General features: G+C 43.9%; 4 protein-coding genes across 5 annotated transcripts in view; 2 read left to right on the top strand and 2 right to left on the bottom strand.

Moving 5' to 3' along the window:
• Positions 1-58,362: 58,362 nt before the first annotated feature.
• adcyap1b (adenylate cyclase activating polypeptide 1b) lies at positions 58,363-61,426 on the bottom strand (the record flags this gene model as incomplete). Its single annotated transcript, XM_083782457.1, has 3 exons — positions 58,363-58,564; positions 60,108-60,251; positions 61,323-61,426. The coding sequence occupies 3 exons, from the start codon at positions 61,424-61,426 to the stop codon at positions 58,363-58,365; spliced, it is 450 nt and encodes a 149-aa protein (XP_083638583.1).
• A 7,451-nt stretch (positions 61,427-68,877) lies between these two features.
• Positions 68,878-105,393, top strand: yes1 (YES proto-oncogene 1, Src family tyrosine kinase). Of its 2 annotated transcripts, XM_083782469.1 has the most exons (13): positions 68,878-69,391; positions 82,291-82,581; positions 85,882-85,981; positions 87,018-87,116; positions 87,620-87,673; positions 89,596-89,699; positions 90,174-90,323; positions 91,680-91,835; positions 96,265-96,444; positions 97,534-97,610; positions 101,206-101,359; positions 102,634-102,765; positions 104,930-105,393. In XM_083782469.1, exons 2-13 carry the CDS (start codon positions 82,299-82,301, stop codon positions 105,136-105,138), a joined length of 1,698 nt encoding a protein of 565 aa, XP_083638595.1. In that variant the 5' UTR covers positions 68,878-69,391; positions 82,291-82,298; the 3' UTR covers positions 105,139-105,393. The 2 variants fall into 2 exon arrangements, with proteins under 2 accessions (XP_083638595.1, XP_083638596.1); XM_083782470.1 differs by lacking the exon at positions 87,620-87,673.
• A 3,394-nt stretch (positions 105,394-108,787) lies between these two features.
• Positions 108,788-115,032, bottom strand: clul1 (clusterin-like 1 (retinal); the record flags this gene model as incomplete). Its single annotated transcript, XM_083781983.1, has 7 exons — positions 108,788-108,979; positions 110,162-110,385; positions 110,527-110,652; positions 111,583-112,000; positions 112,579-112,749; positions 113,991-114,139; positions 114,927-115,032. 7 exons carry the CDS (start codon positions 115,030-115,032, stop codon positions 108,788-108,790), a joined length of 1,386 nt encoding a protein of 461 aa, XP_083638109.1.
• Positions 115,033-126,424: 11,392 nt separating this feature from the next.
• The window catches only part of LOC310871004 (collectin-12-like), a 42,384-nt gene continuing 24,629 nt past the window's right edge, over positions 126,425-144,179 (top strand). The window contains exons 1-2 of the mRNA XM_083782432.1: positions 126,425-126,729; positions 130,126-130,176. Coding sequence (XP_083638558.1) covers positions 126,660-126,729; positions 130,126-130,176 — 121 coding nt within the window. The 5' untranslated portion in view covers positions 126,425-126,659. The remainder of the gene's footprint in view (positions 126,730-130,125; positions 130,177-144,179) is intronic.

Raw genomic sequence — 144,179 nt, 5'->3', positions numbered from 1 at the left:
TAGAATCCTGCATGCCCATTCAGGTACATTGTAGGTATTGAGGTGGGGGGAGGGGGATCCGGCCCCTAGAATCCTGCATGCCCATTCAGGTACATTGTAGGTATTGAGGTGGGGGGAGGGGGATCCGGCCCCTAGAATCCTGCATGCCCATTCAGGTACATTGTAGGTATTGAGGTGGGGGGAGGGGGATCCGGCCCCTAGAATCCTGCATGCCCATTCAGGTACATTGTAGGTATTGAGGTGGGGGGAGGGGGATCCGGCCCCTAGAATCCTGCATGCCCATTCAGGTACATTGTAGGTATTGAGGTGGGGGGAGGGGGATCCGGCCCCTAGAATCCTGCATGCCCATTCAGGTACATTGTAGGTATTGAGGTGGGGGGAGGGGGATCCGGCCCCTAGAATCCTGCATGCCCATTCAGGTACATTGTAGGTATTGAGGTGGGGGGAGGGGGATCCGGCCCCTAGAATCCTGCATGCCCATTCAGGTACATTGTAGGTATTGAGGTGGGGGGAGGGGGATCCGGCCCCTAGAATCCTGCATGCCCATTCAGGTACATTGTAGGTATTGAGGTGGGGGGAGGGGGATCCGGCCCCTAGAATCCTGCATGCCCATTCAGGTACATTGTAGGTATTGAGGTGGGGGGAGGGGGATCCGGCCCCTAGAATCCTGCATGCCCATTCAGGTACATTGTAGGTATTGAGGTGGGGGGAGGGGGATCCGGCCCCTAGAATCCTGCATGCCCATTCAGGTACATTGTAGGTATTGAGGTGGGGGGAGGGGGATCCGGCCCCTAGAATCCTGCATGCCCATTCAGGTACATTGTAGGTATTGAGGTGGGGGGAGGGGGATCCGGCCCCTAGAATCCTGCATGCCCATTCAGGTACATTGTAGGTATTGAGGTGGGGGGAGGGGGATCCGGCCCCTAGAATCCTGCATGCCCATTCAGGTACATTGTAGGTATTGAGGTGGGGGGAGGGGGATCCGGCCCCTAGAATCCTGCATGCCCATTCAGGTACATTGTAGGTATTGAGGTGGGGGGAGGGGGATCCGGCCCCTAGAATCCTGCATGCCCATTCAGGTACATTGTAGGTATTGAGGTGGGGGGAGGGGGATCCGGCCCCTAGAATCCTGCATGCCCATTCAGGTACATTGTAGGTATTGAGGTGGGGGGAGGGGGATCCGGCCCCTAGAATCCTGCATGCCCATTCAGGTACATTGTAGGTATTGAGGTGGGGGGAGGGGGATCCGGCCCCTAGAATCCTGCATGCCCATTCAGGTACATTGTAGGTATTGAGGTGGGGGGAGGGGGATCCGGCCCCTAGAATCCTGCATGCCCATTCAGGTACATTGTAGGTATTGAGGTGGGGGGAGGGGGATCCGGCCCCTAGAATCCTGCATGCCCATTCAGGTACATTGTAGGTATTGAGGTGGGGGGAGGGGGATCCGGCCCCTAGAATCCTGCATGCCCATTCAGGTACATTGTAGGTATTGAGGTGGGGGGAGGGGGATCCGGCCCCTAGAATCCTGCATGCCCATTCAGGTACATTGTAGGTATTGAGGTGGGGGGAGGGGGATCCGGCCCCTAGAATCCTGCATGCCCATTCAGGTACATTGTAGGTATTGAGGTGGGGGGAGGGGGATCCGGCCCCTAGAATCCTGCATGCCCATTCAGGTACATTGTAGGTATTGAGGTGGGGGGAGGGGGGTCCGGCCCCTAGAATCCTGCATGCCCATTCAGGTACATTGTAGGTATTGAGGTGGGGGGAGGGGGGTCCGGCCCCTAGAATCCTGCATGCCCATTCAGGTACATTGTAGGTATTGAGGTGGGGGGAGGGGGATCCGGCCCCTAGAATCCTGCATGCCCATTCAGGTACATTGTAGGTATTGAGGTGGGGGGAGGGGGATCCGGCCCCTAGAATCCTGCATGCCCATTCAGGTACATTGTAGGTATTGAGGTGGGGGGAGGGGGATCCGGCCCCTAGAATCCTGCATGCCCATTCAGGTACATTGTAGGTATTGAGGTGGGGGGAGGGGGATCCGGCCCCTAGAATCCTGCATGCCCATTCAGGTACATTGTAGGTATTGAGGTGGGGGGAGGGGGATCCGGCCCCTAGAATCCTGCATGCCCATTCAGGTACATTGTAGGTATTGAGGTGGGGGGAGGGGGGATCCGGCCCCTAGAATCCTGCATGCCCATTCAGGTACATTGTAGGTATTGAGGTGGGGGGGAGGGGGATCCGGCCCCTAGAATCCTGCATGCCCATTCAGGTACATTGTAGGTATTGAGGTGGGGGGAGGGGGATCCGGCCCCTAGAATCCTGCATGCCCATTCAGGTACATTGTAGGTATTGAGGTGGGGGGAGGGGGATCCGGCCCCTAGAATCCTGCATGCCCATTCAGGTACATTGTAGGTATTGAGGTGGGGGGAGGGGGATCCGGCCCCTAGAATCCTGCATGCCCATTCAGGTACATTGTAGGTATTGAGGTGGGGGGGAGGGGGATCCGGCCCCTAGAATCCTGCATGCCCATTCAGGTACATTGTAGGTATTGAGGTGGGGGGAGGGGGATCCGGCCCCTAGAATCCTGCATGCCCATTCAGGTACATTGTAGGTATTGAGGTGGGGGGAGGGGGATCCGGCCCCTAGAATCCTGCATGCCCATTCAGGTACATTGTAGGTATTGAGGTGGGGGGAGGGGGATCCGGCCCCTAGAATCCTGCATGCCCATTCAGGTACATTGTAGGTATTGAGGTGGGGGGAGGGGGATCCGGCCCCTAGAATCCTGCATGCCCATTCAGGTACATTGTAGGTATTGAGGTGGGGGGAGGGGGATCCGGCCCCTAGAATCCTGCATGCCCATTCAGGTACATTGTAGGTATTGAGGTGGGGGGAGGGGGATCCGGCCCCTAGAATCCTGCATGCCCATTCAGGTACATTGTAGGTATTGAGGTGGGGGGAGGGGGATCCGGCCCCTAGAATCCTGCATGCCCATTCAGGTACATTGTAGGTATTGAGGTGGGGGGAGGGGGGTCCGGTGGGTGCCCAGCAAAATGAGCTAATAGCGTCACGATCAGTTTAACGGTTAAACTGATCGTGACGCTATTAGCTCACACCAAAATGGGTGCCCGGTCAGAATGGGTTAAACTTTAACCCATTCTGACCGGGCACCCATTTTGGTGTCGGCATCATGTTATGCTTTAGCTATTTAAAAATAGCAGATCTACAAGCTCATATCGCGCCACCGAGTGGCGCGATACGAGCTTGTAGGTCTGCTATTTTTTTTTTTATCGAAGAACGACTGACATTTTTTAGAATCTGATCTCAGGTCAGAATGGGTTCATCAGACCAGTGTGTGTCCAGTTGATATCAATGTGGGGATCCTTTACCATGAAAAGGTTTCAGGATGCAATAGTTTTAGCATTTTTGATCCGTGGACTTTTTTCCCTTTTGTGTGATTTAAAATCCAGGATTACGTGGATTACAGATTTCAGGTTCAAATTCCGATGCACACAGACATGTGTAGATTGCATATGACGAGTACTCAAATCAAATCTTATTTGATCTACAGGCTCACAATGTGTCACGTTGTGGCGTGTTGTGAGCTTGTAGGCTATTTTTGGCTAATGTTCCCTAATGTGTGGAAGGAATATGGAAAGATCATGGTTTCAAATCAATAAACCTCTGTCTAGACTAGAGCAACACAATAACCAAACCCCTCAACTCTTCATGGTCGTTCTTGGCAACACTCCTGACTCGTCCTGAGTGAATGTTGGGTAGCTAATGGCTAACAATTATTGTTAGACTGAACAGTCTCAAGGGTGCTGCTATAGCTAGCACGCAGGGTGGTTTATTATTTTTCTAAAGGAGGGAGAAATATAATTTATTGGCCTCCGTAGAACTCGAGAGAGAGAGATTAAGTAGAAAGTGCAAAACACAACCCTGAAGTCTTTTCGGGGTCCATGCAAGTTCATTTCTAGGCTGCTTTGGCTGCTGAAATTGCCATTAAGTGCACACATGAGAGCTGTTTGGAGACAGGGATGGTAACAAGACTTGACAAGGTGCTAAGACAATGTAGGTCTGCTGCTATCCCTTAACAGAACCCTGCATTAACTATAACTCCAACTCTTCGTACCATACCCTTTCACACAGCCCACTTTAAAGGTGTCTTTCTGAACCAGTGAACCTCAGTAAACAGTGAAATATTGCATGTAAATTTAACTCAGAGAGTGTTAAATGTGTGTCAAATCTGACCTGGAAAGTTATCCTTCCGTGGCTCAGAGAGGGTTCACCGTGTGAATTAAAACTTTTTAGAATGGTCTCCGTGACATAGCGTCATAGTTCCATTACCACATATGGGGACTCAGGCAATTGATGTAGGGGTATATGGGCCAGGCAGCAGTCTTGTAGAGGCAGCGGTGGCCGAACGGTTTGCGGAGCCGTCTTGATATCGGAAGGTCGCTCGCTAGTTCGTATCCCCGGACCGGCATGTCCATGAAATGTTCTATGAGCAGGGCCTGGCTGTAAACAAGTTCTTGAGCTTAGTCCAGTTACCCTGGGTAAACATAGTACCTTTCCTTTCCTTAGTCCAGTTACCCTGGGTAAACATAGTACCTTTCCTTTCCTTAGTCCAGTTACCCTGGGTAAACATAGTACCTTTCCTTTCCTTAGTCCAGTTACCCTGGGTAAACATAGTACCTTTCCTTTCCTTTTTGTCTTATCCTAATTGTTTTCGTCGCAGCCGTTGTGAACTACTCCTGGATGACGGTGCCGCCACTCAAAGCAGACGTAAGGAGACATCAAATCATTTAGACACATCATGCATATTTGAAGGCAGAACATTTTCTTCCATGAATAGCATTGTGTGGCTGAATAATTAATAATAACGAAGTGTTTGCCAAAAATACCGGTATATGAATATGGTTTTGTGCAACAGCCTAGTGTGTGGGGAGAGTTGTCTTGTGTGGGGAGACTATGGACGGGATAGAGGTAAATAACAAAATTTAAATTTTAAGTTTTATGAAATAAAAAAAGGAATAAAGCCCACTTGCTGACCTGCTTAGTGCTTACGTTCGTTCTTTCTTTCTTGGCGCCAAATGTTTTGTTCTCTGCTCTCTGACACAGCAGTCTGAGCCGGTGAGCCCAAGACAGAACATATCCTCCCCTGTATGTTTGTTTACAGATTAGCTGCCGTCATAGATGAGCCTTTGATATTTCAGCAGCAGATCTTCAGGTTAGGATGGATCACAACACAGCTGTCAAGAGAGGGATGAATCAGACTGCTCTCTCGCTCTGTGTGTGTGTGTGTGTGTGTGTGTGTGTGTGTGTGTGTGTGTGTGTGTGTGTGTGTGTGTGTGTGTGTGTGTGTGTGTGTGTGTGTGTGTGTGTGTGTGTGTGTGTGTGTGTGTGTGTGTGTGTGTGTGTGTGTGTGTGTGTGTGTAACCTCAGTTGCGGACAGATTCAGCTACGGAGCTCTGAATCTGTCTTGAGAGATTAGTAAACATGTGCCGTATCCCCCCCCCCCCCCCCCCCCCCCCCCTTCAGTCAACCGACACTGAGACGTTCCAAGACTTCTTGGGATGTCTCAGAGAATGCATACAAGCAGAGAAATGTTGGTGCATGAGGCATGACTGTGCAACAACAGTATTACAATCACAATATAATATTGTATTGTAATGAAAATATGAGAACAAAATAAACAAAATAGAATTCATGATAAAAAGGACGGGCAAGACCCACCCGGTCAGCGGTCGTGTGTTTAGTTTATGTTGCCTCCAACGTGCATGACCGTGAATATGACTTCCCTCGGGAGGTAAACAGTTAATCGAACACAAACACGTGATAACCATTCATTTCCTTTGGTTTCTGCCAGCTATATTTCATCTTAAAGAAAACCCTACTCTGCTGGATGTGTTGGTTTATTTCTCCACCATCCTGACAGACATAAAACAGAGGGATCTGTTCTGCTTGGGTGATTTCCAGTTCCATGTTGGGAGAAGATGTCTCAGAAAAGATTATCGCCCTCAATCATCGCCCCCTCAACTAGTCCATTTTGATCTTGATCAATTGTGCATTTGCAAGCTTAATGCTCGAAGTGAGGCTCATGAATGTGGTTTTGACATAAGCCAGTGTCATTGTCGAAAGATGATGATGAAGATTATAATAGAATTAATACACGAACCGGTTGAATTGGCGCCCTTTGGCTGATATTGACGTCAGACTGTGGTGCTCTATAAGCAGGCTGGGACCTTGCATGGTTGCCTTCGCAATGGATGCGTTAATTATGTATTGCATATTGTAAAGCGTGTTGGATAAAGGTGCTGCATCATTTACTGTACCATTCCCAAATCGTAAGTGTACTGTACATACAGCTGCTTATTTCAGTGGTTCAAGTTGTGTGATTTGTTGCAAGCTTTGCCATGATGGCCTGAAGCAAAGGGCCTGTCAAGGGCAAATGTATAAGTGAATGTATCGGTGCTAGTTAAAATTAATGATGCTGTAACACCTAGAGGCATGTATGTCGAAACATTTTAATTAGGGGCTTAGATCGATTTAGTCTTCAGGAAATGCTATGATGTTTTTAATGATATGCAAAAGTGAGACTGACTGTCAGGCCAGAGGTTCTCAAACATTTTAACTTTAACCCATTCTGAACGGGAACCCATTTTGGTGTTAGCATCATGTTATGCTTTAGCTATATTGAAAAATAGCAGATCTACAAGCTCATAGCACGCCACCGAGTGGCGCGCTACGAGCTTGTAGGTCTGCTATTTTTGAAAAATCGAGGAACGACTGACATTTTTAGAATCTGATCTCAGGTCAGAATGGGTTAATAATGAAACTGTCAGGATGTAATAGACATTTTTAGAATCTGATCTCACGTCAGAATGGGTTAAGGACCTCCGTGACTTTGAGAGAGATATTAAAAAAATATAGATGCCTCATTGGTCGCTGCACTTTCGTTGGAGAGACCTGTTGTCTCCAACGGGAGGAGGAAGTCAAGCGGAATCTTGAAGGCAAAGGCAAAGTGCTGCTGGTAAAGAGGGGGTCCCGCCTCAGATTGGCCTACCGAATGTCCCCTTCCGTTCTTCCGTTTTGTATTCCGCTATGCTTCGCAAGAAACCTCGGGAAAGCCTGCCAAGAATGCAATCGCGCATCGCCATCGCCTCCCGTTGCCTCCATGTTGAGATACAGACGCCCCAGAGCCGGAAGAGGTGTCTACCTAGAAACACACCTCTGGCAGTTTACCAAAAACAAACTGTCCACGGTGCTGAAATATCTCCCCATACTGCTGCTCCAGTTGGTGCAGGCGTGTCTGTCACACCAGTGGGAGGTTTTTACCATTTTGTTCATTTCTTTTTGAGTGGTGCAACCGCTATATAGACAGCTATGTGTGTCCCTGGCTGGAAGGCTGGCTGTGTCTGAGCACGGAAATAGCATTTGGTTGGTTTTCACCACCAAGTGTCACTGTTGCGCGCACACACATTATATGATTTCGGGTGTGACAGTACAGTACAGTGACAGTACAGTAGAGGGACCCCCTGGGGACAATAGTCAACTTAAATGTCTAATCGTGACAGCCCTAGGAGATACTGTATGCACAAACAAACATCACCCACTTCTTAACACCTTGCTTATAGCCAGTGATGTGACAATAAAATCGATTCTCATTTCAGTCAAATCAGTGAAGCTTACATTTTATGACAATGACAAAGACAAGACAAGAAAAACAAAACAAACAAACAAAAACAGACAGCTCAGCTCAGGCACGTTGTGGAACAAAGGACACAGTTATACACATATACCAAAAAAGAATTAATACAAAAATAATATACAAATATGGACACATTCAGTTTGGTGCTTGAAAGTCTATTTGGGTTAACAACTCCAGAGAAAATTAAAGAAAAGTGCTTCATTCTTATATAAGAATTATATATAAATAAGGCAATGAGTGTTGTATCCATCAATTATCATCCGGCATTCGCTGGTGCACCAGTGTGTGTGTGTGTGTGTGTGTGCGTGCGTGCATGCATGCGTGTGCATCTGCAGTCTAGCACGCAGTGCCAGTGGGTTGCCATGCAGTGCTACTGACAGGCACCCTTGATATTCACTATATATTATTTATTGAATATCAAGGGTGTGCCTGCCTAGCAGAGGTAACCCCTCTGCAGTGCACGCACACAATCATGCACGCACGCAAGCACGCACCGAGATATATATTGTACTCCAATGCATGCAAGTGCACATCCAATAATCTTTCATGCTTCTATGTATCCCTATTCCCTACTCCATCTCTCTTTCTCTATACCTCCGGGGACCACCAGTGGGCCTTGAGGGGGTTCCAGGTGGTCCCCAGCTAAATGATGGAGTTGGTAATTGGGCCCTTATATAGATCTTTAACTCTAGAGAGCGTAAAATGATTCATTTCACGCTCTCTAGAGTTACATTATTGTTAAACATTTGCATTACTTAATTTAAGTAAGACGTCTACACAATTCAACATTTGCCTGTTATCTCTCCTTTTATGGTACCTACCAACATCAATACAGCATGGAATTGTGGACAACAACATATTCTACGTTTTTGGTCTGAGAACCTAAATCTCATCAAATGGTGGTACAGTACGTGGCTCAAATACCCAACAATAAATAATGGCCCTTGATATGAAAAGGGTTGAAAACCACTGTGCTGTCTGTCTGTCTGTTGGTGGTTGGGAATTCAGTCTAGCTCTCTCTCTGTCTGTCTGTCTGTTGGTGGTTGGGAATTCAGTCTAGCTCTCTCTCTGTCTGTCTGTCTGTTGGTGGTTGGGAATTCAGTCTAGCTCTCTCTCTGTCTGTCTTCTGGGTTGGGAATTCAGTCCAGCTCTCTCTCTGTCTGTCTGTTGGTGGTTGGGAACTCAGTCTAGCTCTCTCTCTGTCTGTCTGTTTTCTGGGCTGGCAGTTCAGTCTTCTGCAGTGGAATATATAAGTACTCTGTTGTTATTGTTAGTTTTACTTAAGTATAAGCAATACCACAACTATGTTGCGACTGTATGTCGCAGATTACTATGAAAACCTGCAAAGCCTTTCAGTCAGTCCATTATTCAGTCAGTCTTTCACGCCACCACCATGTATGGACGTCAGTCTGTCACGCCTCGCGACATGCTCTATATATGGCCATCTATACGGAACCGATTAATCTAAAAACAACTAGAATCAGCCGATACCGATGCGTTTGCCGATTAATAGTGTTAACTAGTGTCAATTATTGAAAATCTGAAATCTGAGAAAGTATACCTCAACATTTTACTCGAGTACGGCGCTGTACTTGGGCAAAGACATTGTTATACTTCCCAGCAGCACACCATGGTCTCCTGTGGTCTCTCCCAGCTGCTTTTCAGCCAGTCAGCCTGTCAGGGAGGAAACCCCGCACTGCTGCATTATTCACACCCAGCCATGAGGACAGACACACGCGGAAGTCCCCCCAACACCACACGCTATGGGGGGGGGGGGGGGGGGGGTGCCTGCTTCTCTCCAGTTCTCTCACAGCCCTCCATGGTAGTGATGAAACATGGGAACCACAAAGGTGTGTGTGTGTGGGGTGATGCGGGGGCGATGAGGTATAGGGTGTGCGTGGGTGTATGAAGAATCCGCCTATAGGCGGCTGCATATTTACATTTGCATATCCTTGTGCATTTGTGTGTGCGTGCGACTGTGTGCGTGCGTGTGTGTGTCTCTCTCTCTCTCTCTCTACTCTCTCGCTCTCCTGGTCACATGTGCGGATAACACAGAATATTGTTTAATGTTATTTTCATCCCGTCTCCCCGGAGGTTTTGCACATTCATTACCACCATTCATCAAAATCACAGCTGCGGGTTTCCCCTAGTGCAGCAAGGCCGTGGAAAATGCAACATGCTTTGATGCTGTAAATATATTTCCTGGTGGGAAAAACCAAAACCAAAACAACACCTCCTCCGTGTTCTTGGCGGAGACAAGTGACAAATTTAACCATCAACTTGCATTGAATGACCCCCCCCCCCCCCCCATGTATGTGAGAGAGCTATTCCATATAATCTGACTTCTGGAAAGGCTCTGTGATTGAAAAATGACAAATGCGAGCCTGTCATTATTTTGAGGTTCTGTTTGATAGAGATTGTGGAGGTGAGAACGCAAAGGGGGAACTATAATATGATAGCATCACATGATTTTTATTTCAGTTTAATGACTAAATTAAATAGAAAAGCGATTTTACAACCACATATTCACATGTACAGTCATGTGCATGCACACACACACACACACACATGCGCACGCGCGCAAACGCACACACACACACGCGCGCGCACACACACATGCGCGCACACACACACACACACACACACACCTGTATTAAGTTAATGGAAGGAAGGGTTTTATTCGTAATAACCCTGATGCCTGTGTGTGTGTGTGTGTGTGTGTGTGTGTGTGTGTGTGTGTGTGTGTGTGTGTGTGTGTGTGTGTGTGTGTGTGTGTGTGTGTGTGTGTGTGTGTGTGTGTGTGTGTGTGTGTGTGTGTGTGTGTGTGTGTGTGTGTGTGTGTGTGTGTGTGTGTGTGTGTGTGTGTGTGTGTGTGTGTGTGTGCGCGTGCGTGCAATGTTGACTCTGTGTGATTGAGTTGGTGCCGGCCAAGCCTCAGGCTCCAGCAGTGTTCCTGCTCTCTCCATCCGTCAGCGCGTTGATCCGGGGAGACGGGCCGCCTGTCGGACCCGGAGGAGAGCCCCAGACTCTCCCTCTCTCTCTCTCTCCGTAATCCCACTCTTTGCATGTACCGGCACGCTCTCAGCCCCCGAGAACGCGCCTCCCATAGAAACTAATCCATTGATCCTACGTCCATGCGTCAGTGCACAAAACCGGTTAGGAGGAATAAGGAGCCAGCGGAGTGACGCCATGTCAAGTGTGGCCCTCGAAGCCGAGGTAATCGATGAACACGGCGTCATTTGGGATGCAAATGGTCAAATGATCGGGCTGTTAGTTATGCATAGCGGAATAAGGGTGAGAGGAGACCATATGCCGTTGGAAGAGATGGCTTTGTTATTAGGATTGGGCCGTGACTCCCATGTTGGTACCTTGCAAGTGAGAACCTTATGGCACTGTTTGATTTACAAAACGTTTGTCTGCAGGATACCAGCCGATTTGTTCTAAAACCTGAACATATATGTCCTCGTGAAAATCCATAATATAAGATGATAAAAACATCTTATATTATATGCATACTATAGTGTATGAAATAAGCATATTGTTATTGGAGGCTATACGGTTATGAAAATGCCATCCCCTTGAAAACCTAATAAAGCCCCACTATGCAAATCAGGTTCTGGCGTGTGTGTATGGGAACACATCCATGGGGTGATCATGTATTAAACAGACTTCCCCTTCTCAAATATTCATAGGAGGCGATTTTACTCATTAATCTTTCATTATCTTCCATCTCAGTTTTGCATACATCAGGAGGTTCGGAGTCATTATTGGTTAAGATCAGATTCTGGTAAATCTTCATTCGCATTCTCCTGAAGTACAGCACAATGTTTATTAGTTTAGATACTCCTCCATCCCATAAATCCTTCCAGCTCTTCTCCTCTCTCTCCTTTCTCCTCTCTCCTCTCTCTCTCCTATCAGCTTGTCCTGTAGGATTACAGCTTGCTGTCAAGGTCTGAGTCATCATAAAGAGTTGGTAAGGTCTCTGTATATCTAGGGAAGGGAACGGAGCGAGTGGGATGTGTGCTGCACGCACATCACTGTGCCCCCCAAAGCGTTACGGGATGGCAGCAGCTGCACGGATCCTTGGCTGACAGTATATAGCCCATACGTGTGCAGGACACCGCGTTGCTCGCATGGCGGTGCATGTCGCTCCAGCACGCACAACAAATCGATTCCCATGCAAGCATGTGAACACGCGTGGCACACATAGCAAACAGCCACAACACCATGCAGTGCACCCATCATTAAAAAACAACTGGAAGGCTGAGTCTTACAAGCAATTGCCTTAATTGCCTTAAGCGAATGCATAAGATAGCGTGGGTTGTTCAGTTGTGCTAATGTTATTGACCCGGAGCAAACTCCTCAAATATAGGCCCTACTCCAGCTTGCATCATCATCTGTCACTTTCATGTTGACACATGCCAGTCAAACACCATATATTTGCATTATATCCATTACAAACAAGGTGGAAGGTGGATCCTATATAGGCCTACATTGGCTGATGGCCAAAGGAGAGCCTTTACATTGCGTGATGTGTTGGTGTGTTTGTTACAGTATGGTGGTGGTGCCGGGGGCGGTGGGTCTGAGATGAAAAGAAGAAGCACTGGGTGGGGAGAGAGAGATCGGTTCATGCAATCTCCCGGCTCTGTGCTTTCCCAGCGTTCCCAGAGCCACCCCCGTTGTGATTAAGGTTGAACTTGTGATGTGATCCCACTGATTAGCATAGCCGGCCACAGAGGAAAGTAAGGCTGGGAGACAGTGTGTGGGATGTCAGGGGGAACACGGGTAGGTGGGGACTTTATCGACTTGCCGCCCCGGTTCCCATTAATAATATACAGGGACTTAACACGCCCACACCCTGCACTGCCAGCGCGTACAGACAGAAATCTGCAGACAAGAGCACACGCACGCACGCACGCGCACACACTCGCACGTGTAGTGATGTAGTACACAGCACAAGTTGCAACAGAATAATGGATAGATCTATGTTGTGATAAAGTATATTATCATGATGTGTTCACACATACACACCCAGATAGTGTCATGGAAAGGACAAATGTTTTGAAAACAGGTGAAATCCTCATGCTGCTGTCCTGTGGATAATGAGTTTTCTCACAGGGGTCACAGGGGTCATCATGGCAGTTTTTGTTGTGACCTGCTATAGTTAACAAAAAGATATGATATGATATGATATAGTACTTTATTGTCAGTTCACACTGAAATTTGTCTTGCGACACAGCAGCCAAGTATGCAGAAACACATATACAAAACACAAATAACAAGACAATTTACATACATAAAGAGCAATATCCACCGCTTGGATTATCCTGTGGCTACTACATCTCCTGATTAAGCCTCAAGGTCGACTGGTAGACAAAGGACCTCTTTAGATGAGCATATAAGTGTGTGTGTGTGTGTGTGTGTGTGTGTGTGTGTGTGTGTGTGTGTGTGTGTGTGTGTGTGTGTGTGTGTGTGTGTGTGTGTGTGTGTGTGTGTGTGAGAGAGTCAGTCAGTCAGTCAGTCAGTCAGTCACCGACCGACCGGGTCCTAAACAAGATATGTAGACTAACTACTGGCTGGATTGCCAAGGAATTGCTGCACCTTCCTTCACGTTAACCTGAGACTGAACTGCATGTCTACTGAATTTGTGACCCGATGATCTTTAGTCTTTACGCCCCCCTAATGTAAAAGTTTGGACTTGCACCCTAACAAGCTATATCTCACACCACCTCAGAGTTAAGTGATTCATTCTTCATGTTTTTCCTTAAGGATCGCTCTTCATTCCAGCAGCCTGCCCAAACTATTCACCAGTATAAGAATAACTAATACTTTCTTAGTCTGACATATTAAACGGCAGGAAGGTGCAGTACAGCAGAGGTTCCCAAACACTGGTCCGTGTACCACTGGTGGTACTTGAGCCCCTCCCTGGTGGTACACAGAGGAGTCGCCCCAAAAAGGAGAAAAAAGACAGTGGAATGAAATATTTACATTAGCCTATACTACAGGTAGTTCTTCTGACCAAGCAACTGGTTGAAATAGGCTCTCCAGCCGTGCTGAAATGGGCATGACGGCACACCTAGTCGTTAATAGAAGATTTGAGAACGGATGTATCCTGTTAGAAATATCATCAGTTGTGCTTATGAGTTTTGTCAGAGCAGCAGCATTATTGGCTTAGGAATGGAACAAAAAGGGCAGGTATACTATATGCACCAAGCCACTTGCAATTACCCGGTGGAGAGACAGAGGAAGATGGCGGAGGTGGTCGGGAGGAGAGTGGTGGGTGTGCACCAGGCTAGACGAGCTAGGTTTGGAAATTCCCACAGGAAAGAAACGTACTTTCCGCAGGGTGACCTAGTCTGGGTCGCATGCAGAGCTAGTGCCTTTTAGTGGGAATTAAGGGCCAGCAAGGGAGGTGACGGTGACATTTCTATTTTAGTTTTAGTCATAGTCTCTTGAATTGTTTTAGTTGTAGTCACATTTTAGTCACCTGGGATGTTTTAGTGTTAGTGTTAGTCTAGTCTCTTAAAGATAAGATTTTAGTCGACTAAATCGACAGTTGATTTAGTCGAACAAAATGTATTTTGGTGGGCCTTGTAGATCGTCTATTTTCAGCATGCAACTAATCGTTAACGACTTATATAGTGGATCTCTTGTCCACTAGTCCCTTCCTAACATTTTACTCTAGTTTTTATTTGTTGACGAAATTGTCAGTATATTTATATTTAGTTTTAGTCATCATAGCCTAGTTTTCATTTAGCTAGTTTCCAGTGGCGTGCACACAGACATTTAGAGGGGCAGGTGCTCAAGTGAAAAAGAGGGCACCTTGTGCAGCGCATTTTGGGGCGGGAACCCATTTTGGTGCTTTAGCTATTGAAAAATAGCAGATCTACAAGCTCATAGCGCGCCACCGAGTGGCGCGCTACGAGCTTGTAGGTCTGCTATTTATTTATTTTTATCGAAGAACCACTGACATAGAAACATATAGCTTTAGATTGTGGGGACCTAAATAATATAGTAGAAGCGTTTTTTATCAAGATTTGATCAATGTCACCGCATGGTCCACACACTACAAATTAAGAAAATAAATTAAACTTTTATTTTTAGCACATTGCCAAAAGGGCAGGGCGTGCTCTAGCACCCCCTAGTGTCTGTCTGTGCACGCCAATGCTAGTTTCCATTTAGTTTTCGTCAGTGAAAAAAGGTAGTCGAAAACATTTGTCATCTTGGTTTCAGTCGACAGAAACAACACTGCTGGGCAATTCATCAACAGAGCATATTAATAAGATGGCTTTTTTTTTGTAGTTTTGTAGTTTTTGCTACTTGTTTTGCAGTAGGAGGGCCGCAATATTGAGATGGTATAGGCTATGTGGAGGTCATTGGCATGGAAAGGATTTGGAAGCCCGCCATATAGGGGTTTACGCTAGCATGAGCGTCAGCAGTTAAGTGTACGATAGTCATGCCACAAGTTAAGTAAAGTTCCTCCTGCAGGCATGTTAGATTTGTCTTTGATAACTCTGTAAGGGGGCAGACACGCATACAGCTAAACATCTCCTAGCTATCCGTCATGAGGGTCCCCAGTGGAGTTTACGATCACGTCAGCATATTCTATGTCAGTTGGAATGACGAGTCGCGCCAGGGGGGGTTTCAGAACGGGCCGGCTCAGTGACTCAGTTATGGGTGAGCTACAGCTGTGCGTGAGTGCGTGCGTGCGTGCATGCATGAGCAGGTGTTCCTAATTCACTTGGATCCTTCACACCTGTCTTCAATCAGTTCCTCGCCTCCCTCAGTCAACACGCATTGCTTTTTGCCAGGTGTAAACTTACAGTCACTATAGTTCTTCTAGTAGCGACCTATATGATTGGCTGCCTGAGCCTGCCTCCGAGTCCTAAGCCAATGGGAGTCTGAACCCATACTCTGAAACGCTGCGACGCGGAGCGAGTGGCAACAGCAGCTAATGTTATGAGCTCTGGAGCTAGAGGAAAGCTATATGACAAAACGAACAAAACGAACAAAAATCGGAATCGACGGCCGGGGGGTTGTGACAGAGAAACATACAAGTTAAAAATCACACCCGTGTGAAGTGAGGGGATTTGGTGATGTAAAACAAACGGTGCCAACACAAACATTAAACGCTATTAACAATAAAGAGACAATTATATGACGTAATGAGTTACATTATGACGTACATTTTCCCTTCATTGTCAATGGGGTTTACAAAACAAACATTCAACAAAATAAAACGTTAAACCTGTGTATAGGAGGGGCTAGCGTCCCTCAAAAAAACGGGCGGGGGGGGGGGGTGATGCTTATGCTGAAAGGACAAAATGCAAATTATTCGAATTTTGGCAAATGGTGATTTTTTACTTGGAAAAACACCAGGGTTTTGGGACTGTTGTACTGTATATCGAAGCCTTTGTCTGTCCAGTGCTCTGACGAATGTAACGGTGAATCAGTGCTCTGGAGAGCCTAGTCAGCCCCATGCTGCTCCCCTACTGTTCATCTGCCTTTGAAGAGGTATGACTGGTGCCATCTGCTGTTATTCCACCCCCTGCTAGCACAATGCTTTGTCACGTCTATTTATTCATGTATTAATATGAAGTTCAGTGAAGAAAAGACAACTGATGCACACACGTTGCATTCTACTTGAAATGCGTTCGTGTAGGACATGTCATGGCCCTGGAAGAAGCACATGTTTGGATTCATATTTAAATGCTATTAAAATGAGAGAATATTTATTCAAGGGTATTAAATAAGAGAGCCCTAGTAACATGGAACCCGTAGGGGTTGCCCAAGAGACACCTGGCACAGACACCAGGTAAGTAAGGTTATTAAATTGTTCATGGTTGTGAATTATTTTCTCATTTAATCACGCATTGCATTGTTTACACCTACTCCAGAAGAAAGTGGGAGTAATGAGATCAAGTTACTGAGATTGTTCTGTTTATACTGTTTACAACTTTAACAGGCAATCTAGGTTACACATTTGAAAGTAATCCTATAACCCTTGTATGTTTTGCTGCAGACGGTCCATCAGTCCATCCAACTATTTGGTCCCAAACAAGATATTGATTGCCATTGAATTTGCCGTGCACCTTCGCTCCCCAGAAGATGAAGCCGTTGGCCTTTCCTCTGGGGGCCACACTGAGGTCAAAATTGTAATGTGCACAGAATATATCTCAAAATCGAACGGCCATATTGCCTGAAACTTACTGAGCACATCCATGCTCCTCAATGGAAGAGCCCTAACAAGTTGAGTGACCTGTACTTTGTACTACTTTGTACTACTCAAGACATGTACAATCCAAGAAGCAGATTGCAGGATGAGTGACACTTCGCCGTGGTGACGCCCTTTTGATAACTTTTCATCGCTATAAGGTCTCTTTTGTACGCTGAGCAAGTTTGAGGCGGATCTATTATTCCTAAAAAAATACGTAATGTTTCGCCACGTGTAATGTGTGATGCAAAGTTGCGCAATTTGTTTAGTGCCTCAAAAACGCTTTTCATTTATGCAAAGAATAATCTTTGCATAAATGGGGCTAAATCGGGCTTTGCACTAAATAATACACCCTAATAATAAAAATACCATAGACACCATTAAAAGCATTAATTGCACTGCTGGACTTTAGGGAGGAATTATATGTGGCCTTTTGCACCCATTCAGAAGGGAGAAACTTACAGAACTGAATGGATTCAGGCCTCCTGCTGGCCGATGCCGGGGATCTACCATTCTCATAACTCTACCTTCTGCTTGGTGCTGGAGTCGCTGTGAGTCTCCACTGTGGTGTCATATCGGCCTCCTGACACTCCCCTGTGTGAGGTCATATTTCTCTGTTCAACCAGTCAACATCATCTCCAGCCACTTTGCCTCTGGGCCTAGAGATGCCCGGTAGCAGTATAACCTTTCTGTCTCTGCAAAGTGGCAGTGTGTTTTTTATTTTGTATTTTTTTATTATACTGTATTAGATTGCGTTTTATTATCAGGTCAGGAGAAGAATGACAGACACCCCGTGAGGCTCACAAAAGATCTTTCATCCTCGAAGCCTTGTGGGTGTTCTTTTTTTCTTTTCTCGAGTCCCAAACTTTACTACAGTAGCTTATTGAATCCAGCTATTTATTGGAGTATACCCTGGGCACAAAAAGTCATTTTGGAAAGAGAGGCAGAGATTGTGCCCTCTATTTTGAAAGGCTCTTTCATTTCCCTTTTTTTCTACCTGTGAGACTGTACTTTCCAGTTGTGTCAGTAGAGAACCCTGACATGATGTTCACGGGCTAGTAGCCTGTGTGAATCAGGCTGATGGTTTTAGACCCTGTGGGGCGCGGCAGTGAGTTGGCAACGTCTTGCCTCATCTCTGAGGACCACGATGTTTGACATCTGGCTTTGATGTTGTCAAATGGTTTGCCATGCAAACGTAGTCATGCTGAAACGCAAACATTTTCCCACAATTAACACCCTCAAGCACCGAGACGTGTTCATTCTGACACTTAAAATGTCAGCAGAAAAGGGTGCTCTTCAGCCACCGTATCTATATGCAAATTAACTTGACTATTAATGACAACAGATATACTAGGGGTGTAACGATACATTGACGATACGATAACATAGACGATATTGGTTCATTTTGGCGACACGATACGATTCAATGATTTGAAATCGATACAGTAACTATTTAGCAAATACATTAAATATGTGTGAAACTTGTGGATAGTGCAGGTTTTTTTAAGGGGAAGATTTATCATTAATTATGCATATAAATAAGTAAACAACAGTGATTCTCTGGCAAATAGTATTGTATTATATGGACAAACCCACGCCTTGACATACACACATGCATTTATCGATAGACCAAGTGTAGAGTATGGAATGGAAAAGTAATTAAACCCATCTTTTTCTTTTTTGCATAAATGCATGCATAAATACTTAGTATTGATTATTTACATTGCAAGATGATTTGATACCGATTATTCCCATTGCAAAACAATACGATACAAAGTCAAACGATTAAAAAAAAATGTTGCTGTTTACATATCGATATAAATTAAAATCAATATTTTGATACAGTTACACCCCTAGCAGATACAAGGGAGTCTAGTCTCATCACCTACTTCATACTAGAGTTGGTCTGACTGGCCAATTTGCTCAGATATATTGCTTTTATTACACTCCCACTCCAGCAATATAAAGATGACTCTTAACCATAGTTAGATTAGGTGTTATAATTGAACACATGCAGGGATGATTTGTATGATGTATTACAGCTCTCACAAGTGGATAAATCACATCCCATGCATCTATTATCATATATTAGAAACGTATTATTGGCATGGGCCGTGGCTCAGCTGTCCAGGCACCTTGGCTGGTAATCCAGTCTGGCAGTGTCCCACGAAAAAATATTTCTCATCAAAATATATTGAAGTTTCCATGTAGGGCAGCTATTGGGCAAATTGAGGTACTCTTCTTAATTATTTCATCATGACTTTTCACACAAAAAAATTAAATAATAGGAGGCCAAATCAGTGAAAATGTGGGAAAGGATATTTTCACGATATTTGGAAGACGAGAAAATAAAATTATATATATATTTTTTTGTTACGGCCAGCCATAATTAGTATTTTCTTAGGGGAGCTGGATGCATTTCAGACAGGGCATTAGTCGACATGCGGATGTCTGCTCCCTTGCTTGCGGTTATGGTTAGGTTAGGAGATGAGGTGTGTTGTCATTTGCCGGACCAATTGACTTGTCTGAACTACGTACTGCACCCTTTTTGTAGTTCAGTTTGTATTTGGTATTATCTGTTGTTTCCTGTCTTCTGAGGTGGAGAGTTGATGAGGAGTGGAGGAGACCTGTGCCATCATGAGATAGCCTGGTTAATAAACCAGACTAATATCGCACGGACCGCGGGATATTAGTCTGGGGAGGCTCAGCTTGGATTTCATTTCCAGGGGCGCGGGTTGAAACATTTTCTCTTTGACGCAATTGGTCAGAGCTACTGTCAGTCAAAGGTCTCAAGCATTGAAAGTCACTGTACCAAAGCCCGCCCATATTGCATACCATGTCCCGATTGGCCGCCCCATTTCTCTGGTGTAGGAAATGGGCGTACAATTGAGCCTCTCCAGACCGTAATCCGCTGGCAGGCAATTTATTTTTGCCAACGGCTGATTCGGTCTGGTAACCAGGCTAATCATGAGACTGAATACTGGAGAGCTGCCTGTTGGCTGCTGAAATTGCTCCTCTCCACAGATTGGCCGGCTCTGATGAGCCCTATGACACCAGCAGTGGATTGGGTGGTGGCCACACCCGATCTACTATAAAGCTCAGTTACAAACAACTCTTCTCAGAGGACTGTCAGCTTCAGGGTAGCAGGGGGGTAGAGTGACCAGATGGAAACCGCAATGTTGACAGTTCAAACCCGGGCTCCCCCAGAGTTAGTGTTGAAGTGTCCTTGAGCAAGACACTGAACCCCTAATTGCTCCTGATCGATGTGCTGGTTGGTGCCTTGCATGGTACGTGTCCGCTGCCATCAGTGTGTGAATGGGTGAATGTAATGCACAATCTATGTAAAGTGCCTTGGATAAAGGCGCATTTATATTATGCGCTTCTCGTGCACATCCAGGTGGGGGAGGTGCTGGTAGGCAAGGTGTAAAATGCAGGCCAAAGAGAATTCCCCAGTGAAAGAAATGGACCGCACACTCCAGAGACGCTCAGTCAGGACAAGGTTATGTTTTGCTCATTTTTTTTATTGCACGACGCGTTTCGCCGCGTAGGCTTCGCATATCGATATATTGTCACACCCCTACTTGAGTACATGTACTCAAGTAACAGCACTGCCATGTACTGTACTGTGTGCGCACCACACAGCACAGGCATGCATATACATGTGCAAGTACAGTATACCTCCTCCTACCCTCCAGCTTCCAAAGTGATTCATCCGTCTGCTTTTCGCTATAGCAGGAAATGAGAAAAAGAACGGAGGCAGATCGGAGGAATACTGTTTAATGTCTATTTTTAGATGAAAGAGAAGATTTCACACCCACTCTGCTGTTTTCCGAAACCACCAGCCAAGCTGATGCTATAGCTTTCTTCTTTTAGCTCCTTCTCTCCTCCTCTGTCTTCTGTTGGCGGTCTATTTGTGAGTGTTACCGGTGGGATGGGATGCTCTGACTGTGACTGCATGTCTCACTGACTGAGTAAACAGGAGCAACAGTGCAACATTGTTGTTCCACTGGTGTGTGTGTGTGTGTGTGTGTGTGTGTGTGTGTGTGTGTGTGTGTGTGTGTGTGTGTGGTAACATAAATTAGGCGAATACAAGAATGCTCGGCCCATACACGCTTACCCCGTGTCAAACCTGGCGCAACCTCGGAACGGTCGCCACAAGGTATTCCTGGTTAAGCGTATAACCTCAGTAAAACTATGCTTAAACTTCCAATCCAATCCAACTTTATAAAGCACATTTAAAAACAACAGTTGACCAAAGTGCTGTACAGTAGGCATAACAATAAATGAACACAATGCAACACAGGAAAACATACAATATAAATAAATATTAAATACACAATCAATCAGGGTTTAAAAGCCAAATAATAAAAAGATTTAAGAAAGATCATGAGTCTTAAAAGCGGATAATGTTGGAGCCAGCCAGACATGGTTGGGTAGCTGGTTCCATAGTTTTGGAGCAATAACCGAGAAGGCCTGTTGCCCTCTTTGCTTAAGCCTCGTCTTAGGGACGACAAGCAGAAATTGGCCAGCTGACCTCAGTGATCTAGAAGGGACATATACATTTAGTAGCTCAGAGACATAAATTGGCGCTGACCCATTTAAAGATTTAAAAACAAACATTAAAATCTTTAAATGGATCCTAAAATGTCAAAATGGGGGTGTTGTGTTCGTGTTAAACTTAACGTAACCGTACCTCAGTAAAACTATGCAGCCTAAACCTAACCGTAGTCCTATCCTTACCTCACTAAAACAAATGCAAGAACTGATGTGGGTGACCGAGCGGCCCGCAAAACGAAAATGGGGACGAATGTGTTTTGGGGCGAGTGTTTTGGGGGTTTAAGAAGTTGAAGTTCCACTCCAAATAGCTGAGGTTGTTCATTCAACAGACGATCTAATCTAGTGATTCTCACTTCCCTTTTCATTTCAAATAGTTTTTTTTGCTAACCCAAAAGTAGCCCTAGTTGTTTTTATGATAGTAGAATAGAAAGTAGAACTTTTCAGGATGGTAGAAAGTAGTTATTTGTTGTTTTGTTTGGGCCCTGTGTTTCCTTGTAACCCACCCATTAGATTGAGAGATATCTTGTGTGCAAGTGGAAGTGGCACTGGAGGAGAGGCCATGGAGGAGAGGCCTCTCCTCCAGTGGCACTGGAGGAGAGGCCATGGGGGTTAAAGTGACAGTTTTTGGATGCTGATCATGTGTGTGTGATGCAAGCGGCTCCAGGTATCAAGTCTATGTTTTGGTGTTCTATTTAGAGAGAGAGAGAGAAAAATAAAAGTTTGTTGTTTGCTGTGTGGATGAAAACACCGTCCCCTCCCTCAACAAGATTAAGGGCCCTATTTCCGTCAGTCCTTATCCCTAACTTCTTTGCCTTTTTTACTATATTTTGAAAATAGGGCCCCCCTTTTGCATGGCCAGCAGCAGAAGCATAACTGTCTGGTGTGGTGTATATACTTTCACTGAGTCCCAACAATTACAACATTAGCGCTTAATTGGGCAATAATAGTATACATAGTTCAACTAAATATTTGTGCAAATGAATCTTTCTAACTCTTAATACGTAATAAAACACTAAATCATCAAAATGTCATGGTGGCGGCGCGTTTCACCCGCGAGGCTCGGCATCCCTCCAATGCATCCAAACTAGTAATATACCTATAACCTGATGCTACTCTTCCGCGCTATCATACTCTGCAAGAGCTTTTGGCCATCGGCCAAGGACTAAACACCTCCACCGCCTACGAGAGCTACAAGGCGGAAGAGAGACTGCAAGAGACGGGGAAAGAAGGGTGGGGTCAAATTCAAGAGCAAAACTCTACCCCGACCGGCTTCCACTGCCTAGCCTCTTCCTTGCAAACGTGCGGTCTCTGGAGCCTAAAATGGATAGGCTATATCACATTCACAGCTGTGGATAAACACTTGTAAATGGTTTGGGGACTGCAATGTTATGATCATGACTGAAACGTGATTAGGCCACATTATTGACAACGGTTCTTTCCAGGACGCTGTCTTTTCAGGGCAGATAGAACTGTTGACGGCAGTGATTCCAACTATAAGACCATAAACATCGCTTGGTGCACAGACAATGCCCAAATCGGGAGCCACTGTTCTGCAAACATTGAATACCTCATGGTCTAATCGTAGTTGTGTTTGATTGAGATATCTTGTTTAGGAAGACTAGACCAGGAGGCGCGAGATCATTTTGCGGCCTACATCGCGACATATAGCTTTAGGTCGCGACCTCTGCGTTATAGGTTGTGATGTAAAGCTTTAGGTCGCGACGTATAACACATAGGTCACGACCTAAAGCTTTAGGTCGTGACCTATATGCTTTGTAGGTCGGCAACGTAAAGCGTTAGGTCGCGACGTAGGTCCTAGGTATAGCAAAATGAGCTGGCTGTCTCTCAAATAGACAGTGTGCTAAGCCCCACCCGCTCGTGCAAGTTCAAATGGTTAAACGAGCGTTTACATCATGGGGTTTACATAGCTTGTTTAGTCAGCCGCTTCCATTTTTTTCAAAGAAGTTGAAATGCTTTAGCGCCTCCCCTGGTCAGATTCTCCAACTGAGTCCAGTTCAGTCGACATTCAAACGCACAACTTCCTTTTATTTTACTTTGTCTAATAACAACCTAAAACATGAACCTTGGTTGAAAAAAACTAAAGTTGTCCTTTAAGTCAACTTGCTGCAGCTGCGCTCTCGCTCTCTCTCCCCCTCTCTCTCAGTGCACTGAAGTTTTTTAATTCCCCCCCCTCTCTCTCTCTCTCTCTGTTAATTTGCAACAACAGAGAGCAGATCAACATTTCAATAATGAGACGGAGAGAGCAGTCATCTTGCCTGAATGATAAAACTTAATTTTATTTTTTTAATAAACCACATATTCCCAAATCAATCTGAATTAAAGTATTTGATTACCAGTTTCCTAGCAACCCCAACACCAGGGCCATCTGTTGCTTCTGCAGACAGGCAGAGTGGTTTGTGTCCTTCCACCAGCGGGGAGGAATTCCACGACATGAGCACGCGTCCATAACTATATTTAAATTAAGGGAAATATTGAGACGATTATGCCTAGGCCACCTGTGAATATTTCATATTAAGTGAGCACCCTGGAGTGTAGTGTAAAGAATAATATAATTGGTGAGCCATGCCATCTTCAAGTGCACTTAGGAGGTTGGATTGAACTGTTCTTCTCAAGTTGATTTAATCTCTTTGGCTTGCATGGTGTTCTTGTTGAGAAAATGTGGACCCAGCGAGTTGTGTTTGTGATGCACCTCACAGAGACTGTTTTCCAGAGTGCATCTCGTTCAATAATTTAACAACAAGACAGAGGAGAAAATGTTATATTCATGCAGACAGATCCCTCTGTATCCCATCCAAGGCCATCGGAGGACTTAGAGGAATCCCGCTCATATACAACAGAGTATACTAATGATGAGTCTCCAGAGTGAATGCACAAAGCAACGCATCATGTGAGGGCACAAAGGGCGCTAATGGACATCAATCGACCAGTGAACTGCGTAGGAGGACAAGTGCACGTATTGCACTTATTCTTCTTTATTCTCACTTATTCACTTATTCTCAGTTTAAGCTAGTTATGCCAATGTCCGATTCCCCTATTCCATATTCCAGTCCCTGATCATTAGGCTGCTAACTCAGTTGGTCCTTGGGAAATCACATACAAGCACCACGTGTCTCCTCTGATACACATGACTTGAAGGCGTTTCACCTCAGCTGACAGTGAGGAGTTTCACTGGAACCACGTAAAGAGGTGCACGCTATTCCTCTTAGGACCAGATTCTACAATATGTCTTCTAAATCTAACCCTAAACCTAAATCATTCAGTGGTTCTCAAGATCTGTCAAGGACCCCAGAAATGTAATGTAATTGGCCACCGACCCCCATCTGAAAATATGTTGTTCCATGGACATCCCACCCCCACCACCAAAGCAAAGCAATATGAGTTAAAAATATTTTTTTTGCTATTTTTCTAAAATGGCAGATCTACAAGCTCGTAGCGCGGCACCTAAAGTTTAAAATAATGGTTAAAGTGGTTAAACGCTGAGGTGACACAGACCTGTAGCTATAGTGCACTAACCTCGCGTCACCAGGCTTTACACCTCGGAGGAAAGCCTGGCCTGTGTTTCAAAATCGCGGTGTGAACCGGTCTGGAGCGGATGGTTAAATACGTCATGTTGTAGTCACTGATTTGTAGTCATCAGGCAGGAAGCCACAAGGCCAGGTGACTACAAATCATTGACTACAACATGACGAAAGTTACCTGCATCCGCTCCCGACCGGATCATAAACACAAAATGGAATGCTGCCCAGGCTAATAGTGCACTGAGAGAAAGATCTCCCTCTCCGTCGGCAACTGGATTTGTCTATAGTGGAACACACGGACGTGGATGGATTCTAATCTCTAGGCCCCCTATAGTCTCTGTGGTGTTGGAGGAACACCCCCATTTCTCGCAAGTCTGATCGGACCCTTTAGTATATAAACCCTCCCGCACGCTCAGATCAGCCAACGCAGGGAGGCTGGAAGTGTATAGGCCTACCTTCACTAAAAACACTGACAACGCCCCACACGTCCCAAACGCTTCTCTCTTCTGGCTCCAAAACTATGGAACGCACTAATTTGCACTTCCCATATCAGAACTGCAGACTCACTCCCAATCTTCCGCCGTAGTCTGAAAACCCACCTCTTCAGACTCCATTTTAGCCCATAGCACTTAACGTAGCCCTGATGACCTAAAGGTGTATAGGCTCAACTTAAGTAACTTAAGTAGCATTTTATGTAGACATATAGCATAGTTTCGCATAGTTTCATTATATACATATTCCACTGTTGTGTTCTTAGCTTATGATTCATTCATGACAATTGTTATGTATTTGATGTATTACAATGTTTTTGTGCTTGCTTACTATACTCTGGACTAAGAGCTTCTGCTAAATACCTAAATTTTATTGTACATTTAATTTAGTACTGCACCACTCGACTCGAGTGCCCATCACAAGGATGTGTGTCAACATAATTTCCCCCAAAACTGTAAACTGGATAACTAACGCTAACGAGTCTAAAATAACATCTGGATGAATTGCTGAGCATGTGGCTAATCAAATCTTTCGGATAAATAACTACATTCTACACATACAAATAGATCAAGATTTGATGCACATGCTGGAACAGAAGGTGGCAGTGGTAATGATATTGGCAGTGGTGGAAAGTACATTTACAAGTAGCCTATACTTACTGAAGTACTACAGTTAAGTATACAATGTTGAGATACTTCACTTAGTACACTACATCTCAGAGGCAAATAATTGTACTTTTACTCCACATTTGTTTGAAATGTTTAGTTACTTTCTATATTTTGATTATTATTATTATTATTATTATTATAGGCTACTACACAGTCCTACAGTATATACATTTCGGCTATTTGAAAATAGCCAATCTACAAGCTCACAATGCGTCACGATGCTAACGCATTGTGAGCTTGTAGATCTGCTGTTTTCAAAAAGAGGTTTATACATTTTAAAATATTGAAATTGGACATTCTACATAATTATTAGTATAGCCTACTTTTACTTTCAGTACTTTTTAACTACATTTCGATGACAATCCTTTTTGTTTAACCCATTCTGAACGGGCACCCATTTTAGCTATTGAAAAATAGCAGATCTACAAGCTCATATCGCGCCACCGAGTGGCGCGATACGAGCTTGTAGGTCTGCTATTTTTGAAAAATCGAAGAGCGACTGACATTTTTAGAATCTGATCTCAGGTCAGAATGGGTTCATCAGACCCAGTGTTTGTCCGGCGGAAACCTCGTATGAATCTGATCTCAGGTCAGAATGGGTTAATTCAAGTACATTTTGAATTCCGGACTTTTACTTAAAGTAACAGAGTATTTCTCTATTGCAGGATTGATACTATATTCAAGCAGACAAAGATCCCTCTGTATCCCATCCAAGGCCATCGGAGGACTTAGAGGAATCCAGCTCATATACAGTACAACAGAGTATATACTAACGAGTCTCCAGAGGGAATGCACAAAGCAATCACAAAAACCACCACGTGTCTCCTCCGATACACCGCGTCTGTTCACCTGACAGTGAGGCGTTTCACTGGAACCACGTAAAGAGATGCACGCTTAGGACCAGATTCTACAATAATGTCTTCTAAATCATGACTTTTCTCTATTGCAGTATTGATACTTTTACTTTAAGTAAAACATTTGAGCACTTTTTCCCTGCACCACTGGTCGTTGGGGTCACCAACCGCCTTTAACCCATTCTGACCTGAGATCAGATTCATACGAGGTTTCCACTGGACACACACTGGTCTGATTAACCCATTCTGACCTGAGATCAGATTCTAAAAATGTCAGTCGTTCTTCGATTTTTCAAAAAATAGCAGACCTACAAGCTCGTAGCGCGCCACTCGGTGCTTGTAGATCTGCTATTTTTCAATAGCTAAAGCATAACATGATGCTAACACCAAAAGGGGTGCCCGTTCAGAATGCGTTAAATGACAAAGATAAGAGAAGAACAAGCATTAATGCTTTGTCCAAATATGAAAAACATATTATGCCAGTGTCATGAGGGGAAGAAAGCTGATTCAGAAATTCACCCAAATGATGCAATTTAAGCTTATATAGATCTTTATATAGATTTGTGTGAGCCTGTATTGGGAGTAACTGGGAGTATATTTTTATTTTCATCATATAGGCTGTACTCTGTATTGACTCAAGTTACATGTACATGTCTATTGACGTGATATGCTATTGAGCCTGACTTGCATCATATATTCATTCATATACCTACAGTCGTAACATATATGCTGTGATTTCATATAGCGTTCTTTCTGATCAAAGTTATACGACTTTGACTTTTGAAAGTTGATTTTCAGACAGCTGTTGAAGGTCTGTATAACTTCTTACAATGCCCCTTTGTCACGTCTCTGAGCCGTAGAGGAAGGGTGGGTTTCACATTGGAATTGAAGAGCCAGCCTGCATGCTGTAACTTTAGTTGCCATGGCTGTGTGTCCTTGGACGAGCAGATGTTCTTCAGGATGTTGAAGACTGCTCTGCTCTCCCTTAGCTTACTCTGGCTGTGACGTTTCCGTCTGCGCAGTGCCGTCGCTACCTATACGCGCAATACGCACTGCGAGCAGGGCAACCGAATATCCTGCGAGCAGGGCAACCAAATGGTCAGCTACGTCCCTGGCGCAGCAACCCTGCTTATCCATGCTGCTGCCTAAGGTACATGAAAGGGTTGACTTCCCATCAGTGTTGTTTTTGTCGACTAAAACTAAGACGAAAAATGTTCATCGACTAACTTCAGTGGAGATGAAACGAAATGAAAACTATGCTATGGTGACTAAAACTATGACTAAATATAATGAAAGTTTCGTCAACAAATAACTAAAATGTTAGGAAGGGACTAGTGGACAAGAGATTCACTATAAGTCATTTTACAATAAGTTGCATGCTTACAAGCTCACAACGCGTCGCAGCGCCTTCTGTATAGGCTATAGTGCACATTCTAGTAGCCTACAGTTGTTCCCAAACTTTTTCGTGTCAAGGACCCCCAAATCAACATTTATTAGGCCACGGACGCCCCACTTGAAAATGTATGCCAGTGACCCCGATAATGGTTAGTGACCCCGATAAGGGTTAGTGACCCCGCCCGATAAGGGAGGATTTTTACGGCTCTAGCAGTGATTCCTAAACATAATAATAATGTCATGGACCCCCTGCAGTTAAACACGCAATATGCTTATTATATACAGACCCCCGATTTAATGGCATTCATTTCTCTGGTACCCCAATTTATATTGTAAAACCACTGTTAATTTAACTATTACAAATGTACATTTTGTACACTCTGAGTTACAGACCCATAAGGGTCCATTTGGTTCCTAACTATCTCTAATTGAGCTATATAGGTACCCCCCAGCTGGAACTCCCTAAAGTACCCCTACTTTGGGAACCCATGTTCTATAGTAGTCCATGTGCAAAGGGTGCTAGACTATAGCCAGAGTCGGTAATCCAGAGGATCAGACAGTGTGAGAGTCAGGCGGGAGTATGTACTGTAATCCCAGAGAACAGAACAGACGTGAGCGTGAACATGCACGTGGGGGTCAAGCCATGGTTGTGGAGCCTGACGGCTACACTATGTAAGGGATAATCAGGGCGATTAACCACCTCCACTTGGCGTCGGTGGTTAACCCATTCTGACCTGAGATCAGATTCATACGAGGTTTCCGCCGGACACACACTGGTCCTGATGAACCCATTCTGACCTGAGATCAGATTCTAAAAATGTCAGTCGCTCTTCGATTTTTCAAAAATAGCAGACCTACAAGCTCGTATCGCGCCACTCGGTGGCGCGATATGAGCTTGTAGATCTGCTATTTTTAAATAGCTAAAGCATAACATGATGCTGACACCAAAATGGGTGCCCGTTCAGAATGGCTTAAACCCTCTGTCGGTGAATTATCTCCCGACATTGACCACCTAGGCAGATATTATCCCACTTATTACATGGCTATATAGGCTACTTAATACATAAATTAAATTACATTTACCTAAAACACAACAACATGAGATATTCATCCATTTTCTGGGTACTGCTTAGTCTATTTCTCGTTCAAATGTTTTCAATTTTTGTTTGTGTTTCCATGGCTGTCATGTTGGAAACGGCAGTACATCAAACCCTCGGAGCACCTGTTGTACAACAGGTGCTCCGAGGGTTTGACTAGGCATCGGTCTGTTATAGAGCGGAGCGGTCGTTATCAAGAAATAACACACCAATCAGAATCAACCAAGCCATGTAATAAATAGCTTTATTTCACACGTCACACATAATATCCATCCTCCTGACAATTTAACATCTGAACTTCCCACATCAGCCACGAATGTTTTCTTTGTCGAGGTGCGTTTATTTCCCTTCTGATTCAGTATGAATTAACACAATAAACCGAGCGCTGAATCACCGTGTTAAGAGATCCCCAACAAAACAATTTGTTTGTGTTTAGCCATTGTCTCTTTGTGCTTCGGTCTGCCCCTTTCCCCTTCCATGGCCACCACTTGCATCATTATGCAATTAACCCATTCTGACCTGAGATCAGATTCATACAAGGTTTCCGCCGGACACACACTGGTCTGATGAACCCATTCTGACCTGAGATCAGATTCTAAAAATGTCAGTCGCTCTTCGATTTTTCAAAAATAGCAGACCTACAAGCTCCGAAGCTCGTATGAGCTTGTAGATCTGCTATTTTTAAATAGCTAAAGCATAACATGATGCTGACACCAAAATGGGTGCCCGTTCAGAATGGGTTAATACCCCCCCCCCCCCTCTCCCAATAAGGCACAGCCTTAAGGGGGTAAAGAATCCCCTTTGGAATCCCCTCAATGGTCATTATTACTATGCTGGGAAAAAGAGGGCCCATCTGTGGCCTTGTCCCTTGAGAGAGCCGGGGATTAACCAGTGACACATGGAGCCCACTAATAAGGGGGTTAGGGAGGTCCCGTCCATAGAATCGGTACAAGCACACAGCACGCCCACCAAGTGCACCAGTGCATGCGTGCCATGCACGCACAGAAAGTGGACACATGCACTGTGTGTGTGTGTGTGTGTGTGTGTGTGTGTGTCTCTCTCTCTCCTCTCTCTCTCTCTTATACCACTGTCACTCACTGTAGGCCACGATCACTTTGTCTCCCTCCTCCCCCTCCACACACGCGCGCACACACACACACACACACACACACACCCTCCTCCTCACGCCAGTCACATCTTGATTAAATTTGTAGAGGGGGGGTTGGGGTGTGGGCGGGGGGACACATCTGGTCACACACACACACACACACCACACAGAACAAAGGCGGAGAGGCCTTCAAAAGAGAATCAAATTGTCGGCGATGGAGATCTCATTCCGTGCTGCGGATGCATTAATGTGTGCATGCACGTGCCAAGCATCTGTCACCCGTAATTGGGGGGCGTCAGGTGCGGTGTATAGACGTAGGGCCGCGCGCCAAATCCAGATCCGCCCACAACATGAATCTTTATGCTCGTCTCTCTGACCGCTAGAACCTGTGTGTCAACGTCTACATTTATTGGGGCTTTGACCCAGAGGTTGGAGTGTGGGAACGGCCGTGTGTGTGTGTGTGTGTGTGTGTGTGTGGGAACGGCCGTGTGTGTGTGTGTGTGTGTGTGTGTGTGTGTGTGTGTGTGTGTGTGTGTGTGTGTGTGTGTGTGTGTGTGTGTGAACGGCCGTGTCTGCCGAGGGAAGAACGGCTCTCAGTGCTGACATGAATCACTCTGTGCTCTGCGGCGAGAATCTCATTGGCGGTGGCCCGACAGAGTCGGTCAGAGTGGGTTTAATCATGGCCGGCCCATTGATTGTCCAGGGTGTTTTCTTTCTTTTATTTATTTATTTTTGTCCCTATAAAGCTGGGCTTTAACATTGAGCGCTCTGTTGCACTTCCGCATTTCCATCCATCCATCCATCCATCTTCAACCGCTTAGCTGTAGTCGGGTCGCGGGGGCAACAGCTCCACCAGAGTGCTCCAGACTTCCCTCTCCAGAGCAACATTAGTGACTTCCTCCTGGGGGATCCCGAGACGTTCCAAGGCCAGTGAGTCGATGCGTTTCCTCCAACTGCGCCTTGGTCTGCCCCGGGGTCTCCTCCCAGTGGGACGTGCGTCGAGGACCTTCCTAGGGAGACGCCCGAGAGGCATCCTAACCAGATGCCCGAACCACCTAAGCTGGCTCCTTTCCAGGTGAAGGAGCAGCGGTTCTACTCCGAGTCTCTCTTGTGTGACTGAACTTCTCACCCTATCTCTAAGGGAGATGCCAGCCACCCGTTGAAGAAAACTAATTTTGGTCGCTTGTATTCGCGACCTTATTCTTTCGGTCATGACCCACACTTCATGACCATAGGTGAGAGTAGGAACGAAGATTGTTCGGTAGACAGAGAGCTTTGCCTTCTGGCTCAACTCTGTGCGGTACAGCGACTGCAATACCGCTCCGATTCTCCGGCTGATCTCCTTCTCCGTCCTCCCCTCACTCGTGAACAAGACCCAAGATACTTGAACTCCTTCACCTGGGGTAATGCCTCATTCCCTACCGGGACTGCACAATCCACCAGTTTTCTGCTGAGAACCATGGCCTCAGATTTGGAGACGTTGATCCTCATCCCAGCCGCCGTACACTTGGCTGTGAACCGGTCCAGTGAGAGCTGAAGGTCTTGGACCGATGGTGCCATCAGGACCACATCATCTGCAAAAAGCAGTGATGCAACCCTTAGCTCACCGAGCCGAATACCCTCTCCGCCACGGCAAAGTTTGGTGGTCAAATGCGGAAGTAGACGGTTCTTCCGGGTGCTTCAAAACGCCACTGAGCAACTTCCACTGAAATGAATAGCGGAGGGGCGGGTTATCGCTCCGGTTCGTTCTCTATCCTTTTATTACTCTATGGCCCCACCCAACAAGCACCCTTTAACTGTCACTAAAGGCCATTTCAGACGTGGAGCGAGTGACACAGTGTGAAAAAAGATCACCACAATCCACGCAGGAACTTCACCCCTGCTGGGACTGACCTCCCTTTAGTCCGACCTGTGCTGCGGGTTACAAATCACGCCCTATAGTGTATTTTCTAAAATGATGGCCCGCTGTTTGTTGAATCATGGAAGCATTTCTAGTAAGTAGACGGATAAGCTGGTGTTCTGCACCGCTGTTTAAAGGCTTTGTGCTGTTGGGAGCATTTTCCGTTGTTGGTTTTACACACACTGGAGGTGTCTCTCGTCACACCGGGACAACGTTGGAACCCTCTCCCCTCGTGGGACTCGCTATAATTGTCCAGTCTTCCATCCAGCTTTTTTTTTTTTTACCACCGAGGAGAAACTGCTACCGCATGCAAGCTGCCCCGGAAGAGAAGTGTTGACAAACCACTTGGAAGTGGAGGGTGTGTGTGTGTGTGTGTGTGTGTGTGTGTGTGTGTGTGTGTGTGTGTGTGTGTGGCCGCGTGCGTGCACGAACGCGGCCTAAATTGGCGCTCCATCGTTGGCACCATACAGTAGCTCTGTGTGATGACATGAGATACAGTGTTGCTCATTATCTTCAGGATTCACTCACGCTGTACAGGTAATATGTCACACGGCTAGACGAGCCTGTACCACTAAGGGGAGGGGGGGGTACCCAAGGGGCTAGGCAATTATCTGGCATGCAAAACAACCTCCACCAACAATATGACAATTACTACGTGAAGGGGTGGATGTTTTTCACGCATGCCTGCAAACTGTCTCCCTCCGAGCTAAATTTAACTTAAACGGCAATCTAGTTTAAAGTGCTGGATGGAATGGAAACAGATTGCTGGGATGGGATGGGGAGAGACGGAGAGACGGCGTAATGTAATGTCATTCACCACAAATCAGGTCTCGTTGGCTTCCTGAGATACGACGTATCCAGAAATAGCATTTTGCTGACAGAGGAAGTTGTCGGTCTACCAAAGATCAATAACGCTCTCGCTCGCCCCCCACCCCTTCACCCGCACATTAAACACCACACATTTGTTCTGAGTACTGCATTCTGATCAGATCCACCTCTGATCCTGTTCGGCCGTGCTCTGACTTATGAAATGGGAGTTTGGACACTCGGAAAGTTCATGGACTTCATAGGATTCATTTGAATTTAGTATAGTCACTCAGGCCAACATTGATCTTCACATGATTTTGAAGTTATATTCATTTGTGTGGCTGATTAGTATATGCTATTAAGTTATCACAAGCTGTAACAAGGACTTATACTCGCCCATAACTGCACAGCAATAATTGCGAAACCATGTAGACCAGGGGTTTTCAACTGAGTATGAACCAGGGACCACCACCCTGACTGAGAATCAACCTGGGGACCACCACCCTGACTGAGAATTAACCTGGGGACCACCACCCTGACTGAGAATTAACCTGGGGACCACCACCCTGACTGAGAATCAACCTGGGGACCACCACCCTGACTGAGAATCAACCTGGGGACCACTTGCGATTCATTATGGGCACATTTCCTTATAATGGTGACTCAACCAGGCAATCCGGTACAGTTTCCCTTGAGATTCTAACTCACTTTTCTGTGGAAGTTCTTGACATCCGTCTTCCCAGTAACTGACAACATCGATGCGTCATCATTTGTCACCAGATTATTTACTGCATTGTTTCTCAACTTGTGGTCAATACAATAAATTCAAATACGAATCTTCACTTTCCTACATTACTAAATGCATGGTCAGGGACCACATGCAACACCTTCACGGACCACCAGTGGTCCACGGACCACCTGTTGAAAACCGATGATGTAGACTCAACTCAACTCTGCTGTATTACTAATAAAGCCCCCAGACATAATATTACACAAACTGTGCATGGAGAAGCCAGGTGGAACATCTGCTAAATGTTACATCAGCTGGGGTACCTGGTGGCTCAACCACTTCATGCACAGACCATATGCTCCATTTCCAAAATCCCTCCTGTCTTATCTCTTATCTCACATGTCTTTCCTCTCTCAGCCCTTTTGTTTGCTGTCTCTATATACAGACCAGGCACGCGTCTGTAAAACGCAACTGCCCTTTCCAGACCATGAATGAATGCAGCATTTACTATGTTGAAAGAAATGTAAATGCCACTCCTTTCCATGCCATGCTGGAGGAAGGCAGCATTCAGAAGAATTGTTTTTTTTTCCCCCGAAGTCTCCTGAACTTGAACACAGCATTTTTTGCGTTTAACTAATTTGTTTTTTCGAAATCTATAGCGTATACACCACATCTCCAGTATAGATAAAGAGTGCTGGGTTGCCCCCCGAAAACAGCTGATCTACAAGCTCTCAATGTGTCGTATAGCACGACACGTGAGCTTTTAAATCTGCTGTTTTTGTCCAAACGTGCCTCTCACGGGATTTTGGCCCCTGCCTCTCTAACACTCTCTGCACATCCCTGCTACAGACTGAAGAATAGAGCCTTCAATGCTGAAAAAATAATTGTCACATCAACTGTAGCCTTATAGCCCTATAGCCCTATAGCTTCAAAGACAAGTGGTGATGCTTTGTTATACCTTAAGAATGGAGCTAGTTAAACCTAGAGGCAAAGTTCTCCGTCTTCCTACTCTCACCTATGGTCATGAAGTGTGGGTCAGACCGAAGAAATAAGGTTGCGAATACAACCAGCCGAAATTAGTTTTCTCAGACGGGTGGCTGGCATCTCCTATATAGAGATAGGGTGAGAAGTTCAGTCACACGGGAGAGACTCGGAGTAGAGCCGCTGCTCCTTCGCCTGGAAAGGAGCCAGCTTAGGTGGTTCGGGCATCTGGTTAGGATGCCTCTCGGGCGTCTCCCTATAGGGAGGTCCTCGACGCACGTCCCACTGGGAGGAGACCCCGGGGCAGACCAAGGCGCAGTTGGAGGAAATACATCGACTCACTGGCCTTGGAACGTCTCGGGATCCCCCCAGGAGGAAGTCACTAATGTTGCTCTGGAGAGGGAAGTCTGGAGCTCTCTGGTGGAGCTGTTGCCCCACGACCCGACTACGGATAAGCGGTTGAAGATGGATGGATAGTTAAACCACCATAGTAGGCTATACGTGATTTAAACGGAGTAGTTCTATAATGAAAATCAGCTGTGTTTGGAGGAACGTGTCAGCAATGGGAATCAAACGGGTCAATGAAAACGAGATTAATTTTTATTCATGCGGGCCTCGACACGTCATCACGCAGCATGGTTTTCCTTCAAAGGAAGTATAATTAAAATTGGATTTTATGGACTTTTGATATAAAAAAAATACTTTTGCCATTGTTTTGGCATCTCCCATTATATGATGACCACGGATATGCACTAAAAGTCACTATGTCTTTAAATAACTTGAGCAATCATAGAAGAACACAAAGATGAGTATAGATGACCACTGCACAGCAAGGGGCTTACAGCCATAGGACGTATATATAGCATGCTGCGCACACAGAGTTGAGCACCATGTGCACTGCAGGCCATGGCAGCCATCATTTGAACCTGGCAACCCGCTTCAACTAATGAGCAGTATAGCATGGCAGAATAGAAACATTGGCACAGCGGCATGTCAGGCAGCCTCAGCTCCAGGACTAAATGACTGAGGGGGGCAGTTGGAAAATGGAGAGGGAGAGCATCTCATTTTTATATAGTAAAACAATAGGTGTTTTTAGGCAGGGAAGCTGGAAGTACCCTCACTAAAAACGCCGGGACAACGCTCCACACGTCCCAAACTCTTCTCCCTTCTGGCTCCAAAACTGTGGAATGCACTTCCCATTGCAGTCAGAACTGCAGCATCTCTCCCAATCTTCCGCCGTAGCCTGAAAACCCACCTTTTCAGACTCCATCATGGCCCATAGCACTTACCCTAACCCCTTAGATAGCATTTCTGTTGACTTAGATAGCATTTGACACAGACTTATAGCATGTTATGTAGACAGCACTATAATTGTATTGTATATAGTCATAGCACGCCATAGTACATATGTATAGCATAGTAGTAAATATGTATAGTTTATATGTATAGTGTATGTATAGTTTCATTATATAGATATTCCACTGTATACTTTCTTAGCTTACGCATGTTTCATGATAAATGCTTTTATGTGATGTATTCCCATGCTTTTGTTCTTGCTTAATGTAAGTCGCTCTGGATTAAGAGCGTCTGCTAAATGCCTAAATTGTAAATTGTAAATTGTATAATTTACCTGAGGGTCAGGGGTGGCTATAGGGGGGCTTTATCCCCCTCTGGTGGACACTCATCAACATATGGAATGTCAGAACAGGTCAGCTCCATATATGGAGGTCTAAAGGTTTGAGGTCAGATGTAAAGTTGCTGGCCGGCTCCATATATGCAGATCTATATAGGTGATGATCCAGTCTTCTCCATGTATGGTTATCTAGGGCTAAATGAGGTCAGTGTTCATGATCTTCATATATGGAGATGGCCATATATGGTGTCACGATGGCGTGACCATATATGGTGATGTGACGAGGAGGACTCATTGTGCAGATTCACAAGTTAAAAATGTATAACACGCCTTCCTTTTTTTTAACATATTTTCCTCTGCGATGTAGTGCGGTATAGTATTGAAAATTGTAAATACTGAAGAAAGTAAACAGAAATACCTCGTAATTGTAAGTACAGTACTTGAGTAATGTTACTTCACACATACTTCATAGACTGACAAACAAAATAAAACCCAGCAGCAGATGGATCATCATGGACGCTGCGTCTCCGGAGTGGATTGTGACGAACGCCTGTGAGACTCGGGAGGCTGAGTGACAGCTGTTTCTCACCACGTGTCCATGGTTAACCCATTCTGGACAGGGAACCCCTTTTGGTGTTTTAAAGCATTATTATGTTATACTTTAGCTATTGAGAAATAGCAGATCTACGAGCTTGTAGATCTACTATTTTTGAAAAATCGTGAAAATGGAGCGCAAATCTTTGAATATATATTCTTTCAGAGAGCAAACGTTTTTAACTGTAATCTTTGCTTCCAGGGGGGGGGGGGGTCCCTGGAACAAAATATTGGATCGGCGGCCAATTGCATATAATACAGGGGGTCCTTGACATGAAATTGTTTGAGAACAACTGACATATAGAAACATAGGGTTTTTCAGAAAACTGTCAGTATTTAGAAGGCATTCATATAATCTGATCTCAGGTCAGAATGGGTTAATGTGCAGTCAGCCATGGAGCAGAGCCATGATGAGGCTGGGTGCTGGAGTACATAGCAGCAGGTTTGGCTGGGCTGGGTTTGGCAAAGCTCGCTCTCACACACACCCGTTAGGCGTCGTTATATCGTCGGCATACACCCAGAAGTGTGTCGTCCTAATTATAACCCATTCTGACCTGAGATCAGATTCATACGAGGTTTCCGCCGGACACACACTGGTCTGATGAACCCATTCTGACCTGAGATCAGATACTAAAAATGTCAGTCGTTCTTCGATTTTTACAAAAATAGCAGACCTACAAGCTCGTATCGCGCCACTCGGTGGCGCGATACGAGCTTGTAGATCTGCTATTTTTCAATAGCTAAAGCATAACATGATGCCGACACCAAAATGGGTGCCCGTTCAGAATGGGTTAAAATGATGATCGGTGCATGGGCATCCGCAGGCTACAGATAATCATTTCCGTTCATTTGAGGTCCTCATTTGCTAAATGGTACAATTTTAAAGTTATATGAGGATGGGAAGACATTCAAGTTTCACGTTTTGGTGAGCTTTTGTGTAAATGACATTTACTGTACGACGACCCAGCACAGCAATGTTGCTATTTATTCGCATTCCATTCAGGTTTCACCACAGAAAATTTCGTTTTCACCAACAGAAACCTGAATGGTTTGGCTAACCTAAAGGCCACTGAACTTAACGGACATTCAGTCACTTCTTTCAATGTAATATGTGTTAGAGTACCAATCTAATCAAATATATAAATTGTCATTGTGTTAACTGTACTTTCCTATAGCCTCGGTCCCAGGCTTACTTATCTGCGAAAAGAAAAGCCTGGTCACAACCTAAGGCAGAGAAGCTATCGGCGGTTGTATCCTCCGGAACAGCCGTCAAATGTATTTCCCCCGGATAGGATATTTTCCCGACCAATCACAACACTTGTTTCATTCGCGGAGAATGTAAACTGATTTGTAAAGCATCAACGATTTCACTTCCGCTAAAATCCCGCAACTTCCGCTGATAGTCTTTTCAGCTTAGGTCTTGCCCAGGGTGACTTTCCTATGATTTTTTGTTCTGCAAACTAATGAAGTAATCAATCAATCAATCAATCAATCAAACACCCTCTTGCTGTATTTAGCTACACTCTAGGCCTGTTTGTTGACGACTTCTCACACACGTCACACATCATCAGCACATTATACATTCCATTGATTTCTACCATCAGTCATTGAACTCAGTGAGTCGATGAGCGCTGCCTGAGAGGAAAAAGAGCCCTTGTGTCGTGTCAATCATTCTAACGAGGCATACGTACGTATTCCCTTTGAGGTGGAGCGGCGTAGGAAGAGAGAACACCATCCAACCAAACCCGGCAGAGACTACTTAAGTACTGTACTGAAGTACAGTACTTAAAGGGTAAGACCACTTTTTTTGAGGTTTGGGTTGTGTAGTTACTTTGCCATGATGCAACTCCAAATGTGGACAAGAAATAAAAAAATACTGCTCCAGTGATTAGAAATTGATAATTCAAAATATGCTCCTCATTGACTTACATTGTAGCTAAAACAGCTCTCAAAGTCACTCTTTTGGTACGTAAACAAACACAAACAAAGTTGATTCAGACAATATAGAGCATCACCAAAACTCATGTGGTTTTATTTTTTCATAAAAATGTTAGATTCCTGTTGATTTTACTATTTGAAGATCTGGATCCGGATCCACGGATCCAGTCCGGGTTTTCTTCCCAATAAAATGGACAAATCAACAGGAAGATAACATTTTTATGAAAAAATAAAACCACATGAGTTTTGGTGATGCTCTATATTGTCTGAATCAACATTGTTTGTGTTTGTTTACGTACTAAAAGAGTGACTTTGAGAGCTGTTTTAGCTACAATGTAAGTCAATGAGGAGCATATTTTGAATTATCAATTTCTAATCACTGGAGCAGTTATTTTTTATTTCTTGTCCACATTTGGAGTTGCATCATGGCAAAGTAACTACACAACCCAAACCTCAAAAAAAGTGGTCTTACCCTTTAAGCTTAACCCATTCTGACCTGAGATCAGATTCATACGAGGTTTCCACTGGACACACGCTGGTCTGACGAACCCATTCTGACCTGAGATCGGATTCTAGAAATGTCAGTCGCTCTTCGATTTTTCAAAAATAGCAGACCTACAAGCTCGTATCGCGCCACTCGGTGGCGCGATATGAGCTTGTAGATCTGCTATTTTTAAATAGCTAAAGCATAACATGATGCTGACACCAAAATGGGTGCCCGGTCAGAATGGGTTAAGTACTGTACTGAAGTACAGTACTTAAGCTTAAGTACTGTACTTAAGTACAATGTTGAGGTATTTACGTAGTATTTCCAATACTTTTACTTCTATACTCCACTATACATCTCGGATCCAAATATTGTACTTTTACTCCACTACATTTATTTGAAAACTTTAGTTACTTTGTAGAGATTTGGATTATTCTTACAAGGTATTTCCAGACTTTTACTTGTAACAAAGTAGTTCTATATTGCCGTATATTTACTACTTTGAGTACTTTTTCCACCACTGGAGACTCCGCTCCTCTGCTGTGCTGCCAGGCGGGGGGGGGGCGTTCCTCCGTGGGGATTTACAGGATGTTCTCTCACAGGTGTGAATGAAGTGCCTGGTTGGTTATCTCGCCGCCTCCATCTTCCACTCACGCTCCTTCATCACAGAGTTCCTATTTTTATGGAGTTGCCAAAGATAATTGCCACGACCGACGGTTATGTTTTGTGTGCAGTGGCGTGCCGTAAATTTTCAGTATATTTATATTTAGTTTTAGTCATCATAGCCTAGTTTTCATTTAGCTAGTTTCCAGTGGCGTGCACAGACATTTAGAGGGGCAGGTGCTCAAGTGAAAAAAAAGGGCACCTTGTGCAGCGCATTTTGGGGCGGGAACCCATTTTGGTGCTTTATAACTATTGAAAAATAGCAGATCTACAAGCTTGTAGGTCTGCTATTTTTCTTTAATCGAAGAACCACTGACATAGAAACATAGCTTTAGATTGTGTGGGGGCCTAAATAATATAGTAGAAGCGTTTTTTATCAAGATTTGATCAATGTCACCATGGTCCACACACTACAAATTAAGAAAAAAAAGATTTTTTTTTTCTTTTTTTTTTTTTTAGAGCACATTGCCAAAAGGGCAGGGGGTGCTCTAGCACCCCCTAGTGTCTATCTGTGCACGCCACTGCCAAAGATAATTGCCCGACCGACGGTTATGTTTTGTGTGGCAAACTGACAAACGTGTGTGTGTGTGTGTGTGTGTGTGTGCGCGCGCTCGCACGCACACACGCTCTGAATATGTATGAGATGGGGACACAGGCACGGCAGCTTCTTCTCTCGACCTTGTCAGAGTAAAGGAGTTACAATTCAGGTTGTGTTGAGTAAAATAAAATAAAACATGAGCAGATTAACTTTCCATTTACATCAACACCATCCTGGTGACTCCAGCTGTCCTTCAAGAACACGTTTGCACTTTTCTTACAGCAGTCGCAGAACTAGACCGGTGCCTGGCTGTAGAGCACTAACAAGATCCATTTCCATACCTAACCTCGTCCACCAGGCTTTCCATACCTAACCTCGTCCACCAGGCTTTCCATACCTAACCTCGTCCACCAGGCTTTCCACCACCTCGGAGAAAAGCCTGGTCTCTGTTTCATTTCGGTATAATGATCCGCTCGGGAGCGGATGATATCGTTACGTCATGTTGTAGTATTGTTTTGTAGTCGACAGGCAGGAACAACAAACACGAACTTCCTTTTCCATCAAACCGGAAGAATATAACAATAAAAGCTCTCGTAGCCTGCAGCTTTTATTGAGAAGAATCGGTTTGAGGGAAAACTAAGGAAGTTCGTGTTTGTTGTTCCTGCCTGTCGACTACAAAACAATACTACAACATGATGTAACGATATCATCCGCTCCCGCCCGGATCATATCAATGAAATGGTGCCCAGGCTATGCAATACCTACCCGTGTCATAGTCTGTGTCCCTTTTATGACCATATATGGAGTTTTCTGTATCTGTCTCACTGTGTCCCTTTATTCCTATATATGGAGTTCTTTGTCAGGCATGCCCAAATATGGAGTGAATTTAAGTTTTGCCTCCTAGTGTGCTAAATCATTGGTTCCCAAACGTATTAGCCACTAATTAGCCTGCAGACCCCCATTTAAAGACATGCTCCAACACTGGACTCTTTTAAGGCTGCCTTGACATATTCTCTCCGGCTTATGGCAAATAGTTGTTTGTGTTGTTTGTTTGTTGGTTTGTTGGTTTTTAACCAATTGGTTTACCAACCAATAAACATGACAGGTTTAAATATACAAAAATACAACAGGTACAGAATGTGTACACAATATGCAATATTTAAGCACAATAATACACATTGATTTCAGGATAGGACACAAAAAGATTGTCATGGATGTCATCTTTTTTTATTTTCAACACCAAACAATTAATAAATGAGTTATCTGGAATTTCATTAGATTAGATTAGATTAGATTTTTGTTATCCATGACAATCTTTTTGTGTCCTATATCCTGAAATCAATGTGTATTATTGTGCTTAAATATTGCATATTGTGTACATTGTGTATATTTAAACCTGTCATGTTTATTATTATTATTATTATTGTGACATTGTAAACTGGTTAATTGGTTTGTGTTTAGGTGGCATTGGTCACCACCCATCGTTGTACCCCTTCTTGTATAAAGGTGCACACCCATTCCCTGTCACACTATTCCTGAAGAAGATCCTAGTGATCGAAACGTTGAATCAAATAAACCAGTGGAGCTGAGTTTTTCATACCAGTGTTGCAGACTCTATTGTTCCTCTTGTACTGCCTTTTGTCTAGCACCTGGTCCTCTTGTACTGCCTTTTGTCTAGAACCTGGTCCTCTTGTACTGCCTTTTGTCTAGAACCTGGTCCTCTTGTACTGCCTTTTGTCTAGAACCTGGTCCTCTTGTACTGCCTTTTGTCTAGAACCTGGTCCTCTTGTACTGCCTTTTGTCTAGCACCTGGTCCTCTTGTACTGCCTTTTGTCTAGAACCTGGTCCTCTTGTGCTGCCTTTTGTCTAGCACCTGGTCCTCTTGTACTGCCTTTTGTCTAGAACCTGGTCCTCTTGTACTGCCTTTTGTCTAGAACCTGGTCCTCTTGTACTGCCTTTTGTCTAGAACCTGGTCCTCTTGTACTGCCTTTTGTCTAGCACCTGGTCCTCTTGTACTGCCTTTTGTCTAGAACCTGGTCCTCTTGTACTGCCTTTTGTCTAGAACCTGGTCCTCTTGTACTGCCTTTTGTCTAGCACCTGGTCCTCTTGTACTACCTTTTGTCTAGAACCTGGTCCTCTTGTACTGCCTTTTGTCTAGAACCTGGTCCTCTTGTACTGCCTTTTGTCTAGCACCTGGTCCTCTTGTACTGCCTTTTGTCTAGAACCTGGTCCTCTTGTGCTGCCTTTTGTCTAGCACCTGGTCCTCTTGTGCTGCCTTTTGTCTAGAACCTGGTCCTCTTGTACTGCCTTTTGTCTAGCACCTGGTCCTCTTGTACTGCCTTTTGTCCAGCACCTGGTCCTCTTGTACTGCCTTTTGTCTAGAACCTGGTCCTCTTGTGCTGCCTTTTGTCTAGAACCTGGTCCTCTTGTACTGCCTTTTGTCTAGCACCTGGTCCTCTTGTACTGCCTTTTGTCTAGAACCTGGTCCTCTTGTACTGCCTTTTGTCTAGCACCTGGTCCTCTTGTACTGCCTTTTGTCTAGAACCTGGTCCTCTTGTACTGCCTTTTGTCTAGCACCTGGTCCTCTTGTACTGCCTTTTGTCTAGCACCTGGTCCTCTTGTACTGCCTTTTGTCCAGCACCTGGTCCTCTTGTACTGCCTTTTGTCTAGCACCTGGGCTAGAGTGGAGGTGCAGGCTCTGAGTCTATTTCCTTAGGTAGGCTATGCTGTCCATAAAAATCACACCCCCGTGTGAAGTGAGGGGCGCTAATATATTAAAGTCTAACTCATGTTGATTAGGTGATAATTACAAACCAATAGCATAGAGAAGAAATATTTCCCAGGTGGAACTGGTCTATTTGGCCCTTCATAGAGAAGGATACTCGTTCATATGATGGTGTCCTATAATATGTACAGTAGGTTATGTCATTCTGTGATTATGGTACATGGGCCCATAGTTGGACTAGCAGTCTCCCCTAGACAGCATTATGGCTGCTTGGACCCATTCCACATTATGTGGAGGGGTTATGTCTTTCAAAATGGAGGGATCTCCTAGTATGAATAGTTTTGGTGTCAGCATCATGTTATGCTTTAGCTATTTAAAAATAGCAGACCTACAAGCTCGTATCGCGCCACTCGGTGGCGCGATACGAGCTTGTAGGTCTGCTATTTTTGAAAAATCGAAGAGCGACTGACATTTTTAGAATCTGATCTCAGGTCAGAATGGGTTCATCAGACCAGTGTGTGTCCGGCGGAAACCTCGTATGAATCTGATCTCAGGTCAGAATGGGTTAGTAGTAGTAGTAGTAGTAGTAGTATAGAAAAGATGCACCTCCACAAATATGAGTATCTTGACAGTTGTTCAACACAGGATATCTGTGCTGCCTTGATGTACTTGCAGTTAAACTCCAACCAAAATGTAAAGGCCTCTTTACACACAAGTGCTTTCATTATTGTCACCTAGACGAGCACTCAAAACTCTTCCTCTTGACATCCACCCCCTGGCAACAGAGTGATATTGTGTTCACAGGACTTTCAACTTGACTCCAACGTTGCTGCCATTATTTTTCTGTTTCCTTTGATACCATCGCGTTTTGGGACAAATCTCTCGCTCACCCCCGGCCTTCACACTGAGACATGCATCTCCCAACAACACAAGCCCTTACTGATTGTTTAAAAACGGGAAGAAGATAGCATGACTGTGTCAAGCTGTGCAGAGTGTAAATCTGCCTCCTGGCAGCCACACACCCCTTGCTTCCACATTGTATCATGTCTCTCTCTCTGTCTCTCTGTCTCTCTGTCTCTCTGTCTCTCTCTCTCTCTCTCTCTTTCTCTCTCTCTCTCTCTCTCTCTCTCTCTCTCTCTCGTCGCTAGCCTCTCCATTCATTAACAGAGATCTCATTCAGGAAATTACTCCAGCGTTAGGAGGAGAGGGGAGTGAATGATGGATGAAATGGATGTGGCAGTGGGTATCTATCTGCATGTAGCACGGGTACTGAAGGCGAGAGGGAGCTTGTGAAAGAGAAAGAGAGCCGTGGAGTGGAGATGTTTTCTCCCCACTAATCTCACACTGAGTTTCAACACCTATATCGGCTTCTATAGATTATTCAGTGTTTGCACAACCCAGGCCTGAAAACTGAATTTTGAATTATAGACAAAACCGAGAATGGCATAAAAAATAGCTAGAAGGCACAATGAAAAAGGCTCTGACACAAACACCTCGCATTGAAGGTCAGTGGATGAAAAATAAATGAAACGAGCTCCGAAGATAAGGGGTTTGATCGTCCTGCATAATGCAAGCCAGTGTTTATTTGTGTGTGTGATGTTTTCCACAGTATCTACTTCTCATGCCCTAGCTGTAACTGTATCTTAATTGCTGTGCTGCTTCTGGCAATTGAATTTCCCCCGCGCAAAAGCGTTTTACGAGCCTTTTATTACACAATGCATCCATCCTTCCAGGGCATCCTCCTCTATATGTCTTTTGATGGCTGTCCATGCATGTACGCCTCACTGCTAAGCAGACAAAAGCAGTCCACCAGAGGAGCGCCCAGCTCTCTTCCACATTCACAGACAGGAATTTTGAGAGATACTGATACACCAGCGCTCATCTCTGAAAGGAGTTTGGTTGAGAATTGTGGCTGTACAGAACATCATGTTTTTCCTGTTGAAAACATTTCAAGCACAAAGCAGCACACAGGGGCTTTGCCCCTGTAATACATATGCCACAGCCTGGGACCCATGGGTATGAGGATGTGCTACGGTGTCCCTCCCAACTTACTCCGGGCAATAGAGACCATGCAGGAACAAGGGCCAAGGTGGTGACCCCAGATGGCAACAGTGAGGAGTTTGCCATCTTGGCTGGGGTACTGCTAGGGGACACCCTAGCCCCCTTCCTCTTCGTCATAATCATGGACTATGCGTTAAGGAAGGCCATCAATGGACGAGAGCAGGACCTTGGCCTCACCATAACACCAAGGAGGTCGAGACGACACCCAGCAGACAGACCTGGTCTACGTGGACGATCAGCCTGCTCTCTGACCACGTGGAACAAGCTCAGGAGCTCCTGACCAGAGTGGAATCAGAGTGTGCCAAGGTTGGCCTCTGGCTGAATTCCAAGAAAACTGAAGTTATCACCTATATAACATCCCATCAGAGCATCCACCTCTGACAACAACAGGAGGCACTGCTTTGAAGTACCTGGGCTCATGGGTCAACTCAACCAAACAAGACCTGAAAGTGAGGAAGGCACTTGCATGGAGGGCCCTGAACGGCATGGCCAGTGTATGGAACTCCAACCTCCCCCGTCAAACCAAACTCAGCTTCTTCTATGCAACATTACAGTCCGTTCCTCTATACGGCAGTGAATGCTGGACCCTGAAGCCAACCCTGCAGAAGTCTCTAGATGGGTGCTACACAAGAATGCTGCGAGCATGTTACCAACATAAATCTGTATGATGGCATGCCAAGGGTGAGCCAGAAAATAGCAGCCAGGAGAATGAGACTATAGCAGGACACATGCCAAAGACACCAAGAGCTGCCAGTCAGCAAACTAGTGCTGTGGGAACCAACACACGGGCACCGGTCACGAGGACGTCCCACATTAACATATGTCGATGTACTCAAGAACGACGCAGGAGCACAAAGCACCAATGATCTGGCCAGATGTATGGAGAGAAGAACCGGGATGACTGGATTAAGCAACGTGTCGCTTGTTGGCATGTTGGCGGACATGTCAGAATTATTTTCCCAAAACAGCAGATCTCCTAGCTCACAACATGCTACATTTTGACACTGCTTGAAGATGGGCTATTTTCGCCGCACAATACTGTCAGGTAGTATGAAGTGCTTAATGGCCTTACATTATTCCAGGTAGCATCTCTCCTTTGACAGGGTTGACAGCTAATTAAAAGACTATGGGTTTGGTAGACTCACCCGTAGATGGACATGAAACATTATATTTGACATGATCATTTCATCTCCAGTAATGAATGATGGACAGTGCTGGATATACTCATGGCTACCCATGCATGCAAAAACGGAATACGTTGCCTCCAAACCATAGTTAAATCAGTGGCCTGTCTTCTACTACAAACCAGCCCCAATCCACCCCATATTTCTCTCTCTCTCTCTCTCTCACATGCACACACGCACGCACACATGCACGCAAGCACGCACGCATGCACGTGCGCATACACACACACACCACTATTCCCAGAGGATCTCCTGTTGGCTGCAGAGTGCCCTCTGCTTACTGGTGGATGTGACAGTACACACCGCGAGTAGGGGTCTTAAGGGAATGGGGAGGATTGGAGGCTGCCACGGGCCCAGGCATGACTAGACCGGGCCCATAATCTCACAGTCCCCCCTCCCCCCTCCCCCCTCCCCTCCCCTCCCTGCTTAACCGCCACACCCCGCATCCCTCGCCGCATCCCGCCCCACACACACACACACACACACACACACACACACACACACACAGCCCTAGCCACTGAATGATTTATGAGTTGGACGGGTGGAAGGGGGTTAGCGTCAGTGCCATGTCTGGGCTCCTCTCTCTCTCTCTCTCTCTCTCTCTCTCTCTATCTCTCTCTCTCTTTCCCGTGTTATATTCTTAGTTCCTGACACAGAGGGGAGGGTTTGCAGGGGAAGTGGGAGGGCCGCGGATATTAGTCTGCACGCACGCATGCATGCACGCACGCACACACACACGGACACATCACAGAAGCAACTGACTGAGTGACAGGTACAACCAAGGTCATGGCACCTGTGCGATGGAAATAGAACCCCCCCCCCCCCCCCAAACACACACACACACACACACACATACACTGTCACACACACACTGACACACACACACACACACACACACACACACACACACACACACACACACACACACGTTAATGGTTATGTTGTGAACAACAGGCTGCACAGCAGCCATGGGGGACAAATATTCAATAACACGATCACCAAAAGTCTGAATTCAAGCTGCTGTAATCTGGCTTTAGCTACAATTAACATAACTACTATATCCTCATCAGCTGCAAGATTCTTGAGCACAGAATGTGGAACAGAGAGACTAGCAGAGGGAAGACAAGCCATCTATCCCTGGAGTTTAATAGAGTTTGATATAGGCAGTGGTGAACTAATTAAGTACTGTACTTAATGTACTACTAATGTACTACTACTTAATGTACTTAATGTACTTACTGTAGCTGTAGGCCTACTGTATGACCTGCTATTTTCAACATATTTGTTTTACATTTGAAAACCTTGAAATGAGACATTCTGCACACTTTACATAATTTGAAACCCATACTTTACTCATACTACTTACTCAAGTAGATTTTAAATTCAGGACTCAATTGAGTACTTTGTCCACCACTCGTGATAGGTAGAGTGACACAACTATATTCAGACGTCATCCTCCACACAGAGGTCTTTTTCATTGACCTATACTTAATCAGGGAAAACCATTGAGAGCATGCTCTCTTTTGCAAGGATGCCCTGAGTACACATATAGAAACTATAGAAAAATACGCACATCACTTCAAGGAGGTGCTGGGTTCAAAAAAGTAACACATGAAAAGAGAAGGGAACCCGCACACTCATATGCTCCAAAAGATAACTTTTATTGACGACGTTTCGAGCCAAGGCTCTTCATCTGGTCAAAACTCTGAGTTTTGACTGAGTACACCTATACAATACAAAAAAAGATAACACAATTTTACATAAGGTAAAATACAGTGTGCAATATTAAAAAGAACACCATAATGCTAATATATAATATTGGTATTGGGGCTACACAAAAAACAGGTCATCATGCCAGTCCTGACTCTGAGCCAACCCCATACTTATATATGTGCCCTGCTTGCTATTGATGTATTGATTTGTTGATGCTATACGCTTTCTTGACTTGTACAGCACATTGGTCGATGACAGTCGTCTTTTTAAATGTGATTTGATTTGGACCCTGAAGTCAGCAGACCGTGTCCTGTCCCTCTTGGTAAACCCGGTGGTACCTTTGGAGGCCCAGGAAAGTTGGCATGCTGATGCTGCTGTTTGCATTAGCATATAGTGATCCAAATAGCCTCCCCGTTAACTGTTTACAGAATTACTCAATCTCCATAACATCTACACCACTCGCTGTATGAAAAAAGCCCATAACATCATGGAAGACACCAGCCACCCCGCAAATACCCTGTTCAAACTACTCCCCTCCAAAAAACGCTACCAGAGCATCAAATCTCGTACCACCCGTCTCAGTAACAGTTTTTACCCCCAGGCAGTCAGGCTGCTGAACAGCTGACCATGAACTGTATTGCACTTCACTTCACTTGCACTTTTCTTTTCCTGTTTTTGTCTTTTCTTGCACTATAGATGTTTGTTTATGTCCTGTGTATGTAAGACTGAGAGTGCTCTGAGCAAAATAAATTTCATTGTATGTATACTCTGTATCTATACAAATGACAAATAAACCTGAACCTGATGTAAATCCACTCCACACAAACCCTCCTTCCCAGTGTGAAACCTCGTGCTCACTTCATACCTTGTCCATGACGCATACGCACGCGTTACACAGTAGTCTGTGAACAATTACATTCTGTTCTAAGATGTGACCACACGATTGGGACACAAAACCACACAGCGAGGCACAAAGTCCAAAGTCAATGTTATATTTATTCCCCTATTATATAACAATAAAAGCGGAGCAGTAGAATATTGGGCAGGGGAATTATGGGAATAGGAGGGGGAATAAATCAATTCAATGTATGTCCAATAAAGACGTCATTCAAAGCACTGTAAGAAGCAGAATGCATGCAGAGCCATTAAATGCCACAGGATCCAATGATTAAAATCTAATCGCTGCTCTTGGATTTTAATCATTGGAACTTGTGGCATGCAGATGAAAGTGTTTTTATAACTTCCCTTTCAAATGGGGTCCATTTGGTTCCTGCTCCAGACCATACCAAGTCCTTCCTTCCTCCTTTGTCCTTTGTGGAAGTCTGTCTGTGCGTCCGAGGCCTATAGGGCGAAACAGCCTCACTCTCCGACAGTGGCCCAGGGAGAGCCTTCCAGCCCAGAACCAACAATGCAGTCGTTAGCTCATGCCCTGCACCTGTTCAACTTACCGACCTGCTTCCAAAACACTGCAACTCAAAATGAAATAATAAAGAAAAGCATGCATGCACAGTTGCACACTACTCAACATAAAACCAGCTATAATACACATGAGTCTGTCTGTCAGCATGACACTCTCACACACTATTCCATAACAATCTCAGATAGTCCGTTATACTAGTGTATATCCTTACAGCTGTTATTTGTTTATTTGCTGTTTGTATCATTTTCTAGTGCTGATTGAAAGATGAATAACCGAGGGTACATGTGACAGTTTCCTATTTTCCTTCCAAGAAAAGTGGCAAGGCGGCCAGCCGGGCCACCAGCAGACTTTCTGGCAAAAACAAAGGTGTTTGACGGCTTGATTAATATGTCCTATGGAAGCGATAAGCAGAGGAAGTTCAAGTGATGTGTAAAACAGAGGAGGAATGGTTTAGATGGATGGATGGGGCTATATATTTTATTGATGCATCCTTCCAGGGTATATACCCACTCTTGTCTTTTGTCTTTTGATAAGCTGCCCAATGTACACCTCACGGCTATGCCGACAAATTGTCCATACCATATACCCATATCAATCATTCATAGTAGGCCTACAGCACATTGCTCTCTCTCATTCTTTCTTGACAGCTGAGGGGTTGTGGGGAAGGTGGTAAATAAAAGGAAAGAACAGTACTGTATATACTGTACTGCGTGCGTGCGTGTGTGCGTGACATGCATGCATATCTACCAGAGACATACAGAAACATATATACCGTACTCAATTTCAACGAACTCTACAAGTAAAAAGAACCCAGTGAGTACACTGTAAGAGGAACCTGTTACAACTCAACTAGTTGATGCTGCATGAGATCCAGCTGCTATAGCTATCCAGCCAGATCACCTCTTTTCGGAGGACTAGTCTAGATGTTAACAATGGCGAGGCTTGAATGTAACGATCGAGTATCCTTTGCCATTTTTATCGCGGTTGATTGAATACTTTATTAGTCAGGAATGTAAACGGCACAATGTACAGTCAGACATTTAGGCTTAACACCATTCTGACCGGGCACCCATTTTGGTGTCGGCATCATGTTATGCTTTAGCTATTTAAAAATAGCAGATCTACAAGCTCATATCGCGCCACCGAGTGGCGCGATACGAGCTTGTAGGTCTGCTATTTTTGAAGAGCGACTGACATTTTTAGAATCTGATCTCAGGTCAGAATGGGTTCATCAGACCAGTGTGTGTCCGGCGGAAACCTCGTATGAATCTGATCTCAGGTCAGAATGGGTTCACACCAGTCCTGCAGGGACTTAATGGGCTATATGCACATGCACACGTCATTGTGGAAAGAACTAATTGGGCCCCTGTCCTTCTTCCTTCACAGGTGTCACAACGCTGATCCAAACGAAGGCTCTGTTCCATTCTGGTCAAACACATGCAGTCAGGGTGCTGCTGTTGTGCACGTATACGCTGGCTCACTGGAAACACTCTGCTACACCAGTGGGCCTCAAAGTGTCCTTCAGTTCCAAATGGCCCTGTACAGGTGTGTAACTCTGAGTGTACAAATGGTCCATTTGGTTCCATTTTTTACACTCCCAGGCCAGGCCAGAGCCTTGAAAGACGTCCATTAAAAAGTTTGAGAACCACTGCACACTAAATGGAACTGCTAGAGCCTTAATTGTAGGAAGTAGGAAGCGCTATTCTGTATGCATATAGCCCACTGTTTCCATTATGGTTCTATATCTATTCAATTCATCAACATAGCATTAAAAATGAAACAATAAAGCATATCATCAACAAATATCAAACACTATGGGCAATACCTTGCGCCACCCCTTATCCCTAAACTTATTTGCCACGTTTTACTATTTTAAAAAACCTTTCAAAATTGTTCAAATTGCCGATCTACAAGCTCAACGCGTCGATGTAGATCCGCTAGTTGAACTATTTTCAAATGTTTTTCAAAATAGTAAAAATAAATGGTAAATAAGTTTAGGGATAAGGGATAAGGGTGGCGCAAGATAGGGCCCTATATATGTATATGTACATGTATGAATCTGCTAGGTACAAAGTCTGTGGAGATCGTGATGTGATGTGATGTGTTGTGATCTTATCTTATCTTGTGATGGGAGGTGCACAGCACATTTTCTATAGGCTGTCCAGAAGCGGACTGTGCAGTGTGTGTGTGTGTGTGTGTGTGTGTGTGTGTGTGTGTGTGTGTGTGTGTGTGTGTGTGTGTGTGTGTGTGTGTGTGTGTGTGTGTGTGTGTGTATAGCCTTGAGATCTGTGAGAATCTTGGACACCTGTCCAGTCTCAAGGCCTCTGTAGCTATCTATAAGTGTAGGCTACACACACAAAACACACACACACACACACACACACACACACACACATGCTTGTGTGTGTGTCTGTGTGCGCCTCTCTACTCTATTCCTCTCCCTCTCTCTCCACACACGGACAGACACAAACATAAGCACACTCGACACACACGGATACATAACCGCGTCCCTTTGTGTACTGTTGCCAAGCAACATTTCCCTGATTGGGTTAGTTGAGCTCTGGCACATGAACACACACGCACACACACACACGCGCACACACACACACACACACACGCACACGCACACGCACACGCACACGCACACGCACACGCACACACACACACTGGCTGCTGGGGATCAGATCACACACCCGCACTTCTCTGCCACGCCCATCCAGTTCTCCCGTGGGACCAGACTGTGATTCCATGGCCAAGGATGGAGAGAGGAAATAAGAGAACAGACGTGTTGTTCTAGGAGGAAGGAATCGGCTCTGTGCACGGCACGGCACGGCCGCCGCCGTCATTCCTTCTTGACGTGGTCCAATGTTGACTGTTGTTTGGTGCCAGTGACTGTATAGCTGAATCATGTATATTGCACATGTGAACGGTAAACTGTGATTTGAAACATCTACAAATGTCCACAGATGTTTCGATTCGGTGGTGAGGATCGATCTGTTAAACACAATGAATATATACACTGCACATACAATATACATGCTTTGACGTTTATCAGGGCCTATAGTCATTACCCTATATATCTCTCACTTCCCCAGTGTCCCTCTCACCAGCTTGAAGGTTAGGTTAGGACGCGTGCCCATAAGCTGCTCTCGTGTAATCATCACACATTCTTCAGATTTATCTGTTTAATATCTGCTGAGATCTGGCTTGGGGCTGATGCCACACACATAGATGAGAGCCAATAAACTACACCCATGACACACTAGAGATCTCTGGAAGACTCTATTTGCTGTAATGTGACTTGATGTCTGTCTGTTTGCCAAGTCTCGGGTCTCACTCACCCCTCAGTATGGCTAGCCTTTGGCCAGCGTGTTAATGATGATAATGAATTGCATTTTATAGTGCTGTAACATGTGCTCAAAGCGCTTTCCAATGGTTCATTCATTCATTCATTCATTAATTCATTCATACAGGTGAAGTGGCGAACAGTCAACGCCAGCGTCCTCACTTCCCACATTCACACACCAATGGTGGCAAGCTAACACCGACCAACTCATTGGAGGAGGAGCCGGGATTCGAACCGCCGACCCAGGGATCATTGGACGACCTGCTCCACCTCCTGAGCCACAGCGGCCCTGTTACGGTAATACATCTTGTGAATGTACATTTTGAGATATAATTGAGACAATATTTATGGTAGTTTTCTAAGTAAGACTGAACACAAGTTAATAAACTGCCCCCTCTTCACTGAACACAATCTCACCACATAGTTTATTATGCATAACCATCACCTGAAGAATTGATGTACTGTATTTGAAAGACTAGACATTGATTAGAAAACTGGTATTGTTTACAAAAAGATTTATTCATACAAATCTTACAACACGTTCATAACATTGAGAAATGTAACCCATTGACCATTTTCACATGGTAGCCATTTTCCCTTACATCATATTCGTGGGATGGGACATAAAAGCAAAATGGACAACGTGTGAATATGGTCCATCCTGTGTGTAGAATGATGATACTTTTACTAAGTTCACTTTTTAAAACACATTGTTTTCAGATAGTAAGAGATCAACACATTGAAGTAAGGCGTTTGGCGCTTTCAGAAATATCAACAACAGGCGTTTTGCTTGGATCTGTTTTACAAGTCCATCAGGTTCAGAAATCAGTCCTAGGTGTGGAGATGCACATAACCATTATGGATGGGGGATATCTTCTAATGAATCAATTACTGACCATTATTAAACAATCAACAACACCTCATAATCAACATCAATAAACACTGGTCATTGGTTCAACTTCACAACTCTCACAGATAATGAACACACACACACACACACACACACACACACCACCCGTTTCGACTGATATCAATCGACAAGACACATACATACATAGAGGCCTGCGGAAGGCGGATTTAGCCGCGGTTGCCGCGGATAACCGCAGTTTAAGGTGGATTTGGGTCATTCAAATATATTATAAATTAATATCGGATGAACCGTGGGCGAAATAACGCGGGAAGTAAATCAATGGCATCTATCTATAGGCTTATTATAGCTTTTAAAACGCCCAAGATTTCGGGGAAATCTCGCAATCCGCGGGTGGTTGCAGATTTATAAATTGGAATAATGAATTAATGTGGTCGGATAACGGGCGGATTATAAACATGCACACGATTCGGGTGACAAAGAAAAGCTCATCTGCAGGTCTCTATATACGTGTGTACATAGGTACATACATACATACATACATACATACATACATACATGTTGCCTGCTCCATGGATTCTACTCTTTTTTTTCTCTCAATGAACATTGGCCATGCTTTAAAAACAAACAAACAAAGAAGCCTAGTTCTACTACTCTTGGGGCGGACCAAGCCAAACGTTTTTAACCACTTAAACCCCAGCGTCCTTATTGTGGGGAAGGCGTTTGCGGACAGTAGCAGATCGGCTATTCTCAGCTAAAGCCTTCCCCACAAGCAGAAAACAGAAATGACACTACTAGCCCTGAGGCGAGCGGTTAATCAGAGTAAAAGGAAGTTTCATCGTAAGCTAATGGACTGCAGCATCATAGGGCCACTAAAATTGCCATCTTTCAAATGTGGCAATTTATTTGATTTTTTTTTTACTCATGTCGAAGCAAAAGGCACCAAAGCCAATCCACTTTTACATGCATTCACATTCAGCCGCTCCTTCGCACAGACACAGACGTACGTGTACTGTCTTATACGCACACGCACACACGCTCTCTCTCACACGCACATGCACGCACCCACCCACACACACACACACACACACACACACACACACACATCCACACAGATATCCAGCACACATGCATACACGAAGCCTGCGGGAGAAAGCCAAATTGAGGAAAGATGGTATTGATACTTTGCGTGTGGGGGACACTGGCCATGGATTGAATTGCAGGAGTGCATCAAGCTGCATTTGCATTAATGTTGAATAAATACATGAGATATCTCTGTATAGGCTACAGATATATAAGATAACTCAATATAGTGGCCAAGTCCAGCTGCCTCTATTTTATCACCGTGTGCACATATACTGTACCAGTGCTCTCGTCAGAAAGGCCAAAGTGAAGCGATTTCAAAGTTTAATGTCAGATACGGTTCTGATATCAGACCCATTGTCCCTGATCTCACTCTGTCAAGTGAGGTGAGGTGCTCCCTTACAATTGCATTTGTCTCTCTTTTTGTGTGTGAGGATCTCTCTCTCTCTCTCTCTCTCTTATGTAACAGGCTCATTCATTTCTCTACCGCATGCTTTTTCCTCTTAAACTCAGGCTCTCCCTTTCTCTCTAGCAGGCCCTGTCTTTCACTCTGACATTCATCTTCTCTTTTACGCTCTTCCTCGTTTGCTTTTTTTTCTTCCTGTCTCACATGACACAGTCACTCACTCTCTCTCTCTCTCACACACACACACACACACACACACACACACACACACACACACACACACACACACATGCTTGTGTGGATACATGCGTGCGTGCGTGTGCGCATCTACTCTATTCCTCCCCCTCTCTCTCCACACACGGACAGTTTCTCTAATCTCTCTCTCTCTCTCTCACACACACACACACACACACACACACACACACACACACACACACACACACACACACACAAACACACACATATTCTGTCACATCGTCATTGCACACACTCCATGCATATAACTTAGGTCAGCGTTGTCAAAACGATAAAAGCCACACCACTGTGAAATCATCACACTATAACACAGCGACCTGTACAGCGATTCTAAATCATAAGCGCGACTATACCGGGAGGACAAAGGCAATCTGCAAAGGATGGGCTGGGGGGGGGGGGGGGGGGGGGTGGGTATAGTGTCTCCTTTCCCCATCATATCAACCATTAAAAATGATGGGAGCAGGGAGGTGAAATTCAACAAGTCAGTGCAGTACCAGTTTCCACCACCCGGATAACCCTCCTCAACTCCTCAGTCACATAATTATCCAGCACATCTGAGGGTGGGTCAACGATGTTACAATACAGTTTGAGCACAAGATTCACCACATCATGATCCAAAACGGTACAAGAGCATGCTGTTACTAAGCCCAAAAAAAAGAGTAAATCTCCACATGCACCGGTATAAGTAATGAAATGATATAGTTAAATATTCCAGACACAAGTACAAAAAAAAAAAAACAAGACTGGCAAGATCTTGGTAACTCTCCTCGATAACCTTTAGCCCAAAAACGTCCTTCCCTGTGTCTTAGTCTTGTGGATTCTGAACACTGGTGATACTGCCCAAATATAACCGGATATAACAGTTGAAATGTATTCTGTTTACAGAACACAAAAGAACATTGAGATGGATATGGACACTGTGTGTATATATATATATATATATATATAGATATATATATATATATATATGTTGGGTTTTTTACACTTTACATACACACGCACACATACGAAACATTCTTCATCTAATGTAGCTGCTTGAACTCAAGTAAATGACAAGTAAGCGACTGAGGCAAGTGAGCACGCATGCGTCATTGGGGATTTGGGGCGCAGACTCGCAGAGTAAAATCTACATTGATGATTTTACGTGGCTATACTGCATGAGGTGACCTTTCCAAAGTCTACAACCAAATGTATGCCTATCCCCAAATAACCACCCTGATTCTTTTTGATGTCCATCCAAGTCAATCAGTCACCCATCAGATGAGAGACCCACATTAAGGTCCCATTAAGGCAGTGGTTCTCTAAGTGGGATCCAGGCAGGGACCCCCAGAGGTCCTTGGGTGAGTTCCAAGGGGTCCCCATAGCTAAATGATATTATAGGAACCAAATGGACCCTTTTGGGTCTGTAACTCAGAAGGTGTACAAATGGAACCAAATGGACACTAATGGTTCATTCTCTGAGTTAAAATAATATTGATTTTTCCCCCCTCACTATTTTTTACAATATATATTGGGGTCCCAGAGATAGAAATGCCATTAAATGGGGGTCCGTACATATAGCCTAGAATTCATGTAAAACTGCATGGGGGTCCTTGAAATTACAAAATAGTTGAGGAAATTGAGCAAATCTTCTCTCATGCGGGGGTCCCTGGCATATATTTTCAAATGGGGGTCTGTGGGCTAATAAGTGTCAATTTGGGAGTCTTTTTGAGAAAGTTTGACAACCACTGCATCAAGGGCATGAGGAGAGGGATATCTATCATTTTAGGAGAATCAGTGGATAATGCCTCACATGCGCATGCTCACTGCTTCTTTGGGCCTGTTTCGAAAACAAACAACACTAAAAAAATATAGAACGTTGGTTACAAAAATAAGTATAACATTCAATACTTTGATTGTCTTTTTAAAATCTATTTATTTTCTGCATATAGATGACCTTAAGAGTTTTCAAGCGCATAACGTTGAAGGTGCACACTTATCTTTTTATTGTATTTTTTTTTCTTTTCTAATTTACCTTTTTATCTTTTTGTTTCGTTTTTCCAACATGTTGACACGAAAATAAAATATTGGTCCACAAAGTATATATATAGGCTATAATAACTGTGCAGGTATATCAAGTGCTTTTTTTTTTGTTGTTGTTTGTATACAAAAAGAAAAAAACGAAAAATATTATTAAAATATTCATTTTTAATGGCTTTACTTCATACATAAATACATGTTTAAAAGAAATACACAGGCGCATATCCACTTGGTTTGGTCAAGGTATAATAATCTGTTGAGTTTAACGACTTGATATTATATACACATCATTCAAGGATCGAGGGGGGGGGGGGGCTTTAGGGGGGGGGGGGCGCTCATTGGGCTCACACAGAACGGTTTGGGTTATTATAGGGCGCTACAAATAGGCGAGTCGACGTCCTTTGTTCCTAACCCTCTGTCTGTACCTTCGTCCCAGGACGGCGGCGAGGTATTTCTTCACGGCCATCTGTTTTCGATAGCGACTGTAGCTGTCGGTGAAGATCCCGTCCGAGTGCCTCTTGGACAAGGGCTGCTGCTCCGACTGCGCCTGCGAGTCTTCCTCCACGCTGCTCTCCTCACTGCATGCATGCGTGCACACACACACACACACACACACACAAACACACACACACACGAGGGGAAAAAATGCGCGTCCGCCCCACGTTAAGAAAATGGCTCGTTTATACAAATATAGGCTATACTTTCATTAGTTGCGTCGGTGGCGCTGCATGGCTGGCTGCCTGTCGGGCTCGCTTGCTGCAGTATAGGTACATAGCAGATCTACAAGCTCACAACGCGTCACGTTCGTAACGCGTTGTGAGCTTGTATATCTGCAGTTTACTGCACGCAACACCGCCAGGCATGCAACTAAGTATGCAGGCTTTTATAACCTGTGTTAACTCAACACATAACTGCACTGTAGGTAGAATATATATATATATATATGTGAAGATTATACCAATGCATTTTTAGTCCAGTTGACGCTGCTTTTGGATTCCATCACAAAGTTATGTCTACAAGCGTTACATTTGGTTATTTATGTATAGGCCTACATGTGTGCATGAATTTATTTCGTTCGGCAAAAGGCAAAAAATTAGGCCTTTAATGTCGAACAAAACAGTGGCTTAAGCCTTTAAATCGTCTGTTATAAATGATTAATTCACAGTGCATTATTAAAGCCTATATATAGACTACACATGGTTCTTTGCGTTACATTAATTGAATTGTTTTCATCGTATTTATTATTTGGCTAATATAATTATATATAGCTATCAGAACAATGTATCTCTCTCTCTTGAAAGGACAAGTATAATCTTGAACGCAACAATGCCAACAAAGAAAGTGTATGGAACACAGTATTGTGCATTCTGTGGGTTCTGAGCGGGGGTGGGGGGGGGGGGATCACGAAATTAAAAAATAAAAACACTCACAGAAATGAAACTATAGACAAATGTATGTATTTCGAAGGACACATTAGCGCAGCAGCAAACCTGAACTTAATAAGGGGCGGCGGACAAACTAAAGATGATGCACGTATATACGGACGGAGCGGCAGGTGTAATAATATTATATTAAACGCTTATATTAAGATAAATGCCCTTACCCTACTGTCTGTATTGTCATCAGAGTATGCAGATATTGCCTCGCTGTTAACTGCCCCAGGATCTCCCTCAAGGCTCTATCTAATTCCTCCTCTGCATGCAGCTGCACTGCTCTGAGATGATAAAACGTGCACAAACAACACATGTAGATCGTCAGTGATGGTGATGATGACCATAATAAGAAGCGCAAGACACACAGACAATGATCAAAAAAAGTATAGACTAAAATTATGTGCCCACCCCTCTCTCAAAGTTATACACACGACGAAACAACATCTAGCCTATACTGCTGCACGCATGTATGTATGTATAGGCTATATGTATGTATGGGATAATCACATTATACTCATCGATCGTCTTGGGCTATTTTTGCATCGACATTTTTAGGCTACTGAATATGAAAATATAACACTGAACAAATAAAATTATGGCGATTGGCGACGCACATCAGCAGAAAGTCATCCAAATGGATTTCCCCTGAATATTATGTTAAATCAAATATATATATAGCCGAACTCACCTCTTTTCTGGTGGGTAGTAAAGCGTGTAACCGTCGCCATCTAAGGACGGTGGGCTTCGTATAGAAATCTGATCGCTATCAAAATCCATGTCAGATAACGAGTTCCCAATGTTCCCATCCTCATCGAACGCGTCGTTTTCAAGCCTGCAATGCAACGGGGGCAATATAAATCATTAATGAGAATATAGAATCCTTTCATAAACCATTAAATCATTGCGTTTTAGTCTGCATTGGTATACAGGCGTCTTATACAGCATTTAACTTAAGACCATTGAGACGTAAAATAAAATAAATAAAAAGGCAAAATAAAAAAATAACAAACGTGAATATGATACTATATGTGCATAGTATAGTATAGACTGGGAGAAATTAACGAAAGTTTGTATTATTGTAGGATATTTACTTATAATTACTATATCGAATTATATATCTCAATAATCAATTTGTGTTTATGAATATACTTTCAAATGAGATGCTATTTTTTTTTTATTTATTATACGGACCTCATTCGTTATTTATAGGAATCGGGACAACGGATATTTATAGGCCTTCATGCGCCAACATTTAATAAAAGATGATTTCAGTGAAAATTAGAGTCGGTGAAAAAAAAAAGCCACGCCTATAAATTAAGAGCTTTAACGGGCGGGACGGACGGGGACATGTTAATGCATCTCATATAGAATGGAGCGTTCCTATTGGTTTCGCCTCGCCTCTCCATTGTGACGCCATCCCACCGTCATCCTGTCATGGGGCTACCCGTTGACTCTCATTTCTTTTTAATAAGGGGAGTTCTTCTACCTCTGTGACCGTCCATGCCTGTCCCATCGGACACACAGATATAGCAGGCTATATTTACACCGCTATATGCCAATTTCTCCATTCACTGGCATTTTCCACATTACCCAACCGGTCCAACACATTGCGCAATATATTTTCCATGGACGGTAGGCCTATACTATATATAGGCTAAAGGCTAAATGTTTGTTTAATGCTATATTTAAACGAATGCTATATTTAAACGAATGTGCGCACAAGTTGTTGCATGTAAAAAAAATAGAATAAAATAAAAACTATTACCGATCTTCTCACAACAACAACAATAATAATAATAATACTTGAGAATATTGTTCCAACTACTTGATTTTGAATCAAATCTCCATCATTAAAAAAAAAATCTTGTTTAAAAAAAAATGCAATTCTAAGACATCCACCCACCTAATCTTGGGGTAACTTAGTCCGATAGGTGTGCAGTAGACGCTGAAGTGCATTATGATCCCATAGATGAGCAAGACTAAAGTCGCTCTGCTCGACCTGGCCATGCTGTTAGAAAAATAAAAACACACAAAGCAGTGTTATACAGGAAATTCCACTCCATCCATAACACTCACATGCACGCTTAATAAAAAAATAAATATATATAGGCTATCATCCATATAGCCTACAATATATGCGTTCCGTTTATAATTCAGTTTATATAGGCTAACGTTCATAAAGGCAAATTATAGCTTAACATTTCCATTAGTGCTGAAACCACATTTTGTTTGCCCTGCTCTATTTCAGCCCGATTCCATAAAAAAAGTTTAAAGATCGAATTATGCGACACGAAATCCGTTAATTTCCTTTGGGCACAGACATGTAGTGGTATAGCCTATATAAAAACAGAAGAAGAAAAAAGGAAATTGGGTCCGCGCAAGGAAAAAAGAAGAAGAAGAAGAAAAAGAATTCCACAACTTAATCTTGATTGAGCTCCCTCCATTTCTCCGATTAAAAAAAAAAGCAATTCCTGTTTGTGAAAGAAAGAAGCTGCAGAGAGAAGCACACAACATACCTAGAGGAGGAAGAAGAGAAGAGCAGCTGGTGCTGGACGAGATACGTGCCGCCGGGTGCGGTTGTGTTGTTGGTATAGTGTGTGTGCGTGTGTGTGAGTGCGTGTGTGCGTGTGAGTGTGTATGTATGAGTGTGTGTGTGTGTGTGTGGGTGTGTATGTGTGCGTGTGTGTGTGTGTGTGTGTGTGTGTGGTGTGTGTGTGAGAGTGAGAGAAAGATAGCGATCTTTCTCACGGCACCTCTCCTCCTTTCCTGGGCTGAAGGAAGCGCCTCCGCCGTCGGTTCCTTAGTGGTCCCCTCAGTGCTGCCGGTCCTAGTTTTATAACACAACTATGTGACTAAACCAGTCGATTGCGCAAAAGGAAGAGGTAACGAGAAAAGAGACGCCGCGTGGTTTACGTCTACATAGCTTTGTTCTAAACTTTTTCTTGTGTCCTGCGAACTGATTGCCTTGGATTTTTATCCATGACTCGGTGAGCCTTGCCTTTTTTTTTCTCTCCTCTCCAATAAGTCACATTAGGGATGGTTATAGACGTCATCAAGCCTTCCTCCCGGAATATAATAGCGCGGTTGCTTCCTCATCGATGCATCCGTCGTTACTCGACCCCCCCCCCCCCTCCCTCATACATCCCCTCCCCTCCCACCCCCAGAAGATGGAACTTTTACATAGAAACTTTTTCCCCTCCCCTCCATCAAATTCTTTTGACAGGAGGTGAGTGCACACGTGTGTATGCACTTTAGTTTACACAAGAGGACGTGACGGTCAGCATTAATAATTTCCTCCCTCTCACCACATGCATGCACCGTGCACGACCAGTGCGCGCGCCTCCCACGCGTCATCAATAACTCCTCTAATTAGGCATTTATGATTATGGGGCTAAGCTGGGAAATTCTAATCTTTTGGAGAAATGATGACCGTGGTTCCTTTTATGTGAACCGGCACGAGTGGTGCTGATGGGAAAGGAAACCTATCAGCCTCCTAGATTAGAAGATGATCGGAGTTCAAGGCCCGTGGGGAGCTATCCAGTGCTGAAAACGAGTCGCCTTTGCAAGAGGCTTATTTTATTTATTTTTTTAAACCACGTTGATTTCACGAAGCTTTACTTTATATGCCTATATTGGAAATGGCTTTGAATAATGGCCACCGGCACCGTTTACTGGATAATACCCAACGTAATATAGCTTATAGTCTAAACTGCTGCACAATCTGATCTGAACATTGCTTGCTGTGACTAGTGACGCATGCAGGAGGACAAAGAGAGTTCTAAAAGATGTGCATTTTTCTGGCATAGAATGAATATCTCCTACAGTGTTTTGTGTCAGGAGAACATTAGTGTGTTAGGCTATATATACGGAAAAGGAATTTGGCTATATAACCTATAGGCCTGTGTCAGAACTGATCAATTAATATTAAGAGTGGCCTATTTATAATTAAGCGATTGCAATTGATTGTCTTTTCCCATCAATACGGCTGAATCCTCATGTCAAGACGCCGGGAACTCGGGAAGCCACGGACGCGCCCATGCACCAACCTCAGGTCCAGGTTGTCCAATACCGTGTTCTAGTAGCCTATACCTGCCATGCTATAGGCTACCCATACGCCATACCAAAACGTGTCCGATGACCGATTCATTCACGTCATTATTTTTGTTTATTCTTCTCTGACGCAATATGACGAACGCGCAGAGTCATTGTGGTCGGGGGCCAATCCCCAAGTTGTGCTTGGACGTGATTCCAATGGAGGAAAAAAATCAGCCAAACCCGGCACTGTCTAGTGAGCTAATCTAGTGAGCTAATTTAAGACTTCCGGTGGACGATCTCTTCAAAATAAGAGTACCCTCTAGAGTATTGAAAAAAAGTTTAATTTGCACATTAAAACTACAAATTAAGCATTTAAATGATGCTATAAGACACACATTATGTTTCTGTGTAAAAATAAGTAATTAAATAATAATAATAATAATAAAGTTATCTAAATGGATAAATGCTATTCACTGGAGCTGGAGTGCATGGACTTTATAAAGTGGACACTGGACAAAAGACGGCTCCGCGAGGCAACTATCTGGACATACCCACGCGTTCGGGGAGATGTCCTCTACCACACCCCACTCTCCGCTAAGCGGGAGAGGTGTAAAATTCACAGCAGCAGACCTTCTACTGGGGTCAATGATCAAAAAAGTACAGTTTCCGGACCCAGAATGGACACTGGACAAAAGACGGCTCCGCGAGGCAACTATCTGGACATACCCACGCGTTCGGGGAGATGTCCTCTACCACACCCCACTCTCCGCTAAGCGGAAGAGGTGTAAAATTCACAGCAGCAGATCTTCTACTGGGGTCAATGCTCAAAAAAGTACCGTTTCCGGACCCAGAATGGACACTGGACAAAAGACGGCTCCGCGAGGCAACTATCTGGACATACCCACGCGTTCGGGGAGATGTGAGCGTTGACCCCAGTAGAAGGTCTGCTGCTGTGAATTTTACACCTCTCCCGCTTAGCGGAGAGTGGGGTGTGGTAGAGGACATCTCCCCGAACGCGTGGGTATGTCCAGATAGTTGCCTCGTGGAGCCGTCTTTTGTCCAGTGTCCATTCTGGGTCCGGAAACGGTACTTTTGTGAGCATTGACCCCAGTAGAAGGTCTGCTGCTGTGAATTTTACACCTCTCCCGCTTAGCGGAGAGTGGGGTGTGGTAGACACGTGGGTATGTCCAGATAGTTGCCTCGCGGAGCCGTCTTTTGTCCAGTGTCCACTTTATAAAGTCCATGCACTCCAGTGAATAGCATTTATCCATTTAGATAACTTTTTTATGTTATTTAATTACTTATTTTTACACAGAAACATAATGTGTGTCTTTACAATAACTGTAATGTAATAATAATAATAATACTAATAATGTAATGTAATAATTATTTAATTAACCTTCCTACCTACATGACTGCTTGCCTAAATATGTCCCAAACCGCCCGCTAAGGTCTTCCACTGCTGGCCTGCTCGCTTTGCCTAAAAAAATGGCAACTAAAAAATACGGGGAAGCAGCTTTTTGCTTCTACGGGCCATCGGCATGGAACAAGCTCCCTCTGTACCTTCGTCAGGCAGCCTCTGTAGACATTTTTAAAGCTCAGCTCAAGACCCACTTCTACAACATTGCCTTTAAGTGATCTTATTCATGTCCTCACTGTATTGCATTACTGCTTGTTTTTTAATGTCGTTGCCTTGCTTTTCTTTTATGCTTTGCTTTTATTTTATTCTCCATTGTTCTGTAAAGCACTTTGAGCTGCATTTGATGTCATGAAAGGTGCTATACAAATAAAGTTTTATTATTATTATTATTATTAACGAATTAAATAACCTTATTTTATTCTGAAGGCAACCGGATGTCTTAAATTAGCTTGCTCTCAGACAGGAAGTTCTAAATTAGCTCATTAGACAGAGCCCCTAAACCCCATGTTGTGTTTTAAACTAAGGCTGTTGATATCATGGCCCGATCACGGACTGTGCAAGTCTGATCAAACGGCGCCATCATGTGGAGAAGAGAATACCGTACATTACAAGATCCAGCTTTCTAACCGGCTGCTGTTTTTTCAACGAGCCGAAAAAGTAGGCCCCTGCCTACTCAAATATTTTACTAGTAAAGTAAAAAAATACCAATACGTCATTGTAGAATTACTCCGTTACAAAAGACTAAAGTAACCCCACTGCACAAGAAAGGCAGCAAATTAGACCTTCCTTATAGGCTCCATCTCGAAAGTGATGGAACAAATAAAATAGTCTATCTATGCACAGCTCGAAAAGGTAACAAGAAGACTTTGATTGATTGATTGAAATATTTATTAACAGTTTGCAGAATTTACAGTACATTTCAAGCACAAACTCAATACAAAGACTGTTAACTGTGAGTGGACGACCCAATTAAGCATTACACTTGTTTACAACAGGGTCCACATTGTTCAATTCATCAAAACATTTAGAGACATACAAATAGACATTTCTATGTAGCTAAAGAACAGAACAGGAATTCATCATAAAGGAAGCAAAAAGGGAAAAGATACATATACAGTGAGGGGAGATGGGGGGGGGGGGGGACTCACCCCGGTGCGTGCCTGTTTTTCCTCCCGGAATTTTCCCCAGTGAGGGGGATAACTTTGTAATATGCTATTGGCTGTTTGTATTCTTTTTGGAAAAATATAAAAAGATACTCCTGTGGAAAGGCTATATTATATTACTTATATTGACCCTATATACGAATTCCAATCTGGCTTCAGAACATCCCACTCCAATGACACATGCATGCCTCCTCTATTTGAGCGTCACAAGGTGGATGCTGGCAAATACTGCAGTGGCATGGTGGCTTTTGACACCGTAAACCACTCCATACTGATTAACAAGCTAAAAGCTATTGGTTTTTTGATGCACATCAGTGAGCTGGATGCAATCCTACCTGGAGGGGAGAGAACAGATGGTGGAGGAAACCATTTTTAACCTTTAACCCTGAAAAAAGTAAGTAAAGTGCCTGTAATATATATTTTTGAGTGGTGCAACCACTGTCCCTGGGTCCGCCCCTGGGTCCCTGGGTCTGTCCGAGCACAAAAATAGTTTGGTTGGTTTTCACCATTTCTCAACCGTTCCATATTTGGGGCTGCATTGTGAATGGTTATTAATATTATTATTATTATTATGGTTATGACCAGGCAGAGAGTGTTAGAAGGGCAGGGGCTGAAATCCCTCCATAAGAGGCTCACAAAAAAATAAAAGAATAATCTAATGTATTAAATTAATCAAGCTGCCTCACGCTACAGAAACAGGAGATAGGCTCCTGCCCTATGGGCTTCATGGCTCGGCAAGGCTACTTAAAAGGCCAGGGGCTGAAGCCCCCTTTGATATCTATGTGTGCACGTCCCTGATGGTGCCCGGGCCCTCCCGTAGGGCCCTTGCACTGAGTCATATGATGGTGCCCGGGCCCTCCCGTAGGGCCCTTGCACTGAGTCATATGATGGTGCCCGGGCCCTCCCGTAGGGCCCTTGCACTGAGTCATATGATGGTGCCCGGGCCCTCCCGTAGGGCCCTTGCACTGAGTCATATGATGGTGCCCGGGCCCTCCCGTAGGGCCCTTGCACTGAGTCATATGATGGTGCCCGGGCCCTCCCGTAGGGCCCTTGCACTGAGAGTCATATGATGGTGACCGGGCCCTCCCGTAGGGCCCTTGCACTGAGTCATATGATGGTGCCCGGGCCCTCCCGTAGGGCCCTTGCACTGAGAGTCATATGATGGTGCCCGGGCCCTCCCGTAGGGCCCTTGCACTGAGAGTCATATGATGGTGCCCGGGCCCTCCCGTAGGGCCCTTGCACTGTGTAACATTGTAAATCCTAAACAGGTCTCTGCAGGTGCTCTCTTGACCTATATATAAAATGCCTTACAATCTGAGTAGGCCTATGTGTGGTCATGGTGGCCCGTGGTCGTCAAATCAAATTGATAAATACAACTAAAAATCTTCCCTCATGCTGTTGCACCTTCTTATGCCTTTATAGGCATATATATCCAGAAGAAGTGCCAAACGATCATGGCCATACGGGACTGTGTCCGCAGCTGCAAACTCAATATGTATCACCAAAAGACCTTGATGCGGCAAGTAGGCTATACCCAGGATGTCTGGTCGGATCTGCGTATCGCCTAAAACATAGATGAAACCACGAATGGCCATCTATGGAGCACACTGATATGATCAATATGACATCATAGGCCTCACTCACACATAACATAAGACACACACAGGACACACTTGTGTTCTGTGTGTCATGGCCGCCCGCCTCAATGCTTTTCCAATGGGAGTCACGTGGTTTGAAGAGTGAAGACACAACCTTGTTGTTGCATGGGGGGAGGGCAGAAGACAGCCATGCAACAAGGTTGTGTCATGAAACCATGTGACTCCCATTGGAAATGCATTGAGGCGGCCATAACACACAGAAGATACAGGACACAAGTGTGTCTTGCGTGTGTCTTAGGTGTGAGTGAGGCCACATAGACTGACCTTTTAGGCTCCAAATGAATGTTCCCGACTAAACTGTTCCTCAGCAATATTCCTTACTCCTAAATACAGGTTTAATGTTTGTTTTTAGCTAAACAAACATTAAAAACGCCATTGACAATGGACAGAGTTTAATGTTTTTTAGTCGCTAACACAAACATTAAATGCCATTAACAATAAAGAGAGTTTAATGTTTGTTTTCCCTGTGTTTGTTTTACGTCACCTAATCAGAGCAACATGAGTTAGACTTAATAATATTAGTGTCCCTCACTTCACACAGGTGTGATTTTATTAAACTAAGGCAGCTACATTACTATTAGTGTTTTAGTAATATAGTGTAAGTGTGCTCTTTAGTCAGTAGGGGTCAGCAAATCACTTTGAAATTATTACTATGTTTGTAGAATGACTATATTTTGTTACAATTGATACAATTTAGTCTCTCTCTCTCTCTCTCTCTCTCTCTCTCTCTCTCTCTCTCTCTCTCTCTCTCTCTCTCTCTCCTCTGGTCCTCTCCAAGAAGCTAAATTTACAGTTTCAGGTCAGGATGCCAATTTCATCAGGAGAATGATCGAACTACACTACACTCTCAATAGGTAAAGATCTAAAGGTCTATTTGGTTACCAACTCTCCATCATTTAGTCGGGGACCACCTGGAACCTCCTCATATCAGGGACGGACCACTGGTTGAAAACCACTGGAGTAGACCAGCACGGTGATATCGATGTTACAGTAGCAGAAGGCCTCTAGAGGGCGCCAAATGTCTGCACATTGCACAAGAAATTGGAGAAGGTTCAACGGTTAAGTCACATTCACAATGTGGGCATTTGTCTATATTATATTGTAGGTGTAACCTAGTAATCTTAGTCTCGTTATAAGATTGAATGCTTTAGTTTGCATCATTACTTAACTATTCGAGGGTAATGCTCATACAAATGACCAAATCTCAGTCTGTAATGTAATGTCGGCCATATTGGACTAGTTGGGCATGGGCACAAGGGAAAACCATTCAATAGGGAATGATTCCTCCTTTGGTCTCATCGGCTCCTCGCTGTAGGCTATACTACTAGGCTGACTGAGGTGGCTGGCTATTGTTATGTTGCTCTCAATGCAACCGGCTTCCACACTCGCCGATCTCGGGCCGTGATTTGTTTGATTTGTTTGTTTTTGCGCGGCCTTTATTCCCGTATCATGTGGATATAGCGTTGTCAATTGGAATTGTATGAGGATTTAGTGGATCTCGATAAAATATTCGGTGTATGGAGCTGGGAGTCTGTATGGGACAGACCGAGGAGGACTGATCATTCAACTGCTTGCGTCGGTCGGACGGTCGGTCGGGGTGATTCCTTTCGGATTGCACGATAACAATACGTGGAAGAAAAGACCTCGGGAGGACGCATGTAGCCCAAACACAACACAGAAAAGTTTGTTTTTTAAGGTAAGAGACACTTTAAAACACACATGTGTTATTTATTTTCGTGAGTTACCTTTACAGGGCCTTTCTACTACTGCTACTTGGGGCAAACGAATCGGAGAAAGTTGGGACAAAGATCAGGAGTTCTCACTCTCACAGCATGTTGTTAGCTTACTTTGTAACAATGTAACAATCTTTGTTTTCAAAGCGCGAAGCCTAGGCTACTATGGTGATTCCCTTGGCTTCTGATAGTTGTACGTGTAATAAAAAAGCGTATGCGTATTGCGTAGCCTATCTACGTGTTTCTTCAATTCCACACAAGTTTAAAGTCAACACACAAGGATGTGCTGATGCAGGCCCTAGTTGTGGTATAGGCCACAGCATCAAGATATCATTCATTGCTCCTGGGGCTGGCTGAAATGAATAAGTAAGATCTATTAGGCCATGCAAAATGTCAATAGCCTTCTAGTAAATACACCATTCTAACTAGCAACATACCCATGCCCAAGTAAAACAACTCTTCAACTGAAATTAGCGATTCAGTCCACAGCATTTGAGTGGGGGGTAGAAGGAGTGCAGGACTAGGTCTGTACTCTGTAATGTTTACACGTAGCTTGCAAGACTGTATCTGTGTGTGTGTGTGTGTGCGCGCGCGCGCGCGCTTGGGCTCATGTGCCATAGTAATCCCTCTCCATGGTGGTAATCCTACAGTAGTAGGATACAGTACACACAACCTGAATGGGATAGTCCCTCGTCTGACACACACACACACACACACACACACACACACACACACAGCTGGAGTGGATAGGATGGTGAGTGCTGACTGGAAGGCTTTCTGGCACAGTGAAGTGAGGAGCCCTAACAGGTGGTGTTTGGCTGGGCAACAGGGACTATAAAGCCTCCGAATGGAGTCATGATTCACAGTCGTATTATTCTCGTCAGAACACCACTTTTGGGGGCACCTTGGCACAGTTGGTAGTGCTGCCTGTCGCCTCACAGCTAGAAGGTCCTGGGTTCGATTCCCGCTCAGGGCGCTGGTGGCGTATCCCCTCCTCCGTCATCAGTGCCCATACCCGAGGCGGGGTTGGCGAAATGGCCCTTCTGTGTGGAGTTTGCATGTTCTCCCCGTGTCCCCTAGGGTAGCATGTCACATGCAGTAATCCTGGTCTCTAAACTGCCTCCCCCTGGCCAGCCGGGGTTCCTGATGGAGGGGAAAGGAACTGGTTGGAATAACGAGTTCCTTCCACGCGCTACGTCCAACCAGGAATACTCCCCCCTGTCGGGTGCAAAAGATCGACTTGGACACTCATGCATGAAGGAAGCATGAGTTCAAGTCTGTTGCTCTCCCCAGGTTGGCGGAGGGTGTGTGTGTGTGTGTGTGTGTGTGTGTGTGTGTGTGTGTGTGTGTGTGTGTGTGTAAAACAACAAGCAAGGACAACAATTTACAATTTATATTATAGGTATTTAGCAGACACTCTTAATCCGGAGCGACTAACGGTAAACAAGAACAACACATGTGGTAAATTGTAATACATCAAATACATATAAATAGTATTCAACAGGCCTCTTAAAACAGTGTATCATGATCACAGTGCTCTGCGATTCATTACCGCCAATGGCTATCTGGCTATCTCACCCATCATTCTCATATCTTATATGAAAAAGTGCATGGCTCGCAGTTCGTAGATGGCAATTAGTTTATAAGGCCTTGTGTGGCAAACTTCCTGTGCCTATCCTCGCTTTTAGATCCAAAAGTCACTGGACATTCAACCCTGCTCTAGTTCTAGTAGTCTACAGTACAGTGAGTACACACAATGGAACAAACTTCAGGTCTCTGTGAAACTGGTTCGATTGGTGCTTAACTGCTTATGGAGGACATGACTGCACCCGTTTCATGTAAATACTATATTTATTTGCATTCTGTGACGTTGTGCTGTGGTTCAAATGTTTATGATCAGGGCCTCCTGCTCTCAATGGGCTTCACTGAATAAAGGGAAAAAGAAAGGGACTCATAATGCACATCTGAACTATAATATGTCACACAACCAATATCATGTAAGTCGTTAATAACGTCCGAATGAGAATGTTAAAAAGAATTAATCCTATGCTGTCCAGACTCCAAATTCATATTTGTTTGTATTCATATGTATTGATGTAATTCAATATCTTGTCCCTCTTCTGTGCTGGTTTAAATAAATGAGAGGATAAGGAGGCTTTTTCTTTTTGTATGTTGAAGATGGCTCTGCCTTAGTGCTTAATTTATACACTGTGTCACACTAGCACAAATGAGCAGATCTACAAACTCACAGCACATCGCATCCGCGAAGCTTTGTAACACCGTAGATCTATTTTTGGCACAGGACAAGAACAAATCAGGCTTTCTCTCTCTAGGCTTTGACAGCCACAGCAGGTGGCCCCTGAGTTATGAATGGGATCGGAAGGAAGTCCCCCCCCCCCCCCCACCAGCCCCCTCTACTTACTCAGATAGGCAGAGATGGCAGGGTGCCCTGACGATAAGACCGTACTACTGTGCCATGGAGAGTGTGCCAGTCAGAGGGTGATTACTGAGTTACATTGTGGGGCGGCTGTGGCTCAGGAGGTAGAGTAGGTCGTCCAATGATCCCTGGGTCGGCGGTTCGAATCCCGTCTCCTCCTGTCCATATGTCAAAGTGTCCTTGGGCAAAACACTGAACCCTACATTGCCTCCAATGAGTTGGTCGGTGTGAAGCTCGCCACCATTGGTGTGTGAATGTGGGTGAGGAAGTGAGGACGCTGGTGTCGGCTGTTCGCTGCTTCACCTCCCAATGTATGAATGAATGAACCATTGTAAAGTGCTCTGAGCACTTGGAATAGCGCTATAAAAATGCAATTAATTATTATTACTATTACTACAGTACAGCCCTTATAGTCACTAAAAAGGCTGCTTCGCCAAAATGTATATCTCTAATCTCACTGGCACACTCAGTGGCACTATAGACGATATTCAGACCGCGGCCATCTTGCCAGTAAGATAAGATGCTAACTAGGTGCAACTTCCCATTGACAGCCCATTCATCCAAACGGAAAAGTCCTATCTGATTGTATTAAACAACGTCAAACTCATCTATCTGCAAAGTGATTGTTTCATAAAAATCCACCGTAGACATGTTATGTGCTACTTCCTGTCAAGAAATTCCTTGCCGGTGATTTTTTTTTGGAGTTTGGAAGCACTGAGTCATTTTTAGTAAAGCAACGTCCTGCTGCCTCCTGCATTATGTGAAAATTCAAAACAGGTGGTACGCAGGGCTGTTGAGTGATATCCAACGAGCGCTCCCAAACTCTGTCACTTAACCCATTTTGGGCGGGAAGTGGGGAACCCCTTATGGTGCTAGCATTATGTTATGCTTTAGCTATTGAAAAATAGCAGAACTACAAGCTGAGAACGACTGACATAGAAACATAGCTTGTCAGGATGTAGAAGATTTTTTTTAAATCTGATCTCAGGTCAAAATGGGTTAAAAAGAAATATCATGCACAGAATTTCTTTACAAGGAAGTAGCTCATAATATGTCTACGGTGGACTTTTCTGAAACAAAAACGTAACAGATTTTAAGAGGATAATTCAAGCTTTCCGTACAGCTGCAATGTTGGTGAGTTTGACGATGTTTAATACAATCGCATAGGACTTTTCTTTTTGGATGAATGTCAAAAATGTAATGACCTTTTTATTTTTTTGGTATTCAGACAGCCAGCAATGGGTAGAATGCTCCCAAAAATAATTTAGTCTCTGTGACACATCTAGGGGCCACAATCACAGAGTATATATGAATAGAGAAGACACCAGAGTTCTCCTCCCATCCACTTGCATTAAGTTGCTCAAAAGCGCATGAGGCGATTTCACTCCTCCTTCCTGGTAGGAACAGAGTGCATTCTGGGAAGGATTGCAATGGTGAGTGGCCCCAAACACATGAACGCGCTGCCGTTGAACACGCACGAGCGTCATCCGTCGTGAACGTGTACAATGATAGTCAACGGACAGCGCGTTCATGTGTTTGGGGCCAGGCTGCAATACCTTCATTCGGCCACTATGTCCATTTCGCCTCAGGGTTTCCTCTGGGTGCCTTCTCTATTCATATATACTCTAAGGCCACAATCTGCATTCAAAGATTTTCCTAGAAGCTTTGTCAATGGTCAATTTTCCTGTCTGCTTCCTGATTGGTTAGTCATTGCGACCGGCACATCTCCTTTAAATGTTCACTTATGTTAATCCCTGGAGAAAAAGAAAAAAGTCCTTATGCACAGTTGCACACCTACGGGGACAGGTGTGTCGGATAAATGAAGTAGAAGATTAGGAAAAGACTGGAATCCTTCACTTACATAATTTAATTTGAGCAGCAACGTTTCGGTCGGTCAGACCTTTGTCAGACATAGAGATACATCTCTGGAGAAGACCTATTTGGTCAAAATGTTGGTTTCTTATATAACAAATCGTGCAACTTATTTTTTCCAATTATAATCCTTTGCACCTTGGTCAGCACCAGTGCAGCGTGTTTGTTTGGCACTAAGACTGCTAATAGTTAATGTCATAATGCACAAGTTAAAGGTATATTCAGTGATTTAACTCAAAAAACCTTAGGTTTCGTTTTTGGCTGTGGGACCCAGCCTTTCGTCCAATCAGGATAGAGAGTCAAAAACGAAACCTAAGGTTTTTTGACCCCCAGGGGTTAACTGGGGACAGGGAGGAACTCCTTATATGGCCAGCACACTCTATAGTAGGGAGGATTATCACAACAAAACAAAAAAATAAGTGATATTTGAATTAAGTGAAATCACTGAATATACCTTTTAATTTTCAAAAGGTTTCACGTCAGTATTGGATTCACAAACCAGCCAACAACAGCTGTTGTACAGGACGTCAAAATGGGAGGAGGTATAAGTTCTGTCCTGACTAACTGCAAACATTACACAAGACGTAATTATGCTCAAAGGTTGCACGGCCTCTCCCTGCAGAACACCCAGAGGTTGCAACGTCTGATTTAGTCAGAATGTGGGCTTGAGTCATGCTTGTTCTTGTTGGGAGGCTCGCACAAGCCTGCCAAACTGTATCCCATTAACTAACTCACTGCACCTCCTGTGCTATTAGATCTCAAAACCCTAAATAGCCAACCTTCAAGCTCAGTTGTGAGCTTGTTAGATCCACTATTTCTTTTGAGGGGCGCTCCTATATACAGGTTTAATTTGGTTTTAAAAACGTTTGTTTTGACACCGTTTGTTTTACATCATCATTACATCACCTACTGTATCTATCCTGAAAAAATAATTGTATGACTCGATGACCATTGAATAAAGTAACATTTATAGCTGCTCCAAGATATACCGTATTCCCTCCTGAATGTTGAAGATGATAATAGCGATAGCCCCTCCTATGCCCAGCTTTCCGGATTTGTGTAAACGCCAACATTGAAGACAAAAGTGAAGGAAAAGTGAGGACGCAAATTGTGATTGGCCAGAATGAGATGATGTATGATGATAAGAGTGCCCCTCACTTCACAGTTCACACAGGTGTGATTATTATAAAAAAAAATCCTCTGAATGTTCCCCTGTTTTTGGCACTCTTTGCTGAATGTTTGCCTATTATGACATGCCCTGAATAGGAATGCTAGTGTTCAAGTTCTGTGTAGAACTGCACAAACCATGTGAAGAGACAGACTAATGTTTTCTGGCTTGTCTCAGCAGAGATCAAGAATGGATTGATGGACTACAGATACATTCTATCACACTAGAACAAAATCTACCACACATGCACTGACGCACATGGGCAACAAAATGTACCTGTGACGTCACTTGACTATCTGAGACAGTATCTAGACTGTTTCTCGTTGTTCATCTCAAGCTGTTCAGGCCAGGGTAGAAATGTTGCCCCATCATTCCACAGAGCCCAATTGGCGGTTAGAGAGAGGGGTGTGACCGTCGTCTACGGTCTTCGCACTGTGCTGCTTTGAAGTTAACCGCCCCCTTCTGATCATGATGTTGCTATTTTTGACAACATGAAGACACAGTATTTTCAATCCAAAAATGTGAAGCTTTTTTTTTGGACTGAAAATCTGGGCCGAGACACACACAAGTCAGTCCTGAGTCCTGACCTTACAATGGCAAAACCGATTTTAATCCAATGACTTTAAAGGAATTTGAGTTTGTATTTTGTTTAGTAATGCATATAGGCAGGGGCGGGCGGCCTTAGCAATCTGGAGGCCAGTTTCAAGACCAAATATGAGGCCTCCATAGGCTACCTATGACATAATTATTCTGTTGATACAGGTGTATTGATACAAATAGTTTTGACTGTTCGTGTGCAGCCATTACTCTCGACAATTACACAGCAACAACACCTCTCCTCATCCTGTCGTCCCGCCGCACAATTTTTACACAGGCTATTAACAGGAAATAAGTGTAACTTAACATTGTGGGAGAGAGTAAGGCAGTGAGTGAGAGAGAGAGAGGGCAGGGGTTGACTGACACCTGACGGTTAGTCGGAGCTTGGAGGCCCCCCTGAGGGTGGAGGCCCGTTTCAATTGAAACTGGTGAAACATAGCAAAGGCCTTCTATGCATATAGGCTATCGTTGTAAAATGTTTCACTATCAAATGTACTGTTGGCTGTCATGTCTAGTTGTGTGTGCCCACATGTGAGAGAGGGAGGGTGAGAGAGAGATTGAGCAAATTGCAGACGGCAGTCTGCTACATCGTCAGACTGTTGTGAAATAAATGTATAGGCAACAACAGTAGTCAAAATGTATAGAATCTAGTGACGACAGCTGTCGCTAAATGCTGACACATGTCATGCCTGATGCGTCTGATTATTATGGAACGCTGGAATGTCACATCGATGTATAAGAACGCGCAAATGTGGCTTCGTTTCTGTGTAGGCCTGCAACCATCGTTTATCTTCTTGGCGATTATCCAATGGATTACTTTTTTATATTGATAGAATAACTGAAAAAAGGGGCGTTAATTTTTCAACCACTTGAAACTCTGCATACATATTCTGGAGAACATCCGTTTGTTTTTATGGGCCCAAAACAAATACAGCCCCAAACAAAACATCCCAGTCTAGTCTACCAAAGAAAAGAAAAGAAGATCTGCAGATAAACAACACCACCACTAGTCCAGTGGCTGATAACTACTGGTATTTAGAGGGAATTGATTTGTAAAACAAAATTATGTATTCTTTTGTTGTGCAAACATGGGGAAAGTTTACATAATATGCACTTAAGCCCTATTTTTACCTAGTCGCACAACGGTGTGATTTTACTTGCACATCCTTGTATTTATTCTATTTATTGTAGTGTAGGGTTTTATGGGGGTGGGGTGTTGCCGTGTTGAGACGGGACATTTGCATATACCCCAGAAAATCTCCCCTTTTCGGTTTTCACAGCCTAATGTTGGAAAGCATGAGCTACTGGTTTCTGAATGACTAACTGCTGTCTGTGGAGACATCTTGGTAATAAGAGTACTTGTGATTGATCAAAGGACTGCTCATTTACATGACCCATTTGTTTGCCTCTGGCAATGGGCGGACTCAATTAACATTTCAGATGTAGCATTAGCATGTGCATAGATGCAACAGTCCAGGCCAGGAAGGGGGAGAGCTGTTGGGAGTGCCCTCTGCTACATACAGGGAATACCCAATGTCACTGTGTTAAATCCTTATCTTTTGTTGAGATGAATGGCTTTTACCAAAAGCCTGCTTCTGTAGTGAAAATGCGTGTATTTTATTTCTCAGATGGAAACGTTCTTATTCTTTATTCAAAGTACTCGCCATGTTAAGAAAAGTGGGATTGATTAATGACTAGCAACACTTGAGAAGACTGTGGTGACAGAAAATGTAAATCAATGCAGTGCTTATTATGGGAAAGAGCCAGAGGGGCGCTTGGGGGTCAGCATACCATACGAGACACTGACAAAATGTCAACCTCCGCTTCAGAGGAATCTCCTTTTGTTCACTCGATGGTTCTCTGTGAAGACTATGTTGTTCACTCGCCATGTTTGCAGCATATCATTTGAGAGGAAGTATTTCAAAAAGCCTGGTTGGTAGCCATTTTCATCAATGGCAGTCTTGTTGTCTTATGAATGAATCATCCTAATGCCTCAAGATAATGCCCATTTCACACCCGGCCAGCCCTTGGACTGTGCCAAAGTAGTTCGCTAATGCCTGCCAAGATGATCATAACAGATCGACAACTTTAGCAGCTAATAATATTAAAGTAACCAAATGTTTTATATGCAGAAAAGTAGAGTAGTGCATTTTGCAACCATATGCTTCAATCATGATTATCCTACAGTGCATGCAAATAAATCCTTTTATTGATTCAGCAAAATGGTTTCATGCACTAATGTAGTGGATGGAGTTTACGTGATGATTAATAGTCCTAGAAAAGGAAAATGCTTCATCTGTTTGTTGTAGTTGCTCAATTGACTTCCGGACCGGTTGTCCTTAAACTGCAGATTACTGCCACCTCCTGGCATGGAGTTATTTCCTCTCTCAACAGCGCCATCAGCGTCAGTCTGTCTGTGCGATGTGTAAACAGCGAAAACGACACAAACTTACACCTTGCCATCTGATCCGACCGATATCCCAACATTAGTCTGTAGTAGTCAGGAGTCAGTACAGTACTGTGTAGAGCAGTGTAGTTCAGCCACAGTGACATGCCCTAATCAATGAATAGCATAGCATGGAAAGGTTGACATGCAGGTCAAGACGGGGTCAACGGTGCTGTTCAGGTTAGTACTAGTTTATTCCCTAAAGTCAGTAGCTTCTGTTCTGGCTTAATTTGTTACCATGTGAGTGTGACCTTAGTTTGCAGAAGTAATATAAAGGCCAGCACTGATAACGCATTGTGTCAAGCATTCCATGCTCATAAGTCCTCAGTCCTGGGGCAACATTTTCAGATAGCCTAGATGTTTATGCTTTCTCTCATCCTACTCGACTCAGAGTCTAATTTAGTCTTATTTGTGGCACGATGGTGTTTGCTGAAAAAGACAGATTTTCAGGCTAGCATGAAAAACGGAAGCATAGGGCTTTAGCGGTTAAGATGTAGTTGACAGATGGGCACGGTTCTGTAGTAAGCAATGTTATGTTACTATTCCCAGAAGTTTTATTTTCTGAATAATTTTTTATAATTTTTTTTTTTAACAATAATCTTGTTTTAGTGAAAGCCACGCGCCCACCATTCTGGGCGGGAACCCCTTTTGGTGTTTATAGCTTTATGTTATACTTTAGCTATTGAAAAATAGCAGATCTACAAGCTCATAGCGCGGCAGCTTGTAGTTCTGCTATTTTCGAAAAATCGTGAAAATGTGGCCCAAATGTTTGAATATATTCTTTCAGAATGTTCGTTTTTAGCTCAAATCTTTGCTTCTGTGGGGTCCCTGGAACATATTTTCAGATGGGGGTCGGCGGCTAAATTCATATAATTCTAGGGGTCCTTGACATTAAATAGTTTGAGAACCACTGACATAGAAACAGGGTTTTTCAGAAAACTGTCAGGTCTAAATTGCAATAATTAAAAACGTATTATCACATGCTGTCAAAACAACGTAACCTTGACTGGAATGCCAGTCCAAAGACAACCCCGTGTGTAGTCGTGTACTGTACATATTATTGTTAATTCGCCTGTACCACTGGGACAATGTACTGTACACATTGCTAATACTCTATATGTACTACAAAGGGCAGCGCTGCTTTTGCAGTAAAAAACAATCACAACATCCGCAGATGGCTATCGGTCTGTAATCTCACTTTCTCACATTTCAACCCACCGCGTTATCTTTTACCGTTAATCCTCCCCTCCCCCAATCTCTCTCGCTCTCGCTCTCTCTCTCTCTCTCTCTCTCTCTCTCTCATTATTCCCACGCCTTGACTCACCCTGTCCCTTTTTAACCCACATCCTCTCCTCCAGTCCTTCATACCATTGGGCGGTGGTGGCTCAGGGGTAGAGTGCCTGGATGGTAACCGTAAGTAACCGTAAGTAACCCGGGCTCCCCCAGAGTTACTATCGAAGTGTCCTTGAGCAAGACACTGAACCCCTAATTGCTCCCAATGTGCTAGTTGGTGCCTTGCATGGTTTCCGCTGCCATCGGTGTATGAATGTGTGTGTGAATGGGTGAATGTAATGCACAATCTCTGTAAAGCGCCTTGGATAAAGGCGCTATATAAATGCACCATTTACCATTTATTTACCATTTCTCCCCCTCTTCATCTCACTCCATTTCTGCCGACTCAGCAATTGCTTTTCGGGTCAATATTGTGCAGAGCTGAAGGTTCATCAATAAACCATCCATCTCAAAGCACTGGATTTATAGATTGACGGCTCAGTGCATATGGTCGTATTAAGAGTGGTGTTCTTCATAAGCCAAGTTGTTGTTCCGGTAGTGACCCTGACGCACAAACGTTTATTCATTCATTTATTTTGCCTGTGTGCTGCATATTAAAACGTCCATATTTTTCATTTGTTCAGCTTAGGCACTGTGCACAAATGGGTGCTATACGCTGCGTCCTAAGTATTATAGTGTTAGGGAAAACCCAGATGGTGGGTATCGGTCCATTATTTCTCCCTGCCTTAATATCATGCCATCTGTTTTACTGTTTGCATTCTAAAGTATGAATGAATTCAACCTCTCACCCCCTCACCAGTCAGTCAACCTTATCGTAGTGGAACTGTTGTAACGTGAGTCATCAGAAATGGGGCTTGCCGGAAGGCTTTAGCTCATCTGTCACGAGCTGGCAGGCAGGCGTGTTCTCTAAGGTTATCAATAGACACACAGGTGCGTGGGCTGAAGTCGTGCTCTGAAGTCGTGTTCACCAGGGTCATGTCTGAAAGCTGAGTCACCGCATTGCTTTGATCACTGTGACACACACACATAAAAAATAGCAGATCTACAAGCTCATAGCGCGGCACCGAGTGAAAATGTGGCGCAAACCTTTGAATATATATATATATATATGTTCAGAGTGAACGTTTTTAACTCAAATCTTTGCTTCTGGGAGGTCCCTGGAACTACATATTTTCAGATGGGTGTCTGAGGCCAATTACATATAATCTTGGGGGTCCTTGACATGAATTTTGAGCACCACTGATACAGAAACATGGGTATTTCAGAAAACTGTCAGAATTTAGAAGACATTTTTATTTATTTCGACGTCCGGCCGAAATGGGCCAACAAAATGTAGGAGAGTGTTTTCCTCCTCAACTTCCTTGCTCCTGCCCTTGTGAAATCAATGTGTAATTGTTGTGAAAATAGGCAATTATGGACAATCTTTTACAAAATTAATTGACCATTCCGTATTTCAGTTGCTGAGCTCTCTAGAGTGATTTCTGAGGCTCCTGGAACACGGTGGGGCTTGTCTGTGACGCTGCTCTGATCGCTGTTAGTGGATGGATAGCTAGCTTGATCTGAGGGACAGTTGAACTTGCCACGAGGCTGTAGTATGATGATATAATTTCAGTTTGGCTGACTAAGCATTTGATGCATGTGACAGGGCTTCAGCCAGACCAGTTCAGTCTAGACTGAATTGGTCGGCAACAAGACTAAACGTCAGAAGAATATAGCCTAACACAATGGCATGAAGCTCGCCAATAACAAACATCCCTTCACGGAGTTCACGCTGCCTTTGGGTGTTTCATAGTTTGTTTAATTTTCAGCTCATATAAGCCCACTTTCCCGGTGTGTTACATAGGAAAAAACAACAACTTTACTTTAAGACGATTTATGTTATTGCGTGGGTGAAATCGTCTCTCTCCCTCCCTCTTTCTTCCCTCCCTCCTCTCTCCTTTCTCTCTCTAGCTGTGTTTCCACTGGAATGCCTTCTAATAGATAACATATTATTTGAATGTTGTCATACATGACTCATGTAGGCTTACCAGACCAATCCTGTTTCAGTAGCGTCAAAAACACAGCTCGTATTGACAGCCTGCTCAAGCATGGAGGAAAGTTGTACATGTTGTCAGAATCAGAATACCCGCTCTCTAGTTGGAGAACAATCTATGATGTCATTAATATGTAATATTGATTCCGTCAGGAATCTCCATACATGGCATAGAAGGGAGTCAAAGACAGACCGATGCAGGGATCGCTCCATGTATTGGCAAAGGCACAGACTTATAGAGCTCTGGGAATGTATAGATGGATTTCTGAACAAGCCGCCAATCCGACCGACTCTACTCTAGTGCTGCACAATTAATCGAAAAAAGATTGGCATCTAGATTCAGACACCTAATATGTGATCTCATTTGAACGAGAATCGTGCAGCACTAGTTGGCTGTGCAATTCATTTTAGTCTTGCTAGAAGAGGGAGACTTTAAGAGAGGTTTACGTCATGCACTTTGATGTTGTCTGTTTAAAGTTGTCTGTTTAAAGTTATAGTATAGTTCAGCAACTAAACTGAAGATGTTCATGGATTCAAATTGTGTACAGAATCGTGATCTCATTACTTGTGGAGGAAAAACAAATCGAGATTCACTTTTGAGCAAGAATCATGCAGCACTACTCTACTCCCTCGGGTCCTTCGTGATACACTTGCCAAGTGTGAAGTCGATTGGTTGGACAGTTCTTGAGATACGCTGGGGAAACGCGGATAGAGAGGAACGACAGACACAGATTTTGCACATTTAATACATTATCACCAGCCTGCCCTTTGCTGCCAGGGTTGCATTCATTGACAACATGATGCTATGGGCATTCTGTGTGTGCCCGCAACAGACGCACAGTGAAACTTTGACTTCATATAGCAGAGTAACACTGCATAGTAGAATGTATTGGGGGGGTGTGTGTGTAATAATTCCACTTGTGTGTGTGTGTGTGTGTGTGTGTATATATATATATATATATATATATATGACTAATCTGGTGAAGCTAATGTTCCCCATCCGTCCTCTCTCCCAAGGCTTGAGGATGGGCTGCGTCAGGAGCAAAGAGGACAAGGGCCCGACGCTCAAGTACCGCCCAGACAACTCGACGGCCACACCGCTCAGCGCTCACATGGGCCACTATGGGCCGGACCCCACCCTCATGGGGCACTCCCCAGCCATGAAGGGCCAAAACAACAGCTACAATAGCCACGCTGCCGCTCTGACGCCTTTCGGAGGGGCTTCGTCGGTCATGACGCCGTTTGGTGGTGCCTCCTCTTCCTTCACCTCTGTGTCAGTGAGCAGCCCCTTCCCTGCTGTTGTCGCAAGTGAGTTTTATGTGTTTGTGTGTGTGTGTGTGTCAGTCACACACAGTGGTGGCTCTTTTCTTATTGTGTTTGATTAGAAGTGGGAACTTGGCATTCCCAAGACACAGATTGGAGTGTTTTAAACCAAAGTTTACGATGTCACATCAACATTGCTGTGCTCACCATCATAGTAGACGGCATGCTTTTGAGTTTGTGCATGGTATGAGAGCAGGTAGCTTAAACATACAATAAACTTGCATATACTTGCATTACGAGCACTAAACAGTGTATTGTGTTCCACAGCCTGTGGAGGGAATATACTGGATGTGTGCTATCTGTTCTGACACCTAATGTTACTCGACTAATGTATTGATTGGGATTTATCTGATGAAATGGCGCAAGTACCTACCTACTAACATGGTGCCGAAACCGATTCTAGTATGGTACCGGTTCTCAGTACTCAACCCCCCTCAGAGAACATGCTACTTGGAGTTGCAAGGACCCAAGTTAAATCGAACTACTCCCATCATGTAATGTCTCACATGTCTGACCTCTCACTGCCTTATTAACCTCACCTCACCAGGCTTTCCACCTCGGAGGAAAGCCTGGTCTCTGTTCCAAAAGTGCTGTGTGAACCGGTCTGGAACGGATGATATCGTTGTTGTCATCGTCGTAGTATTGTTTTGTAGTCATCAGGCAGGAACAATCAAACGGTACTAACTTTTCCCTCAAACCGGAAGAATAACAATAAAAGCTCTCGTAGCCTGTAGCTTTGATTGAGAAACATCGGTTTGAGGGAAAAGGGAGTTCCGGAAGATTGATGACTACAAAACAATACTGCCTTATAGGTTTTCTGTCTTTTAGAAAAATAATAAGAAATGCTTTATGAGCAACAGCTGTTGTGCAAATTAGACCTTTTGAAACAGGACAACAATACATACATAAAGTCTGTGAGGTCTCTCAACAGTTCTACCATCAGAACACCTGGCATAGTGTTTGGCAAAAAAGCTAATTGACGTGCATTGACTGATTAATCGGTGACGGTAATAAAGTGGTGCAGTGCCGAGTGTATATAATAATAATAAAACTTTATTTGTATAGCACGTTTCATGACATGAAATGCAGCTCAAAGTGTTTTACAGAATCAGATATGATGTGGTCCATGTCCTGAAATGAAGAACAAATGCAATTGCTGCAACCATGTCCAGACAAACAAAACAAACGTCTGTGTTTGTCTCTGTCCATCTGATCCTGGGGGCTGTTTAGATCCAATTTCCTCCTTAAGACAAGCATCAGACTTGGGTTGTCATTCTGCATTCTGTCACTCCATAGACACGTCACACGTTGATGAAGTATTATCATCTCTAAGCTTCCCTTTTGTCATTACAGCAGTCGTTCCCAAACTGGGGGATGGATGGGACCCAAGTTATTTGTGGGGGTCCCCTGATCATTAGCTTAATGAGGTTAATCGTTTTCTCACTCAACAGTATTAGCAAACCAACATACAGTATAAGTGTATTCAGGGTATCTACTATCTGCACATTTATAAAGTTACAATGTAATGACTTCTATGACCTTTTTCCAAATTAGGCAAATTATCGAAAGATTGCGAAAGAAAGAGGCGTTGTGTACTTGCAGTTCTGCTATTTAGTATTTTCCCAACATTTATCTGTGGAACGGAGTCAAACTAAATGTAATGCCTAATAAGTGTTTGTTGGGACCGGGGTTCAAATATGATTATTTTGGGGGTGTCTCTGCCTGAAAGGTTTGGCAACCCTTGCATTATGCACGAGGTGGCTTGCAGTAGTGAGTGAGCATGTTGTCATTTTAGTTTCCAGGACATTCTTTGTTCTTATATGGACTTTCCAATGAAGTCATTTAAATGTCAACAGGCATTTAACAATGATACACCTTATCTCTTTATTTAAAAACATACTGAAAATGGTAACTTGTTTCTAAACCGATAAAGGATTATCGAGCCAACAACATAAGCAACAGTGAGAAGGAACATCTGGACAAGTACAGTTCTTTGTGCTCTATTTACAATTTACAATTTACAATTTAGGCATTTAGCAGACGCTCTTAATCCAGAGCGACTTACAATAATCAAGAACAAAAGCATGGGATATCATACTATTAAGATGTACAAGCTCTATCAAAGTCATGCATACCTATCGTGCCATCTCTAAAGGGTTATCCACGCCAAGCACTTTAACTTATTTTAAATCACATCTTTATTCTTTTCCTTCATGTATTTGCCAGTTTATTTTTGTTTTGTCTGTTCGGGTACATGCTTTAGCTCCGACACACCAAAGGTCCGACAGTCATTAGACCGCCAACCTATCCCTAACCTAACCCTAACCACAAGCATGACTTAACGCATGTCGGACCAACGCATGTCGGACCAACGCATGTTGGAGTGACGGGTGATTTCCACATGTCGGACCTTTGGTGTGTCGGATAGGCGTGCGCACCCCGTCTGTTCTTGTTGTGTAAATTCAAATTATTTGATGTGATTTTTACATTGCCGTTTATAATTTAATGGCTATCCTGCTGCTCATTTACTTTGTTCTGTAAATCACTTTGTAACCATGTTTGGGAAAAAAAGTGTGTATGTGTGGGGGGTGACATTAATTAGTATTTTCTAAAACGGGTAGTCCCAATACTTCATTCTGATTGGCTGGTTACCGTCACGTGACCGGTGTAAATTTCACCGATAACCCACTCCTTCAATCACTTTTTATCAAACTGCAGCCTTGTAGCTGAACTGGGGAAGGGGAGCGCTTGATTGCTTTACAAACACATGCCGTGCGGGCGTCTAAGCACCGCCCGGCTCATATGACTGTGAATGTGTGGCTCCAGGCAGCCCCGTAAATACATCAAGCGCTATTCTCCCGTCACATAGGCTACTTGCGGAGCAAAACAAGGAAGTGTTTTGGCTCTGGGTCGCTCGCTCTGGTGGCACAAAGCGTAGATACTTTTGTGAATTTAATAGTTTTAATATTGCTATATGTTTGTAACCGTTTTAGAAAAGCAATAAGCCACTCGAGGCCCCAGCTTACCGGGTATTTTACACTGGCTGGGAGGTAGAAGACCCTCGGCTGCGCCTCGGGTCTGCCTACGCTCCCAGGCAGTGTAAAATACCCGGTAACCTGAGACCTCTCGTGGCTTATTGCTTAAATCATTTATGACTTTTCGTCGTTTTAGTTGTGCTGTGGACTCACTGGACTCTGCCGTCCACTCAAAACATTTAAAAATGTATAATCAATATAAATGAGTTAAAGTGCTTGCCTTGCCCTTAAGACATCCTGTGCTTTTCAGGTGGAGTAACATTTTTCGTGGCCCTGTACGATTATGAAGCGAGGACTACAGACGATCTTTCATTCAACAAAGGAGATCGCTTCCAGATTATCAATAATACGTGAGTATTAGCTATTCCTACTTGGATGAATAATATACCAGAACATGTACTGTATATGCACCATAATACAGTGCTTCTCAAAGTAGGGTCTGGGTACCACCAGGTGTTCAAATGGACCCTTACCGGGTCTGTAACTCTCTTTTGTTCCAATTGTACACAAATGGGTTCAGATCTTAGCTTAGAGGAGGAGGAGGGCGGGGGGGGGCTGCCTTTAAGAAACAAACTTTAAAACGGATGATGAGGCCTGATAAAGACCGTTATAGGTCGTAACATGTTGGTTTAATAAAGTATTCTTCCCTTTTTTACTCTTGAGTGCCCGGATCTCCTTTTTTTTATCTGATGTTTTGTCCCGCTTGATCCAGGAGCCCCTTTTTTTTAAATACTATTTTAACCTTATTTATGACTTATACGTCTCCGGTGAGCACCTGGTCGTTTCCTTGTCTCTAAATTGTAAAACAGCTTTATAGAGCACCAAAGTCTGGCGTCAATATCGGTAGAGGGCGCAGTTTCATTTTTTTATTTGCATTGTAATCACCATATTACATCGCCTTATATAAGAACTGTGTTTGAAAAATAAACAAATCATCCAGGCTTCACTCATATGGATATGAAAAGAGAGAAAAAGCTAATGTTACTGCTGCTGAATTTGTTAAATCTTCGCTAGAAACATACTATCAAATATGAGTGACTGAGTGTACTTTTGGACCACAATTCTTATATGAGATGATTTTAAGATGTTATTCTCCATAGAGAAAAACTTCCATGAACCAGTGGATGAGCGAGTGGCGTCAGGACTTTGGCGCTCTATATGTTCTGATTTCTAATCCTGTGAAATATTCTAGTGCCGGAATCAAATCCAACCAAGTAGCAGCATTCTCTTCTTTTAGGTTACAGACGTAATTTCTTTCTTAGTGTTTTTTATAGCATTTTACACTGTGTACTTTTTATTTATTTTCCCAGGAACCAGTTATTTGTTAGATATGTGACTGTGTGCGCCGTGTAGTCCAACCAGTGTTTTCCTCTCCTGTCTCTCCAGGGAAGGTGACTGGTGGGAGGCTCGCTCCATCAACTCAGGACAGAAGGGCTACATCCCCAGTAACTATGTGGCCCCTGCCGACTCCATACAGGCTGAAGAGTAAGACCTCGTTCCCTTTCTCTATGAATTATTATTGTTTTTGAGGGGCGCTAGCTATTGAAGGGCGGCTATGTCCAGCTTTCCGTGGTTTTGTGTAAACCGCCAACATTGAAGACAAAAGTGAGGACGCAACTTGTGATCGGCCGGCGTGATTGGGTGGGAGATGTGCCATTGACACCTGTTGTGTATATACAGGTGGCTGGTAGAGAGATGTCAGACATTGTGAAATACTCAAGAGATAAAACACTTGGACCTATTAACTTTTTTTGTGCCATCTACGTTTATAAACGTAGCTAGGCTAATGGTACCTACTGGTGCTATCTACGCGTATGTTTGTAGACAACCGTATACTCCATATATGAAGGCACCGTCCGTCTGTTTACCTTTTAGCATTGCTCCGGCTAGTATGGAGAGCCCTCGTCCCCATCAGCGATGGGATTTTCAAATCCAGCTCCGTTGAGCCTCCATTATAACAGGATTTTCAATGCGCTGTATCTCCAAAGGTTCGAGAGCTGTCCATATTTGGCCGCCGCACACCCAACGATCGTAAATCATTTGTGAGTTTGTACCGCATCGCTGAGAAAATGTAGCTGGTTGTACTGCTAGCTAAAGGCTGTGAGCTAATGCGAGTGGTGTTGACTCCTTCACAAAGGCCCTCACCTTCCTGTTTAACCCGGAAGGGAAACAAGCTCCGTAGAGTGAGAGCAGACGGGCGGCATTTCGGCAGTGTGCACATGCTAACACTAGATGACGCTAAAGGAGTTAAGCTACGCCCGTGGCTGTTGTATGATAATAAGAGGATTGGCTGATTTTGGCTTTATTGTGAGGACGCAAATTGGGATGGGCCAGAATGAGCTGATGTATGATGATAAGAGCGCCCTTCACTACACACGGGTGTGCTGTCTTTTTTTCTTCCTAATTTCTTGGTTTAACTAGTTGTACCCTTTACTATCCATTCCCTGAGTCTCGGCCCCTTTTGAAGTCACCGTCCCTCACTGTCTCTCTCGCTGTCACACTCACTCTGTGTTTCTCTGGCTGTCTCGCTGCTCGCCCGTATCTCTTCCTCTCGTCTGTCTCTCCCCTCTCTTCATTTTCCTCATACAGTCCTTTATTATTGAGTCACGCAGCTCTATCGGCTCGTGTCTAATTACAGATGGCATGATGGAGGCCTGGACGGTCACGCATTGTGACTTACCCGCCATGCACACACATGAACAGGGTAGAACACGAGACAATGGAGCGCTGTGCTGTTAGCTACGGCTGAGGGCATCCCCATGCCTGCCCAGTGCTGCCCACCCAGTGTGGCAGGGTGGCAGTCGACAGGCATCCTCATGCCTGCCCAGTGCTGCCCACATGCCTGCCCAGTGCTGCCCACCCAGCTTGGCAGGGTGGCAGTGGACTGTGATGGTTTGGGGATTTCTAGCCCTATTTATCATTGACTGGCCCTTTTTCCTCTCTCTCTCTCTCTCTCCACAATGATGCCTGCTATTTGTCCTACAAAATTAATATAATTTTGGTCTTGGCCTGCAGTGTGACCTTGACTATTAACCCTTTGTTTTGATCCAAATTCCTACTGATCCTTAGTTCCCACCAAGACAAATTAAATGCCACCAAGCCGTTCTTGGTTTTGACCTTGACATTGAGTGTGACCTTGACCTTAGACCCTTTTTCTTTTTCTTTTTTTTCCTTTCTTTTTTTTTTTACTCAAAATGTAATCATCTCTCCAGGTCAGCATATTGATCATTCCCACCAACAGTCGTGAATATCTGCTAATTGGTTCTCAAATTTGTTCAGAGAGATGGGGCTGATTATAATTTCTTGACTTATGGCTTGTAAAAGAGCAACATTTCTTACAGTGTACGTTTTGCTGTTTGAGGTCTTATGTAATAGAAATGCACAATTTATGAAGCTCAGTGGTGGAACATTTACTCAAGTAGTAGTACTGTACTTAAGGGGTCGCCCAAGCTGAATGGGTAGAGAGGTTCTCCTCTGTGGGCAGCACTCGCCTGGGTGCAGCTGAAAACCATACATTTTGTTTGACATACATTCATTTTGTCCAATTTAGAAAAAACAAATTGTGAAATAAATAATGCATTTCCTTTGGTATATATATATATATATATATATATATGTATGTATATTTTAATGTGATTACTTTTGAATATAGGACATTTACTTGCAACCAGTCTCTTTGTATATTGTGGTATTGCTACTTTTACTTAAGTAAAACGTCTTGAGTACTTCTTCCACCGCTGACAAAGCTGAGATCTTATGTAGCAAGATCAAAGCTCGCTGCCTCGAGCCATCTGTCTGCCATTTGTTTTGAATAGTAGCTAGCGGCTACATTATGCAGTCTACTTGATTCAAATCTCACTTGAATTAAAAAAATAATCTTTACATTTGCCCTAGTCAAATTACCTCATCTCTTGACTGTGTCTTCTAACTGGTCTCTTGACTGTGTCTTCCCGCCTTTTGACAGATGGTACTTTGGGAAAATGGGCCGCAAAGATGCTGAGCGTCTTCTGTTGGTTCCAGGAAACCAGCGAGGTACTTTCTTGGCACGGGAGAGCGAGACCACAAAAGGTATTCTTCTACACAACCAAGACCACAGCGAAGCACCGTCATACACAATAGGCTTTAGCATTGTTAACGTCGGGGCAGCTCTATTGTAATGCGATTAACGCATGAAAACCACCTCAAGGAAATTAGTGCTACAATAATCTTTAATCATATTATCCACTTTCAACCTGGAATCCTTTTTGTGTTGTGTTACACATTTTAAAACCTTTTTTTAAATCACGCACGTGTGTGTGTGCGCACTCACACAAACACACAGAAAGAACACAGAAAAAAGGGGCAATAGTCGATCTAGATGGAAGCTGTTTCACTATTTCTTTAAACATCATATGACAAACTGTAAAATAGGGCCTAAGTGGTTATGTAGTGTTCGCCATCACCGTGGACTTTCCCTGCCATGACAACCTCTGAGGAAAACCTTATTTTAGAGGAATTACGTACCACCTAATCTGATTTGGTCTTTATTTTGTTTACATGAAGGTGCCTACTCTCTCTCTATCCGGGACTGGGACGAGATGAAGGGAGACAACGTGAAGCATTACAAGATCCGTAAATTGGACAACGGTGGCTATTACATCACCACGCGAGCCCAGTTTGAGCATCTACAGAAGTTGGTGAAACATTACACAGGTATGTACATAATAACCCAGTTACTTGACCTTAACGCTTAGTACAATTGCTGTTTACAACTGGACAGACATTCCGGCTTCCAGTCAACTTGTCAATTATTGTGGCTTATTATTATTTGAGTCCACCGTCCAAACCAAACATGTGTACTGTGAGCTAATGGACTGTTTGATAATGGCAGGTGCCTGGAATGTATCCGCGACAATGTTTAATGTTTTATGACTTGAGTTACCATTTTATGGTTCACTCACTGTTGCTGCATGCTGACTGTGTTTTTCATTTTCACAATTCAGCAGTGTAATGCTCAATGTGAAATAAATAAATGAATGAAAATGCATTATTCAACTGCAAATCTACCACAGCTGAATATTTTTATGCTGGATTTACTTTAATCTTTGTGATGCCCTCCATAAAATAAAAAATAAGCCGCACCATGTGGGATTAAGAAGAAATGTACAGAATATTTTAATATATATTTTAAGCCTGTCGTAATGTCTATGTCAGTTGTGCAAGAAAACAACGCCCACATTGTTACAGAAAAACCACCAAGTCTTATTGCTGTAAACAAACACAATGTCTAATTGGCAGGTCTCTGTGAGAACATAGTTTCTCCCACCAACTACAGTATGGGCTTAATAAACAACTGGCTGTTTGTTAAATTGACTCGTCACATAAACATAATTTGAGGTTTCGAGTTGGCGTGGCTTTGATTTGATTCTTTGCAAATTCATGTTGTCGTTTCCTCTGGCATTAATATGTTTGTAGAGTGTACGTAACTGAAGAGGTCATTATTACAAATATCGCTTTCTGGCGGAAACCATAACCTGTATCTATCTGGTGCATTCATTTTGTTTTGCTGTATTTCCGTTTTTAGAGAAGCACTGTAATGACAACAGAACTATGAGATGTGTTTGAAATGAACGTGACTTTAATTGTGCATCATGTTGTGTTCTTTTAACGCTACAGTACATGTGGCTGGTGTCTTACTCCTACCTTACAGTGATTGTATCAAGCTTGCCTTTGACTGGTGTGGTGTATATTGGACCATGTTAACCCATTCTGAACGGGCACCCATTTTGGTGTTAGCATTATGTTATGCTTTAGCTATTTAAAAATAGCAGATCTACAAGCTCATATCGCGCCACCGAGTGGCGCGATACGAGCTTGTAGGTCTGCTATTTTTTGAAAAATCTAAGAACGACTGACATTTTTTAGAATCTGATCTCAGCTCAGAATGGGTTGATCAGACCAGTGTTGTTTCCAGTGGAAACCTCGTATGAATCTGATCTCAGGTCAGAATGGGTTAAGCCTACAATTGAAAGTCTGATGGTAAACTATGGATGTCCTTGTATGTACTAGAACATGCCGATGGACTGTGCTACCGGCTGACCACCGTCTGCCCGACCGTGAAGCCTCAGACCCAGGGCCTGGCTAAGGACGCCTGGGAGATTCCACGGGACTCGCTTCGCCTGGAGCTCAGACTGGGCCAGGGCTGCTTCGGAGAGGTCTGGATGGGTAAGCTACTACTACAATGCCACATCTCATACATTCCACACACCATGTACTCTGCCCAAAAAGTGACTGGCGTGACTTGCTACAAGAAATTCTGAGCTGTCTTCAACTTCTTTTCAGCGCTCCAGTGGTGCGAAAATGTCTGGTGTGAATGCAAGAGAGCGATACGTTTCCCACATTTAGAGCGGCGGGTTTCTTTTGCACGCACGTGCACACACGCACACACACACACACACACACACACACACACACGCACACACACGTTTACAATAGTTACTGTAATCTAATCTACTAATTTATTTAATCGATTATTTAAAAAAACATAATCATAGTGCATATGATGTGTGATATGGAATTAAATATTCATACCCTGAACCTGAAGAAGACAACCTGTTTGTCGAAACGTTGGTGTTCCCTTATGTTTTGGAGACCACCGCTACCGTGGTCAAGTTTGAAAAAAAGGACGAAGAAAGGCGCAACAGTTTTCTCAGTGCTCGAAACATTGGTAAAATAAAAAGTTTTTTGGCATCGGGATTCGGGACTACGAGTTTTTGCGACCTCTCCTTTCCTTTTTAAAATATATCTCTCGTGGTCAGCACCTCCCTACTCTTGGTGTGCGCTCCTACCTCTTTGATTGCATGGAATGAAATATTAGCATACACAATTATTGTTTAGGTAACAACATTAACCGCCTTCTATACTTCCACATATTCATTATTTATAGTTTTGAGTAATTGTGATATCTCTAGGCCCGTCACAATTATTACATAATTGCCTGATCGCAATTGTTTTACATAAATCACAATTATTTAGCATAATCGTCGTAACACACAAAACACAAACCGCTCAGTAATTACTGGTCAATTACCACATGCTGGTATTCTGATACGGTGAACACGTCGCCTTCTTTCTTCACCAACTCTTTCATTAAGCCTGGTCTTCAGGCAAGCCCCAACCTGCCAGACCCTACTATGAAATCCCAGGAATTCCTTGTTTCCCTCTCTACTTGTTTTCAAAAATTCTCCTTCAACCAACCTCTCTACTGGTATTTGTTGCTATCTATCTATCTATCTATCTATCTATCTATCTATCTATCTATCTATCTATCTATCTATCTATCTATCTATCTATCTATCTATCTATCTATCTATCTAGTCCTAGAACATAAAAAGAGAACCAATGCCAAGTACAAATATGCATTAAGGTTTATAAGTAAGCAAGAGCAGGCCATGAGTGCACATTCTATGGCTGACAATCTGCTTAATAATGATTCTACTAACTTTTGGAAAGAAGTCAAGTCCCTAAACAGGGCTCAAGTAGCACTCCCATGTAATATAGAGGGGGTAACTGATCCTGTGGGCATCGCTGAACTCTGGAGGCAGCATTATGCTTCCCTGTTTAATAGTGTCAAAAGTGAGCCTTTCCATGTGGGAAAAATAGAAGATGAAAATGAAATCACTGTTTTTAACACCCATGAGGTTTTTAATTCAATAGCGCAACTGTCTGAGAGAAAGGCCAGTGGCCTAGATAATATCACTGCTGAGCACCTAAAGCTAGCTGGTCCTAGATTGGCTGTGCTGCTTTCTATTTGTTTCTCTGGTTTGATGACCCATGGTACTTTACCTGACTCCATGTTGTCTGTTGTTCTAGTCCCTGTGATAAAAGACAAGTCAGGGAAAGTTGGTAGTATTGATAACTACCGGCCTATAGCGCTTGCAAGCATTTTGTCCAAAGTATTAGAAAAACTACTTCTGGACAGATTAAGTATGTATATAACCACCACTGACAATCAGTTTGGCTTCAAGCCTAAACATAGTACTGATATGTGTATATATGCTCTCAAAGAAGCAGTAGAGACATATAGAAAGCAGGGTTCTACTATGTTTGTTGGTCTTATTGATGCTTCCCGTGCTTTTGATCTTATTCATCATTATAAGCTTTTTAATAAGCTCAAGCTTAGGGGTGTGCCCAGTAATTTAATACGTATATTGGTCTACTGGTATGCCAACCAGCAAATGCAGGTCAAATGGGGCAACACCCTATCTGCCCCCTTTCGGGTGGGCAATGGCGTCAGACAGGGGGGGATTTTATCCCCAGCCCTCTTTAATTTATATATGGACGGCCTATCAAAGCAGCTAGAAGAGTGCAATACTGGGTGTATGATTGGTGATACTCTAATTAACCACTTTATGTACGCGGACGACCTGAGCTTAATATCCCCTAGTAGCAGCGGATTCCAACATCTGCTCAATATCTGCTCTAATTATGGGCTGGACTTTAATATTAAGTATAATGCTAAGAAGAGCATGGTCCTGATATGTAGAACGAAGGATGACTCGGAGCTCAGGTTCCCACATTTTTACCTGTCTGGTCTGACTGTAAATGTAGCTAAAAGTGCTAAATATCTTGGTCACATCATCACAGATACACTAGATGATGATGAAGATATGTATAGACAGAGGAGAATGCTTTATGTGCAAGCAAACATGCTGGTTCGCAAATTTCACCACTGTACAACTGATGTTAAGGTTAACCTGTTTAGAGCGTACTGCACCCCCCTCTATACTGCCCCATTGTGGGTGAACTTTAAAAAGGAGAGCTTGCGCAAGCTGCAAGTAGCCTACAATGACTGTCTGCGCATTCTACTCAAGAAACCCAGGAGCACTAGAGCTAGTGCACTATTCTGTACACTAGGACTCACCACCTTCATGGCCCTCTTGAGGAACCTTACCTACAAATTCATGTGTAGACTGGACCGCTCCTTGAATGGATTAATACGGCTGATGACAGACCCTCTCTGTAGCTCTGTCAGGTTCACATCCACCATCAGAGGACACTGGCACGAGTGCCTCTTTTGATTTGTTCCCTGAGGGGCTGGATAACTTATTTTTATTTTATTTTATTATTTTACCTTTTTCTATGTATTGTATGTTTTTACCCTGTGGGCCATGAGCCTGTAATAAAGTTTATATATATATATCTATCTATCTATGCTGTGCATAGTGATGAATTGGCCTATTTATGTCTGTGGCTGTGCTCAATGCCCTATCCTGTTTAGTTATTAAATAATTCATAGATGTATTGGTCGATTCGGGCGTGTAATTGCTCCTGAGCTGTGGTCAAATTGATTCCTGCTTTCTCAAAGATTCCTCTGCTTCTTGAAGATACCATTCGCACGACTTCTCTCGCCAAGCCTTAATGTTGGATCGCGTCATCGGTGCCCTACTTTGTCCTTCTGTGTGTGTGTGTGTGTGTGTGTGTGTGTGTGTGTGGCGATTTCTTCAGCATGATTCATTCACGGAGGTCAGCCTCATGACGGAAGCGACAGATCTGCTGCTTCAGCTCTCCATGTGCAAGCGGGGCGTGAATAAGTGGCTCTGAACTAGGAAGTGACTGATTGTTTAGCCAGCATACAGTGTCCTTTCTCTCCTGCACAAACACTAAATGACAGTAACTTTATTTCACATGCTGTCACTCAATGCTGAAACGTCTCAGAAATGTGACAACGGTGTTTATTGTGGCTTTGGACTTTGTACTAACTTGCTTGCTATTGTTTGCTTTTGAGGCTGGCAATCTAGTACATTTACAGGAAGTCTGTTGGTCTGTATGGATAAGAGCCGCTGGCCAATGTGTAAATTGTCAAGATAAGTTGCAGACAGTAAAAGGCAAAAAGCAACTGTTTTTATGTCAAGGCTAGGGTATTGATTATTTTACACAATATACTGTACTATAGCATTTGCATAACTCTTTTGACACAGGAGGTCATATGTATTAGGGCAATTATCTTGAAATCATTAATCGCAAGAAGAAAACAAACATGACAACAGGATATTGTTGCCTCCCTGTTGCATTCCAATGCAACAGAAATGTGGTAAATGGACGTCCTAATGAGTTAAGAATCAACTCTTGTTGTCCCAACAACCTTTTTTTCAGGGTTTTTTTGTGCACGCTCCATCACATCGTGTGGTTCTAGACAGTGACCATGGAAATCCACAACACATTCCAGCAACACACTCATGCATTATCAACTGAAAACAAAAAGCAGAACTGCCCTGGCTGGCGTCGTTTTCTCCCACAAACTAACAAATGTACAAGTTATGATAATGAACCTTTGTTTACGTACATAGTCAGGGCCATGAGAGCTCTGTCATGAACTATGGATAGGCCAAATGACACCCCACCACCACCACCCTTTTCCCAACCTCACTCCAGAACCCCACCCAACCACAACACTGACAATGCATACTTATTGATATTATCATTATTGAAGGCAATGCACCAACCTCATTTCCCCACAAATTCCTGTGCAAATGTACCACGTACTAGGCAGTCAAATAATTGCTAAACTAACCTTTTCCCTAATTCTGTCGGTTTGTCAATCTACCCATACAGTATTTTTGTTGTAATATAATATTGTGTTTATTTCATCCAGGCACATGGAATGGAACCACCAAGGTAGCGATTAAGACCCTGAAGCCAGGCACCATGTCCCCAGAGGCCTTCCTCCAGGAGGCTCAGATCATGAAGAAACTCCGACACGACAAACTGGTGCCTCTTTATGCTGTGGTGTCTGAGGAACCCATCTATATAGTCACTGAGTATATGGGGAAAGGTAAGGACAGCTATTGGTCACAACCACCAAGCGGCCATCTAAAAAAACATATTATGCTTTGTTGTTGTATTGAACCACCTAGCAACTGAACACCCCTCCATTGTCTTTTCTTTTCTTTTTTTCCCCTTTTGTTTGAGTTTGATGAAGCGCCATCGCAACTGTTAACAAATTTAATCAAACTGATTGTGATATCATCTTTCACCATCTTGTGCATGTGAAGTTTACTGAGCTCAAAATGGCCCCTGCATCAGCCAGAATCAAATCGAATTAACTCTTGCTATGAATTATTTATTTTTTAAATAGGTGAATATATAAGTGAAAGCAAAGTGATCATGTGACTGGCAAGACCAACATATTATGTTACTCCAGTCTTGCACATGTAAATGAACCTGAACATTGAACAACACACTGATTCTTATCCCGACTGACATCCCCGGCCTAAACTAAGGGAAACCTAAATGTACTTAATAGCCGTTGTGAGAGTACTCGCTTGTACCTGCTCTAGGAGTACCGTGTGTGGTACACATTACCACAGTACTAATTCCATTTGATATTACAAACAATGGGTGATTTATAATCATGCTTGCTCCACCTGCTTATGCTATTCTCTTCCACCCGCTTCGATTGGTTCAACCTATAATCGCCAGTATGTTCTTCTCAAGGCCATTCAATGCAGCCAGTATTGACATTTCCTACATACTGCCTTGTCTGCCTACCACGAGTAGGTGACTAGGAAATGCAGAAGTGAAATGACTGCCGCCGCAGCTTACATGGCTGGTTAAGACTGATATGGGGGAATTAGGGAATGTTAATGCTAAGGCTAAGGTTAGAGTTGGGCTCAGATTTTGCCGTTACGTTGGTAATAGTCAGACAATGCGACCAACACCATGCCGGACAATGGCTGGCAACCACATCAGTATGTGAAAATGTCCATACTGACTTAATTGAATGATGACCGTCATTAAATACGGAGATAACATCCAAAACCGCTCGATTCTCCTTGTCAAGTTGGACTACAAAACTAGTTTAATTCACAGCCATGCTTGGTGGTAAACTGACAACATGGATCTTTAATTCCTGTGTTCACAGGAAGTTTACTGGACTTCCTGAAGGAGGGAGATGGAAAATACCTGAAGCTGCCCCAGCTGGTGGACATGGCAGCACAGGTAGGATAACTTGGCACCGCCTCAGAGACTCAATACTTCTCAGTGGAATCAATGAATGCTAAACTAGAGCTGGCACAGACCTCTGCCTCTGCACCCGACACAGCTGCTCTGACGGCCTGCGCGCGCTGGAGTGAGAAACATGCAGAGCAGGAAAGAAGCAGAGCAGAAAAGGGAGACCTAATGATGGAGGGCATGAAGGGGAATATGAGGGAAAGTGAAATGGATATATGGACAAAATGAATGACGGGGTAGAGAGAGGAGGGCAGAGGGAGAGAACATGATCATGCAAAAGAGGCTGCACCAGTAGAGGCCGTGTGTGCGGGCTATTTGTTTAACCCATTCTGACCTGAGATCAGATTCATACGAGGTTTTCACTGGACACACACTGGTCTGATTAACCCATTCTGACCTGAGATCAGATTCTAAAAAAAAAAAAAGTCGCTCTTCGATTTTTCAAAAATAGCAGACCTACAAGCTCGTAGCGCGCCACTCGGTGGCGCGCTATGAGCTTGTAGATCTGCTATTTTTCAATAGCTAAAGCATAACATGATGCCAACACCAAAATGGGTGCCCGTTCAGAATGGGTTAATTATTTCCCAGTTGTGTGTGTGAGAGCGTGTGTGTGTGTGCATGTCTGTTTGTTTGTATATGCGCAATGTGCACACATTTGCATAGGTGTGTATGCCGGGATTTACTCAACCGTGCCAGGTCCCAGTGTGTTGAGGATTCCGTTTTGTTCTCCATCTGGCTGCCATGTTAGTTTAATATCCTGGTCTTGCATAATCTGTACCTAACGCGTCCCGCCCAGGCGCCCACCGACACACTCTCGCCCCTCCTTTTGGCTGTGGGTCCTCTCACGCTCCACCACTCATCTGCCTGAAGCACTTCAAGCACTGCTCCTCGGGGGCCACTTAGGCTCGGCGGGGCCGACCGCGAAACTCTGTGATCTGCGCCTAATACTACGCCCCTCCATAGAAGTGTCAGGGAATTAGAAGACAGAAGACTCGGAGTGCCTTTCAGGGAGTTTGTAGACGGGTCGTGATGCAGCGAATATGAGATTAGTGTGCATTTGCTGTCGCTGTCTACTCCCTTCACCTGAATTATATCCCTGTATTTTGGTCAGTCAGTGATTATGTTTAGCATTTGCCGGGCCATTATTGTAAATACTTTTTTCCCCCCTTAATTATTTGGTTTAATAAAGGTTACAAGTAGGTTTGACATGTGGGATAATTTGGATGATGTGTGGTATTTATTTAGTTGAAGGAGATTTTTACCATGACAAAGTCAACCTAGGTTTCTTTTGTAAGTGGTTCTCAACTTGTGACACTGATACACATCTGAATTGCCCTGATGTACAGTATAGTCTGTAGTGGAACCCTCCCAATCTCTGCTTAATCCCTGCTCAACCACTTCAGAAGTATTTGCTATTAAGCAGTATTACACAAGCTTTACCCTGAGTTTTGGCACAACAGTAATGCGGTCAGGAACGGTGTACTTTACCCTGATTTATGGCACGACAGTGATGTGGTCAGGAACTCGAAGCATCAACTGTGACTGAAGTGCCAATAATCACGGTAAAGCACACCCTCGAGTGTAATATTGCGATTATACAGTTACCAACGAAACACTGCGATTATACAGTTACCAACGAAACACATCTAAATGTATTCATATTGTGGGGCAATTCACTTTCAAAATAATCTCACTAATCAACACAGCTGAGCTGAAAATGTTTGTTGTTCTCAGGTGCTTGCAAGCTGTTGTTGTTTTTGGTTTATCCTCCAGTAGGCTAGGACATTGCGGCGCAGCTGTGCCATATATGGTTTGATCAGGTGCGGACTGTGGAGTGATTTTATGCATGTGATTAGGCCCAGGGCTAGGGCATCATGCTGGTTTAACCCATTCTGACCTGAGATCAGATTCATACGAGGTTTCCACTGGACACACACTGGGTCTGATTAACCCATTCTGACCTGAGATCAGATTCTAAAAATGTCAGTCGTTCTTCGATTTTTCAAAAATAGCAGACCTACAAGCTCGTATCGCGCCACTCGGTGGCGCGATATGAGCTTGTAGATCTGCTATTTTTCAATAGCTAAAGCATAACATGATGCCAACACCAAAATTGGTGCCCGGTCAGAATGGGTTAAACCAATCAGATTGCTTGGTCAGAACTACCTGTTGTATATTTGCTAATAGTATTGGCAGACAACTATTTGTGGTTGGTATGATCTATCCCAGCTGTTCTCAGCCTTTGGTGGATCAGGGGCCACTTGAAAAGTGTTTGTGGCGGCTGTTCACAGTTACTAAGTGGTCAAATGGGTTGCATTTGACCAGTCAATGGACTGTGTTCCTGGCTTGGATCAATGGAACTAACGTAGTGCACTTTACATTCCTAGTTAAAGATGGAGTGCCGGCCCAGGCCGTAGCGTAACGGTCTGGGCACCGGACTGGTAATCCAGTCGCAGTGTGCCGCGGGTTCGACTCCCGGACCCGACACGGCCTTTACTGCATGTCATCCCCCATCTCTCTCCCGTTTCCTGTCAGCCTACTGTCTGTCCCTTCAAAAATCAATAAAAGGCGTAAGCCGCAAAAAAATATCTTAAAAAAGAAAAAAAAAAAAAGATGGAGTGCCACTATTTTTGTATTTTTCCAGTTTTTCATGTGTATGAGGTGACTGTACTTCATTAAGACACCCTGGAGTCGTTTTTATGTGCAATGGTGTATTAACTTTGTATTTAGCGTTTCTTCCTGGAGGCTGAACCCTTGACAGTCAAACGGGCCAATGAAATAAACAGTAATATAGTGACATCACACTATCAGCCCCTCCCCTAACCCCTCCCCTTTTATCATACAACTACAGCTGTGGGTGCGGCTTCAGTTCAGGTGGATCACCACCCATCACCACCCACCAGACAAACCAGGCATACTTAATGAACCTGGAACAACATCTTTTCAGATGGGGGTCAGGGGCTAATTGCTTATCATTTTGGGGGTCCTTGACATGAAATAGTTAGAGAAGCACTGATATTAACCGTGCCTCCGTGTCTGTCCCAGATTGGTTTGTTTTAACCCATTCTGACCGGGCACCCATTTTGGTGTCGGCATCATGTTATGCTTTAGCTATTTAAAAATAGCAGATCTACAAGCTCATATCGCGCCACCGAGTGGCGCGATACGAGCTTGTAGGTCTGCTATTTTAGAAAAATCGAAGAGCGACTGACATTTTTAGAATCTGATCTCAGGTCAGAATGGGTTCATCAGACCAGTGTGTGTCCGGCGGAAACCTCGTATGAATCTGATCTCAGGTCAGAATGGGTTAAGTACTGTGCCTCCATGTCTGTCCCAGATTGGTTTGTTTTAAGTACCGTGCCTCCGTGTCTGTCCCAGATTGGTTTGTTTTAAGTACCGTGCCTCCATGTCTGTCTCAGATTGGTTTGTTTTAAGTACCGTGCCTCCATGTCTGTCTCAGATTGGTTTGTTTTAAGTACTGTGCCTCCGTGTCTGTCCCAGATTGGTTTGTTTTAAGTACCGTGCCTCCATGTCTGTCTCAGATTGGTTTGTTTTAAGTACTGTGCCTCCGTGTCTGTCTCAGATTGCAGATGGCATGGCCTTCATAGAGAGGATGAATTACATCCACAGGGATCTGAGAGCTGCCAACATCCTGGTCGCCGACAACCTGGTGTGTAAGATCGCCGACTTTGGCCTGGCCCGACTGATCGAGGATAACGAGTACACCGCCAGACAAGGTCAGTGCACACACACACACACACGCACACACACACCAGTGTTGTTTTTGTCGACTAAAACTAAGACGAAATATGTTCGAAAACTAGATAGGAAACTAAATGAAAACTAAGCTAGGATGATTAAAACTAAGACAAATAAAAACTAGACTAAAACTGTTAGGAAGGGACTAGTGGACAAGAGATGCAGTATAAGTCATTTTACACTTGGTTGCATGATGAAAATAGCAGATCTACAAGCTTACAACGCGCGTCGCCTTGTGAGCTTGTAGATCTGCTATTTTCAGCAAGTGTAAAGTCATTACAATGGCATCAAGGCCCACCAAAATACATTTTAGTCGACTAAATCAACTGTAGATTTAGTTGACAATCTTATATTTAGTCGACTAAAACTAGACTAACACTAAGACATTCCATGTGACTAAAATGTGACTAAAACTAAATAAACTATGACTAAAACTAAAATTTGCTGCCAAAAACAAAAACAACACTGACACAAACACACACACACACACACACACACACACACACACACACACACACACACACACACACACACTGTTTTGCTTGTATTACTACTAGTGCTGTGAGGATGTCTGTTGACATCTATTAACATGTGATGTTTTCCAGTATACGCCTAACTGTCAACGTTAATATAATCCTAATATCTTAACACAAACTAAAACTATTATTACTTGTATGGAGAGACATTTAAGTGCACACACCACATACATACACACACCCACTCAAGCGAGTGAGCACCACACACACACACACACACACACACACACACACACACACACACACACACACACACACACACACACACACACACACACACACACACCTCTCTATTGGCATTTAGCATTTAATGGTGATTTTCTGAAATTAATCCATGACCTTTAATTCTTCTTTTTTTTGCATTTCCATATACATTTATTAACCCATTCTGACCGGGCACCCATTTTGGTGTTGGCATCATGTCGTGCTTTAGCTATTGAAAAATAGCAGATCTACAAGCTCATATCGCGCCACCGAGTGGCACGATACGAGCTTGTAGGTCTGCTATTTTTGAAAAAAATCGAAGAAAGACTGACATTTTTAGAATCTGATCTCAGGTCAGAATGGGTTCGTCAGACCGGCGTGTGTCCGGCGGAAACCTCGTATGAATCTGATCTCAGGTCAGAATGGGTTAACACATCACGACTGTATGAATGATTCATAGAGCTGGGACTCCCTCCTCCTCCTCCTCAATGACATTTGCGTTGCTTCTCCAGGTGCCAAGTTCCCCATTAAATGGACGGCCCCCGAGGCTGCTCTATACGGACGCTTCACCATCAAGTCAGATGTCTGGTCATTTGGAATACTACTGACTGAGCTGGTGACGAAGGGCAGAGTGCCCTACCCCGGTAAGACAGAAGAACACAATGGGGAAATACTATTCAGAATATGCAGCAAACTTCATTGGGCTTGTGAGTTTCCATGGATGTCTCTGGCTTCTTATAGCAGTTCCTGGTCAAATGTGTCTCAATCTTGAGCACCCGATGTCTTCATGCGGAAAATAAGTTGTTGTACAGACATTTCCCCCTGTATCATTTTAGCCTTAATATGCTATTCTGAGCCAGAGTGAAGATGTAAAATGATAACTTTTATCACACTTGAGAATAGAACCCTGCAAGGCACATGCGAAAGCATGTGAAAGCACCACTGTCCCTCCCAGTATGTGATTTGGTCATGGCAAGTCCAGGTCACTCGTGGCCATTACGACTATACAGTATGTCTGTCACCTCACCACTGGCACCTGCTGCCCAAGAATGTCAATGCAGCGAGTCTGCGACCAAGGTTCCATATCAAGTGACTAGCACTGATTACAGGGTGTGCCATATGGCAGTCCTAACAGTTAGCACTTGTACTGTACCATCTGGCTCTCTGTGGCCTGCTTGGCTCTCAGCATGCAGCCTTCAGTCTAATTAATGCACCCTGAAGCTGACTGATTGAACCTCCTCTCTGAGTGTGGGTTGGGCATGGCACATTGAGCATGTGCAGGCTCCTGCCGTCATGCCATCTAGCCTTTTTGGGAGTTGATTTAGCATCATAGGAACCTTTTTATAGCGCAAGAAAAAAGGGAAACGACATGAACATCCCCAACCCAAACTTGGGCAGGTGCTGAGCGACGAACATTAAGAGGGAAATAAACACTCGCACACTGAGGGCTCCAACGCAACAGATGCTTTACTGCACCACCAAAAAAGCTGTGATGTCTCGAGCTCAAAGCTCTTCCTCAGACCTTTTATAGCGCAGAATAAATGGGAAGGGAGACGGGCGTGCACTCGAGTGCATTGCAAGGCATCCTAATAGGAACTCTGCCTAGTGTCCATCTGTGTGCTATTTTGGCCCATTTGGATGGAAGAACCGATATGTTATGGGAAGCCAGACATTCACTACTCGTTGGACATGAAGCCCATGCCAAGTTGCCAACACCTCGGCATCCGACATACCGATACCCCTGTCTCAGACTTGGCCGCTGAGCAGTTGCTCCAGTGTCCAGACCCCTCTCCTCTTTCAGAGGTTGTGAGCCAGGGAACATAATCCTGTGTGTGTGTGTGTGTGTGTGTGTGTGTGTGTGTGTGTGTGTCTCACTGACTGACTAACTGACTGACTGACTGAGGGGCTGAAGGGGTTTATAGGGGAAAGGATGTGGCTGTGTCAGAACCTCTTTTAGCTACAGCCCAGCTCCCCCGGGGACCATTCTGTGTCATTGGGGTCCCCAGGGGACCATGCTGTGTGTCATTGGGTTCTTCCTGTTCTGGAGGCGTGCGTACGTACGTACGTACACTGTGCTTCGTACAGGTCTGAAGAGCATCCATTAGGGTAGCCGGTGAGGTCATAATGGGGTTTGATGTGTGATGTGTACGGTAACTTGAAAAGGATATCTTATTACGGCGCTCTAGGGGACAAGCCTTCTAGGAAAGGGTCTGTGTCGACTCCATCAGTGCCGGATGTCTTGTGCACGCCAAGGAAGTAACTCCACGTTTTATATATTTTAAATATTTAGCTAATGGAATTCGGTGGTGGGCATATCCGGCTGAAACCATGAGATCACTGATGTCTGCATTATGATGTTATAATGTCAGATATCTAGCACAGTAGACTCAACGACTGAAGTCATATAGACTGGCTGCATGACGTCCAACATCCACATTGAAGCCACTTTTAGTTATTAAATGGTAAATGGTGCATTTATATAGCACTTTACATAGATTGTGCATTACATTCACCCATTCACACACACGTTCACACACCGATGGCGGCGGAAACCATGCAAGGCACCAACCAGCACATCAGGAGCAATTAGGGGTTCGGTGTCTTGCTCAAGGACACTTCGACACTAACTCTGGGGGAGCCCGGGTTCTAACTGGCAACCATGCGGTTAGTGGTTACCATCCAGCCACTCTACACCTGAGCATGCTTGTTTCTAAATGTGTTTTAGTATCCAGCGCCTGGTCAGGATGTTGAGCGTACACTGATGGCCCATCGTTCAATCTTCTCTTCCCGCTGTCTTCCTTTGTCCAGGCATGGTGAACCGGGAGGTGCTGGAGCAGGTGGAGCGAGGCTATCGAATGCCGTGTCCCCAAGGCTGCCCCGAGTCCCTCCACGAGATGATGAGGGTGTGCTGGAAGAAGGAGGCGGACGAAAGGCCCACCTTCGAGTACCTCCAGTCCTTCCTGGAAGATTACTTCACCGCGACGGAGCCGCAGTATCAGCCGGGCGACAACCTGTAGCGCCGGTGTGATGGGATACGTTGCAGTAAACTCTTAACCTAACCGTACGCTACCGTACACTACCGTACACTACACAGGCATGTCAGCAGAGGACCAGGTTTGGGACAATAAGTTAATAACCACCACCAGGCCACTCTAATGACCAAACCCCCCCCCCTCCAGGCTGAACTGTGGATCAAGCCATTTTTGTGCTAGAAAACTACAAAGTTAGTCGCCAAATCACTACAACACACACAAACGCACACTCGCGCACGCACACACGCACTCACACACACACACACACACACACACACACACACACGCACACGCACACGCACACGCACACGCACACACGCACACACACACACACACACACACACACACACACACACACACACACACACACACACAAACACTCACAGAGAGAAATCTTCCTGTTTTGTGTCCCAGTCAGCATTCAAGGACACAGAGTGGTACCAGTAGTAGAGTACGTTCTTTGGAACCCTGCGTAAGTTTATAGACTTAACCTGAACACTGTGATTAATTCAAGGAGGAGGAGATTGAATCCCGAGTCTGTGGTTCATTTGCCACTGCACAGATTTTGTTTCTTTTTCCCCCCCACATTTTCCTCCTTGAGGTGCAGTCACACAGAACCTCTGCCAATGCTTTTCAATGGGGATGGACCGTTTATTTCGCATAATGGCAACAAACCATTCCCATTGAAAAGCATTGACAGTAACTGCCCTCATAGGCAGAATTAAAGTTCTACGAGACCGCACGTCCGCACCCTTTAACCTTATGTTTATTATTTTGTCTTTTAATTTTTTTAACATCCCACTTCTAAAATAATTTGAAAACTATTTTGAACAAAACATTTCGTTATTGTACAGGATTTGGTTTGGTTTGTGGTATTTAGAATAATAGTGGGTTTTATTTTTAATTTTTTTTATTGACCAATAACTGTGTCTGAAAAGTATGTGCCACGACTGTAAAGCTTGATGGAGAGTGCTCTGGTAGAGAAAGAGTAATTGAACAGGATGTATACTATAGTATGTATTTGAGAATGTACCAAGTGAGAGATAAAGTAGCAAAGCATATACGGTATGTAAGAGGACATTTATTTTTGAGCATGTATGGTCGGTCTGACAAAAGTGAGTAACGTAAGTGATTTGTGCGTATCTTTTAATGAGGTGACTTGAATGGCAAATCATGTGCTTTTATTGTGCTTTTTTTATTGTTAATTTTACCTGTGGGATTTTAAGTTGTGAACTTGAAATCAGAAGAGGCATTGTTGATTTATTTTTTAGGGCAAAGAAAATTCTGTAACATTTTATAAATGTTTTTAAACAGAGACATTGGAGCTGTGAAAATTTCAAGTGACGAAATTACATTCATCAATGTCTGAAATTTGCATTTTGTCTTTTGTTCAGTCTAGAGCTTTTTTGTGGAATATAGCTTCTCCTTTGTTGCATACATCTGCTTAATTTAACTTTGCACCAACCAGAGATAAGATATAGTTTGTCATTGTTTTGTAGTCATAATGCATGAGTGTCCAAGTCACTCCTTTACACCTGACAGGGGGGAGTTTCCCTGGTTGGACATAGCGCGTGGAAGGAAGACCAGTTCCTTTCCCCTCCATCAGGCACTCCGGCTGGCCAGGGGGGGGAGGCTGCGAGTCACGCTTTTATTGTGGAAGGTTTTATCAAATCTTCCGGTTTGAGTGAAAGGAAGTTCTGGTTTAGAGGGTTGAGTACAACATGACTTAAGCCATTCTGACCGGGCACCCATTTTGGTGTCAGCATCATGTTATGCTTTATCTATTTGAAAATAGCAGATCTACAAGCTCATATCGCGCCACCGAGTGGCGCGATACGAGCTTGTAGGTCTGCTATTTTTTGAAAAATCGAAGAACGACTGACATTTTTAGAATCTGATCTCAGGTCAGAATGGGTTGATCAGACCAGTGTGTGTCCGGCGGAAACCTCGTATGAATCTGATCTCAGGTCAGAATGGGTTAAACGATATCATCCACTCCCGACCGGGTAATAAACCCGAAAAGGAATGCTGCCCAGGCTAGCACAGAGCAGACATTGAATTGAAAGATTCTACCAGGTAATGACGAGAGGTTTAACTTTGTACTCATATATGTATGCAAGTGGGGCCTAGTGCCGGTGGCCTAGTGGTCAACCACATATCGGCTCTAATGCAGCCTGACAGTGAGTCGTGGGTTCGATTTCCGAGCACGATGATCTTTGCTGCGTGTCACTCCGTCTCTCTCCCTGTTTCCTGTCCGTCTACTGTGTAGATGTGTCTTAGAGTATATATATTTATAGAGAAGGCACCAGGTATTGCAGCCTGGCCCCAAACACATGAACGCGCTGTCCGTTGACTATCATTGTACACGTTCACGACGGGTGTCTTCTCTATAGATATATATACTCTATGATGTGTGTAGCAGAGTGGCTCAGAGCCTCAGCCGGATGGCCTCAAAAGTTAACTCATTGGGCGCCATAATCACCTTTTTGATGCCTTGTTTGGGACGATTAAATGACAATCGCAGGACATTTTTTTCCTTTGTCAGCCTTCTGATTGGTCCCTGATCGACTAACCAGCAGGCTCTTTCTGCCTTGTTCCACCCTGGTTCTGCCTTGTTTGTTGAATTTGCAAAAAATTCTCCAAATTCTCCAATTAAACTTTATGCAAATCTAGTGGGGATCGAGATAATGAATGTATTACTTAGAATATAAACGAATGTGATTTTGTACAATTCAAATACAAACAATAATACATGTTTTACAGTACTTTTCTAGCAATCACAAACTGATTTATCGCTAATGAGTAATGACGAACCACACAGAAATCAGGAATGTACAAAAACTTATTTTAAAGACCAATTTATTTTGGATCATGTTGGTGTCATCACTTTGATCTATGACTTTCATGTGAATTGAAGGAATCATTCATGCATGCATGAACACAATTTGACAACATCTGATAAAATACAGAATCACATTTCATTGATAAAATACTATACAGTAGGTCGTAATAAAATACGATGACATTTGATTACATTTGATGGAGACTGCACTGATGGAAGGATGTTTCCCACAGACCTAATTATCTTCATGCCTGTAAAGCAAAACAAAAAGTGTTGTCAGAAGTGTTGACCTGAACAAAATGGTGTCAGATGTAGGTCTCTGTGCGAATCAATATCACATCAATGTTAGACGTGTGCCTCGACCACAACTTGGTGTGAGCTTATGGATTAGACGTTTTTATTTCCACTTATGGATTGGCTAATTTCACACTCATGACTCATGAGTAGGCTACTTTTTAAAGTACATTTAACCCATTCTGACCTGAGATCAGATTCTAAAATATGTCAGTCGTTCTTCGATTTTTCAAAAATAGCAGACCTACAAGCTCGTAGCGCGCCACTCGGTGGCGCGCTATGAGCTTGTAGATCTGCTATTTTTCAATAGCTAAAGCATAACATGATGCCAACACCAAAATGGGTGCCCGGTCAGAATGGGTTAATTCAATACTTTTGTACTTTTGCTCAAGTCACTTTTGAATTCTGGTCTTTTTACTTTGTAGCAAAGTATATTTCTACATTGCTAAATGCTTTTCATACTTAGGTAAAGAAATGCAGTACCACTGCTCATCATTATTACCTGACCATCTCCTTGTACATGGCCAGGGCCTCCAGGGTGACGTACTGGATGAAGGCGGGGTCATCAAGCTCCAGATCCCCCGGGACGGAGAGGACCAGGGGGGGAGAGTTGAGGATGTTCACCTCTACCTTGGTCTCGGCTACCGCATTCACCACATCCTCATCATCATCACTGTTCTTTGGCGCCACCTGGTGGAGGTGAACGGTCATAATAATTTATGTTTGGTTGGTTTGTTTCTCAGTCATTCTCATCATCTAACATTACTTATAATAAAAGGTCAAACCGTTCCCATGTCTGACTACGGATGGTGGCATTGTGGCACATCAGCATGGGAATAGTATGTCAGTGTCAGTGAGGTGAGTGCACCTTTTTATCTGTGTTATTTGAGTTGAACAGTATTATTTTTGTGATATAATAGGCCTACTTTTTCATTTCATTGTGTTCATTTTCTTATGAGATTATTTAGCTGACCTGCACTATTAAGACAAGTAAGACGCGGGAAGCGAACGCAGATCGTAAATTGCAATAACAATTAGAAGTTACAGACCTAGTACAGCAAGTTACAGACAGTGTCGTTGTTAAGCAGCGGCGGGTGGTGTAACAGCGAGCAAGTTACAGACAGTGTCGTTAAGCAGCGGTGGGTGGTGTAACAGCGGGACACACAGACATTCAGCCCTTGCTGTCTAGCTGCGCCCTCTGGTGGCGGGCGGGTGGTGTAACAGCGTGACACACAGACATTCAGCCCTTGCTGTCATACTAAGTGGCTCACTGCGTTCGCAACAATAATTAACTAGCACATTTCCATCTTCTGCAGTACAATAATAAAACCACAGTGTATATACAAATCAAATCCACAATAACAATTTGCCCATCTGTAAATGGTGCATTTATATAAAGTATACATCAGGAGCAATTCAGGGTTCAGAGTCTTGCTCAAGGGCACTTCAACACTAACCCTGGGGGAGCCCGGGATCGAACCGGTTCCCTTCCGGCTGCTCTAGCGGCCACTCTACCCGCTGGGCCACTCCCATCTGTGCTACAGTTAGTCAGTTACTCTGTGAACGTGCATTCTGTCCTCTCTCCTACAACACACCACCACGCTGGGCACAATATGCGCTGAAGAGTTTGGCGGAAGTAGCAGGATTTTGGCGTTGGCGCTTTTTGGCGTTGATGCTTTTCAAATCTGTAATCTGTATTCTCCGTGTATGAAACAAGTGTTGCGATTGGTAAATCTGACGGATGTCTCCGGCCCGACATTTCCGGCTATGCACTCTATGCCTTATAATGTGACCAGGATTTTCTCTTCGGAGATGAGTAGGCCTTGTATAAGGACCGAACTCACCCCACTACTACTACTAACTTCCACTTACCGCGGCGATGTGGAAGAAGTTTTCGTGGGAGGCGAGGGTGACGTTGCTGCTCGCCAGCTCGGCCACCCAGCTGAACTCGGTGGCCATGTTGCTGAGCCAGTCGACGGTCTGGTCGGTGTGGCGCTGCACGATGGACAGGATCTCCTCGTACTGCTCCTTGGCCACGTCCTGCAGCTGGGACACCTCGTCAAGCTCCACGTGCAGCTCGCGCACGCTGGGGCACTCTGGGAACAGGAGGCGTAGCGTTAAGTATATATGTGTGTGTGTGTGGTATACCAACCTGCTCGAGCTGTTAAGGGTTCAGTCAGTGTCTTGCTCAAGGACACAGCTGGGGATCGAACGGTGTGTGAGAGAGAGAGCCTCACCTGAGAGCAGCGCCCCCTGGCAGGCCTCACACTGGTTCTGCAGCTGCCAGCACTCTGAGGTCTGTCTGCGCAGGTCTCTGCACAGCTTCCTAAAGCCCTGCAGGAAGCGGGGCATCGTGTCCCTCTCTGCAGGCAGGCAGCAGACACACAGAACAAAGTGTTAGTCCCTCTCTGCAGGCAGGCAGCAGACACACAGAACAAAGTGTTAGTCCCTCTCTGCAGGCAGGCAGCAGACACACAGAACAAAGTGTTAGTCCCTCTCTGCAGGCAGGCAGCAGACACACAGAACAAAGTGTTAGTCCCTCTCTGTAGGCAGGCAGCAGACACACAGAACAAAGTGTTAGTCCCTCTCTGCAGGCAGGCAGCAGACACACAGAACAAAGTGTTAGTTAGTGTCCGTACGACCCTTGCTGTTAATTGACGGTCCTCGCGACCTTTCCTGGGATTAACGCCATTAAGACCTGAGGACCTGATTCTACAACATGTCTTCTATTAAACTCCTAACGGGGTATAGGTACCCTCACAAAAAACATGTAGCAATCCTGGTCTCTAAACTGCCTCCCCCTGGTCAGCCGGGGCGCCTGATGGAGGGGAAAGGAACTGGTTGGAATAACGTGTTCCTTCCACGCGCTACGTCCAACCAGGGAAACTCCCCCCTGTCAGGTGTAAAGGAGCGACTTGGACACTCATGCAAGAAAAAAAAGAAAGAAAAATAAAGTATGTTTCTATATCAGTGGTTCTCAAACCATATGGACTAACTACTAAAATGATATGTAATTGGCCGTCCAAGTATACTTTAGTTGTAACTGTAGTACAGTCTAACAGGCATTAGTTCCGACACCCTACCCAAAACCCAAGCCTAAACCTAACCTCACAGGAAGCCAAGGGTTCGTTTTAACCTGCCACGCATGTCGGGAGCGACGGTGTTGTCGGACTAATGCCTGTCGGACTGTTAGTATGTCTAACCAACATACTGTATGCACCTCATTGATGTGACATTAACAGTTTTGGACGTCACCTCACTATGAATCCAGTCATCTATTTCAACATCCCCACCTTTCTCCTTCTCCTCCTCAAAGACCTGAGTCACCACGGCTCCAAACTCCTCCACAACGCTCCTGCCGAAGTCAAAGAAGGACTCCAGCACCTCGTCCAAGCCCACGCCTTGCAGGAAGCCCGAATCCCGGGCGGGGTAGAAGGGGTCCGTCGTGGACTCCTCCTGCGGCTCCGTGTCGTTGAAGAAGGCCGCCTGCAGGACTTGGTCCAGCTTGCCGCTCATCTTGGAGACCAGGACGACGCTGCGGTTCACCACCGTTCCCACCCTGCTCATCAGACGGTTGAAGGACTCCTCCATGTTGATCACGTCCGTGTTGGGCTTCTCGTCGGTGCTCCGGTTCACCAAGATGTCTCCTGACGCAACGGGGGGCTCGCGCGTACTAAATTGTCTGGACACTCTGTGGAAGAAGTTCTCCACCTATGATGAGACGGGAGTTTTGTTAGTCTTGGATTAGTCTCTCGAGACAGACTGTTGACTCGCATAAATAATCAATAAATTCAAAGGAAAAGAGGGCGCTGTTTTTCCTTTCTTTTTTTGACCAAGGGTTCTCAGATTGGTCTTGGATGGACCTGTGCTAGCCTGAGCTAATCTCAGGCTTAAATTGTGGCAATTTTTGATTTTTCCAGTTTTTCATGTGTCTGAGGTGACACCCTGGAGTCATTTTTATCTGCAATGGTGTATTAACTTTGTATTTAGGGTTTCTTCCTGGAGGCTGAACCCTTGAAAGTCAAACGGGCCAATGAAATAAACAGTAATATAGTGACATCACACTATCACTATTGGTTTCATTTTACTCTCTCAAGAGTTAAAGATCTATAAGGGTCCATTTGGCTACCAACTAGCTGGGGACCACCTGGAACCCCCACAAGGACCACTGGTTAAAAACCACTGTTCTTCTATGTACTTGGATGAAATTGACCAACACATGCTATCATGTCCTACTACAGTTGGGGTGGTTTATCTTTAGGCAGCAGGTGTATCTTGTCCGTAGCTACCTTGGCCCCGAACGTGGCGAAGCCCCGGCGGCAGGTGGACGTGTAGAAGTTCTTGCAGGCGTCCTCCAGGCAAGGTCGACACTCCTCCCACTCCGACTGCAGGGAGAACTTGCATTGCTCCTCTGCCTCCTCTAGCTTCTCATTCACCTCCTGGGCCAGCTGGGCTGCCCCCTGGTGGCAGAAAAGGGAATATTTCTTTCTTTCTTTCTTTCTTGGGCATTTAAAATCTGATTGTTAAGCTGTAAGTGCAGCTGCACACATCTCCTTGTTCTTGTTATGTGCGTGCATGCGCCTACCTAGCTACTACATAGTACCTCACTGGTCTTCAACAGGGGGTCCTCAGAGTTACTACAGTGCCAAGTTACTGCAGCCAAATCTTTGTGTCATATCAACTTTCTTTCGTCTTCTTTTTACATAACCTCTTGAACTCTTTAGCCTCCCTATTTTGGTGGGAATATTCGCAGAAAATAGCAATAGCATTGAGAGTATTGAGAGAGGCCACAGATAGTAATGATATATATAGTGCTGTCAAACAAGTCTCCAGCAGTGAGTCACACCTGGAGACTGACCCAATATCGTTAATGACGGCTCATTTATCTTCTTTATTGTTCAACCCATTTCTGTCACACGTGTAACAAGAAACTACCACAGCAACCACTGCTGTTGGTGCAACCACTCCTATTAGACAGCTATGTCATAGTGTGTCCCTGGCTCTGGCTGGCTGCGCGAAAATAGCGTTTGGTTGGGCCAGCCCCCTGGACACGTTCCTGGAGGTCTGGATGTTCTGGGGACCCCCCCCCCCCCACCGGGTGGATGTTCAGTTAAACTAAATGTAATGCCCACGATGCTTGTCAGGATGGGGCATGTTCCCAGTTTAAATATGAAACGTTTGGGAAGCCTTGTTTTAGCAGTAAATCAGTGCCTCTGCCGTTGAGTGAGTCGCACCTGCTTCTTGTCCTGGCTGTGGCGTAGAGACTTCATGAGGTGCTTGTGTTAGGGTTAGGGTCTCACCTGCTTCTTGTCCTGGCTGTGGCGTAGACTAGAGACTTCATGAGGTGCTTGTGTTTGGGTTAGGGTCTCACCTGCTTCTTGTCCTGGCTGTGGCGTAGAGACTTCATGAGGTGCTTGTGTTAGGGTTAGGGTCTCACCTGCTTCTTGTCCTGGCTGTGGCGTAGAGACTTCATGAGGTGCTTGTGTTAGGGTTAGGGTCTCACCTGCTTCTTGTCCTGGCTGTGGCGTAGAGACTTCATGAGGTGCTTGTGTTAGGGTTAGGGTCTCACCTGCTTCTTGTCCTGGCTGTGGCGTAGAGACTTCATGAGGTGCTTGTGTTAGGGTTAGGGTCTCACCTGCTCCTTGTCCTGGCTGTGGCGTAGAGACTTCATGAGGTGCTTGTGTTAGGGTTAGGGTCTCACCTGCTTCTTGTCCTGGCTGTGGCGTAGAGACTTCATGAGGTGCTTGTGTTTGTGCTCGTTCCTCAGCATCACCTCCCTCATCTCCTTCACGCCGTACAGAGCCCTCCTCACCTCCTCGTCCACCAGCTTCTCTCCGTCCAGGGAAAGCTCTGGCCAGTGGTGAGGAAAGGTATGCTCACATCAGTGTTGTTTTGGGCAGCACATTTCTATTTTAGTTTTAGTCATAGTCTCTTGAATAGTTTTCGTCACATTTTAGTCACATGGAATGATTTAGTCTTAGTCTAGTTTTATTCGACTAAATGTCATAAGATTTTAGTCGACTAAATCTACAGTTGATTTAGTCGACTCAAATTAATTTTGGCGGGCCTCGATGCCGTCGTAATGACTGATTTTACACTTGCTGAAAATAGCCGATCTACAAGCTCGAGCTTGTATGTAATATGTAATATAATATGTAATATTTCCACCTACCGGTGGAAAAGGGGCCAGAGTTCTGGGTCGGGGGCCCGGCCTTGACATTAAAAAAATTAAGTTTGAGAAGTTATGGAACTGAGTCTTAATTAGTACAGGGTGCATGCTAAAAATCACACCAGTGTGAACCAAGTGGTGCAACTCCCGTCTATTGGTTCTCTGTATCGTTCCAATTTGTATCATTCCAATTTCTTCTCTGTATCGTTCCAATTTCTTCTCTGTATCGTTTGCGTCCAGCAGGTGGCAGCCATGTCACATACTTCTCTCGTTCCAATTTCACGCATGCGCACACCACTCGTGCTCACACAGGTACATCACAAACAAACAGGTACACAGACATTGCATGCTGGATGTAGAAGTGGTTGCACCACTTAAAAAAGGTTCACACTTTCTTTCCAGTAGCCTACGGCTGTTCTGTTGTGCCATATAGAGCCTATATTTATTTAGGCCTACAAAACAACTCACGTTTCAGTGTTTCGTCGGAGACTCCGGTTATGTCCTGAGAGTTGAGAACGCCCACCGCTGCCAGCACTACTGCCACACACAGCAGCATCTTCATTTGGGACGTCATGACTGCAAAACCCACTCTGAAAGCACAGGGTTCATATCCGTTATGTGATTGTCTGTTAATCTGGTTGCCTCCAAAACTGCTCAGCACCAGTGGTGGAAAAAGTACTAAAAAGTATTCACATTTGCCGACCGTCGGACTTACCTAGCCTGGTTAATAAACCAGACCGAATCAGCCGACCGACCGTTCGTTGGACTTACCCTTTTGGTGTTTTAAGCATTATGTCATATAGCCTACTTATTGAAAAAATAGCAGTGCCGCGCTACGAACTTGTAGATCTGCTATTTATTTTTAAATCGTGAAAATTGGGCGCAAATCTTTGAATATATTATTTCAGAGCGAACATTTAACTCAAATGTTTGTTTCTTAATTGGGAGGTCCCTGGAAAAACACATTTTCAGATGGGGGGGGGGGGGGGGGTCGGCGGCCAAGTACAGATATTTCTGGGGGTCCTTGACATGAAAATGTTTGTTTGAGAACGACACATAGAAAACTGTCAGGATTTAGAAGACATTTGTAGAATCGTCCTCAGGTCTAGATGAAAGTACCAAAAGTAACTCATTATGCAGTGTTCAAAATGTATACAAATCTTTTTCAAAATGGTAGATCATCATCTACAAGCAACACAATGCATCTTATAGATCGGCAATTTTCCAAATACCCAAAGTTCAAATATAGTGTGTTTTTGTAATTCATTATAATCTAAATAATTGTAGTGGATAAAAGTGCAACATTTGTCCCTGAGAAGCTGAGATCATGCAATGGAAAATTGGAAATACTCCAGTTAAATAAAAGTAGGCCTACCACAAAATTATACTTTAGTAGAGTAGCCTACTTGAGTTGAGTAGCCTATTTACTTTCCACCGCTTCTCAGCGCTATACAGACGGGTGAGACGGCATGGTCACGTGTGCAATATGCAAGATAGAACACATGCAAAAGCATGTAGCTATTGTACAGTATATGCATGCAGTAGGTATGTTACACACACTGACACACACACACACACACACACACACACACACACACACACACACACACACACACACACACACACACACACACACACACACACACACCCACACACACAATATTAAAAAAGCAGTGGGTGCCGCCACCACCCACCCACCCACCCAACAACTAATCTAACCCAGAAAGATAATAGGATTTCAGTTTCAGCAGGAGTTGCTACTTAGCAATACCACATGGTCTATAGGCTATACCCACCCCCCCACCACATGGTGGCACTACGCATCCATCTGCACTATGAAGAATGCCAGCCGACTGCCGAGGTAAGTAGGCTACATAAGTTTAGGACCAGGGTCTCGCTTCACTGGTTAGGCAGATATATAAAGTACCTGGGGGTCACTTGTACCTACCATGCTTCATTTGGCCCTCCCATCACATTAAGGGGTTTCATTCATTTCAGTGTAGGCTAGCGACTACATTGATACTTGATACACTAAACATGATGGATATAGGCTAGCCTGTTTTCTTGGATTTAGCAACAACAGGTCTTTGTGGTGAGATTGAAGGCTGTTAGAGAACTAGCTGGTCTTTAGATAGATATATTTTTGATTTAATTTTTAAATAAATGTACATAGGCCTACCTGGCCAAGATCAGCCTCAAGCCATTTAACACAACTCACTATGTTCTAATGCATGCAGGCTGCAAACACTTACCTATAGCCTAATTGACAGGCTGACAGCCATATTGGTCTTGGCTGTTTGCTTTGAGGCACACCACAGCATGGAGCATTCGTTTTCTTTGCATTCCATTTACCCTGTCCTTAGATAACTAGGGTTCAGGCCAGCAATAGGCTCTGCATGGTCTTTCACTTTCGTGAAGTCACTCATTAGAGCTCCGCATGAATCTGATCTCAAAATGGTCACTTGTGCCTATAGCGTTGTTTCTTCTTTTTCTCTCAGGGGGCCATATAGGGGCAATTAACATGTCAAACGTCTCACTCACAAATGAAATACTCACTGCCACCACAACATCATTCTTGTTTTTACATGTTGCAGCCAGCCTGTCATTGTAGAACTCCCTTCGCTGGCCAGTAGTAGGAATTGGCCCACTTCACTTATGCACTTACACAATTTACACAGTTACATAATTTGGCACCCGCTCGGGCTTACTGTAAATGGGGATAGGCCTATACAGTACGTTGTTATCCCACATGTCATTATCTCTGACAGGCCAAGAGGCAGGGGTTGTGTTTTCGCCTCTGTCTGGTCACTGCTGGACCGATTAGCTTCATATGAGGAGGAGTCCATTAAAAAAAAAAACACACCTGTGTGAAGTGAGGGGCGCTCTTATCATCATACATCACATTCCGCGGTCAACCAATCAAATGATCACAAATGTCATTCTGGGCATGATAGGCCCCTCAAAAACAAAGGCAAACATCCTGAACGCAGCATGCTATTATTTTTATAGGCTATTTTTGTACGCCGAAAGGGGAGTGCTTGTTTTTGTTTCAAGCCTCGCCCGTGTGTGGCTTCTAAAGAACCGCCTGTGTGACGGTTTCTAAAAGGGGTCGTGGTCATTGGTTACACAGCTTCAAATATCATTCAAAGCACAGGTGGAGCAGCGACATCGGTCGTTTTGGCTAATAAGCCACTTCTTCCTTGTCCAGAACCGCCAATCCGACCGATACGTCCAGACATGGGCATATACTGATGACATCAGGGCTCTCCATATATGGGCATAAGTAGAACAAGGACATACAAATTCAGAGATCTCCATAGGCTATAATCGGCATAATAGTGACACATGCAGACAGGAAGATACATCAGGGATACCAGAGGGCACGCAAAGAGACACAGACAGACAGAAAGGTGCTGCATCGTTCTAGAGTAGATCGGCACCAGTCTAGCATCATGAATGCAGCATCCGATCCATCCACAAATTGGAATGGCATGTGGAAATGCCCCTAGCGGATCTGCCACAAACTATGGACACGATGTCATATCTCTGTATTTATGCCAAATATTGCGATATCGATACCATATACGATATTACCGTTAAAATGTCATATTCTATATTTTAACACATTATGTGCCCTTTTATTCTTTCAAAATGGCGACCCAGAGTGCCAACTTTTAGAAAGATTAATCTTTTTTTTTACCAAGACCACAGACGTCCTGGGCACTACATGCGGTAATTCCTAGGACGTCTTGGGTACAAAATGTGTTAAGTGTTGCAACACTTAACACTAAACATTATTCACACTAGTCAATATCGAATCACAATATATCGATATATCATATCACTATACCGGTGTTTTGCAATACCTTACCACAAACGCAAACAGTTGCACTGTATGTTATGGAAATGCTATCACCCCGGTGATTCCTTGTGTTCTTGACAACTGAAACCCAATGCCTGCAGGCAGTGGGCAGTGACAACAACAAATTACCATTTTTAAGATTTGGGATGTGAAAAATAATGTGCCGCTTAGGCTACCGGTATATTGCAATAACCTTTTAATCTGAATGTCTGATTGTGTTTCTTTCATATCCGTGAACAACAATTTACTCAGCATAATCTTGATGTCTTGATAAAAACAAAACAAAGTAGTGCAAATAAAAGCATCTAAACTGAAGCTACGGGAGTATGAGAGAATGTAACATGGTCAAAAGTAGGCTATAGCGCATTTATTCAAGATTCAATATTTATTTGTTACATGCCTACACAGGAGTATAGGCCTACAATTTGTTTGTTCAATACTACAATATTGAGGAAGCGAAAAAAGCTTATATATTGTATATATTGTAATATTGTAGGTCAGCAGCAATAATAGCAACAAAATAAACAAACATCTTGACAAACACATTGTGACCCTTAACTTACCAGTGGTTGAATGCAGGCGCTGCTGTACTGGCACAGAGAGCAGAAGTGGAGCGTGTATGTTTACAACGATGGCGCAGTAAGTTATCTAATGTAATACCTGGTCCTGTCTATTTGCGCTCTGTCCACGCCGGCCTTATCCTATTAGAGAGTATTTGCCTGCAGGTGATGCCCGCTAATCCAGCAGTCAACACACTGTCACAGACAGCACTTTGTTTTGCATAATGGTTTACGGAGATTACTTCGTCATGGTAGCCTATACGTACATAAACACACTGGAGGTATTGATGATGATACAGTATACGCATACACAATTCAGGACCAAAGCACCAACAAGACACTGCTCGTATAGATGATAGCAAGATTCTGATTGCAATTATATATATATATATTTTTTTTTTTCCCATATATAAATCTGTCGATCTGTCTGTTTGATGAATACTTTTATTATTACATTATGTTATATTTTAAAGCAGCGGTTCCCAAACCTTTTTGGCCATTTATGCACCCCCTGTTACCTCCTGACCATAATTGCTTATGGTATATTATAAAAGATATATAGAGACATCCAGTACATTTCCTATTTATCCACATATATGTGGATAAATATGTGTGCATATGTATATGCACACATACAGTATGAACCTGAATATGGCATATATGCAGCATAGGCTATATTCTGCATATACTTGCCATATATTGGTATAATATGTTAATATATAAAGTATTTAAAATAAAACCATATCCCAACCATTAGCCTTAACTAAAGTCTTAAATGTATAATATATAAAATGTAGGGTGGTATACCTCTGCGAGCTGTGTCTGTCCAGACTCATAGTAGTGAATGAAGACTTTTTTAAATGTAATGACTACTTCTAACTACTTAAGTTCTAATCAGTTCATTCTTGACTCAAATTGTTTTGTACCAAATGTCATGAAATTCCCTCAAGGTGTCTCTGAGATATAGTGTTCGCCATGTTGGGACAGGCATGAGGTCACATTGACCACGACCTTTGGCCTTTATCCACCTACATACTTCTAGTCAGTTCTTCCATATACTGCTGTTGTTGGCGGAGGCATGCAAATCTGAACTGTAGGCCTTTGAAGGTCAATGTTTGTCTGAAAACTCTGGATCATATACACAATAACCACTTCTGTTGTTATTTCTGTTACTTCCTCGCCAACTCGCCCCCCGCAACTTCCGTTGACTATTAAGAAGTGCAAGTTTCTTGCGTCTTTGTGTTGTAATGATCAAAACTGTGTGTGCAGACGGTCATTTGGAACCAAAATAGAGTAAACACATGGAGTAATCACACGGAGGAACTTGGATTTGACCTAGCTTTTTCCACACAAACACAACTCTTGCATCCAAACATTCCACAATGGGAACAGATGGAAGTATGCAGACTATTTTTAAGTATCACTGAGGGATCATTTTGTGCTCTAAAAGGCATCATCTCATCTCTGTTTCTCCTCCTATTTTTATACCTCCAGGTTGGTTTCGTTGGAATAAAGCAAGGATTTGAATCATAATGGCAGAGCCTCCAGTGACGCATCCTGCTGACATGCACCGCCGGATCAGAAGAAGTCCCATGATCAGCAGATATTCTTCTACTGGACTAGCTGAGCCAGATGGTTGATCTCAGTCAATCATATCGGCCACAGGAATTCATTCTTTTAACATGTAGGTGATTGCATGCTCAAGATAATCTATGGCCATCCACACATTTAAAAAGAACGCACACTCTCCCCTCTTCCTCTCCCTCTCCCCCTCGCATGCTCTCCCCTTGTCCCCCATATATGGGGACTAGGTTGGTGGAGGGTGTGTAGAGCCCAGGATCACATTAGATGATTGACACAGGGGTGAAAAATGGGTTACAAAATCGTGGGATAAAAAGTATATTTAAAAAAAAGAACGCACACCTGTGTTCTTATAGTGAAGATAGCCGATCTACACACGATGTGTCCCATTGCAATATATATAAATAAAAATAGATACAAATTACAGTTTTAAGTACCTTCAATGGCAAGCGCAAAATAGGAACACCAGACTTAAAGTGGTTAAAACATATGTTTATAGGGTATAGTAGTATTGCCTCTGTATTGGGAAGTGAGTGCACACAAAGTTACAACATTAAAAGATAAATTTAATTACTTTGAGTATAGTCGTATAACATTGCAGTGATGATGTGTGGGTTGTCCCAAGGCACACGAGACTAATTGTCTCACGGCACACTAGTGTGCCTGTGGCCTGTGCCTAAGTTGGCACACTGGCTGATTGAGAACCACTGGTCTAAACACAGAGATCACCATGCAACACACTGCAACCCCAGGATATCATTTGTAAAGAAAGCATGTCTCCTCACAGGTAGCATCATGTTTAGCGTCTCGACTACTGATGGAATGTGAAGGGCACGGGGTGAAAGAGTTCCTCTGTCCTCATCTCCTCATTGGTGCCCCGGCTCCCTCTTAAAAATGTGCCCTCTTTGCATTCTGTGACCCGGAAAATAGGGTCCTCTCCATGCAGCAAATAATCAGAAACAGCCAAAGCTATACTCCAAGTCCTAGGCCATGCTGCCCCACTCAACTCAACACCTGGATCCTATAAGAGAATCGGGGTCAAGGTCTTCCCATGTTCTTCAGCGGTTGACCTCGGCTCCAGAGGCCGAACCATAAAAAAGTCTCTTTCAGGGGCTGCATGGTGGCTTATAGCCAGTTCACATGCACTGGAGTTTGAATCCAACACAGTCATGTCTCACATCATGTCATCATATCATATCATCCCGATTTGAGCCACTAGAGGCCAAATGTTCCACATGCCATCCCAATGGTCTCCTAAGTGGGCGCTGTCTGATCTTGCGGACGTCTGATGATGTTTACTGGTGCTAATACCGTATCTTTCTTTTTTTTTGTCTTGGACTGTAGTCTCAGATTTTCAGAAGATGACATATAGGCCTACCTGTGTCCTGTTCCGGGTCACTTTCCCATGCATTTGATTGGCTCAGCAGATTTGAACTGGACACGTGAAGGTATCATTTTTGTTCCTGGTGCAAATAATCTGCTGCTGAGCCTTTCAAATGGAGCTATATGGCTGGGAAACTGAATTGCGGAACAGGAAAGGGGTATGTTGATTTCGTCGACTAAAACTAAGACAAAAAATGTTGTTGACTACCTTTTTTCACTGACAAAAACTAAATGGAAACTAAATGAAAACTAAAGCTACGGTGACTAAAACTAAGACTAAATATAATAGAGATGTCCTGATACTGTATCGGTATTGGGAAAAGTATCCGATCTGCCCTTATTTGTCATGATATCGGGGTCATATCGGTATCGGTGAATGTGACAGTCTAACCACCGATCCGACACAGGGGTGAGGGGTTGACTGATCCGACACAGGGGTGAGGGGTTGACTGGTATCGGCTATTTTCAGCAAGTGTAAAATCCGTCATTACAATGGCATCAAGGCCCGCCAAAATTATAGTCGACCAAAATCAACTGTAGATTTAGTCGACTAAAATCGCATGACACTTAGGGCCGATTCATACTCCTATTTTACCGCTGTTTTGGCGCTGTAGTGCCGAAATGATTTCGGCTCGTCAGAATTTTTCAGTAGCACCGAAGAGCCGACTTTAGGACGGTACCTGCCCCCCCGAACCTCAAATGACGTCGCATTGTAGGCTCTACAGCGCCGAACCGACTTTTATTCGGCTCTAAAATAGGAGTATGCGTCGGCCCTTAGTCGACTAAAACTAGACTAACACTAAAACATTCCAGGTGACTAAAATATGACTACAACTAAATTAAGTTTCATTCCAAAGACTATGACTAAAATACAAAATTGCTGCCAAAAACAACACGGATGCCACCTTCTGAAAACCCACGAGACAGTTACGCACACAGAGCCTATTCCAGTTAACAACGTACTTAAGCCCTATGTGCCTTAGTGCCTATAGGCTACCGCTACACTTTGTCGTACGGCTGTGTCACGCAGCAAACACAAATAATCAGATCTGCTAATTTTTTTTTTATATTTCAACATTTTAGCCTATAATGAAATGCCCAAAATAGAGACACCAAGTTGGAAATAAGGTCAGGTCAAAAGGTCAAGGTTGGTATAGCACTTCTGTACCTATCTAGTATACTTGTTATTATGTACTGATTTACTCCGTTTATTATTATTATTAATTTTATATTATTTATTACTCATTCTTTTCTAATCCTACTCTTAACCCCAAATCGGATTATCGGTGCTGAATCATGCAAAAATAAAGAAATGGCACATTAAAAGATGTTAAGAGTGATTGAAAGAACAAATGGGGACTGATTGGAAACAGCACTAGGATGACTAATGCTTATTTTGGGATACAGCTTAACCAATGAATGGATTTGAATCGTTTGTCATTTGGCAACCATTGCGGCTGCTTAGCTAACAGCAGATGTTACGAATAAATATACTTGAGAATTGGCACAAGCAAAGCGAGTTGTTTTGGGACAAAGCCCATTTGACAAAGTTTTAAAAAATTGCGCTTATATAAAAAACGTGTGATACTTTGCTGGCATATGTTGGCATGTGATAATACAGTAGATTATGTCCAACATATGAAGAGGTGATGTACATACAGGTGTATAAAGCACTTATGCATTTATTTTGGGGTTTGAGATTTTACATTTGTTTAAAGGTTCTGCCATGTTGCATCATCATAGCTATGTTTATGCGAATTGGAAGACAAAAAGCCCCCATGGGAAATGCTATTTTTAATATTTTAATGTGTGCATATTGACTCAGCACAATTTTGACCGCAAGCGTTAATCACATTTTTACACTGACTGTTCTTTTCAAAAAATCTGGCATTCAAGTGGCATGCATCCAAATGCTCATTAGCACATGCAGTTAATATATCCACCATGCTTTGATTTGTCCACTTACTAAAACAGTAAACCAACACCAAATTTATGTTGTTTAACCAATAAGTGCTAGTGCATGCTGGGCAAGACGACCTGCATTTGAAACTGCAGGTCTGCGTTTTTCAGTTTGCCAAAGGTACTATCATGATCAGGGACATGCAGGGACGGGTCCCCCAAGATTTCAAACTGGCCAAAGTAACCCTCCTGCACAAGAAAGGGAGCAAATTGGACAGCACCTCAAAGGCCCTTAAAACAAGGCTCCAGACTTCCCAAAACAAACTGGTCAGGCTACTACTTGGCCTCACTCCCCGAACCCACCTCACCCTGACCACTTTGATAGGCTGGAATGGCTTAGGGTTGACGACAGAGTACAGCATCTTGCAATGGGTCTGGTCCACAAGATTCGATACACCACCAAAATACCCATGCACCTGTCTAAATACTTCCTTAATGTCAACAACGTCCACACCCACAACACCAGAGGGAGTTCAACAAACCATGTGCAACCCAGATTCGGCACAAACAAGGGACTAAATTATTTTCGCTCCTATGCCACCAAAATGTGAAACGCCCTATACCAACAGTCATTAAGACATGTGAATCCGTTGACTCCTTCAAAAGCGATCTCAAAGGGCACCTACGGACGGCTGCAATTCGAAACTGGCCCACGTTTTTTCCCCCTCACTGTATATGGTTTCCCCCCCCCCCCCTTTTTACCTCCTCTACGATGATTTTCTGTTTTTGGCTATATAGAAGTGTATATTTGTACGTCTCTAAATGTTATGATGAATTGAACATGGTGGACCCTATTGTAAACAAGTACAATGCTTTATGGTGTCGTCCACAGTTAACAGTTTTGCATTGAGTTGTGCTTGAAATGTACAAAATGTGCAATTATGAATCTTGATTCTTACTTACAATAGGCTATAATATTGATGATCAAGTACATTAACTTAAGTTTACTTTTGAGTAACTTGTACTTTACTTGAATATTTCCAATTTCGGGCATCTGGTTAGGATGCCTCTCCCTAGGGAGGTCCTCGGCGCACGTCCCACTGGGAGGAGACCCCGGGGCAGACCAAGGCGCAGTTGGAGGAAACACATCGACTCACTGGCCTTGGAACGTCTCGGAATCCCCCAGGAGGAAGTCACTAATGTTCTGGAGAGGGAAGTCTGGAACGCTCTGGTGGAGGCTGGAGCTGTTGCCCCCGCGACCCGACTACGGATAAGCGGTTGAAGATGGATGGATTTCCAATTTCCAGTAGGCTACTTTTACTTCTACTCCACTACATCTCAGAGGCAAATATTGTACTTTGTACTACACTACATTTATTTGAAAACTTTAGTTACTAGTTATACTTTGTGGATTTGAATATTATTCCAAAACATATACAGTAACCACTTCAGCCCTACATTTTGGCAATTTGAAAATGGCGATGCGATGCATTGTGAGCTTGTCTACACTGTAAATCCCTGGAACATGTGACACGTTTAAACCTAAACACCATGTGTGTAATAATAAAATGTCAAGTGTTTATTAATGGTCATAAAATACAGTAGAACACGAGTTCACTCAAACACCTCACGAGAACACCTAGTGTTCAAATTCTAAACACCTATATGACTGACTTTGATTGTAAAAACTAAACACGTTTATGTGTTACAGGGATTAAACATGTTCTTCTGTTTATCTAAACACTGTGACACGTTTAAAAAGTGTTACAAATATGTGTTTAAAACTGTTTATAACCTAAACGCTTGGGTTTAGTGTGTAGGTCTACTATTTTCAAAAGAAAATAGGCCTATTTTAAAACTTGAAATGGTACATTCTACATAATGAGTATAGGCCTACTTACATTTCGATGACAATTTACCTTTGTACTTCCGGACTTTTGCTTGTAATAGTTCTATATTCTATATTATTGCAGTAGGCCTATTGATATATTTTTTACTTGTGTAAAAACTTTGAGTATACTTTTTCCCCCCCACCACTATAATTAATAACATAATATAATAATGCATGCCAGCCTCGTGAAACATTACCCTGTTTTGACTTCAAAAAGCATCACAGAAAAGATGACATTGTGGGCTATAAAGGCAAGGGTATGCATGCATAGACCTTAACTGTAGGCTACAGTAGTCCCCCGCCCCCAAACACACACACACACACACACACACACACACACACACACACACACACACACACACACACACACACACACACACACACACACACACACACATACAGGAGTGCAGACCGGGCGCACAGATGTAAGGAGCACGTGGTCTCTCTCCCCTTCAAGCCCTACGGGTGCTCGACTTCCTCTCACGTTTGGGGCACTCTTGTTGGAGTTCTCCAGTTACAGCTGCGGGTAGCCTAGTACCAGAGTGCGTGTATATAGCTACAACTGTATTGTATGTGTCATGTGTGTGTGCGGGGCTGTGCGCGTGTGTGTATGAGACGGAGATACAGCCTCACCTCTGCTGCAGTTCTTCCCCCAGCAGCAAACTTTGTCTTTTTGGTTTGAAAGAAGAAGCGGCTCTTTTTCTGGTCACATTTGCAACTCAAGCTTTGTTGAATATATAGGCTTTTTCCATTTATATAACTGACTGAGTCTGCAGGAGTTTATTTGTTAATTGTCAGCATCCGAATTAAAGTGCAACATTGCATTTGTAACGTTACCTGCGTTGAGGAGGAGTTTTTCCCCCCTCGCAAAAGTTACTGATGGAGTAGCTGTGAGGTTGTTTTTTTTCTTTCTTTCTTTTTCTCCCAATCTATTATTTGGACGCCAGCCCAGGAGGACACAGTGGATATTGGGATTATTCAGGGGTCAAAACTGCAGTGGCGCTCAAGAGATGTTTGGAGCATAAATGCCATTGCAATGCTGTGGTGGATGTAACTTCCAAGACGACGGTAGAGTTCTGCGAAGCACAATGAAAGGTATGGAGACTTTGGAGAGAGTCAGACAATTAATGGTCAAATAAGTGCTAAATAAAGGAACCCTTTTCCGTTTAATTGTAGCATATCTGTGCGCCAATAATTTGCATCGCAAGCACACACGAAAAACGGAGCGATATAAAGTCAGTTTTACCCTTCTTTCTTTTCCTCTAGACATAAGGAATGCGTAGGCTACACGTTGCGTGACATCTGGCTTCAATTTGAGCGCTCGTGGGGACTGGATTTGGGATTGTTTTGCATCTGGCGGCCGCTGCACATGATCAAACGGCACTGAGCATGAACTCTGCACAAAACAGATATTAAAGATAGCCTAATATAATACGATTAACGCACGTTGTGCATCTGAGGCAATTTGGAACCCCTTTGTCAAAATTACGTAGCCTATACTTGAATGGCCTATATTCTTATTTTGTATACCATTTAGATTTCATTCATAATTTGTATTTCACACCTGACGCACCACACGCGCAGTTTCTTCCCGTAAAACTCGCGGATTTCAATTTCAATCAATGTGCTCCATCCACTCCAGGAAATAATGAGTCAGACCTCGGCTATTTAATTTCCCTACATTCTACAAGTTCAACTTTTTTTTTTCCTCCCAAAGATGTGTTTGCATAACATCTTTCAATGTGAAAAAAAAAAGTTCACTTAAATTACGCCGTTCAAGCGAAACAATTAAGCCTACACAGGAATGAAGATACTGCTGAAGTGGTACTAATATACTACCTATGACAGCTGTGTTGTGTATTTTTGTGCTGCGCGGACCTGCTGGCCCTAGCTGTGGTCAGTGGACCACACGTCATTCAAACTACTATCAATGGGAATAGTCTGATAACAGCAAGCACACATTTATTGTGCTGCAAGTTTACAATCACTGTGTACTGCCACCTTGTGGTCTGACTCAGTCATTTTCACGGAATAATTGGCCACTTCAAAGGACATTATTAATAGGGCCCTATAGGTTAATAATTAACCAAAAACCAAAACCAAAAATGTAATAAAACATCCATTGTATTGACTTGAGTCCACACAAACCTAGTATACATCTTAGAATAGTTCTGGTGACCAGCGTGAATTAACCGTTAATTCACGCTGGTCACCAGAACTATTCTAAGATGTATAGGTTTGTGTGGACTCAAGTCAATACAATGGATGTTTTATTACATTTTTGTATATATTTTTTGTATTTGGCATTGAAGTTGAGAAATTGTTGAATAGGAAGACAGTGAAGCAGTAAATGTATGTTATAAACTGAACTGTGTCAGGGCTCAGGAAAACCTAATGCTTAATGTAATACTTAATTTAAACATAGGCTACTGTTGTGATGTGAAACCCCTAGTCACTAGTGACTAGTCCAAGTGGGGAAGAATTAAGTTGGATTTTGATGTTAAAATCTGATCATATTATAATGACATGCAGGCCAGGCATAATTTTCGTTGCACAATATTCACTTGACCTCTGCTTCACCAAAACCATTGTATAGTCAGTTTCAGTCATAGCATAATCAAAAAATAGAATGCAGCTTCAACAGATCTCATTTCAAATGGAGTTCGCCCACAGTTTCCTGTGCAAAATGTGATGAAATGAGTTTCCCAGAAAGGCCACGAGGAGGCCAAGCACACCTACGGAGACCTTATTGTTGTAGCGAGAGACGCAGAAACATGTTCCACAGAAACAGAAACAACGCATGAGTGCCAGAGTTTTCAAAACAGCTGGGATTATTCTTGTCAGCTTTCAACTCACTCTGCTCGTCTCTTGTGGGATTTCTGCTTTAGAACAACTATGAACGCTAGGCTTGCCAGACGCCAAGGCTGATAAACCATTCCTTGGCGAGTCAGTGCTACGCATACTAGAGCATCTGCTATAAAGGGTAGCAGATTATGGCAGTGATAGTCAAACAAGTTCACGTCAAGAACCCCCAAAGTGTTCACACATTATGCCAAAGACCCCCTTTTGAAAATATGTGTTCCCACCATGGGACCCCAATAAGAGAAGACTTTTAGTTACAGTAGATTAGGTTTAGTACAGAATTCTACAGCTATCTGTGGCATATGAAACGTGGGTCCTTGAAATTAAACAGGGTGACAATCACTGCAATAACAGATGAGCCACGCACCACCTACCATTAACATGGTTTGACAACCCTATTTTCATTGTTTTATTGGCTGACCACGTCCCCACATGTAGTGGTGGTGGGTCAAGTGTAGGGATAGAGCTTGAAAGTCGAAAAAACCTGATAAGCTTATTGAGTACCCGTTATCAATAAGCTTTGGGCTTATCAAGCCTGTTATCGAGCATAGCGGCCCATGATGTGATGTTTAAACAATCAAGACAAGAGGCGATCAAGAAATAAATCTAATCATCCATGGTGGCACAAACATGTCGGGTACACACATTCTTCAATATTATTTTCCAAAAGTAAAAAGGTAGGTGTTAGAAAAGCAGCCTACTGCATTTGAAGGCCCTAGTAAAAGACACCGTTTCTGTTCAGAATTTATTGTCGTCTCCCGTCTTTCCACAAAATAATAGAAAATGCTCGATAGTGGGCTCGATAAGAACCCGGATCGATAGGCCTGATTAATAAGCTGCTCATTATCAATAAAAATGAACAAGCTCCATCCCTAGTCAGGTGTTTATGATTTATCACTGACTGTTTGCAGTAGGCTACTCGTTCTCATCTCTCTCCACTTCACGACCCACTCCTCCACTGCTCTTGGCATGCTTGGAGTACGAGAGTGGTGGTGATCTCTGGGACATGTGGTCTTTCTTTATTTTCACTGGCCAAGCACGATGACACAAGGAACGGCCTTGAAGTCAGCTTTCCCACGGGCATGGCGGCGGCCACATGAAAGAAGATCGCACCGACGTCCCTAGTACATATATGGCCATGGGAGATCATGGCTAGCAGCCCCAGGAAGAGGGTGTTTTACTGGAAGAGATCTCAGCTAATTGAAGCAAAAGATCAGGTTCACTTGTTCGCTAGTTAGTGCACTAGCTGACAAAGGCACATGGTTTTAACACAAGGAGACACCGTGAGGGATTACGATACGGAAATATAACCCATTTTGAAAGTGTTCTCCACAATGTGGTCGGAGGAAAAAATGCAGTGTTTATCCTGGCCAATTTGGTCAAGCTGAGTTCTAGAAAAACAATGTGTAAGCTTGTGGTTTTTTCCACTTTGAAAGGTCATAATTTAAACCAGAATGGTTACACACTTCTCTGATGGTGATCGAAACCTACATTTGTGATATAACTTCATATTGTATTGTGTAATTATTGCATTGATATTGTTTGGCACACGTTCTAGTCATTGTGCCTTGATATCATCAATTGCTAATTTGTTTCCCTGTGCTCTTTTTGTGCTGTCCATTCGTCCAGACGACTTTGCTGATGAGGAGGAGGTGCAGTCCTTTGGCTACAAGAGGTTTGGTGAGTACCCACTCGCCTCTCCTAGTCATTCATTATGTTTATTCTCTGTCCATAAGAGCAGTAAACAACATGCTATTAAATCACCAAACCATGAAATGACTTCTTGTTATTGTTACTTACCGGTACTTCAGTTCATTCGGGAAATTAAACCAAAATCTGAACGTGTGAAACAATACAACTGTTACTGTACTTTTCTGTGGATGATATTCCTGTGACCTTAAAGTTACTTCAGAGCAGCATTGCATTTTCAAGTAACACGTACGCTGCGTTTCCCAGAAATGAGCCAATATATGGGATTATTTTGATTGGCCTTTGAGCCTTTTCTTTATTGCTCGGTATGAAAACATCAGGAATGTATGGAGTGGATGAATCATGGAAGGAACATTAGCATCCTGGGTGTTTCTGGACACTGGACACATTATCGTCATATCATATTAGTCCTTTGTTGTCTTTTTCCACTCAGCACTGTTTGTCCATGTTCAACACCACAAGTCTGCACTTTCACTATGCCACTTCTCCCCATTATGTTTTCTTTCATACCGGCCTTCAGAGCACGCTGTGTTGTTGTAGCATCTCCCCACTGTTTCCCAGAGGAGAGATCATTTTTCCAGACATTGGGTCGAAGCGGTCACGGGGGTCACCCGGGTCACTCAGGTTCACTAGGTGTTTTGGAGTGTTTCGTGTCGTGCACGGGCTCAGCAGTCATACAGTATGTAAGCCAGTGTGAAAGTGATGGTTGTGCACACTGTGTGTCATCAGGATCACAACACACTTCACTGACACCGTGTGAGGTGAGTGGATGGGCTTGTGTGACGGGGGTTGGGGGTAATTTATATGGTGGTGTGAGTGTGTGTTTGTGTGCATGCGTTGGTGTGTTGGTTGATTCAGCTCCCCATTCAAGAATTCAATAGAAAAGTTCACATTTCCATGGGTCCTAGCTCCAAACCCAACATACTCTGATGACAGTAGCATAGCTATAAATCCATGGAAGTAAACAAAGATGTCAATATGTTTGGTCCAACCAACAACACTTAGGTCCCAAATCTCCCAATTAAACAGGATGTCTCTAAAACTACTGGATGTATCGCTATGGAATTTTCTGTGCACCTTCATTCTCAAAGGAAGATGAATCCTACATCCAATTGGTAAGAAAATAAATTGCACGCTCCAGTGGTAGACGTCAACCGACTAAGACAATTTACAAATTCCCACACATCTAAAAATCTAACGAACCCAGATGAATTGCCATGAAACTTAATAGGTGCATTAATTCACACTCCAGTGAGGACGAATGCGAACCCTATACCGATTTTGCTGACCCCATGACCTTTCCTTTAGTGTCACACTCAGGCCAACATGTCAACCTTGCACACAAGATAACTCAAAATCTTATCGCCGGATTGCCATGCAACATGTGTGTCCAAATTGGTCCCAAGCGAGCAATCTCGAAAACTACTACCTGAGGTGTGAGGAAGCAGCACAACAGAAAAGTTTGCCAAGAATACACAGACTTTTTGCAGCAACAGCTTACCACTAAAACCACAATATTATACTGTGGGGAGAGAGTGCAACTCATTTGCTGTCCTCGTCCAGATTGTTCTGGTTGGGTTGAACTGTCTACAACGCAATATAATGAATGCATCATGTCGATCACTGCTGAAATAGAGTAGTAATATGACACCTTGTACCATTCTACTGAAGAGACACGGAAAAGAGAAATGGTGTCTCAGACTGAGTTGGACATCTGCTTGTTGAGAGAGAGAGAGAGAGAGAGGTCTACTGCTTGTTGAGAGAGAGAGAGAGAGAGAGAGAGGTCTATTATTCCTTTGAGAGTATCTCCAAACCTGAGAAGTTGCTGAGCTCCTTCCTGTGCCCATACTGGAAGTTTATTTAGTGCAAGTCTATATACCCTGTGGACTCCACTGGGAGAGAGAGAGAGAGAGAGAGAGAGATGGAAAATAAAAATAAAGAGAAACAAGAGAGGCGCCGGGAGAAACAGACTGAAACAGCGAGGGAAGGTGGAGACAGAGATACACTGCAGTGACATTACGGTAAAAAAGTTAAATTAACACTGAGGAATTTACTGTGTAGAGAGTAGACACGGGGAGGGAGGGAGGGAGAGCGATGGATGTCTGTGATGAGGAGGTGGGAGGTGAGACAGAAGGCATGGAGGTCCCTGCCTGCACTCTGCTGTGTCAGCAATACCTCCACGAGGGAGGGGATGGGAGTGCGTTCTGTGGGCCTGGGTGCTGCCTCCAAAAGGAAAAAGTGGCCCCTTCAAAATACAACTTCAAGTGGATCTTTTTTTTGTTCTTGTTCGGCCCAGGATATTACAACTGTTTTAACTCATTATGAGAGAGGCTAAAAACCGTACCATGGAGAAATACTGTACCCAATTCCCAGTGCCTGTTTTGAATTTAGACAATGGGGATGTGACGGGGTCTTGTACTTTACAATGTACATGTTGTGTTGTGTCGTGTCGTGTGTGTGTGTGTGTGTGTGTGTGTGTGTGTGTGTGTGTGTGTGCGTGTGCGTGTGCATGTGTGTGCGATTAAGAGCAACCATAGGGGAGGTCATATGTACGTGTCTCCTTGCTAGGGTTTTCTTATTTCTTTAAACCGATACCTAAAATAGACTTGAGGTTTATTTTATCGTGTGGTTTTTATGAATGAGAGCACGTGATGGACACCCCATCGTTGTTTTAAATAGCAAGTGGGCGTTATTAACGAGTTGCTTTAGTTAAGAACATTTCTCAATGCCTATTCCTGGAATGCCTTTCTGTTGTTGTGTTGTTGTCTTATTGGGGGGAGGGTGGGTGTGTGGGTATCTAGGGGGGGGTTGTCAACAGTTTTATTTTCTGCTGTGGGGTTGCATTTATTGCTTGACTTCTTTTTGGGGGGGGGAGTGGGGGGTGAAACAGCGAGTGGTTTTAATTTACATGGACTTTATTACCAGAGAAGAATGTTTTCTGAATTCCTGCTTATTACTCTCCCCCCCAGGGTGTGCATGCACGCAGTCTGAGTTCTGTTGTCCCGATGTAAGATTACTGGCTCGTGTTTTCAATAAAAAAAGAAGAGTAGAGTGAGAGTGGGAGGAGAAGAGTTATAGGAAACTTGAAAGGAGTAAAAAAAGAAACGCTAAGCCAGCGACGCCGAAGTACTGCCATGCAGAAAACAGCAGCGTATTAAAAGGACAGACAAAGAAAGTGAAAACAACTCATCCCCAGGGTGTTGTTTTTTTTTGTATTCCTAAACTATACCCTGATCTGTCAAAGTTGTGGCACACTGACCCGCGATTGGTGAGACGAACAGTGGGTCACTCCGTGCTTGACCAATGACAAGCAGACAGGAATTCTTCCCCAGACAGAGCACAAATCACTGTGTCCTGTTGGGGGCCATGCCTGAAGCACGGGTCAACCGCGGGTCGACCCAATGGGCCCCTGCTCTTAAGATCACCCCTTTGTTTAACCCTTGACTTAAAGGCCACTGATAAAAAGAAGTGCAGATGCAGATAAGTATAAAGCATGGCTCTTGGCAGCACATGTTACCAGACAGTATACAGAGACATGTGTGGATGTAGGAGGGGTGTTTTGTTGGAGGTTGAGTGCAGGTCAGTGCTGAGTGTTCTCAAGTATTGCACGTGAATGTTATGCAAGGAGTTCAATCTTATCACACTCAGAGATCAACATGGGGTTCCAAGCTGTCATTGTTATACCTCGGCATTCCATCTGGCCAACAAGCAGTTATTATCAACACAAGTATGGGGGGGGGGGGGGGGGGGGTTGCAGCCATCCAGGCGGGCATTAGTGAATAGGGGACGGCGGGCTCCACTGATATGCTAACTTAACATATCACGACTCCAAGTTACAGTCGGGTTTCTCAGGGCTGTCAGTCACTGATTATATACAAGTATGGTCATTATTGGTTTGAGATTGGGCTAAAGTGTCTCACCATATACTTCTGAATTGCTGGTTCTGGCCACGGGCCCCCAAGGGACACGTTGGCCAACCATATAACGACACCCCTGCAACAAAATGTCACCCGATAGGATGACTTTCCCTCACATGATGGATGTTCGGTGAGCCTCTCCTTCACAGCAGGCTTTGGCTGGGTTGCAAGAACAACACACACACTAGTGGTGGAGTAGTCTGACTCCATTTTCTTCCAGCCCTCCCTATAAAGGATAGAAGACAGGCAGGCACGAGAACTGTGGCATGTGCCTCAACTTCAGTCTGATATATTAATGAAAGTATTTTGGCTCTGGCAACGGCCAAAGTCAACCTCAACGCTTCCTGTCCTTGAAAAGAGACAGAAGGCGAAAATGAAAGCTGTGTATTTTTCTTTGTTCACTTCTAAAGTTGGAGACACCATCGCCGTTTCAGGCTGGGCCAAGACAGGGGCTCGGCGTGTTTGTTGCTTTGTCTGTGATTATATTGGCCACAAACCATTGCACCCCTCCATATTATGTTTGCGTAGGTTGTTCCTCACTTGTTTCAGGGAGATGTTCAAAAATGGCACCACAAGTTGTGAGAAGAAGTTATACCGCATTTAGATTTTTCCAGTGACTCAGGCCTCCGGCGTTTCAAAATGTAAGTTTCAAGTGAGGCATTTGTTTGTGTTTTCACATCTGCACATCTGCTGCAGGGGAAAATGTGTGCTGTCTCACTGTCTGTTTGAGCATACCTAAACCAACTGTTATGTCTCTAGCCCATTTTGTGCAGAACCCCTTTTGGTGTTAGCATCATGTTATGCTTTAGCTATTGAAAAATAGCAGATCTACAAGCTCATAGCGCGCCACCGAGTGGCGCGCTACAAGCTTCTTGTAGGTCTGCTATTTTTGAAAAATCGAAGAACGACTGACAGAAACATAGCTTTTTCAGAAAACTGTCATGATGTAGAAGACATTTTTAGAATCTGATCTCAGGTCAAAATGGGCTAGTAGAAACAGCATGCAGTTGAATTCTGTGTGTGGTGCAAAGGAAATGTATTTCCATCAAGATCATTTGAATGTGGCAAATAAATACTACATAGAAGGAACATTTTAGTCAATAATAATAAAACATTATATAACCCACTTCCTAGTTATAGTTGTGGACCGTACAAAACAACCACAATGGCCTTTACCAGGCAGTTGCATGATTGCATCCCACCTTCTCAGTGGCCCCAGCATCTCTTTCTTTTCCACTAATCATAGCGAAGGCCACACTTGGCTGGCAGACAAGCTGGTTCCACATTGTGGTTTAGCTGGTTTTCGCTGGGTGATGAAGCTTGAAAATAGCTGCTTGCATGATTCGATAGAGGAGTACCGCAAGCAGGCAACTAGTCCATTCTGTACAGGTCCATACTGTACTGTCAAGGAGCCAGGCCTTTGAGTGTTGTTGATTCAGTATCTATCGGCCATGATGGTGGGCCACCCAGCAGGCCCCGGCCACACTAAACCCAACAGCACAGATGGTTTGCGGAGTAACGGAGCCCTCGGCTCGTATACAACTCAACTACTTTGCATCAGAACAGTATACCCAAGCAGTGGTTTTGGGTTTGCACGAGTACGTAATGAAATGCTTTTCTTTTTTTTCTTTTTTTTTTTTACCCACACGATACAACATGTTCGAGCGTATTTGGGTTCATGTTGTTGTGGTGGGCTGGGGATTAGGGAGTCGGGTCTTTTTGTTTGATGTTGCTGAGTTTTATTTTTGGGTGTCTTCCAAGACACAGTTAACACATAGGCAATTCATTCTGGAAAGCATCTTAAATCCTGGAATTGTCTCCGCTTCAGGGTCGAACCTCAGACACAGTCACACAGCACCATCATCATTTAAATTGCTATTCAGTTGTGAACTGGGAAAGATGGTTTACAGTCTGAGAGTGATAAAAGACCACAGTCTCACACATGCAGCCATTGCTGATGTACATGTACACTTTACTGTGTGCTTTTCTAACTAATGCTGTACTTTTGCACTTTTTAACCCATTCTGACCGGGCACCCATTTTGGTGTCGGCATCATGTTATGCTTTAGCTATTTAAAAATAGCAGATCTACAAGCTCATATCGCGCCACCGAGTGGCGCGATACGAGCTTGTAGGTCTGCTATTTTTGAAAAATCGAAGAGCGACTGACATTTTTAGAATCTGATCTCAGGTCAGAATGGGTTCATCAGACCATTGTGTGTCCAGCGGAAACCTCGTATGAATCTGATCTCAGGTCAGAATGGGTTAATTGTTTCGAAAAAATCACACCAGTGTGAACTGAGTGGTGCAGCTCCCCCCCCCCCCCCCACCCCTCTCTCTCTCTCATTAGCAGGCAACATTGCAGCACTATCCCTCTCTCTGTTTCTGGTGCCCCCTACTGGTACGCTATAGTCATATACTTGATCTCGAACTGATGTGAACCTTTTAAGGGCATTTTGTTATGTATGCAGATGCATAAACAGTATTGCCTGCAGGCTTTATTTATAATAATACAAAAAAAAGAAAACTCATGCACTCATTTTGGTATTTTAACTAAAATGATAGTGCTGTGGATTTAGCATTTTTGATACACAGATCAGATTGTAGATTAACATTACCATCAACGAGGACCTGCTTCAGCGAAGCAAGTTTTCTTGTGTGAACAATGAGAAGCAGAATCTCAGATCATTACTGTGTATAAGTAGATTGAATGTTAAATCAATACACTACTAGTTGCCCAAATGGTGCACTTTGTCTTCAGGGCCAGTGTGTGGAAACCTGCTATCTGATGTCATCACTTGGTTATATTTATTACACAAATACAGTATGAGCAGACATGTCTTCATAGATTATACATCAAAGACTTCTCCTCAGAATGAGAAAAAGAGGTTGCGCATCAGCAATGGCTTTCAGTGGAGTCAGAGTGCCAAACCCAAATCAAGTATACATCAAAAAATAGGAATTAAAAAAATTCCAAAAAGGTAGCACATCCAAAAATTAAACAAGCGGGGGACAAAGTACTCACATTTCCATTTCTTTATTGGCACACACCAAAAAGGAACGCTTACGCGTTTCCTCAGAGCATCTTCTCCTCAGAATCAGAGCTAGGATTTGTGACATAAATCATGTCCATTGTATAATTTTTGTTCTGCCTGTGCCCTGTGTTTTTAACCACATGAAACCTGGCGTCCCTATTCTGGGAGGGGGTGAACATTCGGCGGAAATAGCCGATATACAAACTCACACCGCGTCACGTTGCAATGCTTTGTGAGCTTGTGGATCGGCTATTTTTTCACGGAATGGAAGGAATTCGATCGTAGAGGGGAAAAAAGGACTGGGTCCCTTTACAGGACTCCAAGAGAGCTCCAACTTGGACTCTTCCCAAAAATGTGTGAATGGCATATTCATATTCCTCTTTCTTTCTTTCTTTCTTTCTTTCTTTCTTTCTTTCTTTCTTTCTTTCTTTCTTATCTCTCCCTCTCTTGTGCTTTCTGTTTCTGACCCGGGTTCTCATGGGCCTACTTCACTTGAGAATGAGATTACCTCATTCTGAAATGCCAGCACTGGAACACGAGGAGAAGGAGCCAGGGGGTCTCACTTGCTCTCTCTACACAGGCCAATAAAATTACTTTATTGCCTCCATGTTGTTGTTCAGAGTACATGCATGTGAATGATGGTAATCGAGAATGCTCTGTCCCAAAGGACAGCTTTTTTTCTTATTGAAAATGTCCTGCATAGAACGCTGGAGATATACGGTTCCAGGTGCACATACTGTTAAAGTTGGCATTGCAAAGCGCTGCACGTACAGTTCCTTTTAGTATAGGAACACTGTGTGCATAGACCCCTTGGAATTCAATGCACAAAGTCAAATGCTGACTCACCATTGTGCTTCTTGGCCCCTGAATAAAAATGGATTCCAGCTATTACACCAGTGTTGGACTGAAGTGTGCATTCATTTGCTGGATAATGGATTCTTAGGCTTGACGTCGCGTACTAGCCTAAGCCATGACCATGTATTGTAAAGTTTAACCATGACAGTTTGTATTCATTAGTCCCTCGGTAGCCGAGGTCTCCAGAAAAAAGCCAGAATAGTATTTCTCTACTTCAAGCAAGGGCTTGAATCCTGTCTTAACCCATTTAGCCCTGAAAAAAACCCGCATTTTTACAAAATTTCAAAAATAGCAGACCTACAAACTCGATGGCGCTCTATGAGCTTGTAGATCTGATACTTTTCAATAGCTAAAGCATAACATAATGGTAACACCAAAAGGGGTTCCCACCAAAAATGGGTTTAAAACAAGGTGTTTAGTTATAGTGTTGTCCGAATTATTAGCAAACTGTGGATTAACTGATTATATATAGATTAGTATGTCAATGGTTTGTTTTGTGTGCATGTGTATGTGGATGTATGTGTGCGCATATAAGAGGGAGAGGGACAGAACATTCCTTTTTAATCATGCAGATGCAGGTGCTTTTTGAGTCAAATTTCTCCAGCTTGTCCTGGGAATATAAATTCACAATTAACTAAAAGGTTCTCCTGCCAAGACCACCTTGGAGCTGGATCAGTTGTAGTATTCTGTAACACGGTCAGTGGTGTGTGCTTTTCTGCCCTAGAACTTGTGGCAGCTGAAGAGTGTGGTCGTGTGTGTTTGTCTGAGAGATGGATCCACACACTGAGGGTTATCTGAAATAACCCAGGAAAGCTGATACTGTGGGGCTTTGCTCTTTCTGCCATTGCCAGGGTTATTGCATTGCTTCCATAATGCATTGCTTCACCTATTCAAGTTCCGATACCCAGAATTGAGTGGGTGAAATCTACCATGCCATATGCCATGGCAGAGTGAGCCTGGCATGGCATGGCATGGCATGGCATATAACAGTTGACCAGCCTTAAGTTGTTAATGAGGCACAGTTTTCCAGCTCATCTCTCGAGATAAAGATAAGTGACCTATTTGTCATAGTGTGTCTTCCTTTAACCAGACGCAGATGAGACGGCAAAACCAGACCAGGTCCACGTACTGTAAACCTATTCCCTGGATCTTAACTCCCTTTTTAATAGACCCTTTTTACTGTACTCTCTAGTATTTAGGGCTTTGTTTGTGCACTTCCTGAACCTCAAAGAAACAGCTGACTGCTCAGATAACAAGTGTGCCGTAAAGCTCTATAGCTCCATTGGTCTGTAAGTTGTCTGTACATTCCATGCTTTTTTTTCCCCCTCTCACAAATCCTTCAACAGATTTATCACTGTCAGAACCAGGCTCTCAATGAAGGTTCCAAGAACTACTCATCTTTCATTACATGATTTCCATCCCATTGTGAAGCTAATTAGCTCCTCGTGCACCTGATGAACGTCTCACATGAGTCCATAAACATGCTAATGTCCGCCTTTACACAAGCTCTGACTGAACTATGTCAAAAAAAGACCAATTAAGGCACTTGTATAGGAAAGTAAAAAGCCTTTAACACATTTGTTGCTATTGACAGTTATACCCTAACCTGGTGAAACCACTCCCCCTGCTGGACAACATTTGCATTCTGCCAGCAGGGAGAGTCTGGGAACTCTCAGGCAGAGACTATTCTGGCCGGAGCGATATGCGGCTGTATGAGGCCGCTAGGGGCGGGATCAACGCGAGACTTATGAAGCGCCGCCACAGCCTAAGACTACAACTCAAAATTATTATGGAGATATAAAATTTTTGTCCCGGGTTCATCGTTTCTGCTTGAGAAATTCCAGATGCAGGCAGGAGGAGGGAACTAGTGAACTCAATACTGCCGCAATCTGGCGAAGTCAGGTTGGTTATACCCGTCCTATGAAGTAATTACGCGGGGCGCTCATGGCGAGTAGGCTCGTCTTAAGGCATTTGATATCGCTATAAGAAAGCCTCGCTGTGTTATATTTTTGGAACGCTTGCTAAGGTCTCGCCAGCACTGCTTGTGTTTCTCCATAGCCATTAGCTTCTGTATTAGCCGCGGCCTTTGCACGCTCTTTTCTCGGAAATTACGACGCTGTCCGTGGTTTTGCTATATGCATAGAGCACCGAAGTCTGACGTCAATATCAGTAGAATCCTCGGGTTCATGTACTTTTTATCTGTAATCCCCATAGGGGGATTTTAGATCGCCTCATATAAGAACTGTGTTTGAAAAATAGTCATCCCGGCCGTTACACTCATATAGATATTTAGAATCAACTGACTGAGAGAAAAAGCTATTGCTGCTACTGAATTAGTTACATTTTCACTAGAAACGGACTGTATCATAATATGAGTGACTCACTTCCGCAAACGATCCCGGCCGTTACACTCATATGGATATGAAGAATCAACTGACTGAGAGAAAACGCTATTGTTACTGCTACTGCTATAGAAATAGAGACTGTATCATATATGAGTGACTGACTGCCGCAAACGATACAGAGACACCTCCCTGACAATAACGCCGAAACATCTTGTTTATTTTTGGACCACAATGCTTATATGAAACGATTTTAAGATGACCCCATGTTATTACTTCCGTGAACCAGGCAGAACCAGGGGATGAGCGAGTGACGTCAGGACTTCGGCGCTCTATTTGCAAAAGTTAAAATGCACCTACGCGTTGCGGCTAACTGCCTTCATCAGGGTGAATCACCCTGATGAAGGCAGTTAGCCGCAACGCGTAGTTGCATGCATTTTAAATGCAAATGCATTCCCCACCTTTTTAAAGGCTTTTTATTTTCCTATACAAGAGTGCCCTGGTCTTGTTTTTTTGTATAAATTCTGTCACCCAGTCACCCCAAAGAGCACCTTGTTGAAGATTCCTTCTCTGGCCAAACAGATGCACTCCTTCCTCTCTCATTGTCTATAACAACTTTGTTATATAACAACCAGTAGTAGCAGGTGCACATGGTGGAGTAAGGAAAAGATAAATACAGTAGTTATTTAAATATTTGGTAAGCACACTCTTTTATATTTGCCCTCCAATGCCTGGCTTTTGAAATTCAATTCAAATTCAGTCATATGGCAACCAAGTCTATGTTTAGGGCAGCAGTTAAACAAACATTCACGACCTTCATGTAGCCAATATAAATACATCTTGTGACTGGTTTCGTTTTATACAACTAAACTTGTATGTGCCCGTCGGCCACCGTCCTACTTGGGAATGATGCAACTTGGGAACCTAATTATACCCATTGTCAACTTGTCATAGCACCCGTTTTAACTATCTGTCTGGAGATCCCACATGGAGATCTCTGTATCTGTCTGTCTGCCTGTGTGTGAAGAGTGCAAACTGACTGTGAAAAGTGGACTGATTAAGTAATCAATTGGCAGGTGTCTGGTTGGCATGGCGGAGGCAGAGGCTGGAAATTGCACAAGTGAGGGGATTTAGGGTAATTAGGCCCACTGGCAGAGCCTGACCAGAGCCTTTTGTGGTGGTTCTGGAGAACCGTGGGTCCTCGACCCGACACGATACCGGGCACTGCACTCCCTGCGGGTGTGTGGAATGCGTGTGTCGAATATGAAGTCGTGGGGCAAACTGTTCTCGAGTTACGTGCATTACAACCGTACACACGCACGCAGACACGCAGAGGCGTGACACATTTATAGTAGGATAACACACTGCATCCATGTCTATATACTACACTGTATAGTGTGTTTTTGTAATTCAACCCCCACATCTTGTAGGCTACTGTAATATGGATTGCATGATGCGTAGCACCGTATGTGTTGGTTAATTATAATCATATCTCCTAGTAAACATATCTCCTACCTACCTACCTACCTACCCTCGATTTGTAATGTAACTGTTTTTAGATCGTTTTGAAATTTGTCTTAGCTTTTTATTTGTAAGCCTATGTAATTCACATGTACAGTATATCTTTAGTTTTTCTTTTCCTGATCTTCTGATGTATTGTGATGTTTTTTCTATATTATTTTGTATTACTCGACGACACTGAAAATGAGTTTGATTACTCAGTGTAATTTTGAGAATAAACTTGAATGAATTCACTATTTGTGGGATGCACATGAGATTGTTCCTTGATGGGGTTCCTCCGTTTACCCCTTTTATGGTCTGTAGCCAGACTTTTCAAAGGATTGCTAGTATACTCTGTCAACAGCACTGGCCAAGAGGGGGATTATCCCATTCAGATGTACAGTTATCCAGTTCATCGGTTATATTTCTACAAACAACATTAACCCATTCTGAACGGGCACCCATTTTGGTGTCAGCATCATGTTATATAATAATAATAGCAGATCTAATAATAATAGCAGATCTACAAGCTCATATCGCGCCACCGAGTGGCGCGATACGAGCTTGTAGGTCTGCTATTTTTGAAAAATCGAAGAACGACTGACATTTTTAGAATCTGATCTCAGGTCAGAATGTGGTTAATCAGACCAGTGTGTGTCCAGTGGAAACCTCGTATGAATCTGATCTCAGGTCAGAATGGGTTAACATGCAGTTCGCTGACCGCAACCCACTGATCTCCTTTATTATATTATGAAAAGGAAATTGAGTCTTACCAAAGTATAATCTTTATTAAAAAAAAAGAAAAGAAAAAAATACATTGTGTTGAAATATTGCAGGAGAGATCAGATCATCCAACATCCTAGACGTTTGTTCTCGTGCCTGGTCCACGATGGGGTGATGTATCAGATGTTCTCGTGCCTGGTACACGATGGGGTGATGTATCAGATGTTCTCGTGCCTGGTACACGATGGGGTGATGTATCAGATGTTCTCGTGTATCAGATGTTCTCGTGCCTGGTACACGATGGGGTGATGTATCAGATGTTCTCGTGTATCAGATGTTCTCGTGCCTGGTACACGATGGGGTGATGTATCAGATGTTCTCGTGTATCAGATGTTCTCGTGCCTGGTCCACGATGGGGTGATGTATCAGACGTTTGTTCTCGTGCCTGGTACACGATGGGGTGATGTATCAGACGTTTGTTCTCGTGCCTGGTACACGATGGGGTGATGTATCAGATGTTTGTTCTCGTGCCTGGTACACGATGGGGTGATGTATCAGATGTTTGTTCTCGTGCCTGGTACACGATGGGGTGATGTATCAGACGTTTGTTCTCGTGCCTGGTACACGATGGGGTGATGTATCAGACGTTTGTTCTCGTGCCTGGTACACCATGGGGTGATGTATCAGATGTTCTCGTGCCTGGGTACACGATGGGGTGATGTATCAGATGTTCTCGTGCCTGGGTACACGATGGGGTGATGTATCAGATGTTCTCGTGCCTGGGTACATGATGGGGTGATGTATCAGATGTTCTCATGCCTGGTACACCATGGGGTGATGTATCAGATGTTCTTAGACGTTTGTTCTCGTGCCTGGTACACGGTGGGGTGATGTATCAGATGTTCTGGTACACGGTGGGGTGATGTATCAGATGTTCTGGTACACGGTGGGGTGATGTATCAGATGTTCTGGTACACCATGGGGTGATGTATCAGATGTTCGCGTGCATCCTTTGATTTGGCTGCATCGTAACAAGGTCCAGATGCCTCCGTGGACCGGACTCAGTTTAAAGTGTCATAAACCTGTTAGCAGCGAGAGAATGAATAAAAAAGAAAGAAAAAAAAGTGCTGCCATGGCATGTAGGGCTAGCTCAGCGGTTCAAGGATACTAATGGCCCAGTAATTTGTCTCAGTGGTATAACTTCCCCCTGTGTGAGTGTTTACTTGTTAACATTCCATTGGGAGACTGTTAATGCCAGGGTATCAGACTCAGAGCAGTGCACCACCCCATGGGGCACCATGCTGCCCAATGAGAGGTTCCAGTCACCACACTGACACCACCATGGGGCACCATGCTGCCCAATGAGAGGTTCCAGTCACCACACTGACACCACCATGGGGCACCATGCTGCCCAATGAGAGGTTCCAGTCACCACACTGACACCCCATGGGGCACCATGCTGCCCAATGAGAGGTTCCTGTCACCACACTGACCCCATGGGGCACCATGCTGCCCAATGAGAGGTTCCAGTCACCACACTGACACCACATGGGGCACCATGCTGCCCAATGAGAGGTTCCAGTCACCACACTGACACCATG

This window comes from Protomyctophum parallelum (assembly GCF_964188405.1).
Source record: "Protomyctophum parallelum genome assembly, chromosome: 14".
NCBI lineage: Eukaryota > Metazoa > Chordata > Actinopteri > Myctophiformes > Myctophidae > Protomyctophum > Protomyctophum parallelum.
Note: the sequence above shows the minus strand (reverse complement) of the source record. Positions and strands in the feature narration are given on the sequence as shown.

What these genes read in the sequence shown, in the direction of transcription:
- yes1 (XM_083782469.1), top strand. Translation starts at nt 82,299, where the DNA reads ATGGGCTGCGTCAGGAGCAAAGAGGACAAGGGCCCGACGCTCAAGTAC. An exon ending in CTTCCCTGCTGTTGTCGCAA is followed by an intron (nt 82,582 to 85,881) that starts GTGAGTTTTATG and finishes TGTGCTTTTCAG; the next exon opens with GTGGAGTAACATTTTTCGTG. An exon ending in GGAGAGCGAGACCACAAAAG is followed by an intron (nt 89,700 to 90,173) that starts GTATTCTTCTAC and finishes GTTTACATGAAG; the next exon opens with GTGCCTACTCTCTCTCTATC.